Source organism: Cavia porcellus, unplaced genomic scaffold, assembly GCF_034190915.1.
Source record: "Cavia porcellus strain 051 isolate PalLab524CR breed Dunkin Hartley unplaced genomic scaffold, mCavPor4.1 scaffold_14, whole genome shotgun sequence".
NCBI lineage: Eukaryota > Metazoa > Chordata > Mammalia > Rodentia > Caviidae > Cavia > Cavia porcellus.
Genome location: NW_026947497.1, coordinates 24,894,651 through 25,018,607, shown reverse-complemented (window position 1 = coordinate 25,018,607; position 123,957 = coordinate 24,894,651). Strand labels below are relative to the sequence as shown.

The 123,957-nt window shown below is 37.7% G+C and overlaps 2 protein-coding genes across 7 annotated transcripts; one reads left to right on the top strand and one right to left on the bottom strand.

Moving 5' to 3' along the window:
* Positions 1-18,153: 18,153 nt before the first annotated feature.
* Positions 18,154-93,272, bottom strand: Abhd18 (abhydrolase domain containing 18). 2 transcript variants are annotated; one of them, XM_013160288.3, is made up of 13 exons: positions 93,097-93,272; positions 79,467-79,574; positions 77,896-77,980; positions 55,503-55,603; positions 46,303-46,381; positions 46,112-46,196; positions 44,242-44,269; positions 38,127-38,265; positions 32,135-32,224; positions 31,455-31,556; positions 26,668-27,031; positions 25,702-25,864; positions 18,154-22,196 (listed from the first exon to the last, which is right to left on the bottom strand). In XM_013160288.3, the coding sequence occupies exons 2-13, from the start codon at positions 79,556-79,558 to the stop codon at positions 22,145-22,147; spliced, it is 1,380 nt and encodes a 459-aa protein (XP_013015742.1). In that variant the 5' UTR covers positions 79,559-79,574; positions 93,097-93,272; the 3' UTR covers positions 18,154-22,144. The 2 variants fall into 2 exon arrangements, with proteins under 2 accessions (XP_013015742.1, XP_063116828.1); XM_063260758.1 differs by lacking the exons at positions 44,242-44,269; positions 46,112-46,196; positions 46,303-46,381; ... (2 more) ...; positions 79,467-79,574; positions 93,097-93,272 and adding an exon at positions 39,992-40,125.
* A 117-nt stretch (positions 93,273-93,389) lies between these two features.
* Positions 93,390-122,852, top strand: Mfsd8 (major facilitator superfamily domain containing 8). 5 transcript variants are annotated; one of them, XM_063260755.1, is made up of 13 exons: positions 93,464-93,604; positions 95,963-96,136; positions 97,146-97,237; positions 101,821-101,864; positions 104,806-105,046; positions 106,093-106,206; positions 110,637-110,781; positions 111,898-111,953; positions 113,310-113,418; positions 114,675-114,809; positions 116,636-116,739; positions 116,823-117,067; positions 120,266-122,852. In XM_063260755.1, the coding sequence occupies exons 3-13, from the start codon at positions 97,219-97,221 to the stop codon at positions 120,479-120,481; spliced, it is 1,428 nt and encodes a 475-aa protein (XP_063116825.1). In that variant the 5' UTR covers positions 93,464-93,604; positions 95,963-96,136; positions 97,146-97,218; the 3' UTR covers positions 120,482-122,852. The 5 variants fall into 5 exon arrangements, with proteins under 5 accessions (XP_003476829.1, XP_063116827.1, XP_063116825.1 ...); XM_003476781.4 differs by lacking the exon at positions 95,963-96,136 and having other exon boundaries at positions 93,390-93,604; XM_013160286.3 differs by lacking the exon at positions 95,963-96,136 and having other exon boundaries at positions 93,464-93,950.
* The last annotated feature ends 1,105 nt before the right edge of the window (positions 122,853-123,957 follow it).

Here is a 123,957-nt window from a genome sequence, read left to right as displayed (position 1 = left end):
TCAGACAAGGGCCAACTTGTCTAGCTTGTGACAGTGGACTCCCTGGCTCCCCCAAGCTCCGTGGGGTCTGGAAGGCTGAGGAAATGGGAGGCCGGCAGGTGGCGAAGCCTTAGTCTGGGTTCCCGAGCTCCATTACCAATGTTGGCTGCAGAGCCTTCAGGACAGTTGTTCCGTTGTTTTCTTTGCCCTATTAGGCCTTTGGGTTACTGCATTAGTCCTTCTTGGTTTCCTGACTTTTGTCTACATCTCAGAAAATGGTAGTCCTTTTAATAAATTATGAATTTTGAGTATTCCACTGGATTTTGCCAGTACCCTTTGCCATTGCACACATCTGTTTTCTCTCTTTGTCTCTCTCTGGTGTCTCTTTCTCTCTCTTTTTGAGACAGGGTCACACTGTGTAGCCCAGGCTGACCTTGAACTCCTGGCGACCCTCCTGCTTGAGCCTCCTGAGCACTGGGATTACAGGTATGGCACATATTTTCTTATTTATTCTGCCTTTGCAGCAACTTGCTAGATTCTGCCTCTGTCTCCTAGTTCAAAATCAAGGGAGCGTGGGAGTTCAAAGCCAATCTGAGAGGTACGTTCCCAGTGGTGGAAAACAAATCAAGGAAGACAGACTGATTTGCTCTGCAGCTGTATTTATTTTTGCTGCTCAGCTCATGTAAATCATCAGCCACCCTATGGATTATTTTCCTCTGGGTAGAAATTATTTACCCTAACCTGAAGTAACAAGTTACTTGGTTCAGAATGCTGACATAAGGCCTGGGTTGGGGGAGCCAGTGTCCTCATGAAGTAGCATCTTTATTTAAAAAAAAAAAAAGTAGAGGGCCAGGGATTTAGCTCAGCAGTATAAGCGCCAGCCTGGCAAGCGCGAGGTTGTGACTTTGATCCCCGGTACTGCAAAAAAAAAAAAAAAGTAGAAATGATACAGAATTTCAAAAAAAAAAATAACATTAAGGAATCATCTCTAGTTGATACATTACATATTGTTATCTTAGAAGTAGTTGTTCAGAAGTAGTTGTTCAGTAGTTGTTCAGTAGTTGTTCAAAGAATAAAAAATGAACAATCAAACAGTAACAGCACAAACTATTCTGTCTGATGAACCCTCAGAAAGTTATCTGTGGTTATCTATGTTGCACACTTAAGTGTACCTACAGTTATATGTGTATACCTGCCAAGTTGTTCTTTCCTTTCCAGCACGTGAGATAGCATCTTTAACTAGACCTCCTTCCCTTCTCGCTTCTCTCCCACCACTCTACTAGGGATTGAACCCAAGACTTTAACACAGAACCCCACCTCCTCCCTACTTTGATTTTTTTGTTTTGAGACAAGGTCTCACCAAGTCACTAAATTGTCCAGGTTTGGGATTCTCCTGCCTCTGGATTCAGAAAGGCTGGGATTACAGAGTTGTGCTCCTTGCCGGCCTACCGAGCTTTTGTTTTTTTAATTTTAATGACTACATTTAGCCCTGTCCTTTCACACTCCCTCTTACCTCACTCGCTGTAGCTCCGTTCATTCTGAAACAGATATAGGCACAAGCCACAACCAGGTGACCATACTTCCTCAGTGTCCCTCAAATCCTCTTTTCTCCCCTGCCTCTACCCTGCCTCCTGTCTCACTCAGTCCTCCAGTGCTGGGATCGCAGCTGTCCCCCCCAGGCCTGGCCATTCATCTGTCTATAATAGCGTCACAGCCTCTTAACTGGCCTGTCTGCCAACTGACAAGATTTTTCTGAAGATTACATGAACTAATGTGTGTAAAATGCTTAGTAAAGTCCCTGCCTCTGTAATACTACCTATTTTATTCATAACTTTATTATTTTAAGTTAGAAGATTTACTCATAATAACTGACCTTAATTTTGTGAGATTAAAGATTTAATTCTTTAAAAATTTTTCTAATTGGAAATTGGAATCTAAAGCATAGTTATAGGAATATCTTTTGAAAAAGTGATCTACTCATGAAGTAGTTCCTACAGGGTCTGGGTGATCATATTGTTCAGCTAAACCTTTCCACAGGAGTCCTGTTTGTCCAGTTTTAAGTATGCTAATGTGTCCTCAGATGATTGAATCCACTCTTCCTGCCCTCTCCTGGTATCTCAGGAAATTGAAATCCCATGAGAACATGAAGGCCCTCTAAACTACCAGTGGGGTTTAGGGCGAGGCTAGCAGAAACCCAATGTGCACAGAGCTCTGTTGAATGCTACAGAAGTTTCAAAGAATGCATTAGATATAATCTGTTTCAAAGATCAGCAACTCACTGTGAAGGCCGAAGGCCATGGGCACCACTCCAGTACTGCAAAATAATCACTTTCAAGAAGAGTCACTGACCCCTCATAACAGCAGGTTTCAGAGCCTTGGGACTTGTTTATCATGATAATAGCTCCCAGTGCTGAGTACTTCCTTTTATCTCTAATCTACAAGGCAGAGTCAAGATTAGTGGTAATGTATGTCTGCTGGGATTTGAACCCTACCGCTATAATTTCTGTACAATCTTCATCTGACATTGCCTAAAGTGAGAAGGGAATGTGGTGTGTCGGGAATGGTAGGACTGTCCGCGCTCAAGTGCTAACTAACAGCGTGTGGCAGAGCACTGACATCACATACACTTTGGAAATGAAATCAGAATGTGCTGATCTAATGAAAGAAATCAAAGTCTAAGTTTCTGCCTAAAATAACCAAGATTGGATGCAAATGTAGGATCCTAGCCCTATCCTTCATATTATATTTAATATGAAATTAGGAGAAAAATTCAAGAATTAAGGTTGTATATTCAACAAAAAATCTGATTCTCTCTCTTTTTTTTTTTTTTTTTTTTTTTTTTTTTGGTCTTTTTGAGACAAGGTCTCACAATGCACCTCAGGCTGGCCTTAAACTCACTTGGCTGGTCTCCAACAATTCTCCTGCCTCAACCCTCTGAGTACTAGGGTTACAGGTGTGTACCACCACGCCCAGCAGAATCCAACTCACTTTGTAAGAAAATAAAACCTGTGACAACTCCATGAGAAAAGAGGGAGCAATATCTCCAACTCTTTTAAAATTTTTGTTTGCTTTTTAACAGTGTCTCACTGTGCAGTTCAGGCTGGTCTTAATCTCACTGTGTAGCCCAGGCTATCCTTGAACTCCTGCCTTAGGCTCCTAAGTGCTGGAATTATAAGCATGAGCTGCTATTATAGACAACTTAAATTAGGTAGAAATGTAGGAAGTCAGTGGAAAAAGAGAATTCATCAGGATTGTGGCTGCAAGTGCATTTTAGATATTTCTCTGAGGGATGAATAGAGGTTTGAGGTTATTGATCTCACTCTTTTGAAATATCCCATTATCTCATTAGCCATCGTCTCCCACCTACTGAGACTAAAACTAAAACTGCCAGGACTAAAACAAGGCCAAGACTATAGATTATTGACCAAGATTAATGCCGTTACCTTTGCTACCACTGGATCAATACTACTTAAATGACTATACTTGCTGTCTTATTGGTTGATCATAATTTTGACCCATGTTGTACCTGCCTCATGATTTTGCTCTATAAAACTTTCTTTGAGCCGTGGGCTCGTGGGTAACCCACTCAGGGACCCTCTTGTCTCTCAGGAGCTGATCCTGTTGCCCATTCCCCCATTCACTGTTCCTATTCTCTAATGCATTTTCTTACTGTTAACCTCCATTGTTTTTTGGAATTCATTCAACTTTGGGGAAATCAAATTCAGTGTATTTGACATCTAGCATTTTCCCTATACCACCACCATATTTGTGGTGGTACTAGAGATTGAACCCAGGGCCTTTGCACTGAGCTGTATCCCCATTTTAAATCTTTAATTATTGTTTTGTTTTTCTGAGAGAGGGAGTCTCTTGAAGTCTCTGGTTGCTTCTGGGCTCAATCTCGGGATCCCTTCTGTCTCAGGCTCCCGGAGTGCTGGGATAAGAGGATTTGTACAACCATGCCTTCTATTTAAAAATTATATGTAAATTGCCAGAAAAAAAATTATATGTAAATAGTATTGTTATTAGGTAGCTTGCTTCTAAAAGTGGCTTGCCAACCAAATGTTAACCGGGCTTGAAGTTACTTGCCTCTCTTTCTGGAGTTGGATTCCAGGTTCTTCTCATCTAAAAAAGAATTAAACAAAACTAGCAAAAAGCAGTGGCAACATTTATTCAAGAAAGTAGAAGTGAAGAGTAAGAGAGAAACTGGCTCTGTAAAGTTAACTTGGACCATGTAAACAGCAAAAGAGGGTACGAATAAAGATAAAAGTACATGCTGCATGTGGGAAGCTGTGCAGGCTGTGGTGGAAAGCTACAATAGCCCTGGCTCCTGGTGACTGCCTTATGTGCTGTCCAAATCTGGAGGAGGCCCATGAGAATGTCTGTATCTGGGTGCTGAAAGGCATGGCTGGGATTCCATGCCTCACATTGGGTCAGGTCTAGCTAGTCTATTTTGGGTGTTTTTTTTCCTTTTCTTTTCTTTTTTTTTTTTTTTTTTTTGAGACAGGATCTCACTATATAGTTCAGTCTGTCCTTGAACTCACTATATAGTCCAGGCAGGCCTTTGTGATCCTCCTGGCATGTGCTACCATGCCTAGTTCAGCCATCCTTATTGAAAAACCTGCTTGAGGGACTAGGGATTTAGCTCAGTGGCATAAGCACCTGCCTTGCAAGCAGGTAGTCATGAGTTCAATCCCCAGTACCGATAAAAAAAGAAAAAGACAAAAAAAAAAAAGAAAGAAAGAAAAACCTGCTTGAGTTCTCAAGTCCACTTGCAGGGCTTTGGGAATCATTCTGTACATGTTTCTGGGATCTTGTAATTAACAAGTCATACCTTCTTCCCCAGCCAGCTTTTGCTATATACTAATCTCCTTTCTCAGGTATCATAACCTATTTTTGTATCTCCTTTTATTCAATATTATATCTTTAAAGATTCGTACGGGTTGAGAGTAGCTGTGGGTTCATTTTATGGCAATGGGTTTCACTCTGATGCTACTACAATTTTTAATCTATTCTGTCAAAAATGGATTTTGGGACTGTTATGGATTAAAAACTGGTGATCAGCTTAACACGAGCTGAATTAAATTGGCATGGTGCTGAGTGTAGATGGCACACTTGAGGAAAGTTGCCAGCGTAAAAGGAGACATGGAAAAGAAGAGCGGGGTGTTGTGTGTTCTCCTAAGTGTGTCATTTGGAGCCATTGGTCCTCCTGGAGGAGCTTGGCATGCTGACTTCCCTGATATAATTTAGCCATTATCATCAGATGAGCTCAGGACCTTGTTGCTGAGAGTGACCGTCGTTCACTTTGGGGGAGCTCTGGTCCTTACTTTGAGCGCTGCCTCCTGGCTTTAGAGGGGAAGGTGTGTGCTATTCAGTCTCCAGGAAAAGCTTGTCATTCTGGCTTCCTGGCATGTACTCAACTGTGCTTATCATCAGAGGAGCTTGGGACCTCATTGTCACCGATGATGGCTGTGGTACTTTCCAGGGCAGCCCTGGTCCTTAATTTGAGCATCACTTCTTGGCTCCAGTGTAGAACCCTCAACCTACTCGCACAGACCCTTCATTCCGCTGGCACAGACTTTCTAGCTTCCACACTAACCTTTGGGCCTTCCCAGTGCATATCTCTAAAACAGACTTGAATGAGTCATTATTGTGGGCTCTAGGTCTTCAGTTGGACTTACAGGAGGCATTGTCATGGGCTCTAGGTCTTCGCTGGACTCATGCAGGACATTGCTCTGGGATCAAGTCCTTGGCTGTATTTTCTAGGTCTTTAATGTTGTGAACAGATTTCCTGCACTTTTTTGTATTTAACTCTGGGTGGCCATCATAAAATAATAATATAAACTCTGTGTTCTGTATGTAATTGTTCTCCTTGCAACCCCTGACTACGAAAGAGAGTATTTCCAGTTTGGGCTATTATACATAGCTCCTATGAACATTTTGTTTTCTGTTGTTTATGTGACAATTTCTCAAGGGTATAATTTTAGGAATAGAATTTGTGATCATAGGCTATAGATAGGTAGATAGATAGATCTTCATTTGGTCAAACAATTCTCCAGAATTATTTTCTGGTATTGGGGGTTGAATTCAGTGCTTTCACACTGAGCTACATCCCTAGCACTTATTTTTTATTTAGAGATGGGGTCTCACTAGCCACACAATTGCCAAGGTTGGGCTCAAACTTGTGATTCTCCTCTCTCGGCTTCCTTGCTAGGTTTATAGACATGCACCACCATGTCTAGCTTGAGACTCTTGTATTCCTTTATAGTTACTCTATCTGTGTCTGTTCTCTACATTGTGGGCTACATCTCCTCCTTATTTTCCAGGGTGACCATTATGTAACCTTAATGTACTTCTTTGTGCTGTGCTTTGCTCATAGGTTGGTTCTGAAATTTACTAATCCATGAATACCTTTCTTATTTTTTTTCTCTTTGGTACCGGAGATCAAGGTCACAACCTTACACCTTTCTTCTTTTTGAGACAGGTGTAGCTGGTAGACTAGCCTGGCACTAAAACTGTAGCCTCAGAGGCAATAGGATCAAACCTAACGGCCAAGGTTACAGGTGTGTGCCACCATGCCCAGCTGAATTCGCTCTTTAAAATAAATTTATTAGTATGTGCATGCTGTATATATTAAGTGCCTTCACCATGGGACATTGGTCCATATGCATATCCAATCTTGACCATTTCTACTCCCATTCCTCCCCAAGGCTCCCCTTTTTGTTTTGTTGTTTTTTGGAGACAAAGTCTTGCTATAAAACAACAGGATCTCACTGTATAATGACAGGCTCTTGCAATATAATGGACTCATTTTGAACTCACTGTGTAGCCCAGGCTGGCCTTGAATTTGTGTGATTCTCCTGCCTCCACCGCCCGAGTGCTGGGATTAGAAACATGCACCACCACACCTAGTTGTCCAAAGCCCTCCTTTCTCATCTCAAATCTACCTGCTTTCTGGTATCACTTACTTGCTCTTTGTTTATAATTTGGGTTTCTTTTATTAGAGGAACCATATGACAGCTTTACTTAGCTTTATGGTCTCAAGATCCATCTATTTGCTACTGCCCTTTTTGGGAAGTGGGGGAGGTTTGAGACAGTCTCACTATGTAGTTCAGGCTGGCTTTGAGCTTAGTACATACCCCAGGCTGGCCTTGACTTTGTGGCAATCCTCCAGCCTCCGGGCCCAAGTGCTAGAATTACAGGCATGTGTGTGTGCGTCCACGATGCTTTTGTATTTTTGATGATAGCTGTTCTAGGTGGGGGGTGAGATGGAATTTCAGTGTAGCTTTGTTTTGTATTTCCCTAAAAGCTAAAGAGGTTGAACTTACTTATTCTTCTTTTCTCTTTCTCTCCTTCCCTCCTTCTCCCCTTCCTTCTTCCTTTCCTTTTCTTTCTTAATTTATTTTTTTTAAAGACAGAGTATCTTGATGCCTTCCAGGCTTTCCTTGAATTTAAGGCAATTCTCCCAAGGGCTGGGATTGCGGTCTGGTGCCACCATGCCTGGCTATTTTCTAGGGGTTTTTTCCCCCCTCCCATTGGAATTCCTGAACCCTCCTTCCAACCCCTCAGTTTTCTTGTTTTTTTGAAGCAGGATCTCCCCTTGTAGCCCAGGTGGCCTTGAACTTGCTGCAGTGCTCCTGTCTCAGTCTCCTGAGTGGTGAGCTACCATGCTCAATCCTTTTATTTATTTTGCACAGTGTCTTGCTGAAGTGCTCAGGTGGAACTTGAACATGCAGTCTTGCTGCCATAGTCTCCTGGAGTACAGAAGGGCACCACTATACCTGATAAAGGAATTATATACATTCGTTCATTCATTTCCTAATTCATTCATTTCCTGGTGATTGAACTGAGGGCCCTGTGTGTGTCAGATAAGAACTCTACTACTGAGCTACACCTCCAGGCCCTTGATTTTTTTTCATGTTGATTTTATACCCTACTTTCTGTATTTCTTTTTTGTTGTTGTTTTTGTTTGGTACTGGGAATCAAATTCATGACTTTGCACTTGCCAGGCAGGCACTATGTCACTGAACTATATCATTAGCCTACTTTATGTATTTCTACTGCTATGATACTGTACAAAAAAAAAAAAAAAAAAAACAAATGATTTTGGGGTCATGAGTTCAATCCCTGGTATCAAAAAAAAAAAAAAAAAAAAAAAAGCAGGGCCTAGTGGTACACACTTGTAATCTCAGCACTCAGGAGGCTGAGGCAGGAGAATCATTCGAGATCAGCCTGGGGTACAAAGTGAGCTGAGGGCCTGAACTACATAGTGAGACCCTGTCTCAAAAAAGACCAAAAGAAAAAAAAATTAAGTCTTATACTCCGTTAGTATAAGGTAATTAACAAATCTTTCTGCATTTTAGATTCATATATATACCTATTGATTTTCTAGAAAAATTTTAATTTTTCTGCAAGTTCTGATTATTCCTTCCTACTTCCATGACATCACATAAGTACTGTAATGCCACATGCCTTCCATTATACTGTAAAACATTCTCATCCGAGTGGGGTGGCACAAACCTGTAATCAGTATTCTGGAGGCCGAGGCTGGAAGATCACAAATTTTAGCTCAGCCTGGGTAATTTAGTGATTTTGCAAGACCTTTTGTTTTGCCTCGTTTTGTGTTTTAAAGAATGAGGTTGGGGCTAGGGATTTAGCTCAGCAGGCATAAGTGCCTGCCTTGCAAGTGCGTGGTCTTGAGTTTGATCCCCGGTACCGATAAAAAAATAAATAGAGGAGTGAGATGTAGCTCAGTGCAAAGACCCTGGGTTCAAACCTGGGAAATCAAAACAAAACAAACATTATTATTCTTTTCCTCCTGCCTTCCTAGCCACTTCTCAATCTCCTTAATTCTTTTTTTTTTTTGCTCTTGCCTAAACATTGTTGTGTTCAAGGTTATGTCCTTGGTCAGCAGATTCAAACAGCGGTCTTCAAATTCTTGATGTCCTGGAAACCTATCTGGAAGTCTGAGAGATCAAAACTGTTTTCATTATAAGACACTGTTTTCCTTTCTTCCTGTGTAGACATTTTCAGTGATGCTGCTGAAACAGTAATCAATAAATCAGGCGGCAATTTAGCATCAAAGCATTGGCACCAACTCCCAGCAGTGATCTTATTCTTCACAGTCATATATTCAGTTAGAAACAAAATCGCAAGCCTCACATAAGAATACTCATGGCCACTGTGATAACACACACCTATAATCTTAGCTCTCTGGAAGGCTGAGGCAAGAGAATCATTGCAAGTTCAAAGCCAGTCTGGACTATGAAGTGAGTTCAAGGCCAGCCTGAACCATATAGTGAAATTGCCTCAAAAAAGACCAAAAACAAAAGCTTATTGTGTAGCACAGTGAGAAGGCTCTGGGTTCAATTTGCAGTACCATCTAAAAACAAAACAAAAAACTCATCTCTACTGCATGTTGAAGTATGATAACTAGATGAAAAGCACTTGTTTTTGTGTTGTTGAGATAAGGTATTATTATGGAGTCCAGGCTGGCCTCAAACTTGCACAGCCCTTCTGCTGGGATTACAGGAGTGTGCCACCATGCCCAGGGAAAAGCATTTGTGAAGTTGATTTGTTTCCAAATTCCTACTTTTTTCATGGATTACATTTTTACGTGAAAGAACAGTTGATAACAAAGGTTTAGGTAATTTGGCAGACATTTCTCAATAGTGAACAAAATGAGCCCTGCTTGGAGGAATTTGCCTGTACTCCCAGCTACTTGGGAAGCTGAGGCATAACTGTAAGTTCTGGGCAGTTGAGCATGATCCTATGACCTTATCTCAAAATAAAAAGTAAACTGTGGTGGCATATGTAATTCTGGCACTCAGTGGGTTGAGACAGAAGGATCACAGGTCAGCCTAGGCTACATAGTGAGTTCAAGGCCAGCCTGAACTACCTAGGCAAGATTCTGTTCTCAAAAAGCCAAACCAAACCAAAAAATTAAAAGGGCTGGAGAAAAAAAAAAAGTCTGGGGATAGCTCAGTGGTACAGCACTTGCCTAGCATGCGAAAGACCCAGGGCTCAGTCCCCAATACCAAAACAGAACCACAGAGTGAGCAAAGGGGCCTGCCTCATTAATGGGCTGTGTTGGTTGCTAGTAATAAAATGCAGTCTTTCAAAATTTGTAAGACTTGTAAGCACTACCAGGATCTTGATAGCTTTGCAATTCTTAAATGATTTTCTGATGAGGTCAGATTTTAATGAAACTGCTTTTAATGAATGTAAGTTACATAATAAAATCTGTTAACGTTTGGAAAGTCTGTGAAACTTAGTGATCCTGCATTTTCTCTTTTCTCCCCCAAATCCATTTTATTCAAACATAAAAACAAAGAAGAAGAAAAACTACAACAAAATTTTCAATCACATCGATCCAGTACTTTTGAAATGGTTAAACATGTCACAAAAGTCATACATAGAGAAGGTAAAGGGTAAGAAAGACTACTGGATCTCTTTTAGCGTTCTTTGGCCTTTTTTATTTTTGATTTTGGGTTTTTGAGACGAAATGTGGCTTTGTAGTTCAAGCTGGCCTTCTTTGTTTGAGAGGTCTCGGTACGCAGTCTGAGCTGACTTTGAACTAATGTGGATCCTCTTGCCTCCGCCTCAGGAGTTCTGGGATTACAGGCATAAACCACCATACCTGGATGCTGTTGTTGTTATTGTATTACTGCAGTGCGACAAATGCAACCCAGGGCTTTGAGACTGCTAGGTGAACACTTTACCAATGAATTACACCCATCCTAAAGTGTTTCTATTTGTTGTTTAATTCCCTAGTACTATGTAAAAGAAACTAAACTAAGGCCTTCCACATGCTAGGCAAGCACCCTGTCACTGAGCTATGTCCTCTGCCCCATTTTCATTTATTTACTTATTTGCATTACTGGGCATTGAACCTGATAATCCCACTGATCTCCATCCCTAGCCTTTTTTAGATTTGGGGCCAAGGTATAAAGCATGTGCCACCACATGTGGCTTTTACATTTTTCAATGGTTAAAAAAATATTTTATGACACATGAAAAGTACATGCAATTCAAATATCAGTTCCTTCAATAAAATGTTATTTGGCACACAGCCATGCTTATTCATTTACATATTGTCTGCAGCTGTTTTCACACTACAGCAGAGCTGAGTGTTGCAGCACAGACCATATGTGCTGCTGTCATCGCTTTTATTGAAAAAAAGGCTGTGAGGCAAATATCAAGAGATAAATTTAATAGACTTTTATAAGTGCCTTCCAAAAGATGAGTACGTTCAATTAAAAGCATTTGCCTTTAGATTAATATCAGTGTTTGGCAGTACCCAACTTTGCCAGAGACATTGTCAAAGCTGATATATGTAAGATTGTTTTTTTTACACCAAGGTAATGGAACCTAGGGCTTTGTGCTTGCCAGGCGGGCACTGTTGCTAGAGCTACATCCCTGGCCCTATGTAAAATGTATGACAGATCAGCATTAAGATGGGAATATTTGTAAGATTTTGATGATAGGGATACAAACTTTTTTTTTTTTTTTTTTTTTTTTTTTGTCTTTTTCCTTTTCATCGGTACCCGGGATCGAACTCACGACTGCCTGCTTGCAAGGCAGGCGCTTATGCCGCTGAGCTATATCCCCAGCCCTGGGATACAAACTTTGAAACCCAATTAAGTGAATTATCCTCTCCAAAAAAACTCATCCTTCTCATTCATAGACCTACCTTAGAAAGTTATACTCAAGTATTGTTAAATCAATTTTTTTGAAAAAAAATTTTTTTTGAGACAGGGTCTCACTATATAGTTCATATTAGCCTTGAACTCACTGAGTAGCCCAGGCCGGCCTCAAAATGTCAGTGATCCTTTTGCCTCGCCTCCCAAGTGTTGGAATACCATGGATTAAGCACATCGATTTGTAACATCCAGCTGAACTGAATCAGCATGGGTCTGGGTAGGGAAGGCCTACCTGAGGATTGTGGCCAACAACAGCTTAAGAAAGAACTGGCTGGAAAGTGGGCGTGCTGCTGATAATCCTAGAAAAACTTGCCGCACTGGTTCTCCTGATAGGAACTCTGCTGTTTCAGAGGAGCTTGGGTCCTCACTGTTGCTGAAGATGGCTGTAGTTCTTTTCTGGGGAACCCCGGTCCTTATTTTGAGCATCGCTTCCTAGCTCCAATGCAGATCCCTCAGCCTGCTGGCACAGATCTTCCATCCCACTAGTGCAGACTTTTTAGCTTCCACCACTGACCTTTGGGCCTCCCAGTGCAGATCCTTCAGCAACATTGTCATGGGCTCTTGGCCTCTGGGTAGACTCGGGCATTCCCATGAGCTCTAGCTTTCAGCTGGGCACATGCAGGACATTGTTGTGGGATCCAAGCCCTTGGCTGCATTGTTTGCGTCCCCTAGTGTGTGGACAAATCTTCCACACTCTTTTGCATTTGACTGTTTGGGTGAATATTATAATCCTATAAATTATGTGTCCTCTATTAAATCCATTCCTTTGTAAACCCTGACCACAACATGGATTACAGGCCTCTATCGCCATGCCTTCCCCCGCCCATATAATTAACGCAGTGCTAGGGATTGAACTCAAGGGTCTTGTACATGTCAGGCAAGCAGTGTGCCACTGAACTGCATCTTCAGCCTATGTAAGCATTTTAAAAAGCAGTTTTATAGTTCTACTGAAGAAGCTCTGCTGTACACCCTGCCAAATTTAACCCCAGCCCATTCTGTTCTAACACAACCACTCACAAAGTAGAAGCAGCAAAAGAAATATTAAGTCCTCTTTGTTACTTTAATGCCTGTTACTGATAACACCCGGAGTACTGGGAATTCCTTTCCAGAAATCTGTGTTGATTTTAAGACTTTCCATCTCCCCTTTCCTTCATCAGTTCTTCCCAGTCCTTTGTAGCTCAATGATTTTTAAACCTTATTACACATTAGAATTACCATGGGAACACGTGGGGCCATGGCCAAGCACTTACCTGGTATCCATCCCCAGCACAGGAAAAAAAGTTATATATGTATATAAATATGGTTTTGGGGGGGGTGTCCCCCAAAGCCTGATGAGGCCATGGGGCAGGCTTCTAGAATTTGTGATTAATTCACGGTCCAATGCTGGGACTATGGGTGGGTGTGGCCTACATACAACATAAGGGACAGAAAGTGTCTTCTTTCCATGCTCCACCCTTTTTGTTCTTACTGCTTTTTCTGTCTTCTGGTAGCCATGAATTGTTGCCCTCTGCTGTGTGCCACTCTGCCTTGGAGCCAGCTGATTATGGACTGAAACCTCCACAAACTGTGAGCTAAATAAACCTTTCCTTCCCTAATTTTGGGTGTCAAGTATTTTGTCTCAACAATGAGAGAGAAGCAACCAAGACAGTATATATTAGGCAAAATATTTCCACCCATTAGGTAGGTAGGTAGTTTTATACTTACTCATCTCAATGCTAGGGTGAGACTTACACCAACTCCTAAACAGTATCTACATCCTAGGAAACTGTACAAATACAGTTTAAATACAAAGTTCTTTGCTGAATAAGAATCCTCTGAGTGGAAACATCCAGAAATTTATAAAGGCTTTAGGTGATTCTTTTGCAGGCTAAAAATTGGAGAACCACTGACTCTACAGGGGTATTGCTATTGCCATGTACTCTAGGCTTGAACTTGCTTATGTAGCTCAAGCTGACCATGAATTCATGATGATCCTCTTGCCTCAGCCTCCCAAGTGCTGGGATTATAGGTGTGCACATCACACCGGGCTAAAGCCAAGGTTCTTAACCAGGGGAGTATAAAACATTTCCTAGGATCCTATATAATTGTGATATACATTCCCAAGTTCCAACCTGGAGTTTCTGATTTATATATCTAGGTGTGATTCATATAGTTTGAAAAAAGGCTTGTGATAATTCTGAGAAGCACCTCTGATGGGAGCTCTTACTTTGAGACCACAGCGCAAGTGGTGTGAGATCAACCCTGGGTCAATGACATCTTGGCAACCATTGTATTTAGTTGCTACATGAACTTGGGCATTAAGTCAGGATGGTAATGATCCTGATGGTGCTACACCAACGTGGAGTAAGAAAGAGGTTAGATGTGAAAGTGTGAACCAAAATACCGGACAACAGGAAGTTCTAGGTTTCCTTTCCCCAGTCCCCTCATGAACTGCACATCAGGTTCAGGGCTGTGTCTAGACTTGAGGGAGCATGGAAACCCAGGGCCTGTGCTGTACCAGCAGGGCAGTGGGCACTTCGTGAGTGCTCTGGTTGGGAGTTTGTACTTTCTGTTCTCAGCGCCTGGCAGCCTGGCTTGTAAGCCACATCACACCACATGTGTTTAGATGTGTGTCACTCTGTAAGTGCTCCTAGATAGTTTTGATGGGTATTTTGCCTTCCCAGGCAGATGATAAACTACACAAAGCTATTCATCTATTAACTTTGAGTTATTTGTAGTGCTTCGCATAGGGTATGGGGATCTGGGTCTCAGGATTCTGGGGATCAAATATTTCTATTCTTAGTGAAAAGCTTGAAAACAGAATTTATTAACTTCTTTGATGAACTGAGAAGACATAAATAAAGCCGAGCTTAGGAGCTTAGAAGCATGTGATCTCCAACTCCAGTGTCCAGCAAGTGGTTTCTTAGCGGTTGTCTGGATGACATCACAGTGATCCTTGTTTTTCGGATGTGCTTTGCACACCACTTAAGAAAATCATAGCAGTGGGCTATCTATCTGTCCTTCCTGCTGACCTTGGATGCCCACGCATCCCTCTGCTTCTCCTTGTGGTGTTACTGGAATGCATAAAATTAAAATATGTAACATGTTTTCTATTTTATTCATAAGGTCCTTCAGCGCAAGAAACCAACTTAATAACTTTAAATTTTCCAATGTCTAGAATAGTGTCTAGCACATTCTAAAAACTCAGCACAAATTCTATTGAATGAAACTTTATATTTAGATACAGTGCTGAATAATGGTATAAGCCAGTAGTTCTCAGCTTTACTGCTTTTCAGGACAGAACCCAGCTTTTCTCAGACTTCTGAGAGTTGTGATCTTCTATGTATTTGTCTGCCCCCAGAAATGTACCTATAAAGTAAAAATCGAACCTCACCATTGAATTTTATTTGGTTCTTGTCCATTTCAGTTTGCAGCAGAATGGTGGCAAGAATGAAGTCTGTGAACCGAGGTGTACTGCACTCACTGGGGCAGTTCGCTGTACTAATGTGTCTGGCAGCTGATGGCCGCCCTTTGAGCATCTCCTGTAAATGTAGACGCCAAAGGAAATTTGTAATAATCTCATAAGGTCTCAGTGAAGTTAGTATTAAAATATTAATACTTTTTACCTTCCTGAGGTATACTTTTTTGGTAAAGTCTGTATTTATAACCACCTTCCATTACCAGTTTAATGAATGGATTTGAGGCTTATGTTGTTTGACTTAGTGGCAGTGCATCTCCTCGATTCAGTACAAATCTGCTCACTAGTGGACTGGGACAGAGCTCAGCACAAGGTCATGAGTTTGATTCCTGGTACCAACAGAAAAAAAATCTATTCACTAAACATCTATTTTCCAGTTTCTATGAAATTCAAACTATAATGGAAATTTATTTAGAAATGAAATAATTAAAGCTGACATTTTATAATTTGAACAATTTACAAATGCTTATGTTGATGAATATATTTTTTTTTCTTTTGGTACCAGGGATCACACTCACAACCTCACACTTGCCAGGCAGGCACTTGTGCCACTGAGTTAAACCCCTAGCCCTGATGAATACACTTTAATCAAAAATATTTTTACTGTGGAATACCTTGGAGTTGCATCATATCTTCTAAAGTGAATGGTCAAATTATTTTCTACTGTGGAAAAGTCCTGTCATATACAATTCACTTTGCAGTATGACATTCAGTGGCACTTAGTCTCCACAGTGTTGTACAGCTACTGCCAGGACATTTTCATCACTCAGAATAAGACAGGGCACCTTGAAGTCCTTTCTTATTCTCTCCTACCCATGGACACTGGCAACCACTGGTCTGTTTTCCGTCTCAATATGGTTTGGACACTTGGGATGATACAAAGTGTGGCCTTTGGGCCAGGTACGGTGATGCACGCCTGTAACCCTAGCACTTGGGAGGCTAAGGCAGGAGGACCACTGTGAGTTTGAAGCTGGTGTGGGCTACACAGTGAGTTCAAGTCCAGCCTTAACTACATAATGAGCCTCTCTAAAGTGTGGCCTTTTGTGATTGGCTTCTATCATTTGACAAAATGTTTTAAAGGCTTATCTGCATGGGTAGCTGTTCTGTATCAGTACCTTTTCAAGGCTGAATAATGCTCCATTGTGCAGCCGTACCACATTTTCTTTACTCGTTCATCATCATCCTTTTGCTAGTGTGAATAACGCTGCTGTCAGCATTGGTGTACAAGTATCCGAGGCCCTGTTTTCAATTCTTTTGGCCACGTACGTAGCATGTACTAAATCATGATAACTGTTTCTGACCTACTGAGGAAACTTCCAAAGTTGCGTCATTTTGCATTCCCACTAGCACTGAATATTTCTAACTACTCTGTCTTTGCCAACATTTGCTTTTAAAAATTTATTATAGCCTCTCTAAAATGATTTTAATCTTTGCTACAAATTCTTGTCCTTCTGTAGGCATGTTTATAATCACATTCTATTTATTTCTATTATTTTACACTTCTGGGACAATTTTGGCTTTTAGTTTACTATTTTGCAGCGCAGGGATGCTGTGGTGTGTGATTCCTGGTTAGTACCAAGCCTCCTCTCCAGCACTGTGCTGTTCAGTGTGTGGCTGTGTCACACTCAAGCGCTGTGTTGATTGCTATGTATGGTTCTCCCCATTGTGGGCAAGATTTACAGGTTTGCTACTGGAATAAAGACTGTTCTTGGAGATTTTTTTTTAAATCAAAATAACTTCATGCCGACAAATACAAATGATCATTCTTTCTGTTCCAGTGTCAGAAAGAATGCATTTGTAGTAACACCACGAATTGCTAAAAGAAAGCAGTATCTCTCTCTCAGAAAATAATTTTAGACAGCAGTCTTTTGGTAAGCTGTAGATTTTCACTGTCTCTTTATGGTATTATAACATTGTCTCCTTTGAGAGACAAATTTACACAATAGGATATATGAGGAATTACAGAAAGCAACAATGTCTGATTATACTGTTATGTTCAGGATTAAAGTCTTGACTTGAACTTCTGAATGAATGTACAGGAGTTTGTGGGTTTTTTCCCAGTTTGCCGATGGGTGATCAAGGCTGTAAAATTTGTTGGACATTTTCATCTGTTACAAGTTGCTTTTGGAATTCATAGGAGGTACCTGTGAGTTAAGTACAAAGATCTAGAAGTAAATATAGAGACAGAGGTCCCTTCTATTTTTTAACTTCTTCCTGTAGGTGTGAGTTAGATGCTTAGGTCATGCAATTTAAAGAAACCCCAAAACTCTTATTAACATTGTAGGTTAGGTACAGTGGTACCCTGGTTCACAAATGCTACGTGTATTTGTGTGGGCGTCTGTATGTCTTTTTGAGACAAGGTTTTGCTATGGAGTTTAGGCAGGTCTTGAACCCACTTTTCCAGGGTGGCCTGAAACTCACAGCAATCCTCCTGCCTCAGCCTCCTAAGTGCTAAAATTATAGCTTACACCATCATGCCTGACCACAAGCGCTTTGCAATTTAGGCTGGTCTCAAACTCACAGCGATCCTCCTGCCTTGGCCTCCCAAGTACTGGGATTACAGGTGTGTACCACCATGCTTGGCTTACTTTTTGAAATTTGGTCCTTTGAGACATTGATACTGTTCTCCTAGAGCAGTCATAGTGAACCTTTCAGAGACTGCATGCCAAACTGTAACCCAAAAGCATCCATTCACCGCAAAGTGCCAACACTGCAGTTAAATCTGAATATGGAGGTTTTAGTTTAGGAAACTCTGCATTAACATCTTTTAACTTAGAAGAAGAGTAATGCACATGCTCTGTGTTCTCTCCCATGTCCTAGTGTCTCTATTTTTACCTTATCATGTAAGTATAACAACTAAGGGGAAAAAAGGCATTGGGTTCAATCCCAGTACCACTTCCAAAACAAAACAAAGCAGGGAATAAATATACTGAGTTCATTTGGATACCTTAATCAAATCAAGTGTTAACATGTGTTTCTTATATTTGGAATCATGCCTCTTGAAAAAAATACAAATAATTAAGTGTTTCAATAAACTTTTATTATAAAACAAAATATTTAGAGTATTTAAAAATCTTACAAAAAATCTTACATTATTAAAAATTCAGTAATCTGTATAAAAAGCACCATTCAAAGGGTATATCATAACAATCTAAAATGCATATGATAAAGTGGTTTAAAGAATGATTGACAGTAATACAGCATTAGCAAATCATAACATTCACAAATGTTTCCTAACCATACATCAAAATCAGAGATCTCAAAATTAGATGCCTTCAATGTTAAGTAGGAAGAAAATGGAGAAGCAGTCTGATAATAGAGGGAATCCAGGGGCAAACCTGGGAATCTATGCCCAGCCTAAAGAGTTGTCCATTTTTTTTTTGTTGTTGTTTTGTTTAGTTTTTGTGACAGAGTCTTGCTGTGTGCAAAGTGGCCTTGAGCTCACTTTGTAGCCCAGCCTGGTCTTGAACTCTCAATGATCCTCCTGCGTTAATCTCTCGAGTGCTAGAATTACAGGCATGTGCCACCATGCCCAGCAAGATTTTTCAAATTTAAACTTCTTTTTTTTCGAGACAGGATCTTGCTATGTATGTAGTTCAAGCTGGCCTCAAGCTTGCAGCAATCTTCTTGTCTCAGTCTCCAGAATTCTGGGCTTACAGGCATGTGCCACCAAGTGTGGCTAAATATACTTACAAAATACATCATTAAGTATACCAAGTAAAACAGCTATTAAGTCAGACTATTCTGTGTGAACTACCAATTTACAGCTCTAACTTTTAGCATGTCATATACCTAATTCTCTAAAGGGTAAAAGCATTGCAGATAGCACTTCTCTGTGAATCCATATTCTCAATATACATGTATTTGCATGTTTGTATATGTGTGTATGAATTTCAGAAACACTTCAGCCACTATTTTAGAGGAACTAGCTTGCTTGCTTGCTTGACGGCCTGACTGACTGACTGACTGACTGAAACAGGGTCTCACTATGTAGCTCAGGATGGTTTTTAACTCACTAGATAGTCCAGGCTGGCCTTGAACTTTCTGGATCCTCCTGCCTCAAGCTCCTAAATGCTGAGACTGGAAGCATGTAAAACCTGCCTGGTTCCCAGGAGAAGTAGATTTTTAAAAATTGAGAAAAGGTATTTTGCTCTTTGAATTAACAATTTAGGTCGTTTTGTGAATATATTATTTTTTTGTTTCTAGGACAGTCTTGCTTTTTAATACGAGCGAGCTGGTCGTGGGCTCACTACATAGCCCAGGCCAGGTTGACCTCAAATTTGTGGGGGATCTTCCTGCCTAAGCTCCCAAGTGCTAGTATTACAGGTATGTACCAACATGCTTGGTTTGGGAATATATTCTTAAAATATCAGGGTAAGAAATGACATATTGGGCTACATGTGGGCTGCATGGTGCATGCCCATAATCCCATCTACTTGGGGGCTAAGGCAAATTCAGGCCAGTCTGGTCAACATAACAAGATGCTTTGCCTCAAAATTATAATTGGGAAACAAAAAAAGGGTTGAAATCAATTCCTGTTCCTGAAAAAAAAAAAAATAGTCTTTCACATTTGGGAAAAATTAATTATTGAAACTGTATTGGAGACCGGGTATGGCAGCACACACCTATGATCTTAGCACTTGGAAGGCTGAGGCAGGAGGTCTGCCATGAGTTCAGGACCAGCCAGGGCTACAGAGGAGTTCAAGGACACCCTACACTACAAAGTAAGAGTCTGTCTCCAAAACAAAACAAAACACCCCAAAAACTTGTATTGAAATTCCATTCTTTCACCAACAGAAAACCACACACAATAGTATTAATTGCTTAGTAAGAAATATTTATATGAAAAAGAATAATCTATTGGTTTTCCTAAAGTCATTGTGCAGCAGGGGATGGTGGCACATGCCTATAATCCCAGCACTCCAGAGGCTAAGGCAGAAGAATCACCGCAGTTTGAGGCCACCCTGGGCTACATAAATGAATTCAAGGTCAGCCTGAACTGCATAGTGAGACCCTTGTGTTACAAAAAAAAAAAAAAAAAAATTAGTTACTAAAGTTATGGTTCAGAAAGCATTCAATCATGTTTCATTATATATATGAGATAAAAAGCCACTGCAATTCATTTGCCAGTAACTTTTATCATTATGGGGTATTTGGTAGGAAGAATGTGAGTAGATTTTATACTTGGCAGTTAAAACTAAAGGTTCTGTTTGTGCTGTGTTACATGTAACACTGTATTAGCTCTAAAACTGTTCAGTGTTTGTTATGTTATGATAGTTTTAAAGAGGTTACTATTTTGTACGCCATCAAAGATGTTACATTAATAATTTAATTTTTAATTTTTTTTCTTGAGACAGGTCTCAATATATAGTTCAGGGTGGCCTTGAACTCATGGTAGTCTTCCTGCCTCAGCCTCCTGAGTGCTGAGATTATAGAGATGCACCAGTATGCCCGCCTAATTTTAAATGGTTATAAAAATTAAGATGAAGGCATTAAAGTTACAAAATCTTTTAAAAGGCTGTAGAGGCACATTATAAACTATTTTATCCTTACTAAGCAAAAACTACTATTATAAAATAATTCATGGACAATGCAGATAAAAAAAAAAACCCTCAGATACACTTACTCCAAACCTCCACACAATACCTAAAAAAATTTAATACTTTGACTCTCAGCTGGAGAAGTTTAACATAAAAAGAAAACACTAAGAACTGGGTATGACAGCACATACTTATAGTCCCAGCATTTGGGAGGCTGAGGGAGAAGGATCAGAACTTTGAGACCAGCACGGACAACATAGGGACATCATGTCTCCAAAAAACCCAACAAAACATGAAAAAGCCTGAAAAAACAAAGCACCACATTTAACCATATAACTTCTCATTAAAAAAGTTATAGTTGGTATATAAAACTTTAAGTCTGTCTGTAAAACTGTATATGGGACAATTCAATTCCTTTTCATTCTTTTTTTTTTTTTCCTGAGACAGGGTTTTGCTTTGCAGTTTAGGCTGGCCTTGAACTCTGTAAGTGGCCTAGGCTGGCCTTGAACTCACTGCAATCCTCCTGCCTCAGCCTCTCAAACACTGAGATTACGGGTGTGCACCACTATCCCTGGTTGACAAGTCGAATTCATAGGTGGTATTTTGAAATTAAAAGGCAAAGCTGTCAAGTACTTGAGCTACAAAGTCAGAAAGTGTGAGTAACTGAAGTGTAAGAGTAAGTGAAGAGTAAGTTTGTACAGAAAAATGTTAGACGCAGAACCATCAGTCAATGCCGTAGGTCTTTTGCTATTTCCATTTTTCATGACTTGAAATTTCTCAAGTAGGAGAAATGTTTGGCATTTTTAGAACTCTAATCTTCAGTAAAAATTTAAAGTTCAGTTTAGTCTAATTCATCTGATCTGATCTGTAGTTCAACATTCATTTTAATTATTAAAAGTACTTATCTACAAAATCATCAGGATTTTTAGAATTCAAATTTGACAGTGATTTTATACATAAGTAATTTCTATGGCTGAAAATTAAACTGCAATTGAATTGAAAACAAGACTATAAACTCACCATGCATTCAAAAAAATACACATATTTCTCCAATCAAGTTCGCAGAAATATCATGAGGGTATACAGTACAGGCTGATATATTACAATTTTGTTTTAGAAATTCCATTAAAAACCAAGAGGATTTCCAATGAATAAAATTATTTTAAATTAATAAATTACTCAATTTAAAATATTTTTATAAATATCATAACAAGCTAGATATTAAGTAATGGGGCTCCCACAAAGTAATAGCAAAATACTTTAAATTATTTAATTTGGATATTGTTTTTAAAGTATCGATATGTATTTAAAGTTTACTGACTGATCTATAACACTGAATTCCAGATCAAACTGGTAGAAATTAGATATATAGTGCTGTTTGCTGGTTCTTCACATCATCACAGGATGAAAATTCCTTTTGTAAGAAACACAATGGCTGCACCGGTTATTACTGTACTACAGCAATCCAGTTAGGTAGCATATTTATGAAGGAAGCGTTCAAATGCATCATAGATGGCTTGTCTAAAATTAAATATGAAAGAAAAACTGTAATTAGTAGACGGAGTGGGAGATAGGCAACACCTTTATGGTATTTCCAAACTAACCATGACTTATAAACCAATCTTTTGTCCAAACTAAAAAAATGGACAAAAATATGTTGTGTGTTTGGGGACTGGATCGTGTAACCACATCACTCCTACTGGAAAACCTGAAGTATATTTCAACTGACGATGCACCCTGGGGTACTTCTTCTTTTTTGTTTTTTGTTTTTTTTTTTTTTGGTCTTTTTCGTTTTTATCGGTACCAGGGATCGAACTCACGACTCCCTGCTTACAAGGCAGGTGCTTATGCTGCTGAGTTAAATCCCCAGCCCCTGGGGTACTTCTTCTTAAAAGCATTTTTTTTTTTGTATATAAGAAGCATAACACACAAATCATGACAAGAATTGATTTTTTTCTCCTGTCATTTTGTTGAAAATTAATTATGCAACTTTTAGACTGTGGGATTTAATCTATTTCACAGAATGACTTTTTTATTTGTTTATTTGTTTTTAAACTAACAATAAGTGCCTGGCAACTGAATTTAAAATCAAAAGAATTGGTTTCCTACATTAACTTCCCTGGATACTTTCATATTTCAACTGGAAAGGAGAAAAATATTTTGGCCTTTCATAAAGTATTTTTAGAGCACCAAGCATGGTGATACACACCTGTAATCCAGCACTTGGGAGGCCAAGGCAGGAGGATCCCTGTGAGTTCCAGGCCAGCATGAACTACATAATGAGATCCTGTCTCAAAAAAACATTATTTGTTTGCTTTTTGAGACAGGGTCTCACTCTGCAGCCCAGAGTGGCCCTGAATTCACAGGGATCCTCCTGCTTCAACCTCCCAAGTGCTGGGAGCGTGCTGCACCCTGCCCAGCAAAAAAAAAAAAAAAAAAAAAAAATTTTAAAGCTATTTTTTCCCTATTGTATAATAGAACATATAGAAAATCAAAAAATATGTAAAAGGGAAAAAGACATTAATGTTACTACTCAAAGGCATCTGTTATTAATGTTTTCATGTGTCTTTAATGCATGCCTATAATTTCACCCACTATAAGTAAAAACTATGAAATCATATTAATCTTACATCTTACTTGTTTACGCATTTCCCAACTTCCTAACAAAAACATAAATCATTTTTAAAATTAAAAACTGGCACTGGGCATAGTGGCGTATGCCTGTAATCCCAGCACTTGTGAGGCTAAGGCAGGGTTCCAGACCAGCCTAGGCTACAAAGTGAGCTCTATGCCAGTCTGAACTGCAGTGAGACCCTGTCTCAAAAAGTAAAAAAAAAAAAAAAAAAAAGCTGGCTAATAGATTAGGATTTTCATTTTTTTAGAAAAGACGTAGCTTTCTTGCTTTTCTTCCTTTGTTTGTTAGAGACAGGGTCTCACTGTATAGTGAAAGCTGGCCTCAAACTCATGGTGATCCTCCTGCCTCAGCCTCCCAAGTGCTGGGATTACAGGTGTGCACCTCACACCTGGAGAGACACAGCTTTCTAACAAGTGTTTATTTCTTTGGCTCAAGAATTTGTTCCTCTGCTAGTCAAGATGGCACACACCTGTAATCCTAGCACTGGGGAGACTGAGGCAGGAGGGTCACTGAGAGTTTGATGCCAGCCTGGGTTACAGAGCGAGACTCTGTCTCAACAACAATAACAACAATAACAAAAATTGTTTTTCTTTTAAGCATAGTGGTGCATGCCTGTAATCACAACACTCAGGAGGCTGAGGCACAATGACTGCTCTAAGTTCAAGGCCAGCCTTCATGTACTAGTGTATTATTCACCTGTATTACAATCAGCTCTAAATAATACAAAACACTAAAGTACATAAAAGCGTGATTTGTTTTATATCTGGTGAGTGAAAAGACTGAATTTTAAAATTTTCAATTATTCTAAACTCCATTAGGTTTTTTTGTTTGTTTATTTGTTTTGTTTTGTTTGGAGACAGGGTCTCACTATGTAGTTTAGGCTGGCTTTGAACTTACAGCAGTCATCCTGCCTCAGCCTCTGGAGTGCTGGGAAATCAGGTGTGTGCCACCACACCTGACGCCATTAGGTTTTTTTGGTTTTTTTTTTTGTCGTTTTCCTTTTTATCGGTACCAGGGATCGAACTCACAACTGCCTGCTTGCAAGGCAGGTGTTTCTGCCGCTGAGCTAAATCCCCGGCCCCTTGGTTTTGTTTTCTGATACAGGGTTTTGTGTAGTCCAGATTGACCTCAATGTTGTGGCAATCCTTTTGCCTCAGCCCCCAATTTACGAGATTATAGGCATGTACCACCGTGCCCCGGCTGATAAACATATTTCAACGATACCTTTTTATGATCAAGTGTAGATACAAGTAAAAATTATGGAGGATATCAGAAAGTTAGAGTTATAAAAGGTTTCATAAGTTCTAACTAAAATAGTGGAGTTGTGGAGCACTGTGGTCCATTCCAGTAATCCTAGGTATTTAAGAGGTGGAGGCAGGAGAGTTTGAAATTCAAACCTAGCCTGTACAAATTAGCAAGACCTTGTCTTGAAATAAAATAAAATAAAAAATAGATAAATAGATGGGGCTGAGGAAGTAGCTCAGTGCTTCCTGAGTTCAATTCCCAGTACTGTGAATAAAGTAAAAAAAAAAAGTGACTGTGTTATATCCTGGGTTCAACCCCCTATACCACAAAAAAGATGAAAAAAGAGCAGAGTCAATATTACAATACTAAAGATCATTAATGGTAAAGCAGTATTTTACTTTTCATTAAAATTCACTATTTGCCAACTAAAAAACACTGCTCTAGCCAGGTGTAGTGGTGCACACCTGTAATCCCAGCACTCAGGAGGCTGAGGCAGGAGGATCATTGGGAGTTTGAGACCAGACTGGACTACCAAGTGAGCTCAAAGTCAGCCTGAACTGCATAGTGAGACCCTGTCTCAAAAAGACAAAAACAAACAAACAAACACATTGCTGTTATCTGACAAATGCTCAGGACATTCTTAGAAAACATCAGAGTGGAGTGAAAAATCCTATCCATGCATCAAAGCAACTTTTACAAACCACAGTGTTCCCTCACATACCCTAAAATACCTGGCCTTAGTGCTTAATGGGGGTAAAACCACCTGGTAAGACATGCCTAGGATAACCTATATTCCTGATTTTCTACAAGAAGAAACAAAAGGCAAGGTAGAAAAGGAGGGAAAATACCTCACTGTGAGATTTGTGGAAGGCAAAAAGAAAATAAAAGGACTAAAATATGCAATAAAAATGCCTAACCTGAGCTGGGCATGGTGGCTCACATCTGTAATCCCAGCACTCTGGAGGTTGAGGCAGGAGGCTCTTTTCCAATTTGAGACCAACCTAGGTTACAAAGTGAGCTCAAGGCCAGCCTGCACTGGATAGAGACCCTGTCTCAAAATGAAGGAAAAAAAAAAAAAAAAAAAAAGCCTAATCTTTCCTAATTGTTGAGATAAAAACAAGCACCTGTTTAGAAAAGTCATCTTACCTGAAGAGTCCTTGTTTAAAAAGGTAAGCGCTAATATGACCCCCTTCTAGATAGCGGATTTCACAACCAGGCCAGATTTCTTGTAGACTTCGAACTCCTGTTCGTGGAATATAGGCATCTTCTTTGGCTTGTACCACTATAATGAGGCTTGGGTCAACTGGAACTAAGGAAGGGATTTTTACACATTAAAAAGGTCTAAGATTTTATACAAGTACCGTAAGTCCTATGAGAAAATATGCCACACAATACAGTGCCATTAAGTGAAACATTTGTTAAACTCTTTAAGTTTTAAATATACTACATTATAGTAATACTGATCCTTAATACAAGATGTTTTTCTAAAGATGTAAGATTCAGTGTATTTTTATTTATTGGTGTTATTTTTTGGTGCTGAGGATTGAACCCAGAGCTTTGTGCGTGCTAGACACATGCTCTATCACTAAGCCACAGCCCATCCCTTTTGATGTATTTTTAAATAGGTAAAATAGCTAAGCATGCTGGTGCAAGCCTGTAACCTTAGCACTCAGGAGGCTGTGGCAGGAGGGTCACTGTGAGTTCAAGGCCAGCCTGGACTACACAGCAAGACTTTGTCTCAACACAGAACAACACAAAAAAAATGGTATAGGAAGGTTTTCATTGATAAAATATGACACATTTAAATGACCAGTTTAGGGGCTGGGGATATAGCTCAGCAGCACAGCACTTTCCTGGCAAGTGTGAGGATGAATTCAATCCCCAGTCCCGACCTCCCCAGCCAAAAATAACCACACAGACACACACACTCAAAAAAAAAAAAAAAAAAAAAAAAAAAAAAAAAAAAGAAAATGAACAGTTTAACTTGGAGAACACATTCTAGCACAAAAAAATATTTCCTTTAAAACATGAAATTTTGTAAAGCTTCTTTAAAACATTTCACAAATATCTACAGAACAGCAAATATTCTCAATTACATATAAAAATTAGTACCTGAGAAATTTGCTACGTGAGTACATTCATCCATGACTCCTTTCATAAATATTAAAGATTCTCTTTGAAGATTATTTCTTCTTTGTTCTTTGCTGAGGACCTGGTATGACTGAGGGCTGTACCTTGTATAATTATTTTTGTCAGCTGAAAGTGTTCGATTCAGGCAGTGTATCTTAGAGGCATCTTGCAACAAAAGTCCTTCTGACGTAGCACTGATAGGTGTGTTACTAGAGGTTTGGCACTCAGCAGGTTGCTGGGACACAACTTGGTTTGTCATATCTAAATTTAAACTCCTGGAAACCAACTTGTCTGCACTGCTTGGGAAGTGTTTCACAAACTCTTGTCCCATTTTGAAAGAATCTGTCTGAATATATGAAAGAAAAAAGCCATTTAATATAATACATTTCATACAACTTTAACAATCTTTTTAAAATAAAAAGATAAATACCCATCAATGGATAAACAAAATGTTACCATATATACACATATATATACAATAGAGCATTATTGTAAAAAGGAAATAATTTTTTTTTTCTTTTTCCTTTTTATCAGTACCGGGGATCGAACTCACGACTGCCTGCTTGCAAGGCAGGTGCTTATGCCACTTGAGCTAAATCCTAGCCCCTAAGGAAATAATTTTTTTAAATTAAAATTTTAAATTCCTTTTTCAGACACATATTATAACAAAGATGAACTCTATAAATTATGCTAGGTCAATAAACCAGACATAAAAGGACAAATAATGCCGTTTGTGGTGGTGCGTGCCCGAAATCCCAGCACTTGGGAGAATTAGGCAGGGAGACTGCAAGTTTGAGGCCAGCATGGACTATACAGTGAAACCCTGTGCCAAATAAGGCAAAAAAGAAGATAAACGCTGTATGATTCTATTCTTGTGAGGTCTCCTCAGCAGTTAAATTCAAGAGAATGGTGGTTGTCAGGGCTAGGACAGGGAGGAATGGGAGTTACACTTCAGTTGACAGATTTAATTTGGGAACATGGAAAGTTCTAGAGAGGGATGGTAATGGCCACACAGCCGTGTGGACATACTCAATGTTACTGTACACTTAGAAATAGTTAAAATGGCAAATTTTATGTTGGATAGATTCACCATGATTTTTAAAAAATGTGGTCAAAATTTAATGGAGGGTTAAGATAAGTGACATGTATTTACTGCTGAATGTTTCCTACACAACAAAATGGGGTATCAGTCTGTGTCATGTTTTATTGTGAGAGTTTGAAATTCCATAATCTGCCTTCACCTTAGAACTTCTAGAAGTCTTATGAGTATATACGGGAAGTAATGTAAATATAAGCTCACAAAGACACCAGCTACGTATTGTCCCTTACTCAGACTGAACACACAAGAATTAACAATTATCAGGGAGGGCTGGGTATTTAGCTCAGTGGCATAAGTGCCTGCCTTGCAAGCAGGCAGTCTGAGTTTGATCCCCGGTACCGATAAAAAGACAAAAACAAACAAACAAAAAAATAAATAAATAAAAATTATCAGGGAGCTGAGAATCATAGGGCATGTCCACAATCTCAGCTACTTGTAAGACTGAGACAGCAGGATCAAAAGTTTGAGGCCAGCCTAAACTACATAGTGAGTTCAAGGCCAGCCTGAATCACACAGTGAGACCAAAAAAATCAACATTAAAAAAAGGGCTGGTAGAACACCTGCTGTGATGCACCAAGTCTTATGTTTAATCCCTGGTACCATAAAATCAGGAAAAATATATTGCCTATGGAAATCTCAAACGTATGCTCTATGTTTAAGACTTACAAAACCCTACTATTTTCTACTACCATTTTATCTTTCTTTCTCTTTCTCTCTCTCCTTTCTCTTTCTTTCTTTCTTTCTCTTTCTCTCTCTCTCTCTTTCTCTCTTTCTCTCTTTCTCTCTCTCTTTCTCTCTCTCTCTCTTTCTCTCTTTCTTTCTTTCTTTCTTTCTTTCTTTCTTTCTTTCTTTCTTTCTTTCTTTCTTTCTTTCTTTCTTTCTTTCTTTCTTTCCAGGGATCGAACTCACAACCAAGTGCTTGCAAGGCAGGAGCTTATGCCACTGAGCTAAATTCCTGGCTACCATTTTATTTTTTAAAAATCCACAAATTTGGTGACACCGAATTGGTGAGTTATTTGGGAAACTCCTTCTTCCTGACAGTATACATGAACACAATTAGAATTAGACAAAATCCAATCACGTTACAGGTCATATATCCTTTCACTCTGCAATGTTTCCAGGACTTAACACTTACACAATGATATATGCACTAAGTTACTTATTGCAGTACTGTTTGTTAACAGTGAAAGGTGAGAAAACAATATAAATGTCTACCAACAGGCTACCTGTTACTAAGCTGTGGTATATCCATCTATACAATAAACCATTATATAGCAGTAAAAAACAACGAAACAGAGCCAGGGGTTTAGCTCAGCAGTGAAAGTCCTGCTTGGCAAATGTGAGGTCATGATCCCTGGTACCAAAAACCCCTCAAAAACCCAAGAAAACATCTGTGAGTGTCCATTAAAAAAAGAGAGCAGGCAAGGCTGTAACCCAGCAGTCAGGAGGCTAACGAAGGAGGAGTGCTATGAGTTTGAGGCCAACTTGGGCTACACAGTTAGTTCAAGACCAGCTTGGACTTCACTATCAAGCCCTCAAAAAAAAATAAAGGAAATGCAGAATTAATGGGTTCTAGATATTCACAGGGGTACATCAATAAATTTAAACTTTTTGTAGTATTGGGGATTGAATCCAAGGCCTCTGCACTTGAGCTTCTACTCCTCAATCCATTTTAAAAATTTTTATTATTATTTTTTATCTTGAGACAAGGTTCTCGGTAAGTTGCTCAGGCTGGGCTGTTTGGAATTTTCCTGCCTCAGTCCACGAGAATGTTGGGCTAAGCTAAGTTTAATCTCTTTTGATTGTGAAAACACAAACAATAAGGAAGTCATCTTAACATTTTTTGAACGTTCATTACTGTGAACTGGTTCTAGAGGACACAAGAAGTGCTTGGTAAGCCTATGCTGCCATTTCAAACTAGAATTTATGAACTTCCCTTACAAAACACATTTTTCTCAGAAGCTTACAAATATATGTATCTTTTTGGCTCCAGGTACAGTGGAGCACAAAGAACTCATTAGTAGGTAAAGCGAATTGTAATGAAGTTCTTAAGGAAGCAAAAATTACCATTTGAGATGATGGAAGATTGATGAAAGCTAGGCACAGTGGCAAATGCCTTTAAGCCCAGCTATTTGGGGGGTTCAGGTTGGAGGATTTCACGTTTAATGTCAGCCTGGGTAACAAAGTAAGACTTCTGTCTCAAAAAGAAATGAGTAACAAAGTCCTGATTTTACAAGTGTTAGGTTCATAGCGGTATAATCATAAAATCCTCATTGATGGAAGATTCCTTTACTTTATGAAATTTCTTAAGACTATCAGTAACTCAAACTAGGCAAAATTTTTACATTCATGAAAAGAATTGGTCACGTTTGGGAAGTAACAACCAATTCATTATCCTGAAAACTATAAGGAAAAGAATCAATCATTTATCTCCTTTTTTTGGTAGTAGTGATACTTAAGATTGAACCCAAGATCTTCATATTGAATTATTTATTTTTACTTTGAGACAGGGTCTCTCTAAGTTACTAACTTGTCCAGACTGGGGTTGAACTTGCAATTCTCCTGCTTCAGGCTCTGAGAGGGACTACAAGCATTCGCCACCACAGTAGGCATAATTAATTTATTTATTGAAAGAAGGTCTTGCTGTGTACTCCATGCTGGCCTTGAGCTCACTGTGTGGCTCAGATTAGCCTCAAACTCTGTATCCTTCTTCAACCTGCCCAGTGCTGGGATTATAGGTGTGAGCCACCATTCCTGGTTGTGGTTGCTTTTATTTTTTAATATTTATTTATTTTTTGTCTTTTTGAGGCAGCATCTCTCTATGCAGTTCAGGCTGGTCTTGAGCTCACTTTGTAACCTAGGCTGGTCTTGAACTCACAATGATCCTCCTGCCTCAGCCTTCCAAGTGCTGGCTTACAGGTGTGAGCCACCTTGCCTGGTTGTGGTTGCTTTTTAATAAATGTAATTAGCTGCATGTTTGGTTTGCATGATTTTCTGTATATGTTGTATTTTAAATGAAGAATCTGGGCAGAGGACATATCTCAGTGACACAATGCCTGTCTGGCATGCACAAGATCATGAGTTCAATCCCAGGTACCAAAAAAACAAAATAAAAACAAAAAAACCCCAAAAAACCACACACAAAAGAAAACAAACAAAACAAAACCAAGAATTCTTAAAAGCTCAACATTCTATGCATGTATTTTTAAAACAATGATACTTTTAAAATTTTTTCATTTGTTTCTCTTTCCTTTGTTTTTGGGGTTTTTTTTTTTTTTTGAGTCAATGTTTTGCTGTGCAGTTCAGGTGCTCTTGAACTCACTATGTAGCTAAGGCTGGCCTTGAACCTGCAGAAATCCTCCTGCCTCAGTCTCCCCAGTGCTGGGATTACAGTCATGCACCAACTCCTAAAATTTTTAATTTTTAAAAATTTTGGTGATACCGGGGATCAAACAAGGGTGGCTCTACTGTAACTAATTACATCCCCAGCCTTGTTTACTTTTATATTTCGAGACAGTTTTGCTAAGTTACTTTGGTGAGATTCAAATTAGAGCCTCTGCCAATGTGGAAATTACAGGCATGTGCAACATGCCTGGCTCTTGTAGTTAAAATTTAAGTCATTAAATACACAATCAACATTCCCTTAATGTTATGTTAGTAAAATACTTACTCCACAGTACTCAAGCATGTGAATAATTTCTTCTTCATAAACCGTCTGTGTGTAATATTGCTTCTCCAGCTCCCTCCAATTAACTGATTTACTCAATACTCCCTAAAATAATAAAAATAAGAGCAAATCATACTACATTGTCTTCAATACTTACTAATCTTGTGTAAAAGAGAGATAATAGCAGATTAACGAGTCAGGCAAATTGAGTGGTAAGATGTTGATTTACACCAATATAAACTTCCCCTAAATGTACAGAGTGGATTATTTGTACCTATGCTGTTTGTACAAGCAATGTAGTTTTTGCCTAATCCTAATTTCCCTCTGGAATTTTGGTACATGCTAGGCAGAGGGTACCTAACTCGCTGATACCTGACTAAAATCCCTGGTCCACTAAGGTCAGGGAATAGATATAGTTCTTTTCACACTTTGTCACAACTTACTGCTGGAGAAATCAAACACAAACTGTAGGATTCCACTGGTTGAAGACTGTGGGACGTTTGCACCAGGTTTTGCCTAGTGTTCGTTTTCATTGGTTTTGTGTTGTTTCCTTTTGCTGTAATTAAGTCTTGGTCATGAATACAAATATATGGTGAGTCTTATTAACCCCTTCTATGGAATAAGCCAACCAATGCTGTTAATTATACATACAGCTATCTAAATAATAAGTGCAATTAAATTACCGTAGTAAACACTCCAGATGCTGTGGACCAAGACAGACACGGAATCAATGGCATGGGCTTAGGCCAGTTGGATACTGCTAAGGAGGCCATCTGTAACATAACAAACCAGTTGAGAGAGCTTATTTTAAATTGCTTGTTCATTAAAATTAAAAATATTTAATGCTAAGAACTTTGTGTAGGAAGTAGGTGATGAGGTAAGACACAAACACAAGTCCATAATCACCAGTGAGAGTATCTAATGATTTTGTTAAACCCTGAATCTTTTTTTTTTCCAAATTCACTTTATTTCAAGGAGAAAAAAATAAAGAAAACTAAAACAAAATTTCAAAACACGTCAGTCAGGAGGCAGGCAACAATGGTACATACATTGCACTTTGTCTCCCCAGTTCATCCAGAGCACAAGACATCTGCATTCAATTGTCCAAATAGTATCAGCACAAATCTTTCTCTTCAGTGAACTCAGAGAAACCAGTAGTATAACTATCATACTTTTTATATACATATATTCATACATATGTTGTTTCTTTCAGCTTCTCACACTAATGAGACAAAATGATATTGAACCCCAAATCTTTTTTTTTTTTTGTCTTTTTCCTTTTCATCGGTACCAGGGATCGAACTCACGACTGCCTGCTTGCAATGCCACTGAGCTAAATCTCCAGCCCCTAAACCCCAAATCTTAAAATTCAGCAATTTAGAAATAAAAATTTTAGGAACTTGAAGATCACTCACCAACAACTACTGTGTATCACTTACGTACAGAACACAGGTGCTGAGACGTGGACGTTAGGCAGTGGGCTCAGTGCTCTCACTACCTAAGTGACTTGCTCAGATATAGCAAGATTACAACCAGAAAATCGCACACTTTTAAGGTGCGACTGAGGTGGCTAAGAATTTGGTGAATTACAGAGATTATATAATGGATATAAAATAATGTAATATATGTGTATAAAGAAAGGAAAAGTTATTTTTGGTTTTAACAGTCAGAGAAGTTCAAAAAGGCTTCAAGAACTGTCTGAATCTTTTCAGCCATTTATTTAAAATCAAGATGGTAATGAAGTATAGCGTGGGTTAGAGGAACAACTATTATCTTTCTGTTTGGCTGGCCAATAGGTTTATGTGGTCACTGGAGCAACCGAAAATGGTAGAGCTGGAAAGACATCAGGATCCGATTAGTGGTTCCTTTGGTAGGAAATTAAGAGTTACAAGCAAAGAATAGGATTGTGAAAGTGATTCAAGGAAGCTAATGTGTTCCAATTTTCAATTAGGAGTTGAGATCTGAGGTAAGAGATCACTTATTAGGCAGTAACCCAGGTCATAACAATGGAAACTTAAGTGGGTCTATAAACAATATAGGAATCTAAGCAGCCAAATTGATAAATTTGGAATTTAATTAGCTGAGCTCAGCAACCAATTGCGTGGACCCATGTTAGAGTCTCACCGAGCGGCACTGAACTGGAAAGTTATAAATCTTTTAAAACAGAAAACCATAAAAAGACATCTTGTTGGAAACAATTTAGCTAGAATCTTGTATTAATTTTTGGTTGACACCTGTTTCCTGTTTCTTTTGTTAAGCAGGTTAATTTTGTGTGTGGATACAGCTTATTTTGCTTTCTTTAGGGGACTTATACTTCAGGTAATTTTTTATTTTGGGGGTCAAATACAGGGCACTAGTTAAATACAGGGCTCAAGATGGTGTCAGTTATGCCAAACTACAACAGAAATATTAGTAGGTAGAAAAAGATTTATTTTCCTACCTATTAATTCCTTAATTTCACTGGTAATTGCAATGAATTTGAGTAAATTTTTAAAAACTTAAATAATTAAAATGACGTTTAGAAAAATTCATACACTTGTTTTAAAAAATCTGTTGGATAACTAATACATGCCATATAGCAAACAAAGGATATTCTGAATTCTCATTGAAGCAGCTGCTTCATGGAGAAAAAAATTGCTAACTTCAACAGATGGGTGGGCTAGGCATGGTGGCACATATCTGTAGTCCCAGCACTAGGGAGGCTGAGGCAGAAGGATCACTGTGAGTTCAAGGTAAGTCTGGACTATGTAGCGAGTTCAAGACCACTATGAACTATAGAGCAAGGTCCTGTCTCAAAAAGTAATGAGAACAACAAAAACCACTACAAAATCCCATGGGTAGGAGTCTGAAGTTAAGGGCTATCACTATATAAAAGTAAACAAGTAATTATAGTGTGATAAAAAGTACTAATGAGAGATGAAAGGCTATGTAAAAAGATTTAAGCTATATTATGTACATGTACCAACTCTCCATGATGAATGAAATCATTTTACATTAGAAACATGCACTAATAAAAATAAAAAATTCTAATAAAGTAGTTAAAATTAATGGAAAAAAGATTAAGTACTAATGAAGCATGCAGTATGGAGGTAAGGCTGTGAGTAGAAACATCTTCTCAAAGAAAGGAAGCTCTGAACTGGAACTAGAAGGAGAAGCTGCTGTTCACTTAGGTAAAAGGCATTAAAGGGGACAGGATGCTAGCAGCCAGCACAGCTAGAGTCTAATGTAAAACCAAACTTCAGGCAGGTTCTGATCGGGAGAGAGCAGGGATCAGAGAAACAGTATTCTAGTTACAATGTAGAGGAAAGTATTTTAAAACATTAATGAGCTGGGTGTGGTTGTGCATCCGTGTAAAACACTGAGAACAGACTAACCCCACAGAAACCAGTTAGGAGTTGGTTTGGCATATTCTGAAAGACAAAGGTAAAATATGCTGGTGGTAGTGGGAGTGAAGAGATAAATGAAAATGCAGATATCTTGGGGCTGGGGATTTAGCTCAGCGGTATAAGCACCTGCCTTGCAAGCAGGCGGTTGTGAGTTCAATCTCAGGTACCAGTAAAAAAAAAGGGGACTGGGGATATAGCTCAGCGGCGTGAGTTCGATCCCCGGTACCGATAAGGAGAAAAAAAAGAAAAAAAGAAAATGCAGATATTTTGATCAATTTAACAACAAAACTGGGCATTTCTATTTGACATTTGTTATGGTTGTGTCTAGATGTCCCAAAGTCAGGTGTAGTCACAGGTGGAGCTTTTTCAGAGGTGGCTAGATGCACATAAAATGCGTGATGCTGAGATTGATTTATGGTGTAATGCTGTGCTCAAGGGCACTAGGATTAAGGGTGTGGGTGCTACCCATCCCAAGTAGCCTGGATAAAATATAAGAATAGAAAGAGTTGTTGTTAACCCTCGATGCTTTTGCTGTTTTCTGCTTGCCATGACCTGGTTCTCCTCTGAGCTGCCCCACTGCCAAGCCATTCCACCTTTGAGCCAGCTTGTTATAGATTAAAACTACTATAAACTGTGAGCTAAATAAACCTATTCTTCTTTAACTTTGGGTATCAGGTATTTTGTCTCAGCAACAAAAAAAAAGTAAGACAGAATTTGGTACCAGAAGTGGGGTCACTGTTGTGACTATACATGACTATGTGGTTAAAAAGCCTTTAGAAATGGCTTGTGAGAAGAGTTTAGAAAGATTCAGAGATGCTGGCTGAAATAGTTGAGCTGAAATGCCTTAGGAAATATTTGGATGGGGAATTTTGGTTAGAGCTCAAAGAACAGAAGGCTGATAGAAATCCTGCCAGTAAAGATCAGGCTCAGGAGGTTTCTGCTGAGGAGGAGGAGTACATTGATGGTAGAATGCTGAGGTAGTGGCATGGCTACCGCTGGGGACTTTTAACCAGATTTGTGATGAAAATCAAGAGCAAAGAGCTCAGGAAAATGATTTATTGTTATTGTTTTGTTTTGTTTTTTTGAAGAGAGTCTTGCTGTGTAGTTCAGGCTAGGATTGAACTCATGGCGATCCTCCTGTTTCAGCCTCCAGGGAATGATTTAGAACCTGTGTGCATCTGGCCAGAAAGGAAGCTCCAATAAAGCTGTGGACTGCAAAAATAGAGAAGCCAGGTGTGGTGGCACATGCCTATAATCCCAGCACTCAGGAGGCTGAGGCAGGAAGATTACCCCAAGTTTGAGATCAGCCTGGGCTACAAAGTGAGTTCAAGGCCAGCCTGAATTGCACAGTGAGACACTGTCTTGGGAAAAAAAAAAAAAAAAAGTAGAGATCTTGACTTCAGAGAATAGGAGAACAAAAAAAAAATGGCCTGAGGGCATCACAAAAAGTAACAAGACTCCAACCTTTTCAGTCTCAAAATTATACAAGTAACCCTTTGCTCTGAGAAGAGCTGCTATAGCATCATGTTCCTGAATGGCTGCAGCCTAGAAGAGTTGTTTCTCAAGATTTAGTTCATAGGCACTGGCCCCCACAGCCAAGAGACAAAAAACCCTGGCTTCTGCCAGGTAATTTTTTGTTTGTTTTGGTACCAGGATTAAACTCATGACCTCACACTTGCCAGGCAGGCACTGTGCTGAGCTGTATCTCTCTCTGGCTCGCCTGGTTACTGCTCAAGCTGGCAGCAGACCTTGTTTTTATGCGGTGCTGGTTTCTGGCACATACAGAATGCAAGACTTGTGGGGTCAGGGTGGTTTCCAACCAGATTTCCAAAGAAGGCCTTTTAGGCATTGTATCCCCAGCAGGGCAGTGTGTAAAGCTGTAAATGCAAAGCCAAAGGTACAGTAGAGACCCCAGAAGGTAAGAAAAGACAGGAATATGGATGGTCAAAAGACAATTACAAAGAGTGAGCAAAAGCAGCCAAAGAACAACACCATGAGAGCTACAGCCACAAGGAGTGCCATGGGGCAGAGCCACCTATGCTCTTTAGAGTTCACAATTTGCCACAGGTTGCCAAAGATGCTAGAAGTGAACTGTGGAATTTAACGTTTGCCCTGCTAGATTTTAGTCTTGCTGTGTTCCCATTTCTTGCTATCCTCATTTGTAACTTTTAAAATAAAAATGTTAACTGTGGGGCGGGGCGGGGGGAGGAAAGGAAGGAAGAGAAAGGAGGAATATACACACACACACACACACATATATACATACATACACACAAGATAGTTAAGACAGTTTCTTTTAGTTCATTACAAAGAAAGGTTCATGCTAATACTGTTTGGACAACATTGCATGCCTATATCTTGTACTCTGAGTAACTACTCTGAAGATAACAATACATAATGTGTTCACTATTGTTACTCTCCTATTATCTTGTTTTGAAATTGTTTTTTTCTCTTTAAAATTAAAAAAGTTTATCTTGTGCCATTAAATGCTGTAAGCATATAACTTTCTTTTCATTTGTAGAGGAGCTTGCAGCTAAGAGTTTGCTTTAAATATCAGAGGAGACTTTAGACTTAAGACCTGTTAGCAATGCTACAACTGTTTAGACTTTGGCAACTTAGTCTAAATGCCTTTTACATAAAGAAATGTGCATGAGTCTTTGAGGGGCCAGGGACAGAATTCTATGTCTTGTGTCTAGATGTCCCTGCAAACCTTATGTGCACACATGGAGCTTTTCTAGAGGTAGTTGGGTCAGTTCATGATGCTGAGATCAATTCATGGTTCAGTGTTAGGCTCAAGCACACGAGGATTAAGGATGTGAGTGCTACTTGCCCTAAGTAGCCAAGTTGTGGTCAACCCTTGTTGCTTTTGCTGTCTTCTGCTTGCCATGAACTTGTGATGTCCCTCTGCTAAGTCACCCTGCTTTAATGCCAGCAGATTATAGACTGAACCTCTACAAATTGTGAGATAAACCTTTCCTCTAACTCTGGGTGTTGGGTATTTTGTCTCAAGGATAAAAAAATAACTAAGACAACACCTCAAAGGTTAAACTTTACAATCAATTTTTAAGAGACTATTAAGTCCAGTATCTAAGCTGTAAGGTAGAATAGTACAGTTAAATATCTAGATATATGACACAAAAAATCACCACTTCATAATTGGAATGGATTTATTTCTCCTTCCTACCTTCACCAAGACTCAAGTTAACTCAATACCTAACGAAAAATTCTAAAATAACTGGATTTGCTAGGTCTTATAATCATAATGAAATAAAAATTGAAAACGGCTTACGTGTCCACCCATGGATATTCCGGTCATTCCTAAAGGTCCATAGCCTTCCCGCTCTAGCCAGTGCAAGAGAGCTGCAGATTCTAAAACAAGAGCTCCTCCCATCACAAAAAGGTCAGACACATTTTTTAAGCTGGACCTCCTAGTCTCACAAAACAAAATAGGAAATGAACATTTCATGCATTTACATTTTATTTTATTTATTTATTTTTGTCTTTTTGAGACAGGGTCTTGCTGTGCAGTTCAGGCTGGCGTTGAGCTTACTTTGTAGCCCAGGCTGGTCTAGAACTTGCAACAATCCTCCTGCCTCACCTTCCTGAGTGCTGGGATTATAGATATGCGCCACCATGCCTGGCACATGTACATTTTAATATATGCAGATTTACATCAGGTGGCTGGATTTCATGTTTTCCTTTTAAACAAAGTAAAACAATGGAATAAATTATGAGTACCACTAATACTGTTCTACATACTAATTGCCTAAAACTTAAAAAAGTATATAATTGTTCAATAGCATGTATTTATTGAATTTCAATTAAAAATTAGATTTCATCTTAAAAATGTTTAATATTTATAGAAAAATTCTTTTTGTTTGTTTAAGACAAGGTTTCACTGTATATTTTAGGCTGGCCTTGAACTCTCTATGGAGTCCAGGCTTGCTTCAAACTTGCGGCAATCCTCCTACCTTAGCCTCCTCAGTGCTGGGATTACTGGCATGGGCCACCACATCTGGCACTGGAAAAATAATTATTTCTATGCTGACACTGTTTAGCGTTTCTAAGAAAAGCAAATTTATAGTTTTCTTCCACTTTAAAAAGAATTTTTTCATTACCTTTACATACCTTTATATAACCTTTTTTGTTTAAGACAAGTCTCACTATGTAGCTCAGGCTGGCCTTGAACACACAGTGATCCTCCTGCCTCAGCCTCCCAAGTGCTGGGACTATATAGGCATGCACCACTACACCTGGCAAAGCATCACATTGTTTTTAAAAAAGCAAAGTAAAGGTAACCTAATATTAATGATGTATTATTGAAATCCTAAATATACTATTTTCACAAAATACACAATTTATGTATATATTATTGAAAATACAAGTTTTATAAAAATATATGTGTAAATTAAACCATAATGTTGTTTTTAGAAACTGTTTACATATATTTTTCTTTTCTCTTTTCTCACCCAACCTACTCTTTCTTTTTTGAAGTACCAGTGACTGGCCCAGAACCAGTCTAGCAATATGCAATATTCTTGGTCCTCTTTTTTGAGTCAGGGTCTTGCTGAGTTATCTAGGCTGTTCTCAAACCTGTGATCCTTCTCGGCTTAAGCAGGTAGGATTATAGGCATGCACCACCACACTCAGTAGTGTATTTCCTTATAAGTAAGAAACAAGATTCCAGAACCATCCTTTTATAGTGATATAGAATATATTTCATTAAAGTGACCAAATCAGAATCTATTTTTGTAAATTCAAATTATATGAAAAAAATGTAATGATATAACTAGCTACTGAATGGAATCTTGTTAAAGGGAACAAAAATTCATTTTATGAATGATTATTTACTATGTGTGTAAATGATAATTATGTGCAAGGACTCCGATGCCATGAGAAATGCCAAGTGGAAGAACAATACTGGCCCCAAATAAGTTTTTGTTCAGTGACCTACCAGAAGGCAGGCCTTCTCTTTATGCTTTCCTCCATCAAAATATATCACACTCATGCTTGTCTTTGTTTCATATCCACAGCTACTTTTCTATATCTGATTATAAAATTCTCCTATCTATGTATTCATTTTTGAGACAGGGTCTCACTCCAAGGCTGGCCTTGAACTTACTCTTATGTAGCCCAGTCTGGCCTCAAACTTACGGCAATCTTCCTGTCTCAGGTTTCCAAGTGCTGGGATAATTTTTGCATTGTGTGGAGGTCTTGAATTCTCGAGTCCACCCCACTTTGTTCTTTTCCATAGAAGATACTGACGTGAGTGACGGCAGTACAGTTATCTATAATGATAAACCTAGGTCAAACTGTTCAAAAACATTTTTGTTTTTACTATTTATTATTTTGCTTTTTGGAAGACAGAGCTGCACTGTGTAGTTGAGGTCAGCTTTGAACAAAACCAAAATAATGAAACTAATACAGAAAAAATGATCAATTTGAATATTTAAGGAACAAATAAAAAATTGGAAGAGCTAACCAAAGGGTTCAAAACTTGGCTGGCAAATTTACCAAGGATATAAACTTTACAAAAAGGTGTCAGAAAGAGCTACTAGAGATAAGAAATTATGTAAAATTCATTAACTGCAGAAATAACCAATGTGAAGCAGGGTTTCTGAAACTTGAGACAAAATGGTAAATTGTGACAAATTACTCAGAGAATTCTTCAAAATGGTAAAAGAACAAGAAAAATTCATTCAACAGCTTATGGACGACTCAGAACACCAATCTAAGGATAACTGGACTTAGTAATTAGAAGACAGTATACATGGGAATAAAAAGGCTTTTTATAGAAATCATAATAGAAAACTTCCCAAGTATGAGGAAAATTCCAACATACAGGTAAGGAAAGCTTCTTATATAACACCAAATAACTACAATGAAAAAAAAAAAAAAGATTCCCAATGTGCATCTTGTCTAAATCCGAAATCTCCAACAAAAACAGTCCTGTTTTGTTCTGTTTTTGAGACAAGGTCTCACTATGTAGGTTCAAGCTTGCCTTGCACTTGCAGGGATCTGCTTCAGCCTCCCCAGAGCTGGGATCAGAGGTGTGCACCACAATCCTGGCGGGAGACCTCCTATTACTTTTTTATTGGTGCATTTTATTTTTATTTTTACTTTTTGGTACTGATGATTGAACCCAGGACATAACATTTTCCAGACAGGTGCTATGCTGCTGAGCTATATACTGGCCCTATCGGTACATTTTAGTTGCACACAATGATAACATTCATCATTCATCAGTAAATCTGTACCTGTACATTTTTTTCCTATTCCCATCCCTTCTCAACAACTCCTTTCCTTCCTTATTTGTACAAAAGCTTTGTTTCCATTTTTCCTTCTATTCTTTTTGTGTCCCTTCTTCGCTTTACCCTTTCTTGTTCCTCTTCTCAATTAAACATTTTTCCCCATTTCTCAATATCTATTACACATTTCGGTCCTCATTTACATTTTTGGTTTCTTATACCAGAGAAACAATGTAGTATTTAAACGTGTGTGTGTGATTTACTTCACTTAAAAAACAAAAAGAATATGGTCTCAGAGTGAATCCATTTAGCTAATCTCAAGCTTATCCTTCTTTATGGCAGAGTAGTACTCTATTGTATAAAAAATCCACATATTTATAAACTCATGTGTTGATAGGCATTTGAGTTATTTCCATGGCTGTATATTTATTACTGTATTATGATGTTTTTAATTCTTTCAGGAAGATACCAGAAAAGAGGAATAGTTGAGTCTAATGGGACCTCCAGTCCTAGTTTTTTGAGAAATCTCCATGCTGACTGCACAACGGTTGCAGCACTCTATACTCCCAACAGAAGAGAAGGGTTCCCTTTTATTCACAGCCCCACCAGCATGTCATTAGTTGTCTTCTTGATAACAGCATTCTTTGTGGAGCTAGAATCTCAGCGTTGTTTTACTTTGCATCTCTTGAATGATCAATGATGTTAAACATTTTTCATATTTTAATTTCCCATTTTTATTTTGAGACCTGAGTATTCATTTTAGATGCCCATTTTGGGATTGGATTTTTAAATCTGGGAGGTCTGATGTTTTGAGTTCTTTATATATTCTAGATAGTAGTCTTCTGTCTGAAGAACAGCTGGGAAAATTTTTTTCCGAACTTGTGCATTGTTTCTTCACTCTATTGGTATTTCTTTTGATGTGCTAAAACTAATAAGAGATCCCCGTTGTTGATTCTGTGTGATGCTCCCCATGTGATTAAGGTTTTGTTCATGAAGTCTTTGCCTACACAACTGTCTTCTAGCGTTCTATTTTGTCTTCCGGCAGATTTAATGTTTTGTTTTAATATTCAGATTTCTAATCCATTTCAATTTTTGCTTAGTGCATGGTGAAAGATATGGATCTAGTTTTAATCTTTAGGATGTGGAAAGCCAGTTTTTCCAACACCACTTATTAAAGAGACTACATATTTCTTTCAGTGAAGGGGTTTGGCTCCTTTGTCAAAGATAAAGTGGCTCTGTGTTTTATAGGATAACTTCAACTCAGGGACTGTAAGACTCCTGCCTTGCCTTTGTTGCCCATGATTGCCTTTGCTATTCTAGGTCTCTTCTGCTTACAAATGAATTTTAGGACTGTTTTCTCTATTGGCATTGCATTAAATCTGTGTAAGAATTTAGGAATTATGGCCATTTTCACTATATTGATTCTTCCCAGCCAAACGCAAGGGATATCTTTCCATTTCTAGTATCCTCTTCAATCTCCTTTTTTAGACTACTATAGTTTGTTACATATTTACTGACAGGGTCTCACTACGTAGTCTGGCTGGTCTTGAAGTCAGTATGTAGCCAGGCTAGCCTTGAACTCACAGCAATCTTCCTCTTTCAGACTCCCTGAATCCTGGGATTAAAGGCATGTATCACCACACCTGGCAGTACTGTAATCTTTAATGTGTAGGTCTTTTACTCCCTTTGTGAGATTGATTCTGAGATGTTTCATTTCTTTGGGATGCTATTATGAAAGATAATCTTAACCTAATCTCTCTCTCTCAGTGAGTTTATTTGTGTACCAGAATTTCACTCATTTTTCAGCGCTGATTTTGTATCCAGCTATGCTACTGAACGTGGTTATTAACTCTGGAAGTATTCTGGTGGAATTTTTGGGGTCTTCTATCTAAAGTATCATGTCAATAGCCTTCTCCCAGGTACATCCGAATCCAAATTACTCATCAGCCACTGAAGTCTGCTGTATCCACAGCTCTGGTCCACTGATGTGGTTCTCCATGGAGACCTCTGGTGTTGCCAGTAGTCACTGTGTGTCTGCAGATTCGAGCTGCCCTCCCGTGCAGTGAGTCAGGGCTCAGGGTACTGCTTGCTACTCCTTGTGGGTCAAAGGCTCTAATTCTCATTTCAGATCCTTTCGTGTTTGCTGTATTTCAGCATCTGGACACCAAATCTTGAAGAGGCTGTTTCTCTACTGTTTACAACTCTGCCATCTATCTTCCTGGAAGTCCCTGAACCAATCAAAATTCTGTCTGTTAGTGCAGAATCAAGGAAGTCTTTCCTAAAGTGTAGCTCCAGGGGAACATTAATTGGCTCAAGAACATTATATGGCTCCAGAAGATGTATGAGTGACTTAAACAGGTCAGGTTCTATCTTGGGGGAAGAGGCAGGAGTCTTGCTGTGTGTCCTAAAGTGCTGTGGCATTTATTGGCCAGTGAGTAGAAGCTGTTGGAAAACCTTTTATTGCTGCTGTATTTCTCATGTCTAGGGTTAAACCAAAGAGTAGGGTGTGGTGGCACATTCCTGTAGTTCTAGCAGTTGGGACACTGAGGTTATATCACAAGTCTGAGGCCAGCCTGGAGTAATAGTGAGCTCAAGGGTGGCCTAGATTATACAGTAAGATCCTGTCTCAGAAAACTAAAAAACTAAGTATGTAAGTAAGTAAGTAAGTAAGTAAATAAATAAATAAGTCAGCCAGCCAAAGAAAGCACAATATAGTAATTATGGACTTGCAAACTAATAGCCAAAGTTCATAATTTAAAAATCCTGGAAAGAATGTTTAATCTTCAGATTTTTTATATTATGTTTTGCAAGAATAAGAATATTTAATTACAAAAAAGTAAATGTACTATAAAAGGAAAAATCATTTCTATCATTTCTTCAGATAGTTTTATAAAATATATCAAGTCAGTTTATTAAAACTCCTTACTATATAGCTCATCAGACTTTAAAATGCAAAATCTTATTAAATCAATAAGATTAATTAGATTTAATTAATCAATAAGATTAATTAAAATCAATATTTGTACTCTTTTATATAGCACTCCTCATAATACATGGACATTAAACTTAGAAATAGTTTGCTAAAGGCTACCAATAATTTTAATATTATTGAAAATCTGGAATAAAAACTGCAAAAATGAAAGTGTATATACTTACACTTGGTCCTTGGGTTTCCTGCAGCCATTTAAGAATACGGGTCAAAGAGAAAGTTTTTAAAATATTAAATAAACTTTTGTATTAAAACATACTAACTTACAATCCTTAAATTTGAATAAAAGTTAATACTGACATAAATAGTATCTAGCTACTTCCATAACCTATGAAGAAGTTCTCAGGATTTTCTTACCCTGTTGGCAGTACTGGGGGTCACGGGAGGCAAGCGATGTCCCAGAGAGCTACACTCCCTGTACTTTTTAGTATCAGATAGGGCCTTGTTAAGTGGCACATGGTGGTCTTAAATTTGTAGTCCTTCTGCCTTAGCTTCCTACGTAGCTGGAAGTATAGGTATGTGCCATTATGTCCAACTATGTTCAATTTTATTATTTTTCTTTTTATATAATTTCTGAGATGTAATCACATACTTATCCATTTAAAGTGTACAGTGTTTTCAGAATATTCACAAATTAGTAAAATTTGCATCTTAAATTTAAAATGAAGTTTATTGATATAGTTTATTTATGTAGTTTATTTATTATAAAGATCTAAAAAATTTAGAAAAGCATTTAGAAGAAAAACTACTTTATCTGTAACCAAGATATATTTTATGTATTGTCTTCTGGTATTTTCCTCTTGAACAGCTGTTTGGTTTGAATCCTAGGGTTATTTTTGCTGTCTGTATTATAGTTTCTGTTTTGTTGCTGGGAGTGAACCTAGAGCCTATGCATACTAGGCACATACTCTGTCTATGAGACCGTATGTTTTATATTCCATTTTTGTATCATAACTACTTTTCACACATTATAAAATTTTAGTAACAGTTAAAACATATGGAATATTTACTATTTAATTAAGTAGTATTCTATATTATAGTAAGCATTTAATACTCTGAATAAACTAAAAAGTTATTCCCATTTATTAATGAGAAAACAGAGGTACAAAAAGGTTAATAGATCCAAGTCACAATGGTAGTAAGTAGTACAGCAATAAAAACAATCAACTGTACAAAATTCTAATATTATGAACCAGTTTACTGTTATTTCTCTATTATACACATTTATTCCTGATAGCTTACAATTATAAACAAAGCTGTAGACTTTTTATCGGTTTCTTTTATTTTAGTAATTTATTCTTAGAATACATCTCTCAGAATCAAAGTCACTCTGCCAAGGAATGTAACATTTTTAAAAAACTGTTTTCCTTTTTGAGGTGATGCTAGGCAACGGTTCTACCACTGATGCATACTCCACCTCACATACTTCACAAGTACAGGTGGATGCATACTCCACCAAGAAAGATGTTCTAAAGTTCTTGAACACATGGTAAAAATGCTTTCCTGTAGGGCTGAACTGATTTTCAGTCATTAGTAATGAGGGTGCCCAACACACAGAGGTCTCCCTCCCCGGTGCTGTTTTTTATTTTCAAAAATTATTGGTAATTATTGTTTTCATTTTACATGTCTCTTATTACCAGTAATGTTGAATATTTCTTTACTCTGTGTGTCAGTTTCATTTCTTCTGTGAAGTCTGTCATCTTGAAATTTAAGTTAAGAACTATTCTAAGCCTCAACTGATACCATAAATGCATTTCAAACACAAATGTTTAATGGCAAGCATTTGACTTATTAAAAAACAACATAAGCATACCTTAAGCAGTAAAAATACAATTTATCATTATAGAGCAGAAGGAAAATCTATCCTTACATTAGATTATATCTTTAGATCCTTACATTGAAATAATCTTTCAATCCTTCATTCTTATTTTCTAAACTGATGATTGAACTTAGTCTGGAAAAGCTAGATCTAGAATTCTTTTTGGTAACTAAATATAAGAATCAGAAAATATGTCTCAGATATTACAAAAAGGATATAATAAGGGTTTTCTAACAACAGTGAAGCCATTCGGGCCTCTTTAATCATGGGACGGGCCATTAGTGTTCGTCTCCTCCAGTAATGCTAAAAAGAGAAAAGATGACATACTTCACAAGTACAGTAAACACATCTGCTAAGGAGAATATATTAAAAAGTTATCTAGGGATTAAAATGTTCAATAACATCTTACATGATCTCCTGTTCCCGCAAGATGAATACACACAGGTCTGTATTTGTTGTTCCATTCTTTAGGCACAATAAATTGGAACCTGTTTAAAAGAAAAGAAGTCTCAGCCAGGCGTGGTGTTGCATACCTGCCTCAGGCACTGAGGCAGGAGCATCACTGCAAATTGGAGACCAACCTGGGCTACAAAGTGAGCTCAAATTCAGCCTGAACTGCATAGTAAGACCCTGTCTCAAAGAAAAAAAAAAGTCTCTTTAATACAACTTTGAATTCTAAAAAGTTATAATTATCTATATGAAAATAGCAATTACAATTTTCACCTTCAATTGGTAATTTTTTTTTTTTTTTTTTTGAGATGGTCTTGCTATGCAGTTCACGCTGGCCTCCAACTCACAGCAATCCTATCTCAGCCTCCCAAGTGCTGGGATTATAGATGCCCATAAATTTGTAACTGATTACAGCACTGAGTGTCCAAAAGCTACAAAGATACTTTAAGTTTTCTTCTTTTCTTTTTATGGTGCTAGAGACTAAACTCAGGACCTCATGCATACTAGGCAATCACTCTACCACTGACTTGTATCTGTAGTCCACTAAATTGTTTTCTTTTGTGGAGATATTGATATAGCTTTAAAATAATGATTAAACCTTTAAAATATATTTCTACCTTTTGCTCTTTGCAGGAAAATGTCTGGGTGTACATCCTGTTGACGTTTCAGTAAAATATGTTTTTTATCTTGCAGTATATGATAGGATCTGATTCATTAAAATTTTGATATTTGGAGCTAAAGCTAATCTGTGCCAGGAAAAGACAGTTTTCTCTATTTGACTTTGTCTTACTTAATTTTAAAGTGGACACAGTGGCATTAAGTACACTTACTTGCTTTTTAAAAATTTTTTGGACAGAATTTTGAGTCTTGCTTCATAGTGTAGGCTAGCCTTGCACTCACTGTTGCCAAGGCTGGCCTCGAACTCATGGTGATACTCCTGCCTCACCTGAGCGCTGGCATTACAGGGGGTACCATCACTACTCTCCATCCTGAGAAATTTTTCATCTTCCTAAATTGATTTACTTCTGATTTTCTTAGCAGCTGACATTTAAGAATCACCAAGAGGCTGGGTGGTGGCACATGCCTGTAATCCCAATAGTTAGGAGGCTGAGGAAGGAGGATTGCTGTGAGTTTGAAGCCACAGTGAGCTTAAGCCTGGCCCTTGAACTGCATAGAAAGACTGTGTCTCAAAAAACAAAACAAAACAGAACAAGAATCACTAAGAGGACTGCAATGAATTTGAGGCCAACTTGGGTACACAGTGAGGGCAAGGCCAGCCTGAACTACACAGCAAGATTCTATCGCCCAAAAATATAAGCAGGGGAAAAAAACCCCTGCTATAGTCAATTCTTGGTTCAGATCCTTCCTGGGCACAGGGGACCCACTTGTCTCCTTTTTGTTTTCCGAGTTGGGCAGGCAATGGAACTGACAGGAAAAGTAGGGAGCCAAGGGCAGGAAAAAAGCATGGCAAAGATGAACCAGTGCATGCTGGTTGTAACCATTAACAGCCTCAATTAACCAATAAAAAAAACCACTGGCAGTGTGGATCAAAATACAAGATCCGTCAATATGCAGTGAACAAGAAACACATTAACTTGAAAGGAAAATCACAGAATGAAAAAGGAGAGAAAACAATATCCCATGTGACAGGGAACTAGAAAAAAGTAGGGGTAGCTTGCCCATCAGCCGCAGAAGGGTGAGAAAGAAACGGCATTTTTATATAATGGAAAGCTACTCAGGATACTCATGAACTCTCGTAGGTAAATGGATGGAACTTGTGATCATGCTGTTGGGTGAAATGCTTAGGACTCACACAGCTGAACATTATGTTGTCTCTCTAGTATAAAAAACTGAAGGAATTAGTGGGATCTAAAATGTACAATAGATATTGTGAGAGTGAAAGGGAAGGAACTGTCTTAAAATAGAAAGTGGTATTATTGTTAATTCCTTACTACTTTGTTTTAAAGTTCTGTATAGTTTTCACTGTTTTGTTTTGATCGTTTTATTCTGTTCTGTTTTATTTGATTTCATTAGGTCTGATGGTATGAGCAGCTATTTTTTTTTTTTTTTTTTTTTAAGTTAAGAGGAAAAAGAGAAAAACACAAAACAAACCAAAGCGGCGTAAGGGTACACGCAATACAGAACTACAAAACAAAACAAAACAAAACAAAAAAACATAACAGTAAGAAATCACCTGCTAGTAGATTACACACTATCTTCTTGAAAATAGTTCCTCAAATCACAGTATCAAAGAACACATGGTGGACATTCAAACAGGGAGACTGCAAACAGCTGTGTTCAATGTTCCAAAAACATTGATAAAGTCAGCTATTTAACACCCCCAAACACACTTGCTGTTATATCCGTTAGAGCTCTTTTTCTTTTTTTTTTTTTCCCTCTCTTTTTTACAACAAAATTTACACATCTTGGATTTTATTACTCCTTAGTGCTTATTACTTTCTTTGGGGGGTGAGCAGCTATTTTGTAGCTAACAAGAGGCATTATGACAGCATTGTTACTTTCCTATTATCTTGTGAAATGCTGTATCATTTTCACTGTTTTGATTTGACTGATTTTATTCTACTTTATTTTGTCTGGTTTTATTCTCTTAAAATTTTTTTTAAAAAAATCATAGAAGTTTCTATAAAGAAACTGGTTACCTACAAAGATATAAGAATCAGACTGCCGTCAAGTATTTCTTTAGTAAAACTGGATAATGGGAAAAATGTACCAAGACCCTCTAAACTTGAAAGGAAGTTATTTTGAATTGATAATTCCATTGCTAGCAAGAAATTATGAGATTTTTTTATGGCCTGGGAAAGATTTTATACGACTTAAGTTTTTTTTACCCTTTAGAACAAGTAGAAAATTACTGAATCTTACATTAGGATGAGAATGATTTAAAAATGTATTTGTGTTTAAGATTATATATTATATAAATATATTGATTTATATTTACTGCCGCTAAAACCATCAAAATAAAAAAGCAACGAAAAACTATTTTTTCTGCTTATGATTATTTTGATATTTACTGACATTTATTGAAAATATTACAATTTATATTTAATCATTAAATTCAATGTATATAATGTTTAAAAACCACATCTATTAAATTATAAATACTCCTTTTTCCACTCTGCAATATTCTTTATAAAAGAGAGCTGAATGTGATGGCACATTAGCTGTAACCCCAGAACTGGGGAGGCTAAGGCAGGAGGATTGCCGCAAGTTTCAGGCCAGCCTAAACTTCATACTTAGAGTCTGTCTCAAAAAACAAAACAAAACAACCTCAAAATTAAAAACAAATAAAACAAAAGCTCTGTAATAAACATGAAATCATAATGTATGAATGATCTCTGTTGTGTTATGTATTTGTTTTTGCAGTGCTGGAAATCAAACCCAGGATGTTGTATATATCTTAGGCAAGTGCTTTCCCTTGAGTTTCATCCCCAGTCTAGCTATATTTTTTTATTTAATAATTCTGTACAATTTTTCATGTAGAATAAAAGCAACGTGCTTAAGAACAATTTTAATTCTAAATAGTAAGAATTCCTGGTTTTATTACATAGCATAAACATTTTATAAGTGGAGTGAATTTTCATAAAAGCCAGAAGCATTTTATTTAAAGTATGCATAATTTAAAATGAGCACATTATACCTACATGTTTTAAAAACCTTAAACTCAATTATGTAAAAATTATTTTTGACATGACATTGAAAAGTGAAATTCTTATAAAATACACATAAACTATTTCTGCAGGAATATTTCCCTTTTACCAGAAGACAAACATTAAATTTGCCTTTTATTATTAAGCATTCAGTTTTTGATAAAATTTGCTCAAATTAGTGCTATTTAAAAATACATGATTTGGAATTTTGACATTAAGTACATTTTCACTATGTGATATCTATATGATACATGACAGTTCATTTACAGGAATTCACAGACATCCTGTTCTATGGTAAATACTCTCACTGTAGGTGGATTTTAAGCAGTTTAAAACTACCGAGAGAAAAGCAATGTTTGAGTTCCTTCACTATATTTGCCCAGTATAATTCTCCTCTGCCTCAGTGAAAGTTAAATTCAAAATAAATCATGGATAATGAATTTAATGACCATAGGACAAATAGATTTCTTCCTACAGATTAACATACATTTAATATAATATTAACACTTTCCTACGTATGTGGCTGTTGGGAGCTGCTGTGCGAGTGATATTCATGGGTGCTGAGCACCTGAGGAATACTCCAAGGGCTTGGAGCATCTGAAGAACACTCCAAGAGCAGGGAGCACTTGAGGAACACCCTGAGGGCCTGGAGCCCTGGAGGAGAACAGATGTTCCAGTCCTGAGAACACAGGGTATAGGAGGTAGCTAGTTAAGCAAAGGGGCATCATAGGACAATTGTATAATAAATGCATTGTGATGGTTAACAGTTCTTTCATCCAGAGGAAGCTTTCTGTATCTTTGTTTTCTTCCTCTTCTCACTGTTCTCTGCTCCCCACTCCCCAAAATTTAGAGAGCTGTTGAGGACACCACATATAGCAATGTGGTCAAAAGTTTAAAATCTGTGCAAATCTTTCCCTTTTCCCCACAACAGTAATTACGATTAAACCCAGGATCTTTGCATATGGTCTTGCCGTGTGGGGCAACCTGGCCTAGAACTCAATATGTAGCCCAGGCTGGCCTTGAACTCATGGCAAATCTACTGTCTCAGCCTCCTGAGTGCTGAGATTACAGGCATGCTCCATCAAACTCAATTTTTTTTTTTTTTTTTTTTTTTTTACATTTTGAGACTGGATCCTCCTATGTTGCCAGGAATAGGTTCAAATTATGATTTTCCTGCCTCATCTCCTCAGTCCTGGGATTACCTGTGTATGCTGCCATACTTGGCCTGTGTGTGACTCTTATCCAGAAATCCCATACGTAACAACTTATGGCAAGATGACTAACAGGTAAGGAGATGTATCCAAGGATGTTCACTGCTTATGTTGTGTGAAGATAAAAACTATTCAATTTAGATGTCCACTATAGGAGACTGGGAAATTAAAGTACATCTATAGTATGGAATATCAAACAGTTTTTTTGTTTTGTTTCTTGAGACAGGGTCTTGATATATAGGTTGGGCCAATCTTGAACTGCCTATCTAGCTCAAATTGGCCTAGATAGAACTCACAGCAATCCTCCTGCTTCAGTCTCCTGAGTCCTAGGATTATAGGCCTGTGCTACCATACCCAGATGCTTAAGCAGCAATTAATATGATGATAGATTGCTTGCCTATTTATTGATTAATCAGGTCAAAAAGAAGAGCAAATAAACACTACTATTTATGAACACACAAGGGAAAAGAGGACAAACAATATTCATAGAATAGCAGTTATTTCTCCTTGTTGCAGTCACCATTGAATCTTTCCCTTTTTAAATATATATTTTGCAGTATTTTAATACATGAGATAAGTTACTTCCCAAAAATCATGGTGAAGGAACAGATGTCAGTTTGCATCACTTAGCAATCTATACTTCTCAGAATAAATGATATTGTAAAAGCATGTCACTGCATAGACAGGAAGTAATTTCCATTCTTGTCATCTACAGAAGAAAGCCTTTGTTGAGTTTTTGTTTTGTTTTGTTTTGTTTTGTTTTGTTGTTTTTTTGTTTTTTGAGGTCGGGTATCACTATGAAGCTCAGGCTGGCCTTGAACTCATGGTAATCCTGCTGCCTCAGCCTCCCAAATTCTAGGATTATAGGTGTGCACCACCACACCCAGCTTTGTTGACATTATTTTTTAGGCTAGTCAAAGCACAATTTTCTTCTTCCTTTTTTATCTTTTATTTTTTAAGGCAGGGTCTTGCCATGTGGTCCAGGCTGGCCTCAAACTCCCAGTGATCCTTTGCCTCAGCCTTCCGTATGCTGGGATTACAGTGTGCATCACCATACCCAGCTTCATTTTTTCTACTCTTTTGATGTGCTGGGGATTGAACCCAGGCCGTATAGACATTAAGCAAAAGTTCTACCACTGAGCTTATCCCTGCTCCCTTCTCCTTTTGTTATATGAACACCTATACAACGTTCAGATAAGGGGAAAATTTACAAGAGAACACAATTCCAAGGAAGGAACTGATGGAACATAAAAAAAACCTAAAATTACTTTTCTTTCTGTATCATTTAACCTACAGGCTAAAGAGCTGAACATATATTTAACTTTTTTAATGTAGCCCACACACAATTTTCATTCCTTATTTCATTTATTCATATTAATAACCCTATATTTAAGTTTTCTGTCTCTTTCCCTCCCTCTCTGCATTTCTTTTTGAGGCAGGGTCTCATTATGTAGTGCAGGCTGGTTTTAAGCTTACTATGTAGCGCAGGCTGGCCTCAAAACCATAATGATCCTCCAGCCTCAGCCTCCCAAGAGCTGGAATTACAGTCATAAACCACTATGCAAGGGTCTTAAATAGTCCTGCTTTATAAAACCTGATTCATAGATTAAGTAACTGACCAAAAGTCATTAGGTCAATACGTAGTAGAGTCAGAGTTCAATCACAGATCTGTTTAACTACAAAGTTCTAGATCTTTCCACTACATAATACTTTAGAGTTTTTAAAAGAAATACATTTAAAATACTACTTTAGGGCCAGGGATATAGCTCAGTGGCTTAAGCATCTCCCTGGCACGCACACGGTCCTAAGTTTGATTCCTGGTACCAAAAAAAATAAAATAAACTACTACTTTAGAGATAATAAAATAATAACTGACTATAATAGTTCACCATGTAGGTTTATTAGGTAATGAATTTCCTGGAATAAATTGGAATTTATTCAAGACTCCAACGTACTCACATAAAGCTTAGGTGAGTTTCCATTTCCATTACAGAATAGAAGCTTCTTGAATGAAAGACTTTCATATATACACATATATGTATCATTGCGATTGCAAACAAAAATTTTACAGGAGAAACTACTTAACAGAAGCTGCAAATGGTTTATTATCAACAATGCTGAGGAAAATAGTAAACTATCTTTTTTTTTTTTTAAGATATGACCTCACTATGTAGAGTTCAGAATGCCCCTGAATTCACTGTGTAGCCCAGGCTGGCCTTGAACTTGTGACAATTTTTATGCCTCAGTCTCCCGAGGGCTGAGATTATAAGCGTGTGCTAGCATGCCAAGCTATTTTGCTCTTTTTAAGTAAACAAAATTAGGTAAAGCATAAAACAGAAATCCATGGAAAAAACTAGCTTCAACACTGATTTTGAATTTAAAACAATTTTTAAAAACTCATTGACAAACCTGGACTAAAACTGACCTCTGTACTCTATGATGAAAGTTTGAACAAAGCAAATTACCTGTTTCTCTCCAGGATTCTGGTTGCAAACCATAAGGTAAACATTACACCTAACCACTGAATTTGATTTGGTTCTCATCCAACTTGGTTTTCGACCAGAATAATGGAAAAAATTGAGTTCGAGAACACAGGCACTGTGGTAATCATATTTTGATGCAAAAAAGCTAAGTTTCAACTATTATATGATTAATGAGTTAAAAACCTTGGATATCAAAAGAAAAGAAAAAATACAAGAAAAAAATGAAAACAAAGCTTTTGTAAAGAGAAGAGGAGTTGTAAATAAGGAGAATGGGAGAATTTTTAAAAACTAAAGCAAAGGGGCTGGGGATTTAGCTCAGCAGCATAAGCTCCTGCCTTATAAGCAGGCAGTCGTGAGTTTGATTTCTGGTACCGATAAAAAGGAAAAAGACAAAAAAAAAAAAAAAAAAAAAAAAACTAAAGCAAAAAGCTTAGGAGAATTCCTGTTTGTGTCAAAATAACCCTAGGATATTTTTGGAATGTTCACTTACATTCACAAACTATCCTGAGGAGGTTTACTATATAGTCTATTTAGTCTAAGACTTTAATTTATTCTTCCTAGTATAGAAAATACATGAACACTGTAGAAATTTAAGGTTGTCCACTTGGAGACAATCAGGGTTGCAACATTAATACATATTTTCTGGAAATTTCTGTATGACGGTGTGCCTGTGCATATGCCTGTGTATTTATGGAACTGGAACCAAACAATCATTTGTATTACTTTCTTATATTTTTGTTGTTATGGGTTGTATTGAGATGTCCCCCCAAAGCTTCATGTGTTCATAGGTGGGGTTTTTTGGAGCTCGCTGAATCTAGGGTGTCTGACTGAAACTGACAGTGTGTGGTACTAAATTAGTCCACTGATTGATTTAGAAGAGTTCTGAGTGTGGGTAATGGGAAGAGCTAATCTGAGTGTGGGTGATAGCCTGGGTGGGATAAGAGGGAAAGTAAGGTTTTCTTCACTGGATGCTGCTTTTGCTGCTTTCTGCTTGCCATGCCACGGTCTGTTTCTCCTCTGCAATAGAGCAATTATGAACTGAAACCTCTACCAACTATGAGGTGAAATAAATCTCTTCTACTTTAACTTGTTGATGTTGGGTATTTTGTCTCAGCGACAAGTAAAGTAACGAAGACCTCAATCGTATAGTATGGGTCATACTGCCATGTCAGTTCACAATATCCACTATGTGGATTATTAACCTGCTGCTGAATGTTAAGGGCACTACTTTTTTTTTCACATATGAACAGTACTTGAATAAACACCCTTGTACATATACTACCCTGTATACTTTTTCTTTTTTTTTTTTAGATGAGGTCTTGCTATGTAATTGAGCTTACTTGTAGATGGCCTTGAATTCATGGAAATCCTTCTGCCTAGGGATAACAGGCATGCACATAATGTGTGCCCATTATGGTGTGGGTTTTTTTTTTTTTTTTTTTTTTGGCTTTTTTGTTTGTTTGAGACAGAGTCTTACTATATACTTCAGAATGGCCTTGAAATTCCTATGTAGCCCAGGCTGGCTTCAAACCCATGCAATCATATTGTCTTAGCCTCCCAAATGCTGAGATTACATACACACACACACACTCACACATACACGCACGCACACGTATGTGCATATGCCACAATGTCCAGCTTTACTCTGTGCCTTACAAGAATTAAAATAGTTTCTAAATTCAGTCTTTTCAATAATTTAGATCTGCCTTGTTACTAAGTGATTTGAAATAATACAGTATGGTATGATTTTAATGAACACAATGAACTTACTAATTTATCTGTCTCAAAAATTCTTACCTTGCAATAACAGATTCAATTGGCATAATATCAGGTACATAATGCGCCATTGGGGAAACAAAGTGTCCATCCAGGATCTTACAGTCAGACTGTTCTTCAATCTAAAAGAAAATAAAAACAAAGATGCAAGTAGACTGTATCTTGGTCTAAGATAGATGTTTATATAATAAAAAGGTTCTACCGACTTACAACTTTTGCTAGTCTTTACTATATTTCCTTTCAGATCTATTCTGCTTTTTTTTTAATCAGTCCTACACATTTGTTTTTTATCTTAAAGAGGGTAAGATTAAACATATCAAAACAGAACAAAACAGTTAAAAAAACAATTTAAAGAAATACAGATTTCAAAGGAAGTCCACTGGAGATCTTCATTGTTTATCTAATCATCTCTAGTTTCTTCCAAATAGTTGTTTCCATCTTCACGAACATTAAATATATACTGCATATTATAGAACTAATCAAATCATTACAGGATGATGAAGGCTGTTTAGGTCTTCAAGATCTGACATTGGGGAAGACAGTAGTAACTACCATAGTGTCTCTCATTCTCTTCATAGTAGCTGTCCTTCATATGCTGAAATTGAACTTGAGACTAGACTAATATCACTCTGATCAGTGAATAATAGTATTGCTAGATTTTATATCATAATGCTACAGAATTAGCATTGGGTTTCTTAGTGTCTCTTCTTCTTCAGAGTATCTGTTCATTACATCTTGCATTATATAATCTGTTCCCGTAAATAGTTTTTAAAAAATCTTCTCATGTGTGAATTTCTACATGTATATCTATCCTCTCTGTATTATAGGGAAAATCAAATCATAACAAGACAGCAAAACAAATTCCTAGAAAAACATGCAAGACCACAATGTTAGGTGATCTACTGTAGTTACTATGCTTTCTCTTGTTATTTTCAATAGACTTGTCCACATCATCGGGCTTAATATAGTTAAGCATAGTATTACACAGCTATTTTTATAAAAACACAACTTTGAAAACATTGTACGACTTGAGAGCTGTTAATAATCAATACCAGTATGGATATCTTTTACATCTTATCATCTTCAGAGTAGTTGTCTCTACTTTTAGGGTTGATACTATCAAGCATACCAAATTCAAATAAAATCAGCAAAGGCAAAACCGCGGTCTAATGAATTGAATTCAAATAAGATCAGTCATAGTAAGACAATGTAAGTAATACAGGGTTTGTTTAAGTTAATAGGAAATTAAGGATAGTTACCATGGTATAACCTGCTATTTTGGGGTCAGATGTCTGTGCCCTCAAATCTGATATGAGTGGACAGATCAGAACAAATTAAATTCTTTTTTTTTTTATTTAAGGAGAAAAGAAAAAAAAAGTGAAAGGGTACAAGTTATACAGATTTACAGAAAAAAAAAATGAACAGTAGGAAATCACTAGTTAATGGATTACATATTGCCATCTTAAAAATAACTGTTCAAGTCACAAAATTAAAGCTTGTAGAGTGGACATTCCAACAATGATACTGCAAACAGTTCTGTTCAATGATCCAATAAACTCTGTGATATCATTTTCTATCTTATACACTTAAATATACATGCAGTTATATAGTTTAGAGCATTTTCTTTTCCTCTCTTTTGTACAATGACTATTACACATTTTGGGTTTCATTGCTCCCACGGTTCTTATTGCTTTTTTGGAAGACAGTAAAACCAAATGAGACATAACAGGACAGAATCAGTCAAGTCAAAAGGGTGGACATAATAGATAATATAAAAACATAATACAAGGTGATCAACAATGGTTACCATAATGCCTCCCGCTATCTCTAATAGAATTGCCTATATCATTAGTTATAATACAATTGAACAAAATAGTAAAGAACAAAACCGACAAAACCAAAACATTGGAGACATTGTAGGTCTTCAAAAGTAGATAAAAGTCAACGAGAATGGGCGTTATAATGAATCTCATTATCTTCTCAGCTGAGAACAAATTAAATTCAAACTAAACAGGGAGATAAGACTACTCCACTACTGTGTCTTTTAAATCCTGATAGACTATTAACAATGACCTCTGCCTTTTTTATAGTGTATCAAAGCTATCTATACTAAAGATTATAGCTTACCGTCTCTGCCTCATGTCTGCTACTCCACTTTACTGCTATAATTTGTCCACGTAACTCCTTCATTCCACTGTCTGCCCCTTTCATTGAAGCCTCTCTGCCACTGTTGCTGGAATCCTGGTATCCCTTCCTGTCTTTGTAATGTCCTTCAGCACTCTCTGTAGGGTTGGGTTGGTGGCCATGAACTCCCACAGTTCCTCCTTGTCTTGGAAGCATCTTATTTCTCTATTAATTTGGAGAGAGAGTTTTGATGGGTATATGAGTCTCGGTTGCAAATTACTTTCTTTCAGAACTTGGAATATTTCTGCCCATTCCCTTCTTGATTTAAGTTTGTGTTGATAAGTCTGTTATTTTGATAATTTTCCCGTTGTAGGTAATCTGCTTCTTTTCCCTGGCTGCTTTTAATATTCTGTTCTTTTGGTGGATTTCTGGAATCTTGATTATTATATGTCTGGGTGTAGATCTGTTTTGGTTGTAGGTAGCTGGTGCTCTGTATGCCTCTTTTATCTGGATATCATTTCTTTTTGCTATACATGGGAAATTCTCCTTAAATATATCTGTGAATATTCTTTGTATTTCATTTTTGGTTGCTCCTGCTTCCTCACTCACATACTTTATTCTTAAGTTATGTATTCTTTTGTCATCTCCTAGACTTTGAATTGTTTCTTTCTGGTTCCTCGTTATTTTTAAGAAGTCTTTTCTTTCACGATCATATATCACAAATCTCTCTTCAAGTTTCAAAAGGCTAACTTTAGTTCCTGTCAAGACATTTTACCAGTGTTCAATGGAGTTTTTAGTTTGTTGGTAATCTCTTTGGATCTGTTTCATGTATTCTAAGTTTTGTTTAAATTCTTCTTCAGAAGTTTCTCTTTCTTTTCTGATTTCCTCAATTCTTCCATCTGTGTTCTCTTGGGTGGGGCTTGTCGTGTCTTTAATTAATCTCTTCATTAGGAGTACAGCTTTAAATTCATCTATGAGGTCATGGAGGTATTTTTTTATTTCGGCTGATGCTGTGTCCATTATTGGATGGTTACTGTACTTGTTCTCTTCTGTGTTTACTTCTCCTGGGCTTATTTGCTCATGTTGGGCAGCTGGAGATTTTTTTTTTTTACTTCTATCTCTTGTCATGTTTCTGCTGTCTTTCAGACTGGAGTGTGCTGGGGGTCTCTGGCCTTCTCTGTATTGCTTAGGGCCTTTCAGAAGCATGCTGACTTGAGTTTTTACTGCTCTCCCCAATTTGCCATTATCTGGGGTAGGCAGGGATGCAGGGTAGCCTCCAGTCTCTGTGCCAGTCAATCCACAAGTTAGGCTGTACTTTGTGGATGTCACAGAGTCGTGACTATTTTGTATCTGCTTACTGGGTCCCAATCAGTGGCTTGGTTCAGCCCCAGCAGATCCTGCCAGTTCTCAATGTGCCAGAAGCAGCTGACTTATGTTACCATGGCACAGGGCTCTGCCCAGATCATATCTGTCCTCTACCAGACCTCTCTGTGCCAGGGGCGACTATCTAATGTCACTGCAGCACTGGGTCTGCCCAATTCCAAGATGTCCTTCACTAGTTCTCTCTGTGTCGCTGACACTGTCATGGCGCTGGGCTCTGCCCAATTTCAAGATGTCCTCCACTAGATCTCTCTATGCCAGGGGTGATTGTCTGATGTCACCGAGCTGTGGGCTCTGCTCAACTGCAAGATGTCCTCCACCAGATTCTCTGTGCTACTGATGCCACTGTGGTGGCGGGCTCTGCCCAATTCCAAGATGTCCTCCAGCCAGCCACAGCAGCTGCGGGACCCTGTCCCTAGTACTCACCAGGACTCAATGCAGGTCTTCCTCTTGGGTCTACTGCACACTGTACCGCTTGCCTTCACTGCGGTCCCAACACAACGCGGAACCATCAGAAAACTGCACGTTGTCCAGAGCTCCAGAGCTCCAGAGCTTCTCACAATCTCCTCCGGCACAGCTGGGTGGCCCTGGCTGCTTCACGGGGTCCTGGGTCTCAATTTCCACCAGTCGCCAAAAGCCAATACAGCTTTTCCTCTTGGATCCACTGGTCAGTGTGCTGCGTTAAAGGTGCAGGATTTGCAGACTCCCATTATCAGCAGCCACAGTCTCAGCACGAGACTGCGTCCAGCCACGCTGTCTTCATTAATAAGAATCATTATCCATTTGTCTGGCCCTCTCCATGTTGTCATATTCTAGCATCTAATATGATTTCTCTGCAGAGACTCTCTGCCCAATCCCCTAGCAAGCTGCGATTTTTGGAACTCCTCCCTATTCTGCTTTTTAAATGACATTTTTCTGATACATTAATTTACTTTCTATACACTTTACTGCAGCTCATTTGGGAAAATAAATAATAAATATCATCGATACATTGACAGCAATGAAAAAAATAAAATACTAAGTAAAAGAATTCAACAGTTTTCAACAATGTAATCATAAGAATAACTTTAGAACTGTAATAATTTACTAAGAATAATATTTTGGTACCAGGGATCAAACTCATAATCTTGTGCTTGCCAGGCAGGCATTTACACCTCTGAGCTGAATCCCCAGCTCTCATAAGAACAATTTTAAAACTGCAGTAATTTACTACAGTCAAGTAAGAGTGGACGTCTAATATTGTGGTTCAGTAATGGCAACCAATTGATGCAAGAGTCACAGGTCAACATGTTAAATAAGGAAAAATGGAAATTAGTTAACATTCAGTACCTAAACTTATTCTCCCCTCAAATACAGTAGTTATTTTTTCTAAAAAGTTAAGCCAATGGTAAAAACTGAAGTACAAGTAGCAGAAAACTATCACTTACTTTCTATAAAGTCAGAAACAAATACCCATCATTTTCTGTCTATAAAATTAACTTCAATAACTCTTTTTGTTTTGTGGTGTTAGGGATTGAATTTAGAACTTCACACATGCTAGGCAAACAGTTTACCACTGAGCTACATGTAGCAGTTTTAAAAACACAAATTGTAGCTACTTGTGAAAAAGTTCTTTTTTTAAAAATGCATAAATGAATGACTTAAAATACTATTGTATCATGAACTGAATTTCCATAAAATTCTGCAAATTATTTTCAACACTTTATTATATTTTAATAGCCTGTATTTCTGCAGGATTATGATATACTGGTAACTATGACTTTATAATACTCATTGATACATGAGTGAACTAGTCTTTCTTTATTTTACCTTTTAAGAGTATTCCTGATTGGGCTGTACTCTTATGTATTTTTCCAAAATAATTGCAAGATACTTATATAGATCTAAATTGTAAACTGAATACTTGGAATAGTACTGCATTCAAAAATAATGCTTAAGGAGACCACAAATTGGTATTAAATTTTTTATCTAAGAAGTCTTTCCAGTTTAGTCATTTATATTTAATAAGCCTTACTATAAGTTTTAAAGTTTTCTTTTTTTTTAATTTTAAGGAGAAAAAAAAACAAAAAGGGTACAAGTTATACAGAATTTCAGAAAAAATAAACAGTAGGAAATCACTAGTTAATAGATTACATATTGTCATCTTAGAAATAGTTGTTCAAGTTACAAAATTAAAGCATATAAAGTGGACATTGCAAACAGTTCTGTTCAGTGATCCAACAAAACTCAGTAATATGGTTGTCTATGTTATACACTTAAATATACATGCAGTTATATCCTTTAGAGCACTTTCTTTTCCTCTCTTTTGTACAATGACAATTACACATTTTGGGTATTATTACTCCCACAGTTCTTATTACTTTTTTTGAGGAGAATAAATCCAAATGTGATATAACAAAACAGAGTCAGTCAAATCAAAAGGATGGACATAATACGTACTGTAAAAACAAAATACAAGTGATCATAATCGGTTACCATAATGCCTCTTGCTATCTTAAAAAGAATTGCCTATATCATCAGTTATAATAAAATTGAACAAAACAGTAAAGAACAAAACCAATAAAACCAAAACATTGGAGACATTACAGGACTTCAAAAGAAGATAATAGTCAAACCAGAATAGACGTCATAATGAATGTTATTGTCTTCACAGTTGTTGCCTATACTCTCGAACTTGGTACTATCAAGCAAAACAGAATAGAGGAAAATCAGTCAAAACAAGATGGTGAGAGCAATACAGGGTTTCAAATCAAGTTAATAGGAAATCAAAATGGGTTACTATAATATATCCTGCTATTTTTTATTTTTCCCTTAATTAAAAGATAAAAATAATTTAAAAAAAAGGAGATTGAGATAAAAGAGGACATAGCAACAAAACAGCACAGGTCAAAACATAACCATTTAAGCAGAATAGTGTTTCACCACAAGATATCCCCTGATAAAAGTAGTTACCATAGTGTCTCTTTTCTTGAAATCTTTGAGTGTAACTTCATATACTGTAGCATCAAACGTATCAAGACAATGTAAAGCCATTCAAGAGAATGACAGTATTACAGGGTACTTAGAACCAACTAACAGAAAATGAACAATGGTTTCTGTATAATCTCCTTGTCTATAAAAGTTTTTGTTTATAATATCACATATAATAAAATCCAATAAGATACAACATGTTAAGACTGATGGAGACAGAAGAACAAAAGCTTGATGGAACTTCAAAACAAGATGATATTGAATCAGCACTAGCTATTATGACATCTTTTTTCTCCAAAATAGCTGTTCTTACCATCCGATCTTCTCTGCCTCATTTCTGTTGTCAGTTTGTCGTCTTCTTTTTGCTTTCTGCTCCATTCATTGTGGCCTCTCTGCCACTATTTCTGGAATCTTGGTATTTTCCTTTTTTAGAATATCCTGCAGTATTCTCTGTAGAGTTGAATTGGTGTTTGCAAATTCCCCTAGTTCCTCTTTGTCCTGGAAGCACCTTGTTTTTCCATCAATTTCTAGGGACAGTTGTGCAGGATATATCAATCTTGGCTGTAGGTTATTATCTTTCAAAGCTTGAATTATTTCCCCCCACGCTCTTCGTGATTTGATGGTTTGTGCTGAGAAGTCTGCTGTAATTCTGATGGGTGTTCCCTTGTAAGTGATCTGTTTTTTGTCTCTGATGGCTCTTAATATTCTGTTTTTATAGTGGATTTTTGGAATTTTGATTATTATATGCCTGGGTGTTGTTCTGTTTGGGTTGTAGGTGACTGGGGTCCTGTATGCCTCATACATCTGAGTATCTTTATGTTTTGCTAAATTAGGGAAATTCTCCTGGATTATTTCTGGGAATAGTCTTTGTAGTTCATTTGTGTCGCTACTTCTTCTTTTATGTTCTTAATTCTTAAGTTATAGATCCTCTTATCATCTTCAAGCCTTTGTATTATTGCTGTTTGTTTTCTTGTTATTTTTAAGAAGTTTTTCATTTCATGCTCCCACATTACAAATCTGTCCTCCAGTTCCGATAATCTATCCTTAGTTTCTTTCAAGCTGTTATGCCAGCTTTCAAAAGAGTTTTTAGTTTCCTGGTAATGTCTTTGAACCTGCTTCACATATTCTATGTTTTCTCTATTTTCTCCATCAAACAATTCTCTTTTTTTCTGTTCTTCCATTCTACCATGTTTTTCTTGGGTGGTGCTTAGCATTTTTCTAACTATTCTACTTATATCTTACTTTACTTGGTTAAATACTTCACTTTTGAACTTGTCTATGAGGTCCCGGAGATATCACTTTATGTCTATTGGTGGCGTGCCTGGTATTACATGTTTTCTGTCCTCATTCTCCTTTGCATTTACCTTTCCTGGATCAGTGTTCTCAGGATTGGGGGCCAAGGACCCTTTCTTGTTGCTCACTCTTCCCATACTTTTTGTTCCTTCTATACAATTGTATGTAGGAGGCCCAGTTTCTTTCTTTGTCGGTTACACTTTGATTTGCCCCAGCTAGGTGTTCCTGCCCACTGCAGTGTACTAGGGAGACACAGACCTGAGCAGCCTCTGCTGGGTCCGCCCCTCCAGGTCAGTCAACCTACTGAAGGCTTGACTGCTAGGGTGCACCGGCAGGTGCTGGGACCTGGTTTGGGCTAGCCTACTGGGTCTTGGTCTACGGTGTCACCCAGGGCAAGTGCTCCCCAAATCCTGCTTGAGAGGGGAATATGTGACTAAAGTCACTGCAGTATCCTGTTCTGGTTAGTCTGCCTGGTTCCAGAACGTCCTCTGTTGGAGCCTCCTAGTCTATAGAAGGGTCCCCATTCCTCTCACTAACCGCAGGTTGATACAGGGCTCCCCGCCAGTCATGCTCTCAACTCCGTTTGCCGATTCCCGTTCTCAGAGGTTTCGCGTCTCTCTCCCTGCTGTGCCGATTCAGATGCAGCAGCAGCGGCAAAAAATTCAAATCGCGGCTTCCAGAGGCACAGGTTCCAGCTTCAGCGCTGAGATTTTATCTGTTCTGGTTATAGTACCAGGACTGCATTTCCAGTTGGTTTCTCTCAGTTTAGTTCATTCCTGGGTCGGCAGGGTATATCTCCCCTTGCTTAGGACTCCTTACACCATACCATTCCTGGATTCTAAGCTGGCTAACTCAGAGAGCCTCCATAGCTGCTGTTATTTATCTGCCATGTTCTCCCATAAATTGCAGTTTTAAAGTTTTCTTTGTATATATTTTACAATAATTTATTTGACAAAAAAGATACCACAATTACTATTCAATGAGGCAGAACAAAGTAATATGAAAGGTAATATAATTCAACAAAAGTGTTAGTACACTGGTACTAGAAAACTGGTAAAAGAAAAACATTTTACAACTATATATGTGTATATATAATATACATTTAACAAATAAAATATAAGTCAACAACAAAAAGTAAAGTAACCCTTTACAAAAATGAGTGAAGGATTTGAAAAACTGTTACTCTACAGAAGACATACAAATAATGTTCATATAGGAAGATGTTCAACATTATAGTTATAAAAATTCAAGTCAAAACTATAATGAAATACATTTACACTCACAAATACTGGTATGACTATATAGCAAAGCTGGTACTCTTATTTATACACTGTTGGTGGGAATGTAAAATGTAGTAGTCACTTTGGAAAATAGTTTTATTTCTTCTTAAAAAGTAAATATAAACAGGTGTGGTGGTCAGTGCCTATAATCTAAGCACTCTGGAAATTTTGGGCAAAAGGATAGTAAGTTTCAAGTCCAGCTGAGGCAACTTAGCAATTCAGTAAAGCCATCTCTTAAAACAAAAAATTGAAAAAGAGAAGGGAATATTTTTCAGTGTGAAGGCCCTAAGTTGAATTCCAAGTACTTGGGGAAAAAAGTTAAATATATTACATCAACATTTAAAATGTCAATAGTTTTTCTATATGTTGATCATGAAATAGCTGAAGAAATCAGGAAAACAATTCTTTTTGCAATAAAAATAAAATACATATCAAGGGAGCAACTAACCAAAATGGTAAAACTCCTCTACAATAAAAATTAGAGAACAGTAAGTAAAGAAACTGAAGACAACAAAAGATGGAAAGACTCCTCATCGTCTGAGTCAGTACAATCAATACTGTTAAAATGGCCATATTACCAAAAGTGATCGACAGATTCCATGCAATCCCCATCAAAATTCCAATGATATTCTTTACCAAACTAGAAAAAAAATCCTAAAATTCATATGGAAACACAAATAACACATAATAACCATAAACAATCTTAAGCAAAGACAGCAAGACAGAGGCATGACAATACTTGACTTCAAATTATACTAGAAAGCTACATTAACAAAAATAATATGGTACCACACAAAAATAGATATAAGCCAATGGAAAAGAACAGAAGGCACAGAAGCAAACCCATATAATTACCCATCTGATTTTTGAAAAAGGTACTAAAAACTTACACTGCAGAAGACAGACTAACAAATTGTACTGGGAAAACTGGATATTCACTTATAGAACATTGAAACTAGATCCTTACCTCTCATCCTTTACAAAAACCAATCCAAAATGTATCAAAGACCTAGCTATAAAACCTGAAACTTTGAAACTGCTAGAAGAAAACAATGAAAACACTTGAACCCACAGGCACAGGAACAGGCACAGGCACAGACTTCCTGAATAGGGCTCCAATTGCACAGCAAAAATCGACAAATGCAACTACACCAATTTAAAAAGTTTTGCATAGCAAGAGAACAACCAAAAGAGTAAAGGAGCATCCTACAGAATAGGACAAAATCTTTTGTCAGCTACTCTTCCAACCGATGATTAATATTTAGAATATAGAAAGAACTCAAAAATTTAGCACCAAAAAAATCAAATAGAGAAGTCAAATGAACAAATAAACTGAACAGACACTTCTCAAAGAAGTATAAATAACAAATAATGTTTATCACCTTTAAATATTATAAAATGCAAATAAAAATTACACTGAGATTTTCTCTCATCCCAGTCAGATAGCTATTATCAAGAACAGAAAAAATAATGCTGGGGAAGATGTGTAGAAAAAGGAACTCTTCTACACTTCCAGTAGGATTGCAAAATACCACAGCCACTGTAGAAATTAGTATAGTGGTTCCTCAAAAAAAAAAAAAACAAAACTGAATTACCATATGACCTAATATATCCCTCCTTCAATATATACCAGAAAGAGTTAAAACCAATGTACTATATATATATATATATATATATATATATTTTTGTCACAATTCACAGTAGCCAAGATATGAAACCAGCTTCTGTATCAACAGATGAATGGATGAAAAGGAATATGGTATATATATACACAGTAGAGTATTATTCAGCCATAAGAAACAAATTATATCATTTGCAAGAAAATGGACGGTTCTGAAGATCATGTTAACAAGCAAAATAAGCCAGATATGGAAAGTTAAGTACTGCATGTTTTCCCTAGTATGTGGAACCTAAAAAAGATGACATGAAAACAAGGAAGGAGTTCTGGGAAGATGGTGGAGTGATGAACAGTAAAAGATCCTCTTTGAGATCTGGTGTTCAGACACTGGAATACAGCAATGTGAGGACAAGGAGGAGGGAAGTGGGTCCTGAGGACCCTGGAAGGATCCGCAGTGAAAAGTGAATCCTGGGGGGAGATCACAGAGAGAAACTAAGAAGGAGGTGGAAGGTGGTGCTGTTCTCCCTGAGACTGGACTCACTGCATGGGAGGCGTAGCTGAAATCTGCAGATGCTTGGTGACTACTAGCAACCCCAGAGCTCTCTATTGAGATAAAGCACCAGTGAACACAGGGGACAAATCAGACTGCAGTGGCTGGAGTTATATGGGTTCAGATGACCCAAAGGAGATAGTAATTGACCATTTTGGAGAGGGGCCAACTGAGTTCAAACTCAAGAGTAACTGCTGACTCCATCTAGCAACTCCCAGCTAAATTCAAGCCCACAGGAGTACAGACTGCTGCAGGCTAATCAGGTATGGTTTCAGCCTCATGGCCAGAAACCAACCTGAACTTTAGGGAAAATAAAGGTGCAGTCTTGCTGGGATTATCTACCATCCCACTGCAGAGCTACTACTGGCTTGCTGGGATTAATCATGATGGATCTAGAATCTGCCTGCCCACACTGTCTACCATAATAGAAGAGACACACCTTGAAGTGGACATTTTTTCTTCATTGTTCTTGTTTTTACACAAGTGTGAACACAGTTTCTAGTTTTTATTATGTTGTTCTGCTCATTTTTATTTCTCTCGTCTTTTTCTGTTTTCTGCACCAGTTTCCCAAAGTTTGCACAACCCTTGTCCTGAAGCCTTGCTTCTAATCTTGTCCTGTTCTTCTATTTTTCCCCCTGAACCCTTTTAACTCTTCTCCTTTACAGGTAAAATTGTCAAATCGAGGGCTTATTTACTGCATACAATTTTAGATTTTGTTAATGTTAGTTCATATGATTAAATGTGGCAAATTAATAGCTACCTCAGTTTGTCATTTTCTAGGCAATGTTTGATGCCACTGTTACTACTGATAGTACCACTTTAGCCAAAGTGATATAATTGTTTCAGCCATTCTTCCTGGTATGTCAAGACTGAGATTGCCTAAGAGTTTTAAAAAATATTATGGGCTAATACCAAAGAACCAAGGGCTGGGCCAAGCAGACAGCAACTTCTCATTCCCAATAAATCAAAGAGGTAGAATCTTACAACAGACTCAAAACCAGAAAGCAAGCTACATCTGGAAGACAACTTTGAAAAGTAGTCATTTCCTAAGGATTCTAAAAAATACTAGCAATAAAGCTGCTCACCAAAGGCAATTTACAAGTATTGACCCAGGGATTAAATTTGAAAAAAAAAATGAGAAGACTCTTAAACAAGATGCAACCCCAGTTGACCAGCTCAAAAAGACAAACCCAGATGCCAGTGAAGTAGAATTGGAAATCCAGCTCCCTAGACTCTGAAGTGCTAACAGCAGAAGTAACAAAGCAAATAAGATTGTAAAAAATTAATCAAATCACAAATAATTTTGCAGGTAAGTACAGATATGGTGACAATAACTGAAAGATATGCTTAGGGACTCTACAGCAAATACAGATAATAGAAAGGTTTAAGAAAATGATGGAATCCCAAAACAGAAAAGAAATAGAATCCATGAAACAGATTCAAATAGATATTCAGAAGATTAAAAATTGCACTGGAAGTATACACAGCAGAAGGAGCCAATGTGAGGGCAGAATCTAGGAAATATATAAGACAGAACTGTGGTTGGTGATCAAGAAAAAAGACTTAAAAAATAGCAAAGGACCAAGAAAGCAGGATGTCTGGTTTCTGAACTGGAATATCCCTTGTGGTAGTAAGGAAAGAGCAGTGAGCACCTAACACAGAAGCCACGGCAGATTAAAAATGGCTGATTTTGAGAAATGCAAGTTTTTGTATAGACGTCTTCCTAGTACCTCGCTATAGAGAAGAGAAGCAATGACAGGACCAGGCCAAATATCCATGGTCTTTTTGGGTGAAACACAGGTTAGGCTGTAGGCTTCTCTTACTCAGATGCCAACAAAGAATAAATATATCACCTGAGGAGAGGATTTGCTGATGGAGTACTTGGAGAATCCCAAACAGTACATCTCTGGAACAAAAAATGATTTTTGTTGGCATCACAGCCCACCTCAAATAAGCTTGTGATGAGTAACAGTCACTGCTTTATTTATTATAGAACAGAAATGTCTCATGGCTTTTTTATGTGTACCATAATTTCAAAGATCTCAGACACCAGAATTCAGATTATGAATGGCTGGTGGAATATTTTTGTTGGACAGTTCTGATTTAACTAAAATTGGCTTTTAACTAAATGGGTATTTTTTTTTTCAAGTTTTGAAATAATCAGTAAATACTATCACTGTTTTCTCTTTCTAAATACGTAGTTGGAATTCATTACTAATGTTTGACTTTTCACGAAGATTGAGAATATAATCTCGGGGCTGGGGATTTAGCTTAGCAGCATAAGCACCTGCCTTGCAAGCAGGCAGTCGTGAGTTCGATCCCTGGTACCAATTAAAAAAAAAAAAAAAGACAGAATGTATCTCAAAACCTAGTGAAGGCTGGTTTTATATTTTAATTTATGTAACTAGTTATGTAAATATTTTTAAATACTATAGAAATCCTTCATTATCTCAAAACCAAGTGTCATGGTTTATGTTGGTGGCCCCCAGGTGTCATGTGTTTGCATTATGCATTTGCGATTGGTTCATTGTCTAGAACTTAGATTGATGATGTCAGTGCTATACCCACATAGGGGTGGAGCCAGCATACAATGTAATGACAAAAAAGGCGTGTCTCTCTCTCTCGTCGCTTTCCACCTTGCTGTTTGCAGCCACCATAAACTGCAGCCCCGCCATGACACTCTGCCTTAGAGCCAACTAAACATAGACTAAATCCTCAAAAAACTGTAAGAAATAAACATTTCCTTTCCCAACTTTGGGCATCAGGTATTTTGTCTAAGTGACAAATAAAAAATAATTAAGATACCAAGTAAGCTAATTTTGTTTCAACTTGTGTTTATTAGCTTGTTAAAGGGAGTGGTTGAAGACAAGGAAGCAACCTCTCTATTTTTGGTCTGGATTATGCCAATTTAATTAGAATTCCCTACATCAAAAGGTGCTGCCTTTTACTTACTAAAAGGCAATTTAGTGTCATGTATGTATAACATCAAATAAAGGAAACACTTTTCAGTAGCTGATCTGTAAGTTCAGATTCTTTTGAAAGTCAGCATGATAAACAGGAAGTTAGATTTTACTTTTGAATTCTTTTAATCAGAACAAGTTAGGAGAGAAAAGTCAGACTTTTCCGAGAATCGGCTATGCTGGGACTTGGGGGACCAACCAAGAAATCAACTAGCCAGCCTTCCTGGTAAGCTGTGCAAGAGTTCCAGCGCCTCCCATGAGCCTACTGGTGCACAGGCTGAGAAGGAAACACCATCTGTGTCATCCTCCCCTCCCCAACAAGCAATCCGCTAGTCTGGAGGACAGGATGAGTTGATAGCAACTAAGGTACATAAATAAATCAACTAAATGCTTGTAGTTTTTGGTTGATTATGCAGACCAGGGGACAGTGATCTGAGCATCTCTTGGGAGAATGTCAGTATGTAATATAGTAAATATGGGGGATTTCCTTCTATCTTGTCCTTGAAGTCAAATATTGATTTTACTATTTTTGCTTTGTTCTGATTAACTGTCTTGCTTTATTCAATATTCTGTTTTGATTGGTTTTGGTTTTATTTTGCTATATGTGACAGAATGGACAATTATTGTGAAGATAACAAGATATACTATGGTACCTATAGTTTTTTTTCTGGTATCCTGCTTTGAAGTTCTGTGCCAATTTTGTTGCATTGTTTTAATTGGCTTTGTTGTGTCTTATTTTGTTGGATTTTTACTATCTTTAAATTAAAAATCTTTACTGTGAATCAGAATGAGTTATTCAGGACAGTATTATACAGCTTTATAAGCACAAGACTGAAACTACTGTTGTATGTGTGACTAGTGAGCTTGTCAGCTCATTAGAAGGATGAAAGTAAGGAAGGTACAGCACCAGCACAAATCTGTTTGTGACCTATAATACTTAAAAACAAAATCAGATTGACAAAAAATAGCAAGGTACCATGAGAAATTCACTCAGCAGATGCTAGATGATGCAAAGAATAACATACAATTAATCAGAGTCAATGAAAAAGCAGGAGATACCACAAATAACATAAAAATCCTATTCACAAATACTTAGAGAGAAAACTTACCAAGCAGGGAAAAAGAATTTGACATACGGACAAGTGAGGCATGTACAACTCCAATTAGCCATGATCAAAAAAATCTATAGCAAGGCAAGTCAAGATTCCAATAATTCAATACAAAAGCAGAATATTAAAAGCTGTTAGAGAAAAAAAGTCACCTATAAAGGAAAGCCCATCAGAATCACAGGAGACTCTTAAGTCAAGGAGATTGGTGTGAAGTATTTCAAGCCCTAAAAGAACACAATCTCTAGCCCAAACTGATGCACCCTGCAAAACTATCTTTCAAAATTGATGGAGAAATACAAATATTTCCATGACAAAGACCACCTGAGGAAATTCACTCACACCAAACCAGCACTCCAAACTGTCCTGAAGGCCATTCTAGAGACAGATAACAAGGATTACAGCTCCATGAATCCCAACAGAATGAATCCACCAGGCAAGGCAAACAATTAAAAAATAGGGGAAAAAGGGAGATAACAACAGGAAAACAACATAACAAGTATAAGTCAACATGAGTCATAACCATCAATATTAATGGTCTCAACTTACCAATGAAAGAAAACAGACTGGTACAATGGATCAGTCAGGAAGATCCAACAATATGCTGCATATAAGAAACACATTTAATTAAAAAAGAAATTCATAGACCGAAAGTCAAAGGATGGAAAACAATACTCCATGCCACAGGAAACCAGAAAAAGCAGGGGTTGCCACTCTATTTGCAGACAAAATGGATTTGAAGCCAGGCTGATTAAGAGAGACACAGAAAGTCACCACATCCTTGTAAAGGGAACAATCCAAGAAGAGATAACAATCATAAATATATATGCACAAATACCAGTGCACCCACCTATATAAAACAAATATTAACAGACATGGAAAATCAAATAAACACTAATACAATCATAATAGGGCACCTAAAAACCCCACTATCACAGACACATCAAACAGACAAAAAAAAATCAACAATGAAATAATCAGAACTGAATGCACCTTTTTAATAAACAGACTTAGTAGTGTTCTACCCCACAACATAGAATACATATTCTTCTCAGCTGGATGTGGGATGATCTCCAAAACAGACCACATAATACTAGTATATAGAATATGCTTAAGTAATTAAAAGGAATTGACATTATCTCATGCATATTATCAGACCACAGAGCAATGAAACTGGAAATCAATGGCAAATGAAACCACAAGAATAACCAATGGGTCACAGATTAAAGAAGAAATTAATCAGTGTCTATAATTAAATGATAATGCCAATACAGCATATCAGAAATTATGGGATGCAATTAAAGCAGTCCTTCCAGGAAAATTTTATTTATTGATTGATTGATTGATTTATATCTTTTTGAGACAGGGTTTCACTATGCAGTTCAGAAGGGTGTTGAACTCACTTTGTAGTCCAGACTAGCCTCAAATTCACAGCAGTCCTCCTGCCCTAGCCTCCCAAGTGCTGGGAATACAGGCATGTGCCACCACACCTAGTTTTATGAGGGAAATTTATAGCAGTGAATACCTGTATCAGGAAAACAGAATGTACACAAATAAAAAACTTAATGCTGAACCTCAAACATCTAGAACAAGAAGAGCAAGTCAAGCCCAACACTTGTATGAGGGAGGAAATTATTAAGATCAGAGCAGAAAGTAATGCAGAGTAGGCTAAGAAATAATACAAACAATCAAAGGATGGAAGATTCATTGGTTCTTTGAAAGATTAAATAAAATAGATAAACCCTTAGCCAACCTTATCAAAAAAGGAAAGAAAAGACTCAAATCCATATAAAGGATGAAATCACAAAAGATCCTGCAGAAATCCAGGAGATTGTTAATACATACTTGGAGAACCTGTATTTTAATAAGATGGAAAATACAGAAGAAAAGGACAGTTTCCTAGATATACACATGAATTACCAAAGCTGAATCATGAAGATGTAAAACTGAAGATGTAATTAAAAACCTACCAATAAAGAAAAGCCCAGGTTCTGACAAATTCACTGCTAAATTCTGCAAGAAATTTAGAGAAGACTTAACATCACTGTTTCTGATGAAATTGAAATAGAAGCAAAACTTCAAAATTTATTCCTGGAAGCAAGCATTATCCTGATACCAAAACCAGAGAAGGACCCAACCAAGAAAGGGAACTACAGGCCAAGCTCCCTAATGAACATAGATGCAAAAATCCTCAATAAGACACTGGCAAACAGAATGCAGTAAATCACAAGGAAGATTATACCATGACAAAGTAGGTTTCATCCCAGGGATGTTAGGATGTTTCAATAAACAAAAATCAATAAATGTAATATATCATGTTAACAGAGCCAACGACAAAAACATACATTTATCTCTAGAGGCAGAAAACACATTTGACAAAGCCCAACACCCATTCACTATAAAAAGCCTACAGCAAATTAGAATAGATGGTCTTTACCTCAATCTGATAAAAGACATCTACCAGAAATCAACAGCCAATATCATACTAAATAGACAAAAACCAAAGGCTTTCACGCCAAAATCAGAAATGAAGATGTCCATTATTACCAGTCTTATTCAATATATACAGTTCAGGACATACTAGATGGAGCAATTAGATAAAAGAAAGAAAAGGAATAAGGAAGGAAGGGAAAAATACAGATGACATGATGTTCTGTTTAGAAAACCTCCAAAATTCCACCAAAACACTTCTAGGTTGAACAACCAAATTCAGTGACATATCTAGATACAAAGTCAACACTCAAAAATCAGTAACATTCATGGACACAAACAACACATGTACTGAGAGAAAAATCAAGCAAATAACACCTTTCACAATAGCATCCAAAAAATGAAATACTTTGGAATCCATCTGATGAAGGAAGTGAAGACCTTTACACTGAAAACTACAGTATTCTAAAAAAGGAGATTGAAGAGGGTATCAGAAAATGGAAAGATATCTTTTGCTCTTGGGTAGGAAGAACCAAGATAATAAAAATGGCCATATTCCTGAAACTGTTATACAGATTTAATGCAATACCAATCAAAATTTCAACAGCATATCTCACAGAACTAGAGAAAATAAATTCATTTGTAATGAGAAGAGATCTAGAATAGCAAAGGAAATTCTGGGCAACAAAGGCAATACCTACTTCAAGAACTTTTTTTTGGTACTGGGTACTGGAATCAAACTCAATAACTTGTGCCTGCCAGGCAAGTGCTTATCCTGCTGACCTAAATCCCTGGCCAAGAACCTGTATTTTAATAAGATGGAAAATGTAGAAGAAATGGACAGATCAACCAACAGAAACCAATCAGTAACAATCCCAGACTTAAAATCATGCTATAAAGCAAATGTGATAAAAAGAGCAAGGCACTGGCAACGAAAAAAAAAAGACTTGAGGATCAATGGAACAGATTAGAAAAAACTACACACATATTCAGCCTCCTTATCTTTGACAAAAGTACCAAACACCTTCACTGAAAGAAAGCCTGTTTAAGTGTACCCTGGGGAAGTAAAAGTGGAGGGAGAGTCTTAAAAAAGATGGCAGAAGATATTGTTAATAGTGTATCAGGATTTAAAACCCACATTACTCACACTACTCTGCTTAGATAGATTTTATTCTTTTTTTTTTTCTGATAGATTTTATTCTGTCCCAGTTTGTCTACTTGCATTAGATTTGAGAGCACAGACAGCTATCCCAAAACATCAGGATATAGCACAGTAATCATCTTTAATTTCCTATTATCTTACCTGGAGCCCTGTATGACTTACAGTTTTATCATGGCTGATCTTAGTTAAATCTGGTTTGTTTGATTGCTGTTTGGTATCAACAGATTTTATTCAAAACTGATAGTACCAAGTCTGAGAGTATAGGCAACTACACTGAAGATGACAAGACTCTATGATACACATTCTGGTTTGATAACTGCTGGTGTTTGAAGTTTTATACTATATACAAAGTTCTGTTTTTATTAATACTATTATGTACTGATATACTCAATTATACTATGTCTGATGATATAGACAATTCTACTGAAGATAACAAGAGACAACACAGGAACTATAGTAGAACTCCTTGTACAATGGTCTTATATGTCTTTTTCATTTCATGTGTTTATAGGAATATGTTTTGTTTTGTCTTGCTTTGTTTTGTTTTTCCCTCTAACATAGAAAGGATAGAAATACATGTTAAGACTCATGCATGTGTGGAATCTATAAACAGTTTATGAGAATTGATCTTATGACACATAATGAAATGAACAGATACTTTGAAGAAAAAGAGACACTAAAGTACCCAGTGCTGATCCTGGAGGGTCATAATGTGAAACCCAGCAATAGGATTGTTCTTTGTTCAGAGTGATATTAGACTGCTTGGATTTGTTCAATCTCAACATAATTGAAGATATGGGTAACTGCATGTATGTTTAAGTGCATAGGATTGATAACCATATTTCTAAGTTTTTGATGGATAGTTGAACAGAACTGCTTGCAGTCTCACTGCTTGAATCCCCACTTTATATGCTCCACTTTAGTATCTTGAATAACTATTTGTAAGAGGACAATGTGTAATCATCAACTAGTGATTTCTTACTGTTTATTTTTTTCTTTCAAAGTATGTATCATTGTTACCCATTTTTTGTTTTGTTTAGTCTTTCTTTAAATAAAATTTTTAAAAAAAGATACTACAGTACTTGGTGCTGATCCCAGAGTGTCATGATGTGAAATCCAGCAATATTATTATTCTTTGTTCAGAATGACTTTAGCCTGCTTTAGTTTGTGCAATCTCAACATAAATGAAGACATGGATAACTGCGTGTATGTTTAAGTGTATAGGATTGACAACCATATTACTAAGTTTTTGTTGGATAGCTGAACAAAACTGTTTGCAGTCTTGCTGTTTGAATTCCCATTTTATATGTTCCACTTTTGTATCTTGAACAACTATTTATAAAAGGACAGTATGTAAACATTAACTAGTGATTTCTTACTGTTTATTTTTTCTCTGAACGCATGTATTATTTCTACCCATTTTCTGTGTGTTTAGCCTTTCTTTAAATAAAATTTTTTTTAAAATTTTAAAAAAAAGAAAGAAAGCCTGTTTAATCAATAGTGCAAGAAAATCTCGCTTTCCACATGCCAAAAATTAACCATTCACTGAAGTAAATTCAAAATGGATCAAAGATCTAAATATTAAAACAGAAGTACTAAATCTACTAGGAGATATAACTGGTAGAACTCTTGAATAATGCCTTAGGCAAAGACTTCATTAACAAAACTAAAGTCACACAAGAACTATCACAAAGATCAATTACGTGGAATCTCTCTCATCTTATTAAAAAGCTTTTTCACAGCAAGAGAAATCACCAACAGAGTAAAGAGACAACCCACAGTGTGGGAAAAAAATTTGTCACTTGTTCCTTAAAGGACCTCTATCTAGAATATATAAAGAAAAAAAACCCAGACCCACCCAAATTTAAAGATCCAGTCACAAAATGAAGAAGTAGAAAGAGCACACAAATATATGAAAAAATGTCCAGCATCATTGGTCATTTGACAAATGCAAATTAAAACAATGCTGAGATGCCTCACTCCAGAAAGAATGGGTATTATCAAGAAATCAACCAGTAACAAATGCTTGCGGAGCTGTGGTGAGAAAGAACCTTCTCCTTTGCTGGTGAGAGTTTAGACTGCTACAATCACTTTTCCAAAATCTTTTTTTTTTCCCCCAGTAATAGAGACTGAGCCAGGGCCTTGAACATGTTAGGCAAGTGCTCTAACCCTGAGCTACTGGCCTGGTCCTTCTAATTTTTTTGTTTTGTACCAGGGATTAAATTCACAACCTCACACTTGCCAGTCAGGAGCTTATGCTGCTGAGCTAAGTCCCCAGGAAGTCCTTTTAATTTTGAAGGCAACATCTTAAAAGTAATTTCTCCTTGAAACAAAGTGGAAATAGGTGGCAGAAATTAAGGGAGACTTTCATTTTTTATCCCCCTTTGTGGTACTAAAGATTGAATCCAGGGCTTTGCTCATGTTAGGCAATTTCCCTTTTTGCATGTGAGGGCTACACAGCCCTTTTTAAAAGATCTTAGCTTGAGACAGGGTCTCATTCAATAGGCAAGACTGAGTAAGGACACAATCCTTCCACAGCTTCTGCAGTAGCTGGGATTACAGGCATAAACTTCTGGCTTAAAGGAGATTTTTGATTTTTTAATTTGGTAAGCTTTATCGGTTTTTTTTGACCCTGTAATTTTGATGGAAAAATACGGGGCTGGAGATTTAGCTCAGCGACATAAGCGCCTGCCTTGCAAGCAGGCAGTTGTGAGTTTGATCCCTGGTACCAATAAAAATGAAAAAGACAAAAAAAAAAAAAAAAAAGAAAAAAGAAAAGAAAAAGAAAAATAAGAACCTAGAGAAAATAGAAACATTTAAAAAATACAAATATTTAGTAATATTTGAGAAAATGAAAAAAGTTCTAAATTCAGAAGATACAGAAGGAAGTACTATGCTGGAGAGGTTTTCAGTTTGTAAAATTTGGTTTCAGCAGAGGAAATCTTTTGAAAAAGTAAGTCTTCTAAAGATATCCAGTACCTAAAAGACATGGGAGTTTTTTTGCTTGAATGGCAGTGAGGGCTAAGAAGCCTGCCCACTACATTCTTTCTCCAATATCTCAATTACATTAACCTAGAAATATCTGGCAAAAGAACAGCTCGCTGCTTAAAAACCAAAACCATGTCGCAAACATTCTCATCTTCTCTAATTTTGTACTTCTACCATTCTCTCAGCAATTAACTACATCTCATAACATTTTCATTTGTGTTTTCTGGAAATACCTTGTTATCGGCCAATTCTCTGACTACTTTACACCCCTCTAATACTTCAATGTTGAATAATTTAGTTTAACTCTCTTGAGCTTACAGATACAAAATGAGACTCAGAAAGATCCAGGTTAACTACTACTTTGCATTTAGGTAAACAATATGCTCCCAGATGAACACAGTTATTAATAAAAGTGCAAGTAACTTTCTTTTAAATATTACATGAAAATCCACTGCGTTAATGTTTTAGTGTTTGTTGTTAGACTCCAACATTTAGTGTACTCATGGCACATATTTATGTTAAATCAGAAGTTCTATAACTGCATTTTGAATACCTTATCAATGTACACAGGATAATCGCTTGAAACCAGATTCTGGCATCTTTCTCGGTTTCCAATCACCTTCCTGAATTCGAAAAGTCTAGTATGAAAAAGGAGAGAAAAATGAAAACAATTCACCTTTTATATACCTCCACTATATTTAAGTCATACAGATTAAATATTATCAAATTCAGTTCAGAAACCATATTAAAATTTAATTTTTATCAAACAAAAAATTAAAGGCACTGATACTGAAAATTAATTTTCTTAGGTCCAGATCCTATAGGCTATAGTGTATTTCTAGGTATTTATTTACTTTTTGAGACAGAGTCTCACTATGTAGTGCAGGCTTGCCTTGAACTTTTTATGTAGCCCAGGCTAACCTGGAATTTGCAGCAATCCTCCTGCCTCAGCCTCTCCAGTGCTGGGATTACAGGCATGGACCTTGCTGAATCTTTAAGTATTTATTTAGTTTTTTTTTTTTTTTTTTTAAAGTTTTTTGATAGAACCTTGCTATGTAATGTAGGCTGGCTTTGAACTATGTACCCCAGGCTGCTTCAAATTTATGGTGATCCTCTTGTTCAGTCTCTCGAGTGCTGGCATTACAGGGGTATGCCACCTTGCTTGGTTTTATTCCAGTTTTACAGTCATTATAAATCTGGGTTACCCGAGAAAAGTCAATGCCTGGAAATTAGTTTAATAATTACTGAAGTTAAAAAAATCTAATTTGTATTGTAACAGCAAATGCTTTCCTCGCCCCAGCTAGTATACTTCAGGTTCTTAGTTGCCCAGATAAGAGTTCCTCTTCCAGTTCCAACTGCCTCTCTGTGATGCACACTGTATAAAGCAATCCCCAATTAACAAGTCATCTACCTATATGTTTCCTGCTTGCTTATCCCATATAAGCCTTAGACCACCAAAGATCAGGGCCTGATATTCTGAGAATGACCCCAATCAATGTACATGATATAAAATGAATTTGCTTCCAAATCCTGGGTGTCATTTTGCTGTTTCTGCTTGCTGTTGCAGTATTTATTTAGGTTTTTTTTTTTTTTTTTTTTTGAGACAGGGTCTTGTTCTTGTTCGTGAACTCATTATGTAGCCTAGGCTGGCCTTGAATACAAGATGATCCTTCTGCCTCAGCCTCCGGAGTGCTGGGATTACAGGTGTGTGCCACTATACCCAGCTTATTTTGTCTTGCTGAGAGCTCTTTAATAGATGAATTACTTTTCACATGGTCCAGTTTTTGAAGTGATGAGCTAAAACTTGAGAAATAACTAAAAAGATAAAAGGAAGCAATTACATCTTTAAAATAACTTAAAGTTTAATATCCCAGTCAAAACTGGGCTTGGTGGTGCATGTCTATAATCTCAGCCTTAGGAGGCTGAAGCAGGAAGATTATTGCAAATTTGAGACCAATGTTGGCTATAAAGTGAGCTGAAGAGCAATCTGAACTGTACAGGGATAGCGTGTTTCAATAGGAAAAAAAATCATTTCTCAATCAAACATTCTGTATTTGAGAGGATAGGATTTTATAACTGCAATAAAACAAATTGTTAGAAAGTATTTAGAAAAAAAATAATTACCTTTTGAGGTGCTCTGGCCTTCCCCATCCTCTAATAAAAAGTTTGGTGAGGAGAAGTCTCCGGTAGAGAACGTCTAATTTGCTCACACCCATTAGTAGCAAACAGCATCTAGAAGCAAAATTTAAAATGACTTTAAATTTTTCTTTTCTTTTCTTTCTCTTTTTTCCCCCAAAGACTAGAACTTCATCCACATTTTGCAAGTACTCTACCAACTAAACTACATCTCCTGCCTAAAATGTTTTATATTTAATCAAGACAGAAAGACAATTTGCTTTTTCTTTGAATGTCAGTCAAAATAAAGATTGAGTAAATTCTTGAATTGTTTTGAAAATCAGATATATTTGTTAAAAAATATGTTTTATAACATAAAATAGCTAAGATATTATTAATTCTATTCTTGGAAAAGAACCGTTAATACTCACATGATTAGATCAATTTTCATGTCTACATCTGGTAATCTAAACAACTCCTTGAAGATAACAATATGCAGTATTACAAGATTTATTAAATTCTTATCTTGTTTTGAAAGTGTACATTGTTATTGTTTTGAGGTTTTTGTTGTCCTTATAGTTGTTATTTGTAAGTCTCATTTTTGTTTTTCTGCACTTTTTTCTCTTAATCATTTTTTGTATCTTTTAAAAATTTTATTTAAAAGAGTAAGATTAAACACAACAAAACATAAGAAAACAATGTAAGAGACATAAATTTCAAAGCAAGATAATCATAGATCTTCACTATCTATCATAGTGTTTGTTTTCTTCCAAATAGTTGTCCATATCTTCATATACAGAGAATTCATACAAAACAACACAGTATAAAACTGCTCCGAACAGAATACAGGAAGGTATTTTAGGTCTTCAAGACCAGACAATAGGGAAGTCAACAATGGCTGTCATAGTGTCTCTCATTCTTTTCAAAATAGCCGTTTCATACCTTCATGTATGTTGAAATTAAACAAAATAAAACAGGCTAAAATCACTCTGAACAAAGAATAATAGTATTGCTGGATTTCACATCATGATGCTACAGAATCAGCACTGGGTATTATAATCTCTCTTTTTCTTCAAAGTAGTTGTACATTTCATCATGTGTTATATAATCAGTTCTCATAAACTGTTCATAGGTTCTACGCATGCATGATTCTCTACATGTATTTCTATCCTTTCTGTATTAGAGGGAGAAACAAAGCCAAGACAAAATAAAACAAATTCCTATAAAAACATGAAATAAAAAAGTCATATAAAATCACAATACAAGGTGATCTACAATGGTTACTGTGTTGTCTCTTGTTATCTTCAATAGAATTGTCTATATCATCAGGCATAGTACAATTGAATATAAGGGTACATAACAATATTAATAAAAACAAAACATGTAGACAATGTAAACGTTCAAAAGCAGGTAATAATCAAACCAGAGTGGGTATCCTAGTGAATCTTGTCATCTTCAGTGTAGTTGCCTATACGGTCAAGACTTGATACTACCAATCATAACAGATCTGAATAAAATCCATCAATACAAAACAGCAATCTAACAAACCAGATTCAAATAAGATCAGTCATGATAAAATAGTGTAAGTTATACAGGGCTTCAGATTAAGTTAATAGGAAAGTAAGAATGATTACCATATTATATCACACTATTTTCAGGATAGCTGTCTGTGCCCTCAAATCTAGTACAAGTAGACAAACTGGAACAGAATATAATCCATCTAAATAGAGTGGTGTGAGTAATGTGGGTTTTAAATCCTGATACACTATTAACAATATCCTTTGCCTTCTTTTTTTAGACTATTCCTCCCCTTTCACTCCCACAGGGTGCACGGCGCATTTTGGGTCCCACCAACTCCCTCAGTTTTTAGATTGGGGGAGGGGCAACCTGCTATTTACTTAAGTGGTTCCAAACCTTCTCATTCCTGGACTTGATCTCAAGTTGTATTCCTTTACCTACAAAAGCCTCAAGGTTTTCCTTCGTTATAGCTGAGTAGTTCTCTACTGCACATAAGCATCTTGTCTTTCCAACCTATCTGCAGGTGCTGGTCAAGTTGCCCCTATTTCTCTCTGGTTCCCTGTCACACAGAGCACTGTTTCCTCATATTTGACTTTTGGTCCATAAACCCTTTTTCAGGTTAATTATATTTCCTATACAGAGCATTTCAGTGGACCCTACCTCCTGATCTACCTTGCCTTTTTTTTTTTTTAGTGTATCAAAGGCCATCTATGTTAGAGATTATAGCCAACCTTCTCTGCCTCATTTCTGCTATGCTATTTTTCTGCTACTAGTTGTCTACTTTTCTCCTTCATTCCACTGTCTGCCCCATTCATTGAGGCCTCTCTGCCATTATTCCTGAAATCCTGGTATTTATTTTCTCCTCTAGAATGTTCTTCAGTATTCTCTGGTTGGATTGGTGGTCACGATTTCCCCCAGTTCCTCTTTGTCATGTTTCTCCATTAACTTCTAAAGACAGTTTTTCAGGCTACACAGTCTGGGCTGGAGGTTATTTTTTTTCAGGGCTTAGAATACTTCACTCCGAGCTCTTCTTGATTTGATGGTCTGTGTCAAGAAGTCTGCCATGATTTTGATGGGTTTTCCTTTATAAGTGATCTGGTTCTTTTCTCTGACAGTTTTTAATATTTTGTTCTTATATTGAATTTCTGGGATCTTGACTATTGTATGTCTGGGTGTAGCTCTGTTTTGGTTATAAGTGGCTGGAGTTCTGTATGCCTCATACATCTGAATATCACTTCCTTTTCCTATGCTTGGGAAGTTTTCCTTAATGATTTCTGTGAATAGCCTTTGTATTTCCTTTGTTTTTACCCCTGCTTCTTCATTCACATTCTTTATTCTTAAGTTACAGATCCTCTTGTCATCTTCTAGCCTTTGTATTTTTTTTTTTTTTGGTCAGTATCAGGGATTGAACTCACGACCATGCACTTACAAGGCAGGCGCTTATGCCCCAGCCTCCTAGCCTTTGTATTGTTACTGCCTGTTTCCTTGTTATTTTTAAGAGATCTTCCTTTCATGATCATACATTGCAAACCTATCTTCAAGTTTTGATAGTCTGCCCTTAGTTTGTTTCAAGCAGTTTTGCTAGTTTTCAGTGGAGTTTTTAATTTCCTGGTAATCTCTTTGAATCTGCTTTCTAGGTTTTCTTTATATTCTTCATCGAACATTTCTCTCTTTTTCTTGTGTTCCTCCATTCTTCCATCTGTGTCTTGAGAGATGCATAGCATTTATTTTATTAATCTTCTTATATCTTGCCTTACTTGAATTAATATTTCAGTTTTAAGCTCATCTATGAAGTCGTGAAGATATGCCTTTATGTCCGCTGATGCGGTGTCTGAAACTGCATGTTTGCTGACCTCAATCTCTTCTGTATTTACTCAATATTATGTGATTTACTCAATAATATGTGAGTATTGAGTAAATACTCACAGGGTTGGGGACTGGGAGCTTTTTCTTACTTCTTTCTCTTGTCATGTTTTTGGTTTCCTCCTTACGGATGTATAGTGGAGGTCCCAGCGCCTTTCCTTGTTGGTTATTGTTCTTCTGAAGCCCACTGGCTAGGGATTTCTGCCCTCTCCAGTTTTCTGTTGGTCACTGAGGTGCAAGCAAGGGTGGTGTATGCTGGCCCCTCCCCTCCCGCCAGTCAACCTATAGGGGCCTTCCCCATGTTAGTGTGTGCCATGTGTATGACACTGGTTTGGGATGACTTACTGGGTCCTGGCCAGGGGTGTGACCCAGGCCAAGCAGTTCCCACCAATCTGCTCTGGGTAGAGAGTAACCAACTGAAGTCACTGCTATTCCTTGTTCATGCCCGTCCTGCCTGATTCCAACATGTGGTGCAGTTGGTCACCCCTTTCCCATTGGGAGGGTCTTATTCCAAGCACTCACTGCAGGTTAGTGCAGGTCCCTCACCAGCTCCGTTCTCCATTGGGCTTGCCAACCCCTGACTTCAGCATGACTATATAGATCTATAGATTATGAAAATATAGATTTGAGTATTAAATAATGTTATAGTACAGGGAACCAGTAATAATGTTGCTATTATTAATAGATACAACTTAAATTTGCAGAGAATCATAGAAGTGATTTATGTAATGCTTATACCTTAAGCTCATGTATATATATTCTTTTTTGAGAGAGGGCATGCAGTTTGCCATGCAGTTCAGACTGGTGTACTTTGTAACCCTGGCTGGTCTGGAGCTCACAGTAATCTTCTCACCTCAGCCTCCCTAGTGCTAGGACTACAGGCATACACCACCATTCCCAGCTTAATTTTTTTATATTAAAGAGAAAAAAGAAGCTAAAGATGCTGGATTGGTAAGCAGCAGGATACAGAGCCTCCCTGAGAGAGACAGCTCAGATGCTGGAATAAAACATTCTGGAGAGGTCTGGATAGGGGGAGATGGATCCTCTGGACCCAGGAAGAAACTAAAGGGAAAAGAGCTGGTCATAAACATGTAGTCCTGGGGCTACCATTAGAGCAGCTAAGGTAGTGGCCACAGCACTCTCGCCGGAGCGTCCCAAGCTCGCACTGTCGTGACTTGCCAGAGTCATAATCTATAGATCTACATAGTCTATTATTAACTCTTTACAACAAATAATGACATATTTGTTCCCTTCTTCCCATAAGTAATTACATAAGAAAATAGGTTTTTAAAATTTTATACTGAGGGAATTAAAAATTTTTAATATTAATGAAAGGAGTAATAGGCCTATTGATAAGAAGACTCCATTTTTTTCTTAGAAACTTGCTTAAATGGATCAATGGATTCAAAGTTAGTGCCTCTATCATGAAAGTCAGTGCAAATGTTTATCTGCAAAGACTAAACTTAGCTCACAGGTCACAGAAAAACAGGTAGGCTGGCCAAGAGTTTACTGACCTGAGTTATTAAATCAAATAGATCAGAAGCATGTCACAAATATCAAATGATGTCATTAATGCAAAGACATGACTATAAAGCACTGTTTATTAAACTAACAAATCTAAAACTTTTAAGTGTCCAAAAACATGTATATATACAATGGAAAACTGTTTTTAAAAGGAGAGAAATTCTAGCATATGCTACTATATGGACATACTGATGAATCTTGATACTATCATAAAAAGACAAACACTGTATGATTCCATTTATATGAGATAGCTAGAATATTCAAGACTCACAGACAGATAGTAGAATAATGGTTGCTAGTGTCTGGGGGAAAGGGAAAGTGGGAAGGTTGTTGTTTAATAGGCACAGTTTACATTTTGCAAGATGAAAACTAGAGGCAGATGGTGGTACTGTTTGCTCAGCAGTATTAATGTATTTAGTAACACTGAACTGTACACTTAGAATTTTTTTTTTTGTTTTTTGTTTTTATCGGTACCAGGGATCGAACTCACAACTGCCTGCTTGCAAGGCAGGCGCTTATGCCGCTGAGCTAAATCCCCAGCCCCTACACTTAGAATTAAAATAAGTAAAATTATAATATTCTACCATAATTAAACTATCATAATTTAAAAAGGAGAAACAATTTAGAATTTGAAGTTAATTCATGAAAGCTGTCAGAATCAAAATGAAGTCACTTATCTCAAACACTTAATAAAACAGAGCTGGGAGACCATGACAAGAAGGGTCTTCATGCACATTTGCCTGATAAAGAACTATCACAAAAACTTTGCCCAAACTAGTCTTGCAGTTAAGGCCTTTCTGAGGGTATCTTTCCAACAACAGCTTGCAGCACCACTGCAAGTAGCATTAGTAATCCACAAACTTACAAACAGTAATTTTTATGAGGACCCTCTTGTAGCAATGGCTAGTACAAGTCACTGCGTGCAATAAGCCCCTGTAACCAATGAACTTTTGCTTCAAGCAAACTGCATGCACTTCTTCCTTTTTGTCTTTAAAAGGTTACCCTTCTCTCAGTCTTCCCAGATATGACCAACATCCATTACACCATGCCTATCCCTGATTGCAATCCCCTGCATATTCCTAAATAAATTCATTCTTTGGAAAGCCTTCCTTCTATTTCATTTCAGTTTGCAGTACTGAGGATTAAGCCCAAGGCCTTTGCACTGACTACATGCCTAGACCTTTTAAACTTTTTAAATTTTGAGACAAGGTTTCACCAAATTGCCAAACTGCCCAGATACCTCCCCCACCTCCACCCCTTCATCACTCCTTTCTCAATCTCCCAGATTGCTGGGATTTTGGGTATGTGTCACCATGCCTGATTTGTTATTCTAGATTGATAGTCTCCTTAAAATTTTGGTAGAAAGGCAAATGATGTTTTCTTTTCCTTTTGATATGTCCTCAATAAAAAAGTATCCTATTTAACTTAGAACAGAACTCAAGTATTATTTTCTTCAAAAAGCAACACCACATAATTTAAACATTTGAAAGTTTCACTATGATCTTCAAATGAAAGAATATCAAGAACTCTTCTGAGCCTAGTCTGTTTCCCCCTCATCTTTTCATTTTATGCTTCCTTAAGGATTAATTTCCAAGAAGCCAGCCACGCTAGGCTTTCAGTTTTATGGCTTCGGATCATTTCAAATAAGCTAGGAGCCAAGCTGAATTGTGTTAGAAGCATGAATGGTGAAGATTCCACTTACAGGGTTTTGGCAGACTTTACTTACTTGCAAGTGTTAAGACTCAAGAATAGGGGCTAGGGATTTAGCTTAGTGGCAAAAGCACTTGCCTGGAAAACGTGAGGTTGTGAGTTTGATACCTGGTATCAGAAAATTAAAAAAATAGACTCAAGAGGGAATTTTTGTTGTGTGTCAGCCTCGCCTTCTGGAGACTATCCACACTTCTCAATCTTTTAGCTTTCTTCATAGAAGTTCACAAACTGGCAGTGTGAGCTATGGGAGAGACACTCTGTCACCTTTGCCATACTCCTGTTGGTTAAAAGATAGATCATAGGTTCTGGCCAAATTAAAAAGAAGGGGATTACATAAATGTGTAAACATTACAGGGCTATGATCATGAGGACCACATAGATACTGTGTTTTCAATGGAGGAAACCCTATACTTAGCCTTTGAGTACAATGTCTGAGTTAACATCCTCAATACAAAGTAACATTTACTTCATATGTTTTTACCAACAGGAAAAACAAGACCTCAAACTTCACAGACCTGATTACTTCATATGTTTTTACCAACAGGAAAAACAAGACCTCAAACTTCACAGACCTGATAAACATTTGTCTATAAGCCAATAAGCGCTTGAAAACCATGTTTTTTATATTTCTATAGTAAAAGGTAAAATGACTGTTGAAATACTGTCTCTTTTATACAGTAATTAAGAATGATTAAAATCATGGAACTATATAGGTAGTGTAAGTTTAAATTGCTTGGCTACTTTTTCTTGAAGAGTAATGTCTGTACGGCAGGTACGGTGATACACACTTGTAGTTCCAGCACTCAAAGGCTGAGGCAAGACTTAAATTTTGAACTTCAGTCTCAGCAAGTTAGTGTCTTAAGAGATCCTGTCTCAAAAATAAATAAGTAAGTAAATAAATAGGGGCAGCACTCCACTGCATTAAAAAAAAAAAACCCACATCTTTTTTTCATCTAGGCCTTGGCTGATGGGTATTTGGGTTGTTTCCAAGGTGTAGCTATTACAAATTGTGCTGCTATAAACATGAGTGGGTATATAACACTGTGCTATGACATTCTTCATTCTTCTCAGAAGATACACCAGAAGGGAAATAGTTGGGTCAAATGGGATCTCTAATTCTAGTTTTTTGAGGAATCTCCATGGTGGCTGTGCCAGTCTACATCCCTAACAACAGTGAAGAAGGGTTCCTTTTCCTCCCTTAGCTCACCAGCATTTGTTATTAATTTCTTGATAATAGCCATTTTTTTCTGAAGATGGAATCTCAGTGTTGTTTTAATATGTATCTCTCAAATTTCATAGTTTTATTTGCTGTTTCCATTTCTTCATCTCATAAGTGTGTCTTCATCTCAGATGCCCATTTTTGGACTGAGGTTTTAAAGCCTGGAGCAGGGAGGCTCTGATTTTTTTCAATTCTTTATATGTTCTAGATATTAGTCCTTTGTCTGAGGGACAACTGGTTAAAATTTTTCCCATGCTGTGGATTGTTCTTTCCTTCTATTGGTGATTTCTTTTACTGTGCAAAAACTTTTTAATAGAATGAGATTCCAGTTGTTGATTCTTTGTAGTATTTCTTGTGCATTCAGGGTTTTGTTCATGAAATCTTTGCCTATATACCATGTAGTACTATTCAGCCATAAACAGAGATAAACATGAGACATTTCTAGGTAAATGATGTACCTTGAGACTATACATTGAACACCGTGTGTGTAAATATTGCATTGTTTCCCTGGTGTGAGACACTGAAAGGGTAAATAAGGACCAAAATACGCACTAGATACTATGAGACAGGAAGAAATTGTTAAAAGAGGGGGGATGTACGCAGCTCAGTTTAAAGATTTTAGGTTCAGACCTCAGTCTCCTCCCCCATATTCCAAAAAAGAATAAATCTGATCTTTAACCCCAGTTCTGTTATGGTGCTGCTAAAACCCTTGGGATTTTCCAGGTTAAATGCCTGTGTTACCGTAATAAAGTGACTCACACGGTTGGGGCTGAACCATACTTTGGACCAGCTTGACCTCAGAGAAGGGAACAGAGTGGGAAATCACATTTAATAACTTGTCCAATGATTCAATCATTCATGTGTATGTAATGACTCCCCAGTAAAAACTCTGACTAAGGTTGGAGATTTTTAGCTGATGCGCACTTTGCTATCTCTGGAAGGAGATGCTCCGGACTCTACAAGGACAGGCACGGCAGCTCCACACTGCTTCTTTCATATTCCTTCATTTGACCGTTTCTGAGCTGTATCCTTTAGAAAGCTGCAATTTATTTAGTTATTTATTTTGGTACCAGGAATCAAACTAAGGGTCTTGTGCTTGCCAAGCAGGCACTGTGCCGCTTAAGTATGTCCCTGAACCCTGATTTTATTTATTTATTTTTTTTATCGGTACCGGGGATCGAACTCACGACTGCCTGCTTGCAAGGCAGGTGCGTGTGCCATTGAGCTAAATCCCCAGCCCCGATTTTATTTTAAAAAAAATTTTTGACAGAGTCTTGCTATGTAGTTCAGATTGTCCACTCATGGGGACTTACTTCAGCCACCCAAGTGCTGGGACTACAGTTGTGCATCACTACACTGTGCTAATGCTGCAGTTTCAGTACTGTACAGTGATATCCTGAGCCACAAGGATCTTAATCTCTAAATTTGCAGGCAAGTAACTTAGAAGGCTGGGTGATCAAGAGATTCCTGAAGTGTGATTAGCACTGGCAGTGACACTAGAAGGCTGTGCCTTTTTTTCCCCAGAATGCTATCTAGAAAAAAAAAAAAAAGAAGACTGTGCCTTTAACCTGTAGGTCTGTATTAATGATGGGTGATGAGTGTCATACTGACCTGAAGCATACCCAGGTGGAGTAGAAACACACAATAGTTTATTCTTTACACAACTTGTAAAATTCTGATGAGTGTTACATATTCCAAACCGGCCAACCCTTTGGATATGTTTTGGGACAACAGGGATAGCATAAGGAAGCAATTCTGAGTGAAAAGTGATTTTAATTACTTCCTTGGACCTTTCTGGAATTATTAAAATATATACTACTGAGCCAGGCACAGTGTTATATGCCTGTAATCCTAGCTATCAAGGGAACTGAAGGATAAGGATCACGAATTCAAGGCCAGCCTGGAAACTTAGACTCTGTCATCTATTCATCCATTCATTCATTCAGAAGTAAATAAGGCTGTTATGTAGTTCAGTGGTAGAAAGCCTCCAGATTCCATCCCCAGTACCACAAAATAAAACACGGATAGGTTTTTTATGTGTATTTATTAAACTGCAGAACAGTGGCATATCATCATAATTTAGGATTTTATTGTCTTTACAAGTGCTGTATTATAGACCCTTTATTTTCTCTACTAACGCAGGATGGGCTGGGTTCAGTGTTTTCCTTTGCAACATCCATAGCATCAATAGCAATTGGCAGATTCCATGTTAGTAAAAAGACAAAATTAAAAATCCAACTCTAGCATTTTCAGTGAAAAGAAAAATAATATACTGTTCATAAGATTTAACTTTTAAAAATTTCAACAGTCTTTTATGCTGGTGGGAGATAAAACTAAAGACATACATAAGTAAAAAAAGTGTAAGGGAAGCAAGAAAATACTTAAGTGTCGGGCGCAGGCGCTCAACACACCCCGCCCCGGACGATAAGACTACGTCAGCTTCCGCAATGCGCGTTACGTCCCTCTCTAAACTAGCCACCTCGTGCCCACCTCGTGCTCAGACTCTGTGGCAACCCCTGATTGGCCACAGCTGGGTATAGTAGCCAGAGCCTGCGTCCCATTCCAGCCCTGCTTCCTTGGGGCAGCCTGTGATTGGTCACGGCCCAATATATAAACCAGAGCCCGCGTAAATACAGCGGCAGTTCCTGTTACCACCTGAAGCGTCTCCCGTTTCATTGGGGCTGTGCCGGTCACTTAAGAACAATAAACTTTTCAAAATTTTTGTAACATACTATATTTAATACGTGCCTAAATTGTTTAGCCATTCCTGATTTTCAATCCTAAACTAGAAACCTTTATTACACAGGCTGTAAGAGTCAGCACTCCAAGCTGGACTTGGAGTATGTAGTGCACGTCTGTAGCCCCAGACTCTGTGAGGCTGAGGCAAGCAGATCACAAACTCAAATGCAGCCTGGGCAACTTAGTGACTCAGAAATAGTCTGATACAAAATAAAAAACTGGGCTGGGGATGTAGTGTAGTGTGAAGGCCCTGAGTTCAATCCTCAGTATTGAGCAATGGTGGGGGCAGTGGCGGAGGTAGAACAGTCTGCTCCAAGTCTAAAACCAGCGTACTCCTTGCTATATTTACCTCAGTAAACAACTGACAAATGAACACAAAGCAAATCACACACCCATAGCTTACTATAAATAAGGTTGTTGGATTTTTATATAGATCTTCTTACATTCTATTTCAGCCCCAAAAACAATATAAAATACTTGGATTTTCTGACTATCTAAATATTTCAATCTTTCTAGGCAGGGCTGGCTGTATTCGGGATACACAGTGCCGCCATAAGCAAACAACAGTCCAAGTCCAGGGTAAATGCAACTCCAATTATCAAAAAGTGGCACCATCTAGAGCCATGCCAGATACAAAAAGCCCTTATTTTAAGCTTCACTGACACCAAAGAGCTTCTGCAGAAATAGGATCTACTTCTGAAGTATGTATCAAGCCAAAATGATACAACTGCCCATCTACATTTTTAAACCACTATAAAAGGGAGGAAAAAGTGAAACAAAAATAGAAGCTCAGTACAATGCCAAGGAATCATATGTCTTTCCTAGAAATGAGCTCTATTGCTAAAGTGACACTGATGGCCTATTGTATCATCTAGTACTTTTTACCTCCTCTGTGGTATCTAGATATTTAAACAGTATAAATCTAATTTTTTTCTGGATTTCTATTTACAGAGTGTCTACATATATCTCAAAGGTATAATGAAATTCTAAAAAACACCATGTACAAAAACTTTCTAAATAAAAAGACCTAATTTTTGCTTAGTAACTTCTGTTTTAAATTACTTTCCAGTAAAAGTTTAAGATAGTAAGCAAGGGTTTACTCAGACACCCAGCATGAAAAACTACCCTTGAGCAGTGAGTTTAATTTCTTTTACTTTTACACTAGAAAAGAGTAGAAAAACAGGAAGTTCATTTGTTTGGGAAGGGTATGCATATTTATTCTGACACTCATCTAATGAAATCCAATGAGTAGACTGTTTGCTCTTTGTATGAAACATTCAGGAAGTAATCTTAACACCTTTTCAAAGGCCTTTAAAAAGAGGTTTTAAAAAATATTTACTTTGGATATTAAGGGCATGCGGATTCCCAAGAGATACTGGAGCTTATTCAGATTTCACCACTTGTGACATACTCATTGCATGTATCCTGTGGTCTGAAGTCATCACTTGGAGGCAGCAATGGAAAACACCAGTGGCAAAAGACTCAGGTACATCCACTGGCTGTGTGACCTTGAGAAAGCCACCCGAACATACAATGGGAAACAATCTTTGACCTAATACACCACAGCAAATTATTTCATTTACAAAAATTAAGTTTTAGTTTAATAGATATAGAGAAAGACTGTTCTTGCTATTCTTTCACAGGAAGCCTTTTGGTAAACAGTACACCTTTACATTTAGGATTCTGTGTTTCCTGAATTCAAGTCTGTGTGTGTTCTTGGAAATTGAAGCCAGGGTCTTCCACAATGAGCTATATACTCAGCCTTTTAAATTTTTAAAATTTTGAGACAAGATCTTGTCAAATCACTAAACTGCCCAGGCTGGGTTTAAACTTGGAATCCTCCTGGCTCCCCTTCCAGAGTGTGTGCTATCATACCCAAATTTAAATGGCTGCTTCTCAGATGATGATCTATGTAAGTTACTTCAGTATTCTTTGCGGAAATTTTCCAATTGTACCTCAAAAGATGTGAGGCTGAAACGAGGAAATTTAATATGTATTACTCATCATAAGTATTTAATATCTATTACACACAGATGTATATCCTTTTTGCTTGGTGCAAAGATAAAAGTTTCTTTGTCCATTATTATTTGCAACATACACTACTAAGCTAGCCTCTGAGGACCAAGGAAAAGCATGGTGGAGTAACACTACCTCCCAGTTATTGGGATCTGACATGTTTTTGTGAGGTGTTACAAATGAATTTGCATGAGTGAATTCAATCCCTACCAAAGAACCAGGGGATTCAAAAGATTAATTCTCAACAGAAATCATCTCCAGCTTAGCTGTTTACTGGTGACATGTACTTAACACACAGAAGGTCACAAATAAGTCAAAGATTAGAGGAGACAGCAACATCACACACTACAACTCATAGGAAACCTGGCTCAGGAAAGAAATATTAGTTGAAAAGAACCGAGTTTGTGTCCCAACTCTTGCCACGTCTATGAGTGACTGAGTAGTTAACGTCCCTGGATCTCAATTCTCAATAAAATGGAAATTTGTACTCTGCACACCTATCTCAAGGAAAAGTCATAATCAAATAAAATCACATGACAATGTAGCTGGCGCTAATAAAATGTTAATTTATGACACACACATGCTGACTATTGCCATCAGTGAGCCTAGGAGCCTGGCTGTAAAGATAAGGAGTTAATGTAACGACCAGGAAGAAAGTAGCATCTGCAGCCAGCGAAAATATCATGATTTTCTAAAAATGCCATCTTCCTTGTGTGGCTAGGCAGGTCCCGTGCCCTTTCTAAGCCCGAGGCTCCAGGAGCAGGATCTGCTGAGGGCACCTTTCCAGGTTCCAGGGACCTCAGCGGGGTGCAGGCTGGGGACCCTCGGGTAAGGGGCTGGATCTCACCTTCAGGCCCGGCCCTCGCAAGCACTACAGGTGACGCTGTCATGTAGTCACCCAACCTAGAAAGCGAGAGGCCGCAGCCACCTCCACTTCCCGCTGCAGGCAGCGACCCCCAGCTGCCCTGCGTCCCGCGTCCCGGCTCCCTGCCTCACGTCACGTACGCTGCGCGCAGAACCCAGGAGGGCCGGGGTCAGCCGGCTACTTACTAGCCACTGGGCGGACTTGTGTGCTCAAGCGGGCCGAGCCTCCCAGCACCGCTGCTCTCGAGGCTTCTGAGACTGGACTTTCGTCAGCGGGCAAAGGCGGGCACCCCGGCCTCTCCAGGAACAGCCGTGTGATCGGCGGGCCGCCGCGAGGCGCTGGAGGAAGACAGCGCGCGGCCGGGCTGGGCGGGGCTGTTTAGGGAACGCCCCCGCGGTGTTCGGCTTACTCCGGGGGCGGCTGCAGGGTGGAGGCGACGAACACAGAGCCCCGCCCCTGTTCCGCTCGGGCCGCAGCGGCCTGGCCTCCCGCGTGACTCCGCCTCGGACCTCAGGCCGCCCCGCCCACTTCCGGCCGCCGGGCGCGCGCACGCACTCGCAGTCCTCACCGAGGCCGCAGGCAGCTGGGGGTCGGGGGTGGGTGTCGCGAGAGTTGTGACCCTGTGACTATGGCGAGTCCGGGGGTCGAAGCTGAACGAGAGGCGCTCTTAGGCGACCACACATCCCGAAGCCGGTGAGTTGATGCTGGTGGAGAGGCACTAAGCCTTCTTGCGCTGCTGTTGGCACTGGCACCCTTCGTGGCATCAACAGCCCTGGGCGGAACCATCACACCGAGAGGTGTCCTCGCGGCCGCAGGTGTCGGGATCCTGGAGTCACTCGCAGCTTCAGGCTTCTGGTGGGAAAGGCTCCTGGTCGCGCGGCAGTGAGCGCGTGGCTCGGGTTCTCAGCCTAAAAAGAAAACAGAAAAACAAGCAAAATAAATGAGTTGACTGGGGACTACTAGCAGATAATTTGCAATACAGGTTACGCTGGCGACGGCAGACGTGGGAGGGGGAAGTCTTTCAAAGAGAATCCTGCAGGTGAGCTAATTAAGAGTCGAGAGTCCGAGGTCGCCGCAGTTCACCGAACCAGTGTCAGATACTTGTCTTGTGCAATCTTGATGTCACTGCATGAGGACTTTTTCTTACCTACCAAATCCTTTTTGCTAGTTTTTTTTTTTTTTTTTTGAAAGCTAAGGTACCTCTTTGACTTTAACTGTCACAGTACTGCAGCAGCTATGCCACTGCGTTTTGTTACCGTGTACGGCTGATCGTTTCCCATATTAATTAAAAGTTCTTAAATGGTCTTAATCGGTATTTGAAGATACTGGTCTTAGTAATCACTGGTATTTCTTGATCCTTTGATAGCGAGTAAATCCGTCCAAAATGGGCTGACTTGTCCTGTGCTAAATGTATAAATAAAAATTTTTAACCTTCAAAGAGCGTCAATATTTTGATCCATATGATTTTTAAAATGTTGATCCTATAGACAGTTGTTTAGAAGAAAACAAGAGACATTATGGTAGCCACTATTGATCTCCTGTTGTCTTGCTTTGAAATCTGTGTCACTTACATTGTTTTCTTCTGTCTGCTTTGTTCTATGTTTTGTTTTACCCTCCTTAAAATTAAAATAAAATTTTGATCCTAGTTTATTGGCCGTGTTTGAGAAACGTTTGTACTTTCACACTTAAATATGTATTTTTATCTTTAGGAAAATAGAATTATATTAAACAAATAAGATTGTATCAAGTAAATTAACTCTTACATAATTAAACTGTCTGAATCGTAAGTTTTGCTTATCTCATTCACCAGATTTTTATTTTAATCTCTATAATTGAAACCCTTTAGAAAATGTATTTCCCTAACCCCTGACAATTTATCAAAATATGTAGAAATACAATTTTGTCTTGATTTTTGTCTTAAGATCATTAAAATGACATTAATACTGCCGGGTTGGGAGGCTGGAGCAGGAGGATCCTGTGAGTTCAAGGCCAATCCAAATTACATAGTGAAACCCTATCTCAAAAAGCCAAAAATCCCCAAACAAACAATGCTGACTGAAGTCTATTTTTGATACAGTGATATCCTTTAAGCCAGTCTAGACCTTTGGGACTGTCGACTTCCATACTTTCAAATACACATGTTGACCTTCTATTTTCTCTGCCGGTTCTGTTCTTGACATTTTTGAAATCTCAGCAGCTCCTGTTTTTCTTGCTCTCAGCAAGCTCTCTTCCAGGTTTATTTCAGGACTTCTACTTTGCTGTGGCTTTGACATCATGTGTCTATTTTGATAGAAATACATAGACCTTGATCAAGGCTAAAGATCTTTCCTATTAGTTTAAAGTGTGTAAGTTTGAGTACACAGACTGTAACATTTGGATTTGTCAGAATCATGTTTGATTTTCTTGTTTTTTTCTGTCTTTCAGAAAGATTGCAGAATTCTTAAGTCATAACCCTATATCTAACCATATTACATGTGGTCTTATAGTACATTACACATTTAGTAACCCTATCCAAATTAAACCTACTTAAAAGACTTTTGTCTTACTCTGAGCTTCATTTTGTTCAAGTTTACTTATTTTGTTAGATTGACAGATTTCAATACTCCGAATTAATATGTGCATACCAGCAATAACAATTGTTTTGAAAGTGTTTAGGCTTTTTATTTGGGTTGTTTTGTTTTTTGTACTGGGGATTGAACTCATTACCTTGCACTTGCCAAGCAGGTACTTAGTGCTGCTGAGCTAAATCCCCAGTCTTGGATTGTGGTTTTTTGGGGGTGGTTTTTGTTTTTTTTCTTTTTATTGGTACCAGGGATCTAACTCACGACTGCCCGCTTGCAAGGCAGGCCCTTATGCTGCTGAGCTATATCCCCAGCCCCCTGGTTTGTGTTTTTGACACAAGGTCTTATTATGTAACTTAGGCTGTCCTTCAACTCATTGTGTAGGGCAGGCTGGCCTGAAACTCACAGTGATCCTCCTGCTTTGGCCTCCTGAATGCTGAGATTGCAGGAGTGTACTGCCATGCTCACCTCAATGTTTTGCTTTTTAAAGGTATTTTGTAGCCAGGTATGGTGACCCATGTTTTTAATCACAGCACTCAGGAGGCTGAGGCAGAAGGATCATTGCAAGTGCTAGACCTGCCTGGGCTACAATGTAAGCTCAAGACCAGCCTGAACTGATTAGTGAGACCCTGTCTCAAAAAGACAATAAATAAAGAAATATAAGGTATCTTGTTGCTAAGTATATACAATGATGCATAAATATAATCATAAAAATTAAAAAGTAATGCTAATTCATAGATAAAGTAGTATAGCAGAAACCAGTATTAGTAAGTTATACCCCTTTTGTATCATTTTTTATCACTTTAGGGAAGAGAAAAAACGATTAGCACAACATTCTGCTTGTAATGAGATAAGGAATATGCAATCTTTGTAAATTTTCTTTTCTAATCAGATTTTATTGATATATTTTAGATGTAAACATAAATCACATTCATCGTAGAGGATTTGTGCACATATACGCTATTTCTTGTTTCTTTTTTTCTATTTCCCTACTCTCCCTGCAACCTCTTTTCTCCTTTTTTTTCTTTTCTCCTCTTTTTACAAAAACTTTATTTCCTTTTTTTCCTCCTTTTCTCATTTTTTTAACCCCCCAAAACAAGCAAAAAACCTTTTTCCCTTGTTTCCTTCACCCTCACCTCTCCCTTGTTCACCTCCCCATTTGAACATTTATTCCTATTTCTCATAATACCTATTAAAATTTTTGTTCCTTATTTATACTTTTGGTTTCTCACATCAGAGAAGCAATGTGGTGTTTACACATGTGTGTCTGATTTATTTCACTTAAGAGAATGGTCTCAAGGTGCAACCATTTACCTAGAAATGTCTTGAGTTTATCCTTCTTTGTGGCAAAGCAGTACTCCATTATATAAAAAAACACATCTTTATCCATTCACCAGTTCCAGGCATTTGCAGCCTTTGTAAATTTATCTGAAATGTTTGGAAGCAGAAGAGTGCCAGATTTTGGATTTTGGATTTTTAAACTTTTGGAATATTAAAAGTTAATTTTGTCTACTATTTTTAGGGCACTTGTACCTGCCTATCATAGAAGGGTAGGTGTAGGAGTTTCTGCCTGTGGTATGTCAGTGCTCAAAAAGTTTCAGATTTCAGAGCATTTTGTATTCTGGAATTTCAGATTATGAATGCTTAATCTATACTGTTTTCTTTACTCCTAGAGAATGGGACATTATAGAAACTCAAGAGCATTATAAGAGCAGATGGAGATCTATTAGGATTCTTTATCTTACTATGTTTCTCAGCAGTGTAGGTAAGTACTAAAACTTATGCATAATTTAAAAATTTAAAACAATGACATTTTAACCTCAGTTAATATTTTTAAAATCTTCGGTATTATACTAAAAATATGTAACAGGCCAGGCATGGTGGCACACATCTGTAATTCCAGCACTCAAGAAGCTGAGGCAGGAGGATTGCTATGAGTTTGTGGCCAGCCTGGGCTACACAGTGAGTGAGTTCAAGGCTAACTGAAGTGTATAATGAAACTCATGTCTCAAAAGGACAGCACCCCCCCCCCAAAGAAAAAACCCCACAAAGCTAACCACCTTAACATTTCTAAGTTTGGCAGTATTAAGTATATTCCTGTTACACAACCAGCCAGTAAAGCAGGAGTGGGGCATGTGACCCTGCGCAGCTTGTAAGATTATAAACTTTTAATGTTATTAAGGGATTTTTAGCTGTGTCTTTCATGACTTGATTGTGAGTACTTGAATGCAGGCTGCGTAGGCAACAGCGGAAGACTGGTTAGGGAAAGAGCAGTGCTGACTAACGCTGCCTCCTGTGCCTGCCACGCAGCCGCCAGATTGAAACTCGTGTATCACATATTCCACACGCTTGCACAGCTTGGTTACTCATAATACGTGATAACCTGGCCGTGTACATGCGTCTATGAAGACGGCTGTTTATTGTTGTTAAATAAGCATGTCTGCCCTGTGGCTCATGGTTTAGACAACCCTGTGTCATAATAAAAAATGTGAAAAAGGAAGGTTTGTTACTTGTGTGCACATTTATATGTGGCTTAAGACAGTTCTTTACTCAGCACAGCTCAGGTGAGCCAAATTGGACACCTGTGCTTTAGAACATTTTCTCTTGAAAAATCAAAACTTTTTTGTTTGTTTGTTTAGCAAAACCAAGACTTTATGCCCACTAAATAATTCCTTGTTTTTCCCTGGCAGTCACCATTCTTCTTTCTGTTTCTATATATTTTTCTGCTCTAGATACCTCATGTAAGTGGGACCATATAGTATTTTTCTTTCTGTAACTAGGTTATTTCATGGTTTCATGTAGAATAATGTCCTCATGGTTCATTTGTGTTGTCCCATGTGACTGATTTTTTTGTTGTTTTGAGACAGGGGCTTGCTATGTAGTCCAGGCTGACCTTGAGCCTGGACTTTACTATGTCATCTAGGCTGACCTCCAACTCATGATCTTCCTTGCTCACCTGACACTGGGAATACACCAGTCCTCTACTATGCTTGGCTTTTTATTTTTATTTTTATTTTTTTTTTATTTTATTATTTTTATTTTTATTTTTCTGAGACATGTTTTGCTATGTTGCCTGTACTGGTCTTAAACTTATGCACAAAGCTGAGCAATCTTCCTTGCCTCCTGAGTAGGTGGGCCTCCAGGCCTGCATCACTCTACCTGGCTTTCTCTTCCCTTTTAAGGCTAAATAGCTGTCTACTGTAGACAACAAAAACGTTTTCCTCTGTCTTCTTTTGTGCCTGAGACCTATGATTTAAGTTGATGACAGACAGCTTATAGGAGAAAGTGTTCAAATTCGCTGTTAATAGATTTATGTAATACAGGGGTAGTAAATTAGGAAGTGGATAGACGAAGGTTTTTATAGGCAGTAAATTATGAGAAAGTAAGCAGCAAATAAAGGGAGAGACTAATGGAGGATGAAGGTTAATATAGTAAAAATTGTGTGTAAAGACACATCTCAGTGTATAATCCCTGGTGATAAAAATACTATCTTGTTGATACCAGGAAAAAATTTATGCCTGGCTTTAGAGCAGAAAGGGAGTGGAGGAAAACACTTTTCTGGGGCTGGGGATTTAGCTCATCGGCATAAGTGCCTGCCTTGCAAGCAGGCAGTCATGAGTTCGATCCCTGATACCGATAAAAAGGAAAAAGACAAAAAAAAAAAAAAAAAAAAGAAAGAAAAAAAGAAAAAGAAAAACACCTTTCTGCATTCACTGTTCATTCTCATTCATTTATAGTCATTCTCTGTCTCTGTCTGTCTGTCTGTTTCTCTCTCTCTCTCTCTCTCTCTCTCTCCCTCTCTCCTTCTCTCTCTCTCTCTCTCTCTCTCTCTCTCTCTCTCTCTCTCTCTCTCTTCCTCCCATTTGGTCACAGGGTTTTGTTGTGCAGTCCAGGTTGGTCTCACACTCACTATCTACTTGCCTCAGTCTCAGTCTCTTGAGTGCTGGGGTTACAGGCATGTGCCGCTGTAGCCAGCATCTGCTGCTCTTCAGTTGCCTTCAGCATCATCAGCATGCTAAAGGATAACATATTCTGATCCCCTTCATAATATACCACGTTTTGTTTATCCATTCATCTGTTGATAACATTTGGTTATTTCCATTTCTTGGCTATTGCGAATAGTGCTGCTATGAACATGGATGTGAAAATAGCTCTTCAAGAACCTGCTGTTAGCTTTTTGTGAATATACCTAGAAGTGAAACTGCTGAATCATATGATGATTTTATTTTTAATTTTTTTTTTTTTTAGAAATTCTCATAACAGCTCCTCCATTTTATATTCCCACCAACATGTTGGGGTTTTTTCCATATCCTCACCAGACTTTTTTTGCAGGGGGTAAATTACTAGAGATTGAACTCAGGGCCTTGACGTTGAGCTACATCGCTAGCCTTTTAAAACTTTTTTTTTAAGTTTTGAGACCGGGTCTTGCTAAGTCACCCAGGCTAGGCTCAACCTTACAATCCTCCTGTCTTGTGCTCCCAAAGGGCTAGAATTACAAGTGTGCACCACCACACCCAGCTTATTTTGTGTATTTTGTTTTGTTTTGCTTTTTTGAGACAAGGTTGTGCTATATAGTTCAGGCTGGCCTTAAACTCACTATTATAGACTATACTGGCCTCAAACTTGCAGCAATCCTCCTGCTTCAGCCTCCAAATGCTGAGACTGCAGGCATGTACCACCACACCAGGCTTCTATTAGCTTTATTTATGAATGTGTCAATTTGCAGGTTTTGGTTGTTTTGCATTGTTTTTAGTACTGGGTCTTGAACCCTGAGCCTTGAGGATGCTAGGCAGATACTTTACTACTAAGCTCTATCCTCATCCCATTTTAGATTTTTACTTTGAGGGCCAGGGATATAGCTCAGCAGCACAGCAGCTGCCTAGCAGGTGAGGCCCTGAGTTGGATTCCAGGTACCCCAAAGGATTAAAAAAATTTTTTTGTTTTGAGACAAGGACTCACTAAGTTGCCCAGGCTGGCCTCAGACTTGCAATTATTTGCCTCAGCCCCACACCCTACCTCAGAAGCAGATTATGGGCATGTACCTTGTAGTTGGAGGTTTTTTTTTTTTACAGTTATTTAAGAAACAATTTCAGTTTAACAGCAAAGAAAAAATTCAGCATCAGATGTGTGTGTGCGTGCACATGTGCCATGCTAGGCGCTGAATGCAGTGTCTGGATCATGATGGACAAGTACCCTACCAATGAGCTATACAGCCCCGGCCCTTCACTGTTAGATTTTAATTGGCGTGTTGAACGTTTTACTCGTTCACAGGTTTCTTTATTGCAAACCTGTTATCTTGATTTCAGATTCTGTCAGTTCTTTATTCATCAAAATCAATTTGTTAATTCAAAAGGCATAAGAGTGAAACTAATCAAATCTTTAAAAACAAGATTTTGTAAAAGGAATGAAGTATTTACTGACATATGCTTCTAACATAGATGAATCTTGAAAACATTGTACCAAATGAAAGAAGCACACAGAGCCCACAGATGTCAGACTATTCATATGAAAGTTTAAAATAGGAACATCTATAGAAGTACATTGATGGTTTTGTTAATTTGGGTTGATGGGAAAGGAGATTGAGGAGAATCTCAGGGTGATACCCAAATCTCTTTCAAATGATGAAAATGTTCAGAAATGGATTATAGTGGTGGTTGCACATATCTGTGATTATACTAGAAATCCATTGAATTGTGTACTTTAAATGGGTCAGTTGCATGTCTTGTGAAATTATATATCGATAAATCTATTTTGAAAGTAGACTTTCTTGAATATCTGTCTGGCTTTGTCTAACTTTTAAATTTTTTAAAAACTGACAAATGGGGGCTGGAGTTTATCACGACAGTTCTTAAGTGGTAAAGGATAGCAGAGATAATCGATTTTTTAAAGGGATACTCATCTTTAAGTATTATAGTTCTTTATTGCAACTGCCTCCTTTATTTAGAGGAATGTTTTTCCACTTCCCAGTCTCTCCTACAGTGAATTCTTTCTTCCAAACCCACACAGACTGCAAGGCTATCACTCCATAACAATGTGGCCTTTCTTTAATTTTTTCTGCTATGAAAACTTCAATCTCTCAGTAATTCTTATTTTATAATAAAAGTATATTAGCAAGGAGAACTAGGTCCTCAGCTTTTATTATCTCACTGTTCAGAAAATAGAATTGTACGTTCTTTTCAAACCTTCAATATTTATTTTTCTTCTGATAATTGAAATCACACTGCTTGATAAATTAGGGATTTATGTGCATATATTTTCAGGATGAAATTTAAAAGTTCATGCTATAGATCCAAGGTTTTCTTTGTAATAGTGATTAAAATATAAATAACACGGTTTGCCTTTTCACAGGGTTTTCTATTGTGATAATGTCAATATGGCCTTATCTCCAAAAGGTTTGTATATTTCAATCTATTCTTATGTGAAGTAACTGTACTAGTAGTGACTCTTACATACTTAAGCTCTTTCAGAGAAACTCTTTGGTACTCTGTGTTTAACTTCTATTATAGTAGCTTGAGAGAGTAGTTTCTCAGAAGAGCAAGAAAGGTGACCATATGCTTTATTGTTCAAGCAAAGCACAGAGTAGAGTGGTGCGGAACCAGGGCAGCAGGACGTTCCCAGACAGTCACAGGCAGCATGGACGCAAAATGCAGAGCTGTGTGGTTATAAGCTGCTTTCACATCCTGTCACTGCTTTCCCTAATAAAAAAGGGAAGCTGAACTAGAGAAATTCTGAATCCCTAAAATGTATAATTGATAATTCTGAAGAATACTTTCATACTTTTTCATAGAATTAATTTGGGTTATTAGGTAATTGTGAGAATAGGTAATATGCATTTGTCACTTGATCCTGGGGAGTTGGTATCTAGTCTCCATCCCTCAAGGATACTAAAGTCTGGATGTTCAAGTAAGTCCTTTTTATCAAGTGATGTGTTTAATCTGCTTATGTCATCCTGTAAACTTTGATCATCTCTAGATTACCTGTTATATCTCATAAAATTTAAGTGCTATGGGATATAATATGGGAACTGGGTATGGAATATATATCTCTCTGGAGTATGCATATTTATACATTTTTCTGTGAGTCTAAAACTATTTCAAAAGAAAAAAACCTGAAGTAAAATTTGTATTTAAAAAATATTTGTAAGTATCAAAATTCCTTTAATTTCATGGCAGTTTATCTAGTCTTTTTTTTTTTTTTTTTTTGTCTTTTTCATTTTTATCGGTACCAAGGATCGAACTCACAACCGCCTGCTTGCAAGGCAGGTGCTTATGCCGCCGAGCTAAATCCCCAGCCCCTATCTAGTCTTTTTAAGCTCCCAAAGTCTCAAAAAAAAAAGCTTACCTGCAAGGATTAGTTCTACCTAGCATAATATGTTGAATTTTGAAAAGGTACAACCTTTTCATTTGCAAAGATAAGTTAATTGAGTACATGAACTGATCACTGTTTTTTAGCAATATAAATATAACTGTTCTGGCCAGCCATGGTGGCACAAACTTGTAATGTCAGCACTCAGGAGACCAAGGCAGGAGGATCTTAAGTTCTGGGCCAGCCTCTCCTATACAGCTAGCTTGGATTCCACAGCAAGAATTTGCCCTGTAAAAAAACAAACAAAAAAAACCAACAACAACAAAAAACAAACCAAAAAGTAAAAACAGTATCAATTTTCTCAAGAGATTTCATGATACTCTTGAGAGATGATGGTGAGCCTGGCACAGCACTGAGTTGTCAGTCCTGTTTGACAGATGAAGAATTCCAGCTGAGAAGACAGATTCTCTGCCCAAGGTCACACAGCTAAGAATGGCAGAGCCAAACCCATCAGAAATGAAAACCTGACTTCACCACAGTTGCCTACTACCTTAAATATTTTCAATTCTTAATTTAAGTAACTCTCTCTTATAGAATAGTATGTTGCAAAACATTGCCTGGCTTAAAAGCCATCTGTGTGAAAGAGCAAAGCTCATCCAAGTCTTTCCTCCTCAAGATAAATAAATCTGGTGGTATTCTGAATTTGTACTTGCTGGCCCTGGCCTGTAGGTAGGAAGCAGTGACATGATTCCTTAGGATGTGTTGCCCAAAGGTGAGGTTAATTGCCAGGAAGACTTGCTGTGACCCACATTGCCCTTGAGGTTCTTTGGGTGAAGGACCACAAGGGGATGAGAAAATAAAGAAGAGACAAAACTGGGGTCAGGTGGAGCCTTTGTTCTCCTGATGGGAGGAAAGAAACTTCCCCTTCACTGTAGGGGCAATTATTTGTGCATTTTAGGATTTTAATGTCATGTGACACCCCCTTGTCCTAGCAACACACTGTTCAGATTGTCTTGGGGCTAAGTGTTCTGTGGGCTGAAACAGCTTCTTCATATTGCTTGCCTCAGCCACTCTTTGTTTTTGGGCCAGCCATGACCCAGCCCGGCAAATGTGGTCAATTTCCAGCTTCAACAGCGCCCAACAAAGACTCTGTTAAAATCCAGATTTGAATGATTGGTTATTCTGTAGTCCCAGGGTGATGATAACAATATTCATAACTGACGTTAGTAAAACAAAATTTATTATTTATTTATTTATTTTGTCTTTTTCGTTTTTATCAGTACCAGGGATCGAACTCACGACTGCCTGCTTGCAAGGCAGGCGCTTATGCCACTGAGCTAAATCCCCAGCCCCATCTACTTTTTAATGATAATTGGTTTCAGTTGGATTCTGAAAACAGAATGATAGAGCTCATCTGAGCCAGACACATGATCAGAAACAGGATGTGCTGGTACTGTTGTAAGAGGGAAGGAAACTTCCTGCAGCACAGACAACTGTGCCTGAGCATGCCTGCTGTAGTCTCTGACTTCCAGAGCATTTTACTTTCTTATTACAGTTATAGCAGATGGTGGCTTTCCAGTCACCTTAAGGAGTGATATCCATCCAGCTAAAAGGAAAGTTTCTCGCAGTCTCCAGCAGATAAAATTATTAGAGCCATCCCCACGAGTCACTTCTCTTTATGACGTGAACTCTAGACTATGATCAGCTGAAATCCTGAGAAGATATTTTCTAATGTGTCTTCTCATCACTAAACAGGACTTTGTTGAACTATTAATTTCTGTAATCATTTTAAAAGATGAAAGGAACAGCATAGCCAGAGCAGCAGTTTTTCTTTGTATACATTTCATTGTTAGAACATTTAATTGTATTGTTAGAAGTTTAAATCCCTTACTATGAATAACACTGTTAGAAAACCTCAATTTTAGAATTGTTTTTATTAGAAAATTTTATATGTGCAGACAAATGTGCGAGGTTTTAAATTGTGTTGGATAACAATTCTTAAAGCTTCGTATGTATGTTTCTCTGCAGATTGATCAGACAGCTGATGCACGTTTTTTGGGCTGGATTATTGCTTCATTTAGCCTTGGCCAGATGGTAGCTTCACCTATATTTGGTTTGTGGTCTAATTACAGGCCAAGAAGAGAACCTCTTATCATCTCCATCTTTATTTCGGTGGCAGCCAACTGCCTCTATGCTTATGTCCATGTCCCAGCTTCTCATAATAAATACTACATGTTGATTGCTCGTGGATTGGTGGGATTTGGAGCAGGTAATACATTTGTTTGTGTATGTTTGGTCATGTCAGATTCCCATTCATCCTGATACTTTTGGGCCTCTCCTCTAGCCTCATTCCTTGTCAATCTCATAGCCTACAGCCCAACATACAGATCTTTCCTTAAAAAGGTACAATAGCTTTCCTATCCCTTTGCCTTTGTTCATGATGCCCCTTACGTATAGGTTCTCTTTTTTGCTCTCATTGTTCTTTATCCTCCAAGATGTAGGTTAACTTCCACATCTTACATGAAGCCTTCTCTGCTTACCCTGCTTCTTAGTAATGGATGATTTCTTCTGTGTCTTTGATACTTGGTTGTTTTTTGTCTTTTTGGTTTTTACCGGTACCAGGGATCGAACTCACGACTGTCTGCTTGCAAGGCAGACATTTATGCCACTGAGCTAAATCCCCAGCCCCTGATACTTGGTTTTAATCTTGCACTGTTTTCACCCTTTCTCACCAATTAGTAAACTTTTTTGCATTTAGAGACAGTTTATGATACTTTTTAATAATCTGTGGCTTGAGCATTATGAGCCCTAAATAAAAATTTCGAGTTAGCCTGGGATATAGCTCAGCACCATAAGCGCCTGCCTGGCAGGTGCAAGGAAGGTCCTGAGTTCAATTCCTGGTACCCCCCCCCCCATTTTTTTTTAGTTAAATTGTGTTTTTTCTTATTTCTTACATCACACAAATTTGCATGCAGAGTTTGTGATACCTCTATTTTAAAAACAGTTGTAGCAATAAGTACTATGCATTCAGTCAGAGCTTTCTGAATATACCTTAAAGTTTAATATTCTTTTTTTTATAATGTTGTAATACTATTTTTTCATTCATTCAAAACTCTGATTTCATGTTACTGAAAGTACCATGTTCCATTAATTCATGCATTTGTTAAATAAAGATAAATGTGTTGTATGACTGTAGAAGGGGAGAAAGGGACCATACTGTTGGCCGGTATTTCTTCTGTATAAAGTCAGATTATATTGCATTTTATAAACCCAAAGACATCTGTGTTTACTTTGGATTATTGGGTCTTTTCTTAGGAAATGTAGCAGTTGTTAGATCATATGTTGCTGGTGCTACTTCCCTTCAAGAAAGAACAAGTTCCATGGCAAATACAAGCACATGTCAAGCACTGGGTTTTATTTTAGGTCCAGGTAGGTATTTTTCACTTGTAATTTCTAATATTTAAATTGGGAATAACTTTTAAGTTGAAACATGTTTATAGTATATAATGTTTACATTCTTGTGGGGAATTGGTCAATTTACATAATACATCTTAATTCCTTTTTTGGGAAAACTTGCAATTCAAATGTTAAATGTAAGTATAAAGCCTTGTGGCCAAAGGGAAAAGGGAGGAAACTTTTTATCTGTGTACGCTGGGAGTCAAACCTAGGGCCTCTATAGATATGGCAGGCAGGTGCTCTACCACTGAGCCACATGCATAGGAGGGAGGGACACTAGGCTCCTTTTACCTTGATTTGCTTCTCTGAATTAAAGTAAGTACCGTTTATCCCATTCTACAGAAGAAGACAACAAGGCATAGGGTGTGCAAGAAAAATTGTCCAGTCTCACCCAGATATTATATGGAAAATATGGACTTAAAACTCTTTCCTGCACCATCTTATGAGTACATGTTTGTGGTACTAATTGATTACATTTACTGTGGGAGTTGGTCCATGGACATGACATCTGTTTTGTTTAGTTTTGCTTTTTTTTTTTTGGACATGACATCTTGATTCTTTTTATGTCCTCTACATTCTCTTTCTGTACTCTGTCCTCCATCTCTTGGTCCCTTTCCCATTTGCAAGAATCAAATCTAACTGTTTCTGACTCTTGTCGATTAGTTTGAGATCTCTGCAAGAATTTATTTTCTCTTTTCCATTTATTGGGAACAAAATTCTTTCAGCTGAAGGATTTCAAGAAGTTATAGGAAGTCATTTTCTCTTTGTGTGTTGCCCATATCATTAGTATTTTTCTTAGGTAGAAGAAAATGAAACAGCTTTTTAAAAGCTTACTGCCTTTTTCCAAAGTTTCCATCCTTTTGCTAAGAATTAAAAAAAAAAAATGAGGTTTAATACTTCTGCAAAGCAAATTAATTTTTACTGAGTAGAAAAATCAAGCATTTTTATGCCTAGAATAATACTTAATGATAGAAATATATGTGCATATAGTTGGCTCTTGGTTTGAATATAATGGTTTTATTATCAATTTGATTGTAACTGAGTTTACTTAATTCAAACCTCATCTCCACCTTAGTTTCCAGTACTTCCTTCAATTTAGGTTAAAAAAAAAAAATTCTGGACATGGTGGCTCACACCTGTAATCCCAGCTACTCAACAAATTTAGGCAGGAGGAAGGATCACAGATTAGAGGCCAGCCTGGGCTATTTATTTATTTATTTATTTTATTTTGAAGAGAATAAAACCAAGCAAAATAAAACAGAATAGAGTCAATCAAAACCAAACAATGAATGTGATATAGGACTTAAAAACAAGATAAAAGGAAATCAGTAATGACTACCATAATGCCTCTTGTTATCTCAAAATAACTGCCAATACCATCAAACATAGTAAAATCACACAAAACAGAACAGAATAAAACCAGACAGTGAAAGTAATACAGGACTTCAAAACAAGATAAGAAAATAACAATGGCTACCATAATGCCTCTTGTTGTCTTCAAATAGCTGCCTATATCATCAGACATAATAAAATCAAATAAAACAAAATAATGAAAGCAATACAGGGCTTTGAAACAAGATAGTAGGAAATCAATAATGGCTATCGTAATATATTTTGTTATCTTTGAGATAGCTGCCCATGCTATCAAATACAATACAGGCAAAACAGAATAAAACTAAACAGAACAATGATAACAATACAGAGTTTTGAAACAATAATAGATTAACAGTGGTCACTGCTTCCCTTTTTAGACATTTTCCCACCTTTCACTTTCACAATATCTATTGTGCATTTTGGATCCCACTAACTCCTTTAATTTTTATACTTGAGAGACAACACAGTGTTCACTCATGTGACTGAACCATTTCACCCATGAGCTTGATATCAAGTTGTATCCGTTTATCTAGAAGAGCCTCAAGGTTATCTTTCTTTATAGCAGAGTAGCTTCCCATTATATAAAAATGCCATATCTTCCTTATCTATTCTGTAGTTGATGAGCAAGCTACCCCTACTTTTTTCTGGCTCTCTGTCAGACAGAGCATTGTTCTCTCTCCTTTGTCTTTCAGTCTATGAATTTTCTTTCGAGTTAAATGTGTTTCTTATATAAAGCATATTGATGCATCCTGTCTTCTGATCCACTCTGCAGCCTGGGCAATTTAGCAAGACTGTCTCAAAATAGTTTAAGAAAAGGTTGGAGATACAAGTCTGTGACACAGTGTCTCTGTTTAATTCTGAGTACCTCAAAAAAGGCTAAGCAGAAGAGAATCTAATGCATGGGTTTACCAAAAAAATCCTAATAATTTGCTTTAGTGTTCTATAACAAATATAAGTGCAAATGTAAAATAAATGAACTTTAGTTCTGTATTTTATATTACATAAGAACTTTTTCTGAGTCTTGATTTATTAATCTGCCCTCAATACTGAGGATAGTACTTGGTATAGACAGAAGTTCTCAGTAAATTTTATTGATTACCTTAAAAGCATTTATCTATCCATCTATCTATTTACAGTACTGGCAGTACTGGGGATTGAACCTAGGGCCTTTGCGCTGAGCTACATTCTTCAGCCCTTTTTAAAACTTTTTTTTTTTTTTTTTACATTTGGAACATTATCTCACTAAATTGCTATGTTGCTCAGGCAGGGCTTGAAGTTGGCATGTTCCTGTCTCAGCCTCCCTGGGTACTTAAGTTACAAGGATGCTCTATGATGCCTTGCTAAGAAGCTGTATAACAAATTTCATGTGGAGCATTTGCTTTTTTAAAATTTATTTTTATTTTTATTTTAAAGAGAATAAACCAAAATAAAGCAGAATAAAAGCCAATCAAAACAAATCAGTATAAGTGACACAGGATTTCAAAACAATAGGAAATTAACAGTGGTTTCCATAATGTCTCATGTTTTCTTCAAATTAGCTGCCCATACCATCAGACATAATAAAATTAAACAAAACAGAACAGAATAGAACCAGCAGAAACAAAAAATGAATGCAGTAAAGGACTTGAAAGCAAGATAATAGTAAATCCAAAATGGTTACCATAATATATCTTGTTGTCTTTGAAATAGCTGCCCATGCCATCAGATATAATAAAATCAAACAAATCAAAACAGCATAAAACCTAACCCAGTGATAGAACTGTGGGGGACCTGCAGTGGCTGAAAAGATAAGAAGTATGAAATATAAATGAATTTATTTAGATAATGCTGGGAGAGACACCCCCGATCCCCTGGGACGCGGCATCTCCATCCCTGGGTCGGCGATCTCTCTCATCTCTCCGTGGAACACGTGGAGTGAGGCACATAAATAGCCTTGGTTTAGGGTGGAACCTAAGGGTGCATTAGGGATGCACAGGTAGCCCATTGGTCTTTGTTTGGCGCCAGAGGTAGATTCCTGAGGGAGGGGGAGATAGGAGCTCCTTGGCTTTACCAGCTACAGTGTCATGTCTAGGCCAAAAACCCTTTCACCCAACAAAACCATGAAAATGATATAAGACTTCTAAACAAGATAATAGGAAATTAACAATGGCCACCACCTTCAAAAGGAGATTCCCCATAGATGCTACATTGCACATTGTTATTCTCTGAATAGATGATCAGACTACTGGTTTTAGACCTGCAAAGTCAGTGAAACACTGAACACTACAAGCATTAAATTGTATTTTACCTCAGTAGCCATTATGGCATCCTGTATTTCTCTGGATCAGCTGGTCACTTGTGGGGATGGGGTTTGGCTGTCCTCGTTTCCCAGCCTGCATGCTGGAAAGGGCTGGCATCTGACTCTCCCCGCAGCAGCCCGCACATGGCTCTCATTCGCAGGGAAGGCTTGTTTCTTGGTGACTTCTTATTCTCTTTCCCTCCTGCAGTCCATGAATGGCGCTGACTCATGGGAAAATGCTGGCACCTGGCTGTCCACCCACAGCGGCCCACACATAGTGCTGATTTGCAGGGAGGGCTTGCTTCTTGGTGACATCTTGTTCTCTTTCCCTGCAGCCCGCAAATGGTGCTAATTCATGGGAAAAGGATGGCATCTGGATCTCCCCCCCTACTGTGCAGTCCCTTCCCTTTTTAAAAATTTTTTTAAAATTTTTGCTTTTCTTTTTTAAAGACAAGAAGACATGAGCTGGGTTGGGTACTCCATGATAGAGTCCATGCTTAGCATACATGAGGGCATGGATTTAATTCCCAGAACCACTGCCCACCTTCTGCAAAGAAGACCCTGATAAATCATCATCTGTCAGATATGTGTGCATGTACCTCTGTGTTTTATACATAAAGTGTATGTAACACAGAACTGATTTTCTTGCCCTGTGGATAGGTGATCCAGTTGTTAATTCCAATTCAGTGGTGTTTTATATTTTTAGCCTGTTTTCTCAATATAATAATTCATCTGTGTGTATTTTAATAAGTTTTTCAGACGTGTTTTGCACTCATTGGAGACAAGGGCGTGACATGGGATGTGATTAAGCTGCAGATAAACATGTACACTGCACCAGTCTTACTTGGCGCCTTCTTAGGAGTTTTAAATATTGTTCTGATCCTTGCTGCATTCAGGTAATTAGACCAAAATGCTAAGTGGAATTTGTAGATTGTGAAATAAGCTTTTTCTCCTACTCACACAAAGAGGAAGAAAAAAAAAAAAGAAATAAGCCTTTTCATTATTGGAAGATAATTATTGTCATGTAGTCTTTACTTCTAATGTCTCTACTTGTGTTCATGTTTTTTGATCAGCTAAAATATGGGCATCTACAATAATAGCCAGATTATGAAATGAGAACAGATTATGAAAATCTTTTGAGATTCAAGATTTAGTCTTGATTTATTAAAGGTGTTTCTATATAGGTGAATGGCGTGAAAACATTTTTAGTAGGTTAATGTCTTAGTGTCAACCTTAAATACATAGGTTACTTGTCTTGTACATTTTTTATTTTAGAAGAAATTTTCCAGAAAATTTCCAAAAAAAATTTTCCAAGAAATTTTCCAAAAAAAACTATAGAAGTTGTATTATTTTATACTAGAGTTCTTTATCCATTTGTGCAAAACCATTTATAGATGTTTAAAATCACTGAAAAATGTCAAGGTAGATCACACATGGTGGAACCTATGCTTTTAAGTGAGTTAGGTACTTTTAAAATTTTTATGGTAATGTGACAATTACAGGTGGGAGTAGTGACTCCCACCTGTAATGCCAGTGCTCTGAATGCTGCAGCAGGATTGAAGGTTTGAGCTCCAGGCTGGGTAACTTCGTAGACCTGGTCTCCAAATGAAACATTGAAAAAAGGTCTGAGATGTAGCCCAGTATGTAAGGCGCCTGGGTGCAGTCCCCAGTGCCACAAACCCCCAAATCCAACTTCTGTCTTTTAAAGTTTATTGTTGATATTCATTAATTATAAAAGAAATTAGAACGCTGGCTGTCTTGAGTTCCCATGGAAGCCAATGCCTCTTCTCAGGTGCAGCATGTGCTTTTATTCTTCCTTCTTTCTTCTTTTTTTCTTGTTTTGCCCAAGTTCACTCTGCAGAGCTGGTTTCTCCCACACCCATTCAGCCCTCACTTTTCAAATAAACTTTTGATACCGTCAAAAGAAAATAGAATGCTACTAATAAATTTAAGCCATTTTTCTATATTATACTAAGCATTTTATGAGCACAACATTTGTTTTTCTTTTTAAGAGAACATCGTGTGGATGACTCAGGACGACCATGTAACAGTATTAATTTTGAAGCAGGTACTATTAATGTATTTGACTAAATTACTTTAGCATTATTAGAGTGTGTCTAATGATCATGGCTATTGAATATTAGGATTTTTCTTCTGAGGATAATGCCATGGGTGGCTGGGGAGGATCTTGAAAGCTTACGGTCCCTAAACTGATTTATTTTGTAGGTAATTCTGGGGAATGAACCCAGGCCCTTCTCCGTGAGCTACATCCCAGGCATTATTTAGTTATTTAGCTAGTTTTGGCAGTACTAGAGATTGAACCAAGGGTCTCTCCATAAGTCACCAAGTTGCCTGCACTGGGCTTGAACTTGTGACCCTCTCACCCCAGCCCCCAGCTGAGTTTAATAGGAAGACCTATCCCCATCACCATGGGTGTCACTGCTACTGGGCTTGTGGAGAGGTGTTACATCTTCTTGGGCACACGGTGGTGGAGCACAAGGTTCAACTAATAGCAGAGGCACAAAAAAGTGTGCATGTGTGTACCTAGCTGCAATATAAAGTGAGTTATCAATATACGCCAGGTGTGGTGGCTCATCATAATATCCTAGATTCTCAAGAGGCTGAAGCAGGAGGATTACACGTTCAAGACCAGCCTGGACATATTAGTGAGACTTTGTCTCAGAATTTAAAACTTTAACAGTCTAGGAAAATAGCTCAGTGATAGAGTGCTTTCTTAGCAAGCATGAGTCTTTGTGTTCAATCCCCAGTTCATACAAAAAAATTAAGGTAGAAAAAAACACCTGCAACTAAAATATAAAGTATGAAATCACTGGGGCTGGGGATTTAGTTCAGCGGCATAAGCACCTGCCTTGCAAGTGCGCAGTGGTGAGTTCAGTCCCTGGTACCAAAAAAAAAAAAGAAAGAAAGAAAAAGAAATCAATGTGTTACAGAAGTGCTTTTTTAAAAATGTACTTTTTAAAAAAAAATTTTTAAGACAGGGCTCACCATGTAATCTAGGGAGACCTCAAACTAGCTATGTTTGGCCTCAGATTTGTGATCTTACTGCCTCAGCCTCTCAAGTGCTGGGATTACAGACATTGTTGATCGAAAGACACCAAACAAAATAAATATGAGTAATTGCTGTACATAAGTTTAGCTTGTAGAAAGAATATTCACTTTACTTTTATGTTACTTAAAAATTGCTTCTGCCATACAAGTTATGTTCTGTGTTTTTATTTTTGAGACTATGTAGTGCAATCTGTAATCCCAGCACTTGGGAGGTTGATGTATACTGTTCATTTTAAACAGCTTTGGAACATTAAAATGATTTAAATATTTATTCATGTATCATTTCTGTTATTTTAGTATCGTAAGAAAATTTAAATACAAAGGTAACAATATTCTGTTTCCTGTTTACCTTTAGCAAATACAGATGAAGTTCAGATTTCACAAGGCAGTATCGATCAAATTGCTGTTGTCTCCACCAATGTTCTCTTTTTTGTGGTTCTATTTATCTTTGCCCTTTTTGAAACGTAAGTTTTTATTTTGTCTTCGTGTAAATCAGATTATATATTACATATTATATTATGATTAATGCAGTGCTAATTAAGTGGATAGATGTTTGTTTTTGTTTTTGTTTTTTTTTTTTGGTGCAGGGATCAAACTCATGACCTGGTGCTTAGCAGGCAAGTGCTTGAGCCGCTGAGCTAACTCCTGGCAGATGTACAGATATTAAACTTGATGTAAGGCATATTTTTCTTATCACAGTGTGTAAAGTGTGTGTATTATGATTTAATTAACTAAGCTATATAACCTGAACATATGCAGCATTTAGTCTGGCAATTTTAACTCTATTTAATCCTTAATTTTAAAAACAAAGAACTAACATAGTACAGTATCTCAGATGGCATCTGTTTATCCTAGGGCTGTTTCATTTTAAAAATACCTGCTAAATTATAAAATTAGTACCTTATAAAATTCCAAATATTACAGGTGTGCTCTCATATCTGCTCCCTTCTGTGGTGGTAACTACTACTAGTAGTTCAGTTTGTGTTTTCAAACATCTTATTCTATGCAATTCTATGCATCTTATTCTATGCAAAGAGAGAGAGACAGACAGACAGATAGACTGAGATTGATTGAGAAAATATTTACTAAACTCACATAGACTCAATGTTGTCATTATTTGACATCTTGGTTTATTCATTTATCAGTGTATTATGGCATTTTTGTGTGTGTGTCAGTACAGTAGATTTTGCTTGATACACTTACTTTCAAAATTACTGACATAAATGGAACATTTTAGTTCATCTTGTTTTCGGAGAAGGCACCAGTTTTTCTTTTCTAGTCCTGAGGATTGAACTAAGGTTGCACTAAGCTACAATCCCAGACCTTTTTTATTTTTTTAGACTGGCTTTTGCTCAATTGCCAAATTCCCCAGGCTAGGGTCAGACTTGCAGTCCTCTTGCCTCAGCCTCCCCGAGTGCTGAGATTATAGGCATGCGCTACCACACTCATCTTGAATTATACTGTTTAATAATAGTTAAATTAGAGCTGGGGATTTAGCTCAGTGGTGTAAGCATCTGCCTGGTAAGTGCAAGGTCATGAGTTCGATCTCCAGTACCAAAAACAAAACAAAACAAAAAATATGTTTATACTTTTGCTTCTATCAGTCTGCTGTCACTGTTAAAAGGGATACAAATCCTTGAATGTATATGTATTGTTAAAACTTCTTCTTCACTTTATTACTGAGATTAAAATAAAATACTTTCTTTGTTGTTTTTCTTAGAATCCTTACTCCATTAACAATGGATATGTACGCTTGGACTCAAGAACAAGCTGTGTTATATAATGGAATCATACTTGCTGGTCTTGGAGTGGAGGCAGTTGTTGTTTTCTTGGGGGTTAAATTACTTTCCAAAATGTGAGTTCTATGCTTATAGTTTTATTTCAGAGCAGTCTTTTTTGGTGGTGCTGGGGATTGAATTTAGGGCCTCACATTGAGCTGTATACTTATCCCTTTTAAATTTATTTTTAAATTTTGAAACAGGATTTCACAAAATTGCCAAGGCTAGCCATGAATTTATGATCATCCTGCCTCAGCCTCCCAAGCAGCTGGCATTACACCTGTGCGTCACCAGCAGGCTTTGCTGCTGGTGCTGCTGCTCAAATCTGTCTTAAAAAGTGAAGCAATGTAAATGAATGTACTGATGAAATAACCTAAAGCTTTTCTCTCATTATATATAGTTTGTAGTTCTTGAAAGTTTGCAAATATTTGAAATTATTAAGACAGTGTAATATTTGCATGCTCTATTCCGTGGGTACCTTTGGAAATCTGGTTAAGATTACTAAACTTATTTTCTGATTTCTCACCTTTCTCTCCTTCTCCCGCCGTGACCCCCTTCCCTCACAAATTAAAACTCCCTCCCTTTCTCCTCCCTCACAAGGTGAAACTAGAGATGTCTGCATTTTTCTGCATTACAGTTTGCCAGTTTGAATCTTGTGGATTCCATCACTGTAGTGTTTAGCATATTCCTCTACTATGTTCCTTGAAAACCCATAGTTGGATCAAGACTTAGCTTAATGAGATTTGGTTTTGCAAGAATACAGGTAGTACTATGTGCTTATCTCAAAACAATGTCTTGTGTATCCCTTTTGCTATAAGTAGTCATTGAGCATCCTATGAAGCCATTAATTGATCCTTGCAAATGCTGATAGTTAGGCACCCCCAGGCTGCAGGTGCTACATTCATGGATTCATCTAACTTTAGAAAAAAAATACTCTGGAAAAAAAGTGTCTGTGATACATGTGGACTTCTGTTTCTTGTCATTATTTCCTAAACAATATGCTATGGCAGCTATTTATACACCATTTACATTTTGTTAGGTATTATAACAAATTTAGACATGTATAGGAGAAGATGTGCCTATGCAAGTACTGTGTCATTTTATGTAAGAGATTTAAGTATGTTAGGATTTTGATGTCCTGTAATCAGTGCCCTGCAGATAACAAGTGACAAATGTATTTTATTGTATTAAAAGTTTCATTCTGATACTTTCTAGAGAACCTTCTCACTACTCAGTTAACCTGAGGGTTGGTGTGTAAGGCAGGGAGGAGAAATGCTTATTCTTTCCTTTAACTGAATGATAAAGTAATGAGTTGGCCGGGCACAGTGGCACGTGCCTAGAATCCCAGCACTCAGGAGGCTGAGGCAGGAGGATCATTGCACGTTCAAGACTAGCCTGAGTTACAAAATGAGCTCAAGGCCAGCTTGAACTGTATAATGAGACCCTGTCTCAAAAAGATAATAATAGCCATAGATTTAGCTCAGTGGGGCAAGTGACTGCCTAGCAAGTGCAAGGTTATAAGTTTGATCCCTGATACCAAAAAAAGGTAATAATAATAATGAGTTAGTTCCCTAGCACCCTTTTGTATATTTTGGTGTCACATCGTTACATTGTTTGTGATCTTCAAACTGGCCCTGCACCCTTTCTTTGTGAGCTAATCATTACTTAGTTTTGTGCTCGCTGCTCTGTGAGGATCTCTGGTTCATCTTCTAAGTCTTCTTCCCCAGACCTGAAATCAGTCATTTTCCAGAGAAACCTTGTTTTTAGTGGGAAATTATATTTAGCATTCATATTAATTTATGTATGTATCACTAAAAGTATCGGAGTTGGAATTTTTAAAGTATAAAATTAAGGAACTGCGTTTCAGTGTTTCATTGTAAAATCAGAGTGTGTTCTATAACAGGATCGGTGAGCGTGCTGTTCTGCTGGGAGGACTCCTGGTGATATGGGCCGGCTTCTTTATCTTGCTGCCTTGGGGGAATCAGTTTCCCAAAATACAGTGGAAAGGTATAGACACACAAATCTGTAACTTTCCCCACTGCTTATCAAAAACTAACAAGTCACGCACTGTACTCATTTTGTTTTTACAGATTTACATAATAATTCAATCCCTAATGCCACATTTGGGGAAATCATTATTGGTCTTTGGAAGTCACCGAGAGATCAGAACGAACTACCAACTGGTTGCCCAATTGAGCAAGCGTGGTGCCTCTACACCCCAGTGATCCACATGGCACAGTTCTTCACATCAGTGGTGTTCATTGGCATGGGCTATCCAGCCTGCAATGTCATGTCCTACACTCTGTATTCAAAAATTCTAGGACCAAAACCTCAGGTATGCCAGCTACCCCAACAGTACAGTTACATGAAATACATTTGTGGCACTTTTGTTTATTTGTTTGTTTGTTTGATATAGGGTCACTGTGTAGCCCAGGCTGGCCTCAACCTCATAACAGTCCTCCTGCCTCAGCCTCCCAAGTGCTGGGATTACAGCTGTAGCATTCTTAAAAAGTTAAACTTTACATTTTCAGCACAGAAATTAGTGTTCCTCTGTTGAAATAAATAGAGAAAAAATTTAATAACTGTTTTTAGGCTACGAATAGGTAAGCATTTTGGTAACAATTTCTGGATTTCATTTGGGTTTTTTGGTGCAGGGAGTAGAATTTAGGGCCTTGTGCATGTTACACACCTCCTCTCCCACTGAGCTACTAACCAAGTCCTGGGTTTGATTTTCATTTTGAAAGTTATATTTTCAATTTTTCAAAGTTAAGACTTGGTTTGCAGCTCAGTGGGTACAGTGGCACATCTCTAGTCCCATGTACGAGGGAGGCTGAGGCAGAAAGGTCACCTGAGAGTCCTGTCTCAAAAAAGAAAGTAATATTAATTATAAAAGCAATACTGATGATTATAACAAAAGTCAAGTAACTTAGAAGTACATGACAGAAAAGTCTCCAAAGCCTTACCGCACCCGCATCAGCAGACATTAGCTTCATTTGTAACCTTTAAGACATTTTATGTCTGTTCAAACATATCTACATTTACACTTTTAAATATTAAATTGCATGTGCATCTGGTTTTTTCTGTATTGTTTCTCTTAATGTAACTTTCCATGTCTGTGTGTGTTATTCTCAGATCACAACCTATATGGTTTTATTCTTTTAAATAGTTGTTAAGCATTCCAGTTTTTAAATATGCCATAATTTATGTACTTACTCTAACATGGGACAAGTAGTTTGTTTTCAATGTGGGGCTGTTAAAATGAACACAGCATGCTGAGTGTGGTTGTGTGCACACTTGTAATCCCAGCACTCGAAAGGCTTATGTAGGCAGATCTCCAAGAGTTTGGGGCAAACCTGTTCTACACCCTGTAGTAAATTCAAGCCTCATCTGAACTACGTGGAATAACAACCAAAAAAGTACTGCTATACTAAATATTCTTGGGTAGATTGAATGGGACATAGTTTGTGTACTACTTGTAACAGTGGCAGCTTGAAGTCTCTTGGACAGTTATCTAACCTTCCTGAGTTTCAGCTTCTATATTTGCTTTGTGGTGGTTGTTTTTTTTTTTTTTTTTTTTTTTTTTTTTTTTTTTTGTATTTTTACTGGTACCGGGGATCAAACTCACAACCACAGGCTTGCAAGGCAGGCGCTTATGCCACTAAGTTAAATCCCCAGCCCCTTCAGCTTCTGTATTTGTTAGAGACAGCACCTGTCACTGGAATTTGTAAACATTAGAAACAGTATATGTAAAGTTCCTACCTCCGTGCCCAGAAGGCAACAGATACAAAATAAATGCTAGCTTTGAAAGGTGTGTTAAGGGGTCAGGGATATAGCTCAGTGGCATGGTGCCTGCCTGAGTTAGATTCCCAGTACTCAAAACAAAGTACCATAACATAAAATAAATACAATACAATAAAATGTGTATTAATAAGGTGTATTGTTCCCCAGCCTTTACCAGACCTTAATGACCTTCCTGTTAACAGCGAAAGTTTTAATTCAGTGGCAGGGCACTTGCCAAGCATGCATGAGCACCGAAAGTGGGGAGCAAGGTCCCTGTATTCTGCATTTATTTTGCTTAAGCTGGTTTTAATAGGAGTTATCATTTATTACTGTCTAAATTTATACTCCATTTTAGAAGTGTAAGTGTAAGAGGGCTGGGGATATAGCTCAGCTTGCCTGCCTGGGAAGCACAAGGTACTGAGTTCGATTCCTGGTACACCACCCCCTCCCCAAAGTATAAAATAGATAAAAGTATTGTCTAATAAATATTGCCCAAATAATGAGTTCAGTCATCCAAGTATTGTAGTCCTCTTTTTAGTTTTCCTCACAATCCAAAGTTATTTTTGTATTCCCATTGAGACATCATTGGAATCCCAGCAAGTTAATATACCCCCACCAGTGCAACTCACAGCAAGAGTAAAAACACCAAGACATATTCCAAGTTAAGGGCAGCCAAGGGGTCCTAAGTCAAATCCTTGTGAGGACAAGCACACAAAGGCCTTGATCCCAGGCCTCTCCCAAGCATTTATTAGCTTGTGAGGAAGGGGCGTGGCTCAGGGATGAGTGATAGTGAGGATGGCGGGAATTATATGAAGTAACTTGAGCTGGCTGGCCAGGTGAGAGAAAGGCACTTCTGTAAATTGCAGAGATAAAGATATGCAGAAGGGTCAATTCATATAATCTAATTATAAGGTAGCAGTGGAATTGTTTTGGGGGGCTATAACTTTGGTTCCTGATATGCAAACTCTTGTGCCCTGGGGAGTCATAGTTGCTAGGATTATTTCCAAAAGATGAAAAATATTAACAAGAGATGAGAAATATAAAATAAAAAGCGGCCTTTATTCTGAGAACACGGAGAGAGATGACTGGCACCCCCACCGCTGGCCCCCGGCGATCTCTCCAGCGGACACGTGTCGTGGGGGCCTCTAAATATCCTCGGTTTGGGGTGGAACCTAAGGCGGGCATTAGGGATACACAGGTAGCCCATTGGTCCTAGGTTTGGCGCCATATGTAAATTTCCAGGGGCGGGAAGATGGCGTCACAGGTAACTTCCTAGGGGCGGGCGAGATTGGGCTTCCTGCTTCCGGTTGAGGCTTTCCTGGCTACAGTGTCCTATCTGGGCCAAAACCCTTTCAATAGTCTCTTATCTTGAGGCTGTACCCAGTTGACATTCCCAGAGCTATTTGCTCTAACATCTGGGTGCTCAATTCTGTACATATCTGTACTGTGTGGAGAACACGATGCAAGGAAACAGGACTGTCTGTTGGCCAGAGAGATTACATATTAGCACCTTGGCTAGCCTTATATACAAGGCCTTGAGCCAGTTGAAGAGAAAAGGAAATACCCTAGCCAGCCATTTACATATCAGTATAAGGAAATGAGTCTCCAAATAATCAGAGTCACAGTAATTGTTTTGGGAGTCACTGGAGTTGTTTCCCACTAAGATGATTGAGTTTGCTAGTTTAGTAATAGCATTGTTTTAAAACAACAAAACCTGAGCATGTGTGTGCTTGTCCCGCCCTTCTCCATGCAGGGTGTGTACATGGGCTGGTTAACAGCTTCCGGAAGCGGAGCGCGGATCCTGGGGCCTGTGTTCATCAGCCACGTGTATAGTTACCTGGGCCCGCGGTGGGCATTCGGCCTTGTGTGTGGAATAGTGCTGCTCGCCATCGCACTCCTGGGAGTGGTTTACAAAAGACTCGTTGCCTTTTCTGTAAGATATGGGGGGATTCAGGAGTCTCCCAGCTAAGGCCTGGTGGAAAGTACCAGGTACATGGCACTTTCAGTCTAAGGCTTTGCTGGACTAATGCTGTAAACCAGTCTCCAAAGCCAGGCTGTAGACTTTGCACATTTTGAATTACAAGAACATATAACAGAGGGATTTGTACATGTAATTGTGAATACAATACATAAAAACATTCTAGGCTATAACTTCTTTATCTCAAAAAAGAAGTATTCTAATACTGCCTTTTTTGGGGTTTCAGGAACTAAGAGCAAATAGACAGTGGTTTGTGAATATGAAGTTGCCCTCTTTAATACAAACCTGCAGAGGTGTCATTAAAATAATGTTACCTGTGCTGTGAAAGCAGCAGCAGAGCAGAACAAAACTCTAGAAGAATTTTATTTATTCATAGATATTTTCTATTATCCAGTCTTTAATAAAAATCACTCAAATCCTTATTTAACCTGCCTATCATCCTGCCTTACCTTAAGTCTCTGTTCTAATATTGCACCTCTTACTTTAACTCAAGATTTCACCAATCCCTAAATTAACATGAAGAAGAATGCCAGCAATTTGAACAATAAAAAGGAGATGGATTGCATTACCTTGAATAGGGCTTTTTTTCTTTCAAGTTCTAATAAATAATTCATCTTAGAAACAGAAACCAGATATATTACTGCATGTATGTACTAAACCATAAATGAGTTCTTAAAATTATTGCTATTTCCTAACTCCTCTAAACTCTACAGAAACTTTCATTATTAATACTTTCCTGTCACTCAGTAGTGGCAGGAAGGAGCACAATTTTCAGTGTGTGTACATACTGTTATTTATAACTATAGAATTTTAGTTGGACTTTAAATTTGAATGGAACTTAATGGCCGTAGACATGCTAATAACTATTTGAGGCAATGGCTCTCACTTAAGTTTAATGAATCTATTGAAAGTTGGCTAAAACACTATGTGTACACTTCTACCTCTGCGGGAGTCTAATGCTGATAGATTTCTAGTAAAGAGCTATGTGAGCTGGGCATAGTGGTGCACACCTATAATTCTAGCATTCAGACACTGAGGCCGGAGGATCACAAGTTTGAACTCAGTCCCCCCAGTACTGTAAAACAAAAATCTGCTCCAAAAAACTCATTTAAAATTGCATTATAAAAAGCAAACATTTCTACATATTTTTCTAGAGCTTTCTTTGCTATATTTTAAAATAAACACTAGTCTGCTTTTTACACTAACGTTGCTATTCTGTCAAACCCAGTTGATCCAGCTATAATAAAAGGCTTAATCTGATAGAAGTCACCCTGTGACTGAATTGTGGCAGTTTGGGAATGTTTGTACTCTTCGTCTCCCATAGCAACACTTGAGTAGATTTAACAGAAACGCAGCCAGAATTCCCGGTATTTGGGGGAAGCCTTGCAGTCGTTCCTACCTATTACCTTCTACTTTTTAACTCCCACAGTCCTCCTGGTCTTTTGTTTTTTGGGTCACTTTATCCTAGATAGTAATTTCACCATTTGGGTAGTTTGCATAATAAAATAATAGCAATGGAAAGGAAATATTATGGGCAAGTATTTCTATATTCCTGGTAATGTGTAAGGTACAATTCTCACAGCAGTATTATAGGGAAAAGATACCATTATGATTCCAATTTTAGAGGTGAGATAATGAGACAGATTTAGTTATGGTGTTAATTATAATCCAGATAAACTGTAGCCTTACAAAAATGATAGCACCTTCCTTTCTGTTGCACACTCTTTGGGGAAAAGTCCTCACTTTCAGTATGAAGTGCACGGTGGCAGAGAAGACAGGGAAGTGACATAAGTTTGGGTAAAGAGCAGGGACACGGGGGCTGGGGATTTAGCTCAGCGGCATAAGCACCTGCCGTACAAGCAGGCGGTCGTGAGTTCGATCCCCGGGCTCAATAAAAAGATTAAAAAAAAAAAAAAAAAAGGGCAAGGACGTAAAATAAGAAATTGCCCAGTTAAGTCTTGAGTAGGATAAAACAAGTATAAATTGAAAACAGATGATATGAGACTCTAAGGTATTAAAACATGGCCAAGAATACTATGTATTTAAGGAATATTATTTTGGAAAATCTGAACTCAAAGAGGGGTGCTTTTCATAATTGTACTGGTTTCATAACTCCACAAAGCATCTCTATTCTGTTAACCTTGTCTACATTTAAACTCTTCCAGTTCGTAAGCTTTCATACAAAGCTGTTTTGCATAAAATGAATTTGTAATTTATTTTAACGTGGATATACTAGCTGCATCTGTTAAAAAATATATTAACTTGGAAAGAAATTCATGGTACTTTACTATTGTAGATGTATTTGTAATTTATGTCTGTTTTACATTGTTTGTTCATTTTCTAATAAACAAGGTTTTACCTATGTCCTGGAACTCCATTCTTTTGTACTATTAATACATAATTAAGGAACACACACAACATGCCAAGTAATACTATGTAACTGTTGAGTACAGAGGAATAAACAGCACACACACAACTTCTCCCTCCCAAAGTCGGACATCGTTTGTGTTACAGGAGACTGTGACCCAGGGAAGGGCGGTGAAGTGCGTACAGGGAACCTGACTGAAAAGGAAAGCGGGGTGGGGGTGCGGGGGTGGGGGGGTGTGTTGTCTCCAAGGAGGCAGTGCCTAGCAAAGACTAATCTGAGGGAAAGAAGGGCTGGGGAATTAGGACCTGGGAGGGGAAACAGGTAATAAAAAAAAAAAAGTTTTAAAAAGTGAGTGGGATTGGAGAAGATGGAACAAATGCCTTGCAGGCAGAAGGGGTGAGCAGACAATAGGTACACACTGGATATCCTTAGAAACGACTAGGGAAGTGCCACAGGCTAGCAGGCAAGTCTCAAAGGGACAGACAATAAAAGATTTCAATGAGGGAAGTACAAATTTAAATCAGAATAATATACTATTTTTTTAATCTTTGTTTTCTTGAATCAGGGTCTCGCTATGTGATTTAGGTTAGTCTCAAACACCATGTGGCCAGGCTAGCTGACAGAGTTTGGAGGTGATTCTTCTGTTTCAGCTTCCCAAGTGCTGGGATTACAGGCATGTGCCACCTCGTCCAGCTAGTAATACACTATTCTCTACACATCAAACTGGCAATTTCTGGTGAAGATGTACAATAATATATGCATAGCAGGTGGAAGTGTATGCACTTGATATTATTGAAGTTTGAGTCTGAAATTATACCTAACTTCTAAATTCCAGCAAATTGAGTGAAGCCTTAGAATTTTTGTGCATATGAACTCTGCCTTCCCCTTGAAGTAAGGACTGAACTCACATCCTTGTGCTTGCCAAGCAGGCACTTATGCCACTGAGCTAAACCCCCAGCCCACTTTTGTGTATATGTACCAGAATGTCTAACAGCCAAAATCTGGATACTCAACAGTATAACTGATTAACTAAATTAATTTATACATTGGAAAACTATACAGCAATCAGTCCAAGTAGGATAAAAAAAGATGTCTTCAA

Excerpts from the sequence above, each read along its gene's own strand:
- Abhd18 (XM_013160288.3), bottom strand. The coding sequence starts at position 79,558 with ATGGGTGTGAGCAAATTAGACGTTCTCTACCGGAGACTTCTCCTCACC. Across the intron at positions 44,270-46,111 it reads GTTGTTAGAAAACCCTTATT|ATGGCTGCAGGAAACCCAAG; the intron begins ATATCCTTTTTG and ends CCGTATTCTTAA. Across the intron at positions 32,225-38,126 it reads GAATATCCATGGGTGGACAC|ATGGCCTCCTTAGCAGTATC; the intron begins GTAAGCCGTTTT and ends GTTATGTTACAG.
- Mfsd8 (XM_003476781.4), top strand. The coding sequence starts at position 93,540 with ATGGCGAGTCCGGGGGTCGAAGCTGAACGAGAGGCGCTCTTAGGCGAC. Across the intron at positions 105,047-106,092 it reads ATTGGTGGGATTTGGAGCAG|GAAATGTAGCAGTTGTTAGA; the intron begins GTAATACATTTG and ends GTCTTTTCTTAG. Across the intron at positions 113,419-114,674 it reads ATCTTTGCCCTTTTTGAAAC|AATCCTTACTCCATTAACAA; the intron begins GTAAGTTTTTAT and ends TGTTTTTCTTAG.